The sequence below is a fragment of the Python bivittatus genome, unplaced genomic scaffold (assembly GCF_059951505.1).
Source record: "Python bivittatus isolate LINGU-HERP-01145 unplaced genomic scaffold, Pbiv_v1 ctg000700_np1212, whole genome shotgun sequence".
Classification (NCBI taxonomy): Eukaryota; Metazoa; Chordata; class Lepidosauria; order Squamata; family Pythonidae; genus Python; species Python bivittatus.
Window position 1 is genome coordinate 43,533,384 of NW_028277098.1, and position 123,120 is coordinate 43,656,503.

At 37.5% G+C, this 123,120-nt stretch overlaps 8 protein-coding genes across 17 annotated transcripts; 4 read left to right on the forward strand and 4 right to left on the reverse strand.

The window, feature by feature from the left end:
• Positions 1–10,975: 10,975 nt before the first annotated feature.
• On the reverse strand, positions 10,976–21,292 carry TCEANC2 (transcription elongation factor A N-terminal and central domain containing 2). 2 transcript variants are annotated; one of them, XR_015798398.1, is made up of 6 exons: positions 21,163–21,292; positions 20,672–20,776; positions 18,548–18,689; positions 17,557–17,750; positions 13,543–14,357; positions 11,101–11,236 (listed from the first exon to the last, which is right to left on the reverse strand). XR_015798398.1 is itself a non-coding variant. In XM_007432706.4 (5 exons), the coding sequence occupies exons 2-5, from the start codon at positions 20,771–20,773 to the stop codon at positions 11,048–11,050; spliced, it is 627 nt and encodes a 208-aa protein (XP_007432768.1). In that variant the 5' UTR covers positions 20,774–20,776; positions 21,163–21,290; the 3' UTR covers positions 10,976–11,047. The 2 variants fall into 2 exon arrangements, 1 of the variants encoding a protein (XP_007432768.1); XM_007432706.4 differs by lacking the exon at positions 13,543–14,357 and having other exon boundaries at positions 10,976–11,236; positions 21,163–21,290.
• A 678-nt stretch (positions 21,293–21,970) lies between these two features.
• On the forward strand, positions 21,971–29,874 carry TMEM59 (transmembrane protein 59). Of its 2 annotated transcripts, none has more exons than XM_007432707.4 (8): positions 21,971–22,201; positions 24,345–24,450; positions 25,637–25,734; positions 25,859–26,011; positions 26,274–26,352; positions 27,195–27,279; positions 28,307–28,415; positions 28,800–29,874. In XM_007432707.4, exons 1-8 carry the CDS (start codon positions 22,013–22,015, stop codon positions 28,950–28,952), a joined length of 972 nt encoding a protein of 323 aa, XP_007432769.1. In that variant the 5' UTR covers positions 21,971–22,012; the 3' UTR covers positions 28,953–29,874. The 2 variants fall into 2 exon arrangements, with proteins under 2 accessions (XP_007432769.1, XP_007432770.1); XM_007432708.4 differs by having other exon boundaries at positions 27,198–27,279.
• Positions 29,875–37,550: 7,676 nt separating this feature from the next.
• Positions 37,551–44,351, forward strand: LDLRAD1 (low density lipoprotein receptor class A domain containing 1). Its single transcript, XM_007432724.4, has 4 exons — positions 37,551–37,794; positions 40,049–40,186; positions 42,274–42,402; positions 43,696–44,351. Exons 1-4 carry the CDS (start codon positions 37,572–37,574, stop codon positions 43,842–43,844), a joined length of 639 nt encoding a protein of 212 aa, XP_007432786.2. The 5' UTR covers positions 37,551–37,571; the 3' UTR covers positions 43,845–44,351.
• A 3,997-nt stretch (positions 44,352–48,348) lies between these two features.
• LRRC42 (leucine rich repeat containing 42) lies at positions 48,349–59,717 on the reverse strand. Of its 2 annotated transcripts, none has more exons than XM_007432710.3 (8): positions 59,638–59,717; positions 58,298–58,776; positions 56,612–56,743; positions 55,047–55,165; positions 52,334–52,422; positions 51,506–51,619; positions 49,576–49,660; positions 48,349–49,211 (listed from the first exon to the last, which is right to left on the reverse strand). In XM_007432710.3, the coding sequence occupies exons 2-8, from the start codon at positions 58,759–58,761 to the stop codon at positions 48,964–48,966; spliced, it is 1,251 nt and encodes a 416-aa protein (XP_007432772.1). In that variant the 5' UTR covers positions 58,762–58,776; positions 59,638–59,717; the 3' UTR covers positions 48,349–48,963. The 2 variants fall into 2 exon arrangements, 1 of the variants encoding a protein (XP_007432772.1); XR_015798450.1 differs by having other exon boundaries at positions 49,148–49,211; positions 49,576–50,425.
• A 438-nt stretch (positions 59,718–60,155) lies between these two features.
• On the forward strand, positions 60,156–70,399 carry IFT25 (intraflagellar transport 25). 3 transcript variants are annotated; one of them, XM_025169473.2, is made up of 5 exons: positions 60,156–60,295; positions 61,960–62,066; positions 63,098–63,166; positions 68,682–68,725; positions 69,873–70,399. In XM_025169473.2, exons 1-5 carry the CDS (start codon positions 60,276–60,278, stop codon positions 69,993–69,995), a joined length of 363 nt encoding a protein of 120 aa, XP_025025241.2. In that variant the 5' UTR covers positions 60,156–60,275; the 3' UTR covers positions 69,996–70,399. The 3 variants fall into 3 exon arrangements, with proteins under 3 accessions (XP_025025241.2, XP_007432776.2, XP_087984587.1); XM_007432714.4 differs by lacking the exon at positions 60,156–60,295 and adding an exon at positions 61,223–61,407; XM_088128461.1 differs by lacking the exons at positions 60,156–60,295; positions 63,098–63,166 and adding an exon at positions 61,223–61,407.
• On the reverse strand, positions 70,397–75,750 carry DIO1 (iodothyronine deiodinase 1). The gene is made up of 4 exons (XM_007432715.4): positions 75,352–75,750; positions 73,238–73,381; positions 71,929–72,128; positions 70,397–71,435 (listed from the first exon to the last, which is right to left on the reverse strand). Exons 1-4 carry the CDS (start codon positions 75,680–75,682, stop codon positions 71,373–71,375), a joined length of 738 nt encoding a protein of 245 aa, XP_007432777.2. The 5' UTR covers positions 75,683–75,750; the 3' UTR covers positions 70,397–71,372.
• YIPF1 (Yip1 domain family member 1) lies at positions 75,449–96,581 on the reverse strand. 4 transcript variants are annotated; one of them, XM_088128460.1, is made up of 10 exons: positions 96,488–96,581; positions 94,610–94,686; positions 93,693–93,856; positions 92,567–92,647; positions 88,896–88,983; positions 88,672–88,788; positions 86,990–87,156; positions 86,233–86,415; positions 85,677–85,774; positions 75,449–75,585 (listed from the first exon to the last, which is right to left on the reverse strand). In XM_088128460.1, exons 2-9 carry the CDS (start codon positions 94,638–94,640, stop codon positions 85,682–85,684), a joined length of 924 nt encoding a protein of 307 aa, XP_087984586.1. In that variant the 5' UTR covers positions 94,641–94,686; positions 96,488–96,581; the 3' UTR covers positions 75,449–75,585; positions 85,677–85,681. The 4 variants fall into 4 exon arrangements, with proteins under 4 accessions (XP_087984586.1, XP_007432779.1, XP_025025242.1 ...); XM_007432717.4 differs by lacking the exon at positions 75,449–75,585 and adding an exon at positions 81,346–81,986 and having other exon boundaries at positions 96,488–96,579; XM_025169474.2 differs by lacking the exons at positions 75,449–75,585; positions 96,488–96,581 and adding exons at positions 81,346–81,986; positions 96,417–96,477.
• A 1,254-nt stretch (positions 96,582–97,835) lies between these two features.
• NDC1 (NDC1 transmembrane nucleoporin) lies at positions 97,836–117,820 on the forward strand. Of its 2 annotated transcripts, XM_007432720.3 has the most exons (18): positions 97,836–97,896; positions 99,374–99,494; positions 100,104–100,205; positions 100,604–100,778; positions 102,442–102,580; positions 103,620–103,728; positions 104,970–105,021; positions 105,634–105,766; positions 108,403–108,495; positions 108,925–109,006; positions 109,765–109,923; positions 111,905–112,162; positions 112,271–112,389; positions 113,239–113,289; positions 113,620–113,683; positions 115,564–115,664; positions 116,774–116,934; positions 117,518–117,820. In XM_007432720.3, exons 1-18 carry the CDS (start codon positions 97,864–97,866, stop codon positions 117,579–117,581), a joined length of 2,016 nt encoding a protein of 671 aa, XP_007432782.1. In that variant the 5' UTR covers positions 97,836–97,863; the 3' UTR covers positions 117,582–117,820. The 2 variants fall into 2 exon arrangements, 1 of the variants encoding a protein (XP_007432782.1); XR_015798411.1 differs by lacking the exons at positions 116,774–116,934; positions 117,518–117,820 and having other exon boundaries at positions 113,222–113,289; positions 115,564–115,635.
• Positions 117,821–123,120: the final 5,300 nt, after the last annotated feature.

A 123,120-nucleotide genomic window follows, 5' to 3' on the forward strand; every position in this document is an offset into this window, starting at 1 on the left:
CAGCCCCACTCCTCTGATCTGGAGCTGAATCAAGTCAGTAACACCTCCGACCTCGGAAATGTCTGACCAGCTTCCCTTTGCACTTGGAGGAGGGGTGGCACGGGATCATGTTGCTCTGGACTGAGCAGCAAAACCAGGACGAAGAGCCAGGCGGGGAGGAGGGATGCAAAATGGGTAGGAAGGAAGCCAGACACCGTGCCAAGACATTTCCACCGCCACGGCCTTCAAAACAAGGGGGGGGCAGGGCGGGCAGGGCTGCCAGCTATGGCCCCTTAGAAAGCATGCTCTGAAGAGAAGAGATTACACCATGGGGAGGGGGAGATTCAACCCAGGACCTCTGGCATGCCTTAGGAACTATTGCTGTGGAAGGCAAAGGTTTGTTTTAAATTTAAGTATTGTTTCCACCCCACAAACCTGCTGCTAGAGTTTGAAGGCCATTCCTTCTGACTTTGGTTTCCTCTGGGTTAGGAAGTTTCAACCTGATGGGTTAATTCCCTCATCTTCCCAGTTGAGATATTCTCTTCTTGTTACTCTCATACCTCTTGCTGTTGGGATTTCTGAGTCACTTGTAAGAATAAAAACGATAGCAAAATTTCCTCAGGGAACCTGGGCCTCCATACTTACCAGCAAGCCAAGAGGCCAAAGCAACTTAGCAGTGCTTCCTCTTCTTACACGTACTCAGTGCTGCCAACCTTGAGCCTGGGCTCCTCTCTGCCGCCTCCCCCCATCCCCCGGGGGTTTGTAGGCTGTTCCAACAACACCATGTCTCTCTCTAAGAGAGATATAAGAGCTGAAATATGGTAGTCCTAGCTTAACGTCCATTCATTCAACCACCGTTCAAAGTTACGACAGCACTGAACAAAGGGGCTTACTACTGGTCTTCAAAGTTCTGGCCATAGCAGCGTCCCCACAGTCATGTGAACAAAATTTGGGCCCACTCAGCCCAACTGCATTTACAGCTGCCTTTTGGCCACCCACCTACCCGCTGCTGCCACTGTCCCTGCCGCCTGGCCCTGCCCCCTGGCCTGCCCACCACTGCCCTGCCCACCACACCGCATGCCATTCCTGTACTGGACAGGGCTCTCTTTTGCGCCAGTGCAGCTGGGGCCATCTTTCACATGCTGGTCTTCTTTCATGAAAGAAGGCCCTGGGCGGGGCACAAATGGAGGCCCTGGCTAGCGTGCAAACAGAGGCCCTGGGTGGATTGTGAAAGAAGTCCCAGCTGCACCAATGCAAAAGAAGGTGGCACAAAAGAAGGCCCTGGCCAGTACAGTAGTGGTGCATGGTGCAGCAGTGAGCAAGGCTGGGTGGCAGGGGCAGCTGTTGGTGGCGAGTTGGCACGCGGCCAAAAGGGCAGAGATGGGTGGGAAATAGGTAGATGGGGGGAGCTGAAGAGGAGAAAGAGGAGATAGTTCCTTATCTTACCAAAGCTTGGGCCTGGGGGACCAAGCCAGAAATGGCTTGGATCAGGGTGGATCCTCACCTAATGACCAGTGGGATTCGGTTAACAATGGCAACCAGGACTGCTGGGATTGCTGTTGCTAAGGGATGCAGTCACATGATGTCGCGCTTTATGACCTCATTGCTTAGTGACGGAAATTCTGGTCCCAATTACTGTCATTAACCAAGAACTACCATATAAGAAATGAAAGGAAAGCAACACACTTGCCTTTCCTCTCTCTCCTTTTCCTTGAAACACTCAAAACTACTTTATGAGCCACTTCACACAAATAAATCCATTATGCATCAGCATCTATAGTTGCAACCATGCACTGAGAAATTTATATTGAGATAGGTGTAGCAGCATCCTTTGCAAAATGAATATTGTTGGCAGGCTACCCACCCACCTTGTGGAACTCTACAAGCAATGTACATTTGAGAATGTTGGAGCTGATTGGGGGGGTTGTGCCTTCCCAGGATATGGGGAGTTCACAATCTGATTCTGAGAAAATGGGATTCTAGTATTAGAAACTGTAGGCTCAGCCACCTAGCAGGTATAGAATTATCACTGTAAGGAGCATAAATAAAAAAAGCAAAGCTCCTTTGGAGCAAAGGGCTACACATGAGTATGATTCTACCCTTGAGTAGGAACTTTGCAAAAGCCTGACTCACAGAATTAGCCTCTGGCCCTGCTACAGTCAAGAGTTATCCTTGCTTGCTGAAAGCTGGGTTCTCGTCTGATCCTGAACTCTGCCACTGGATTTTGACTTTGTTGGATGGTTCATCTCCTGCTTGTATGAACCTTAGCCTGGCTTCTGACCTTGCCATGAGTTGCAGGTTTTCTGCATGATTGACTTGAGTGTAGGACTGCTTGCTCAACAGTCTAGTCATGCTCTAGGGAGGACAAGTACAGACCCATTATTCTGCAATCTTTCCAGATGCTGTGAATTTCCTGAGCATAATATACTGTCCTTACTCTCAGTCTAGATATTGTCATCTCACTGCTCTTCTCGCTAGAAAATTGTTGCATCTATGCTCTTAGAATATTTAACAACAGTTGCTGGGAAACAGATTTTCTTGTGTCAACCATTTTAACAATCATCTATATTTACTCTGTGAACTTCTATCATGAACTGACCATCCAGTTAGTGAACATAACATCACCACCACATGTGCATCATAAGCCTTCTTCAGCTGATTTCTACCACATGTACCACTTGGGACACATCATCTCTTAAAAGACATTCTATAATTATTCCATATTTTCTCCCAAAATGGATTTTCTCCAGAAAGAAAATTGATGGAAGGAATGCTGGGGGGTGGGGGAGAATGGGAGGGTAATAAAGAGAAGGGGCATCTCCTAAACTCTTAATCAAATTCTGTAAATTGTACCGTGAAAGCTTCAACTGGAACCATCCCTGGACAGTTTTTCAAGTATTATACAGAAGTTATGCATTCCAATGGTCAAGCAAATGCTTTTTATTTTAAACATCATATACAATATACCATGCAAGGTGAATATTTGGTTACCCCCATCTTCCTGCCATTACATGTGAACAGACTTATTGCTTTCTGGGTGAACAACCATTGAGATAATGAACTTACTCTTCTTGAGCAAAGGACTATATTATTTACAAAAGCTCCCATGCTATGAAAGCAGGAAGACAAAGTAATAGGGAAATAATAGCATATTATAAACAGATGCTGTGGAATAAAGAAATATAATTCTGTGTAGATAGCACTGAAACTACTTAGGGTTTTTTTGTGGGAGGGGCCTTCAAGTCAGTGTTGAGGTTCATGCAGTTTTCTTGGCAAGATTTCAGAAGTGGTTTGCCATTGCCTGCTTCCGAGGGCTGAAAGAAAGTGACTGGCCCAAGGTCACCCAGTTGGCTTTGTGCCTCAGGTAAGATTAGAATTCAGTCTCCTGGTTTCTAGCCTGATGCCTTAACCACTATGCCAAACTGTCTCTCTCCACTTAGGATTGGATTATGTGAATTTTTGTCTTGTGGTCTGCTGACTTAGGAAGTAGTATGAATATAAGTTATTATTGCTATTGTTATTTGCACCTCATGGTTAATGCTTAGCTATTACACTTTTACCACATCCTCCCTCCCATATTACCATTCAGAACAAGTTTAGGTTGAGAGAGGTTTACTGACCCAAGGTCTCCCAGTGAAGTTCAGGACTGTGCAAAGACTTGAAGGGAGCTGTTAGTCATCGTCTAATGTCCATCCATTTCCCTGCTAAGCTTATGTAGCAATCTTTCATCTACTAATGGGATGTTTACATGCCATACTTAGCCATAGTTAACTAAAACATTGTTTATTCAATTAACCCCATTTCCTGAGTTCTGAACTATAAAGACTGAGTTCACACAACCCCCCTAGACTAAAATGTGGTAAGCTAGTTCAGTGGGTCATACAAACACAGCTGTGATGCAGCAAAGTGTCTCTAAACATGCATGAATTGCATTTGTTTGCTGTAGAATAACCAGCCATCTTTTTTTACAAATCAGAAATTATATATCAGGTAGGTTTGTGATGTATGCAAGGCAGTCTTGGCAACTCTTTTTAGAAATCAAAACCCACCCAAGCCTCCAGACTAAGTTCAGTCTTGAACAAATCCCCCTTCTATCCAGTCCCTTTGAGAACATTCACCTGTTGTCCTACCAAACATATCCTTGAATTGTTGATGACTAGAACTGAATGGAGCACTTAATCAGGCTGGAGCTTAGTAAAAATCAAAACAAAACCCAGCACTGTTCCTTCCTAAGATTGGGCAATGGACAGCACATTGTGTTAATGTTGCCTGAAATAGAATTGACCTTTTGTGCTTCACCATCACATTGTTGACTCATAATCAGTTTATCATCCATGGAGTGGTTAAGATGCCTAATCATGTAGTTCCGAAGGTTTTGTAGGTGCGAAGGCAGCATGTTCTCACACTCTCAGTTGGCTTCCCATTAGTACAGCTGTAAGTGGGCACCTGATTATCTATTACTACATTAGATACTATTTGCTGCACCACTTCCATGTATACCTATAAAAGCTGAAGGATTTTTCTCAGGACAGTAGGTCAGTTCTGAGATATGCTGAAAAATATGTAGGCAGTGTGTTCTAAGACTCAGCGGCTAAGGAAGCTTCTGTGAAGCCTGGCTAAAGAGAAAGAAGGACGAGAAAAGCTTCTCACTTTTCACTGGTCCCTGATTTTTCATGGAGCCCAATTCTCATTGTGAGAAAAGTGAAATTGATCCCACATCATCTTCTATCCAGCCAAATTAAATTGCTTTATTATAACATATGTCTCTCCTTCAGTGGCCATCAGTTGCCACTTCAGATGTAATGCTCAATTGGTATGAAGAATTATACGGGCTCATAGACACTATAAACAATGTTTATGAAAAGAATTAAAAAAATTTTTTTTAAACCTACAAAAAGATTTGAAACTGCTTTGAGCTGGATCATATGCTCCAAATAATAATTATCCTCCACTGCCTGTGTTGGCTGGGAATGACCTGAGTAGTAATACACATAGCTCTGCAGGGCAGCAAACTGGGGAAAGGAGGGGCCACAGACTGAAATTAAAAGTCTAAGACCCCTTACACCAGACATGGCATATGAAAAGTCTTTGGGAAGCTCTGGATAATCCAAAGGGGGGGGGGGGGGAAACCTTCCCAGATGTTCACTGTTAGAGTGAGTTCACATATGCTAAACCATTATTTAACCATGGTTTCTGAATAAACAACAGTTGGATTTATATGATATCCTAAGCCCTAAAAATTATGGTTGACAAACCACAATGGCTAGATTCATACACCATGCTAATCAAAAACCAAACAAACCACAATATAGCTTAGTACTCCATCTGTGTGAAGTCTCAGGCCTTCCTATCACAACTATCACCCTTATGAGTGTGCCTGATTCCAAAAAAAACAGCACCAAGGCAAAGAATCAAGATTTTGAGCAAATACAGTTCAGAAACATGTGAGGAAAATATATTTATAAAAATGGAAATATGTAATACTCCAGTCATTCTCCTGGTAAGTTAGCTGGGAAATTTAGAACTTGGATATTCAAGCTGAGAAAAGTTAGCCTAGCCAGATAATGAAATTAGATTTGGAACAGGAGTTAAGATTAGATTATTTTTTTCGGTCACTTGGTTTACGGCTCAAAAGGTTGCCCACCATATCTTACAATAAGCCATTGTGTTTCATTCTCAGAAGGATCACATCTTTAGCTCCACTAAAAGTTTGTGTCCAGCCATCTTTGCTTCACTCTATAGCAGAAATGGAAGGTTTGATTGTATAGAGCACCATCTTGCGGCATCCACAGACATGGCATGCTGTTTTTGTTGAAACACCAGGCAGAAGAGATTCAGCACCCTGGCAGCAGAGACTGAACTTTTAAAAACAAATCCTGATCCAATGCTAGTCATGCATGTGTGAGTAGATGCATCTGAATGGGGATAAGGATGTCGATTTCTAAGCCACACCCCTCTAAACACTTTAATCTCTGAAGCATGCTTTTTTCCTCTCTCCAAAGAGTTTTTTTATTTTGTCCTGTTAGACAGAATACAATTAATCATATGAAAAAGCTGGGCCTTGCCATCACTGGAGCATTTACCCCATTGTCTTTCATTAATCTATCAAGGGAGAACAATTTTTTGCAACGTTTTTACTTCTTAGTGATAACCAAAGTGGGCAACGAGGGTGAAAAGTGAAATGTCTTTGAATATATTTACACAGATATGAAGACAAATGTGGGACTAAGATAGAGTAGGAACGATCATCCCTAAAGAAGGTACAGGATATGCCAAGATATCCCCCCCCCCACTTGACTTGCTGTACTGTGCATTTATTTGCAAAGCTCCCAAGGTTTATCCAATCTTACAAACACAGAAAAAGATCCACTGAACAAAGTGGTATTCAGTTTTGACTAAGTATGTGTAGGACCTGGTTCTAGGTTTCCACATTTTTTATTCAAGTTAAAATTAAAACATAATTTCAAATTTTCTGCAATTTGACAGAGACACAGGCATTCTGAAACCTGCACAAGTTATTTTTAATTTGAGAAAAAGGAGGCAAACATAATGATCAACAATTTCATTTGCAATCTTCTTTTTGAAGAACCAATATTTGAAAATAATGCATCAAAGGAACCCCTTCAAATATGGGAGTTGTAAAATTGGTTAAGGATATACAGAAATTCTATATTTTTCTAGACAGGTTGGGACACTGATGAGGAAAAAAAATCAAAGGCTGTGCTTGAAAAAGAATTCTTAGTTCAGGTTCCAAAACATTAGCCCTAAGTAGTAGGAACTTGTTAGTGCCGACCCAACCATATTAACTTTGGAAGTCAGGCTACAATCTACTGATTCTCCCTCTTTACAAAAATAGATTCACATGCACACATACATATGGTACAACAAAGATGCTGACATTCACCAGCTAAAATTTGGAGAGAAGGGATGTGTGGATAATATACGCCAAGATACATATATCCTATGGACTCCTTGAATTGAGGACACTAGAAATGTTGCTTTTAGCTCATAGAACAAAAATTATTGGCAGTGCTAGAAGCCCACCTGGAATTACCAGAAGAAAAATTACCAATATTCTTCTTGATTGTATTGCCTTCAAGCAAACCTTGATGATTAAAAGAGAAAAAAATATATAGATGGTGAAAAGGGCTTTAACCAGAATATAAATGATCTAGCTCTAGGATCTTAAGGAATCCTACACCCAGAAATCTTAGTAAACCAGAAAGAGGTGAGTGTGCAAATTAAGAATCTTCCATGACTGTATCTCATTTGTTTAGTAGAAATGATGTTTACAGCATTGGTGCCCCTTTTAGCCCTACTGTTAAATAGCTAGGACAAACAGTTCTAGTGACACTGTATTTTAATTCTTGTTCTCCTGTTTGCTTTTCCCCATATAAAAAAATAACCTTTGAACTTAAAAGCCATTTGTGAAAATTGTTTAATGTTTTTATTGCTTACAATCACATCATGTTCTTCTGCCAAATAACCGAAGCAGACTTACACTAAAATTCTAGGAAGGACATCCTGTGCAAGCAGTTTGCTTACCTAAATAATAGGATTTTTTGTTTCTTAAAAAAAATGTTGTACTTTTCAATTTCATCAAAAATACCAAAGCAGTTTTGCTAAAATCAGTCAAAATGAGAATAAAATATCATTAATACAGAGTATCTTCCTACTATTCCTTTGGACAGAAAGTATAAAAGGATTTTTTGAAATCAAATATACATGTCATTCAGGGCAAAATTCTTACTGAAGGAGGAAAAACAATGTTTTTAATGGGGAAAATGTCTTTACTTTGCAATGGAAGAACTGCAGATTACTGGAAAGTCTGCCTGGATTTAGCTCTCATTTACATCAACTGATGCTCATCTGGAAACAGCAAAATGTATGAACAATACAGATTTGCAAAACAGCTTCACCTGCTGGAGCAAGCCAGTGCCATGACATAGAAAAGTGAGGTGCTCCTACACTAAAGTAGCCACTTGGCTTTTCCTGGCCACTCCCATCCAAATGGGTTTCTTCTGCGCAGGCATGACAGAGCTCAGATGTTCAGAAGTCATTGTCATCTAGCTGAGTGAGGCGCAGCCACATTTTAAAAGTCCTGATTTGTTTTGTAGAGCTGCATCAACGGACCACTTCATTGGAGGTTTGATTAAATCGAATCATCCCTTTAGGGCTTCACCCAGGCCAGCCCAAAGAACACAATGAGGACCCAAACACCTGCTGGAATCTTAAAAGTATGACACCTACTTTGGGAATGATCACCTGCAACTGCTTTCTGGATTGCTGGTCTTCTCAAATTGAAAGAACTGACCATCTTGTTAGTACAGGTAGTCCCCAGTTTAAGAATGAGTTCTGTTCCCAAGATCTGTCCTTAACTTGAATTTGTACATAAGCCAGAACAGTATTATTGTATAATACTGTGTAAGTAGTGTTGTGTAATGAACTCAAACCATTGGGTATTTAACTCAAATCATTGTGTATTTAATTCAAATTTTGCTACAATAGGTTCTTATCTATGGGTTGTCCATAACCCAGATGTTCTTAACCCAGGGACTACCTGTATTTGGAAAGTCTTAGACACACCCTTTTTTAAAAAAAAGTTGATGCATTTAGTTTAAATTGTTATTTTAGTATTTCCCCCCCAGATTTTTAAATTTCTACTGCAAGCTGCCCATGGGATGCTGGTAGTTGGCAGTATAATAATAAATAAAAATTGTGATTTTAGATATATTCTAGACTGGACAAATGCTGTAAATGTTTTGATATTAATTATATTATCTGATAATAAAATGAAAATAAAACTATTTTTAGTAACATGTTAGTTGAAATGCTTGCTCTCCATTCATGTTTGTGAAGGACAACTGTGTTAGTGATCTTTCCTTTATTATTAATTTGGAAGCAAAAGGTGCAGTTTTTTAAAAGAATTTTGGGAAAATGTAGCTCTCTCATGTTGCTGATGTTTAATGTAATGTAAATTTGACAATATTAATTTGACAATAGACTTTTAATACACCATTACTAAACAATACATGTTCCTCTGTTGCAATCACACAAACCCTGTACTCACAGAGCAGCTATTTTTATGGAGCTAAAAGATAATGTCATGTATTTGTGAACATAAGTGTACAAGCATGAATGTGACTAATACTTATGCTGGTTTACAAAGTTTACAGAGAAGAAGTGCAATTGTATACATGCCTATTCAGAAGTAAATCTTCTCCCAGATAAGTGTGCCTAGCATTGCAGGACATCCCATTGATCCCAAGTGGATCAATTCCATTGAGCATGTGGTTAGGCTGAAATAATATTTGTGTGTATAGATTGGTGTGCTGTCCACTTTTGGCTTTATAATTGCTAACAGATAACAACTCCTTTAGGGCAATACAAGAATCCTATTTTATCCAAGAAGCAGGAAGGGATGTTGAGGCAAAAAAGGGAGTAGCAGCATGGAAAAAGAAGCTCTCAGTAACACCACAGTCATTGTCTAGCTAGGTAAACTCTACCATCAAACAGCATATCATATCACCACAAGTAACAAAGATACTTGTACTCCAATTGTGTGTTCTGCATCAAAGGTTTAAGAGAATCAATGATTTAATCACATCTCTGTAAAATTAACAGACTTGCAATGAGACATTCCATAGCAGACTGGTGACAGGCTAGGTTATCATGGGACTTTCTTTCTCTTGATCTTAGCGTGTAGTTTGATATGAAGTTGTTCCATAGGCTAATCTACTTAGCAAGGTTAAAAAAAAAAGCAGCCTAGAGAAGCGATGGGATTATTTCCACTAGGCTACCAAGGGATGGAATCGTCTGAAAGCTAAAAGAACTTGCAACAGTGCAATCACATTCGCTTAGACTACTGTCCTTGAAGATAATCTGGAAGCTGCACTTAGGTGCAGAATGCAGAGAGGAAACAGGATCAGCAGGGTGACACCTATGTTGAGGTTGATGCACTGGTTACCAATAGGCTTCTGGGTCCAATTCAAGATGCTGATTTTCACTTTTGGAGCCCTACATGATTTGATGCCTTTGTACTTGCAGGATTGTCTCTTCTGACCAGAAGCTGCCAACCTCCCAAGAGGGGTTACTCAGGATTCCCCCTGCCCCAGATGAGATTAAAAGAGAGGGAGCCCAGAGATACATGTACAGTGGAACCTCGGTTTACGAACTTAATTCGTTCCATGACTCTGGCCGCAACCCGAATTGGTCGCAACCTGAAGGAAATTTCCCCATAAGGTTCAATGTAATTACCGTTAATCCGTTCTGGCGTGGAGGACAGGGAGGTAGCTATTGCTTGGAGGGAGAGTCCCCCTCCCTATGACGACGTGTCAGGGGCGGAAAATGGCCATGGACCACGTGTCAGGGGTGGAAAAATGGCCACGGACCACGTGTTGGGCGGAAAAATGGCCGCAGACCACGTGTCAGGGGCGGAAAAATGGCCGCGAACGTGTCAGGGGCGGAAAATGGCCGCAGACCACGTGTCAGGGGTGGAAAAATGGCCACGGACCGTGTCACGGGAGGGAAAATGGCCGCGTATCCTGCTCGTATCCCGAGGCGGAGTTCGCAAACCAAGGTAAATTTTTGCAGCCAGAGCTGGTCGTAACCCGAAAAGTTCGTTAACAGAGGCGTTCGTAACCCGAGGTACCACTGTACTTTCTTGGTGGCAGCCCCCATATATTGGAGTACCTTGTTAGAGACTGACTCAACTGTGGAGGGCAGCAGATATCCTGGTTTCTGGTTATTTAGTCATTTTCCATTTTGCACATTTTATTTCAGTTCTTATAAGTTTCTGGCATACTACAAAGATTGCAGACTTTACTGCCTAAAATAGACTTCTTTCTAGGTTGTTATAAGATAGAAGAAAGCCCTTGCCCAATCCTGAACACCACCATTTGCTTTAAAAGATGACTGGGTGAGCGACAAACTTTCTTAAATATTTGTTTCCTCAGTACCTCTTGATCCAAAACATGCTTAACCTTCTTAGTCCACCAAAAAAAAAAGTCCCATGTTTTGGAATACTTATGCCATTGTACACCCTCCAAATCTGCAGGAGGTATATGAATCACTTTTTGTGGCTTTGTACAAACATCCTAACTGGCAAAACCCCACTTTGCACTTGTGCACGAGTTTCAGGATTGTGCTTTAAAGAGAACACGAGCGCTCGCACGGTCTTGCGGTAGGACGTGTTAACGAGATGGGAAGAGAGATAAAAAGCTTCTTGCTCAATATTTTCTGCCAGCAGGTGACCAATCTGAAAACAGAAAGTAAGAAATGAGATCCTTATATTTAATAAGGAGACGAAGCATTTGAAACTGAGATGGTTTCTTAATCAGCTCAAACTCAAGGAAATTCACTTCACATCACAAGTAAAACAGGAAGAGCAATTTCATTTCACTGCAGCAATTAAAGAACAAGGCTGTGTGGTCAGTTCCTTTTTTTGGTCAACCCAACAGGAAACTAATCTGCAGCCAGCCTGGGGTATCAAGCTCAAGAGCAATTATAAATGGAGGAGTACCGTCTCCAATAACACTGATTCCTGATAGTGTTTCAGACTACTCCAGAACCAAATCCTAGGTTCTCTGAATACTTCCCAAGACTGATTGGCAAGGCTGTAAAGGAAAATTGAGACTCTGTGTGCAAGTGTCAGGAGCCATAATTAAGAACACAGAAAAGGATCTGTTGAAGTATTAATTATGAAGTCCAGCTTCAGCATGTTCCAAGCACTCTCTCTCTCTCTCTCTCTCTCTCTCTCTCTCTCTCTCTATATATATATATACACACACACACACACAGTGGTACCTCGGGTCACAAACGCTTCTGTTCACGACCAATTTGGGTCACGAACAGCACCATTCACAAAATTTTGCTTCCGTTTGCGAACTCCGCATCAGGTGACAAACAGGATCCGCGGCCATTTTCCCTGCTGACACACGTGGTCATGGCTTCCTGTAGGGAGAGGACTCTCCCACCAAACAATAGCCACCTCCCCACCCGCCTTCCTGTCCTCCACGCCTCAAGCAAGGTTAGTGTTCTCTCTCTTCATACTGTACTGTACTGTGCTTTGTGTCATATTTTTCTGGTTTAAAAAAACAACAACATATGGTTCAGAACGGATTAACCGTATTTACATTGAACCTTATGGGAAAATTTGATTCGGGTTGCGATCAGAGTCGCGGAATGAATTAAGTTCATGACCCGAGGTACCACTGTATATATATAAAGACATCTAAATAAGCAATATCAAAATAAAATAAAAGCAGCTACTGCCTACAGAAAAAGAGGTTTATTTCATTTTGATCATTGGTGTCACAGAACTAAGGAGACTGCAGAATGTTCACCTGTAACCATTTATCCTACGTACTTTACTTCTACTGTGGGCATGACCACTTCCCACTCAACTGCATCTTATACCAGAATGATGCTGTTACTTTCCATTTACATTGAAGAACTTATTCCTACTGAAGAGAATTACTGGTCATACTGCCTTTGCAGGACTGTGGGTTTAAAATGCATAGTCCCAAACTCACTATTCCAATTATTTAGAATATCTTGTAATTCTGGGTCAGTTTTAAGATCACTGTCACTTCTATCACTGCTTTTTCTAACTGCTCTGCTCAGGTGATTCATGAAAACACAGACAATGCTTCTCTGTGTTCTTAGCAATGCTTCTTGTGGGAAAATTCAAATAATAAGGTGTATTTAATACCAATTCTTAAGTTTGGTTTAGAAGTGGATGTTGACTAGAGTTGAGCAGATATGACTTACTCTAATATTGCTGGGACCCAGCCTGAAGAACATATACCTGAGTTTGAGCTCTGACTACCATAGCCCATCATATTTTACTTATGCAAGTTTCAGCATGTTCCCATGCTCAACAGCAGCTTGCAGGGAGATAGACAGATGTATCCTTTTTCCAGTACAGCAATGCCAGGATTAAATGTATAGGAAATTACAAAAGAATCTTCATCTCATTTATACCTGGAAATATAAAACTGGCTTGCATAAAGTAAACTGCATCATGCATTCCATCTAAATTATTACAAATGTACAGTACATGCATGCATACGTATTTAATTAAAATTGTATCTAATAAGCTTTTTAACATTTCTTATTCTAGTCATTTTTAATATCTTCCCCTTCCTGGTTTATTAGATGCCTATTCTTTAAACTATAGCTAATTTTGTGCATATTCATAATAAAGACAAGACACCAAAGATGTGTGCAGTACCAGAGAAGACTGATCTTGTACAGTACAAATTACTTTACAAGGCTAGGGAGATAAGTCAAGATGCTGACTATCCATCTGAGAATAAACATGTTTCCCATCATATCCTGCAATAAAAGTCTGGTTATGTGTTTATTTTAGTAAATTTCTTTCTGGTTCTTCAGTAAAAGCTATCAAACAAAAGCTATCTTTTGTTCAAACAGAAACAATATTACAATTATAAAACCAAATTAAAAGTGAAAAAAATCAAACAACAATAACTGTGACTGGTTAGCAGATAACATTAAAAACAGAGACACTGTTTTTCAGTTAGGCAGATATAAACAGCTTACACAAAATCAGGAGTGGCAGAATTGCTGGGTTCTTACTCTACAGGAGGCTGCCATCGAAGACCATCTGGACGCGTCGGTGGGTCCCGAGTGCAGTGGCACAGGTCGTTATGGGCAGATCTCATTATGCCCATGTAACACTGCTACTCCATGAGCTGCACTGGCTTCCAATAGGCTTCTGGGTACAATTCAAGGTGCTGGTTATCACCTTAAAAGCCCTACATGGCATAGGACCAGATTACTTGAGGGACCACCTTCTCCCAAGAACATCTGCCTGCCCCACACACTCCCACAGGGAGTGCATGCTCCAGGTTCCTTCTTTTAAATCTTGTTATCTTATTGGACCCTGGAACTGTGCCTTTTCTGTGGTTGCCCCTGTTCTTTGAAACAATCTCCACCCTCCACTCCATCATATGACAGGCCCCAGCTCTGCTCACTTTTAGGAAAGCCATTAAGACCTGGCTCTTCACCCAGGCATTTGGGGCCAGTTGAGTGAGAGTCCCCTTTTGGTTGTTTAATGTTATATGGTTTGGGAGGGTTTTTAAATTGTTTTGTATGCTGTACACTGCCCAGAGTCACACTGTTTGAGTTGGGTGGCCTTATAAATCTTGTTCATAAAATAATAAATAAACAAATACTCTGCAGTAAGCCGTAATGTGGCTTCTTTAACTTTGGTTTAGCGTGATGTGCAAATCATTGTGATTTTAAAAAACAGGATTTATGGCTTAGTAGGTTCTCCTCACTGATTGCTTAGTGCTTGGGCTGCTGGACTGCTGCTTTGTGCCCACTGTTTCTGTACATAACTGCATCTGCAGATACTAAAAAAAAAAAGAGACCTTCAGTATGCATTCTTTAATATCTGGCCATATCCAGTGAGAGAAGTGTGAGAAACAGTGGAAGAAACTATCAGATGTGACAGGAACAGAAACAGAAAACTCAGGGTAAAGGCGAAATGTAGATGTTTGTTGTAATCACTGCCACTTAATTTGTGCGCTCACTTTTTCAGATATAAAAGGTGTACAACACAGAGGAACTAGTTCCCCAGTTACACATGGCTAGAACTACTGCAATATTATGCATTTGTCTGAAAAACTGTGGGCCACAACTGATGATTCCAAATCAGGATTTGGTCTACTAACGTAAGTTTGACACTTTAGCTCCAGGACCAGCTACTGTCTCCTTAATAAAACAAGAGGGCATCATTGTCAGACCAAAGTTGATAAGGAATGAAAGCCCTGCCTCTAAATTTTGCTTTGTAATCTTTGAGTGCCTTGACATGCCATTTAAAGGATAATGAATGAATTCATTTAAAAGGATAATTATTATGGAGTTTAATAGAGCAGGCAAGCCGGTCATTAAAGCTCAGAGAGAATTCTTGTTGTGTTCATTACGTAAGGATACCACAGGGATCTGATATTTACCACCACTTTGTACACTATTGACCCGCTCTGTAGGGTCTCACAATAAACTCTGATTTACAAACATTTAATTACAGATATAAAGTTTGCCTGAAATATAGAACATCTGGAGAGGAGCCCGCTATATAGATTGCACACCAAGTAATACTAAGAATAACTACACATTTCCATACTTCTTTTCTTTCAAATGATTTCTTAAATGACTACGTAATGCTAGGTAATAGTTTAATTATATTTCACTGAACTGATCATAGTCAGTTGAGATTATATAACATGTTAAGCTATAAACCATGGTTTACAAAGCACAATATGTATATTTGCACAGCGTGCCAATCGAAAACAAATCACATTATGGCTAAGCACAACACATAAAGTCAATCCCAAACTTTATATCAATCTAAGATTACTGATACTTGTGCTGCTTTCTGAAATGTGGCCAAGGTAGCCCAATAAAAGGCCCTTTCTGTTGTAAAGCCTCTATAAGAAGTTAATTCTGATATCCTTCCAGGAGCAGGCCCAAAATGATGTTTATTTCTTACGGCCTTCTAGCACATAATTGAACTAGGTTTTAAAATAATATGTTATTGCTTCTTCTGGTTTTAGGCGTCTGTCATACTTTTGTTGTTTCAGCTGATTTTATATTTCAATTTATTGTAGTTGATATTGTTTTTATGATCCTTCTGGGCCACTCTGGGAGTTGTGTGTAAAGCAAAAGTACAAAACATTTTAAATGAAGAAATTATGATTGCAGCTACTCCACAGGAATACCTATGGATCTGCCTCACTAAAAAAAAAATAATACAGATACTTGGCTGGATGTTACTGGTAGGTACGTAGGGATAAGAAAAAATTACAGAGAATGTCATTTCCCTCAATGTTCCCCCAACAATATACTATAACTGTTTTTTTCACTCATACAGATTGGTCTCCTCCCTAATCCGGCTTCATCCTCCAGTATCTGAAATGTATACATTTATCTTCTCTATTTTTTCCTCTTTTCTTATTCTCTGCTATCAGGACAAAATGCACCAGAGTGAGTCATGTTATATCATAGTAATGACCAGCAACCAAATTCAACAAATATAGTTTTCTATCATGACTGCAGCATAAGTACCTTCTGGGAAAAAAGGCTCATATTGTCAAGCAACGATGAGTAACTTTTGGATATCAACTTGTAATTTATTTATGTAGAGTGTTTACTGCCACCTTCCTTCCCTCCCTGTCTAAATGGATGAAGTCAGATTGAGTCTTTCAGGATTAGCTGAGACTATCTGAAAGCTGATGTCACTTTCTTAAAAATGCAGTTCAGAATAAGGGGAAGAATGAACAAACTGATTGTGGTTTTTTTAGAGGTAAAGAATTAGCTGAAATATGAGGAAGCCAAAACTAAGCCAGTGTTGGATTTGTCATATGCTCCTTGCAAACTATAAAGCTAAGATCAAATTAGGTAAAGTAAGGTCAAATAAAGTAGCAATTGTCTTCAAGATCATTAATACTTGCATCTGAATGCCTGACATCTAACTTCAACTGATTATATATTTAGAAGATTTATATGGCTGCTCAACTTACATGATCGTGACCCTGGATGGTGTACATCAATAAAACCAGATGAAAAACCCAAATTACAATCTATAACCAACAATATCAACAAAAACAAAAACTCAACATAGCTTATAATAGAAGAGAACAGATGTACTGTAGCTCAGGGTTGAACTGTGGAGTTCTTGGTGCTCTCTAAGCTTGGTTGTTTGCTGGCAGATGTTTCATTACCCAACTAGGTAACATCATCAGTGCAAGAACTCCACAATAGTGGGGCCCATCAACACACACTCCTCCTCCCACTCTCAGGGCTTCTAGCGAGGATTCATGGTGAACTAGATGTCCCTGAAGGATCAGGGACAGCATTGCAGTGGAGATTGGCGGCCAGAAAGCGAATTCTGGCCAGCACAGTCTCTCCAGAAAAAGGAGAGATTGTGAGATCACCCACTTGCACTTCAGACAGCTGCTCATCTTGAGTAGACTGCAGGAACTGAGTTTTTTGCAGTCAGCTCATAAGTTGAGCAGCTGGGAGTTGAGGGATTTCAATCAAGCTCACAGCTGTAATACAGCCTATATGGATATAAAGTTCACAAGAGCCTAACTTCTTAACCACTGTTGGATTTATTTAATTTACAGCTAAAGAGAGATCTTTCTGAGTAGCAGAATAAAAATTCCACTTTGTGAGTTATTATTTTTTCTGGATTACAAAGGAATAAAAAAAAGGGTTCTAAAGAACACACACTCCTCCTCCCAAAGATAAGCTCATCTATCAGCCTGGCCCAACAAAGCTAATAGGGTCAGGGCCAACCAAATTTTGGCAGGGGAGGGGCAGAGATCATTCCAAAGGATAGATGCCACATAAGGGAAGGCATGGCTCCTATGTCCCACCAGATGGCACTGCTTCAGGGAAAGTGCTTGGATCATGCCCATCCTGTTAAAGCGTGTGAGTCGGGCAGAAATAACTGGAGAGAGGCAGACCCACAAATAATGGAACAGCAATAGTCGTACTGTAAATAAAAAATTATTTCCTTGAGATTTGTCACAAAAACATATACATTACCTTGACTTCTAGAGCTTCTGCTAGTAGCTTCCGTGCATTCTGTCTAAGGCCCTCTGTTCTGGGATTACACCTAACTTCAATTAAAGGTCTGTTTGACTGGTTTTTAATGAAGCTTCTCCATTTAGTGTACACCTCTTTTGCAAGAGTGGCCACATCCTGGTCTGGATGCTTCCGCATCTTATTCACTGTATGACCTTGGAGTAAATTAAAGATATAGAGTACATAGTAACATTGGATGGAACATTGCAAAACTGGGAGAAAGCTGAAAAACACCTTTACTCGACTTTTTACAGCTGCCACTACAATCTAGAAATCCTGCTCATTGAGGAGCAATTGGTTGCTGTGGCATCTATTCTCAAGCCAGAATTATTTCTTTTGAGACCTATTATGACCTGGAGATTTAGCAACAGAAAGGCATTTGGTGAAACCAAAAAGAAAATCCAAATCCATGAAGTTGCTTTCCTAGTAATTGTCCATTTCATGATATCTAAAACAAACTGAGAGCTATCTGGGGAATGTCAGTCAGAAGGAGCAATTAAAATAAGCTCACTGAGCACAGAAGGGGAAAATGAAGAAGGCATTGTTCTGAATGCCTGGTGGTTTCAGTGTGTATGTTTGTGTGTCTAGATGTGTAACTTCTTTTGGACTGAGGGCAATATTCATCCTTTGGAGAAAGCCTGGGGTTGTATTCCAAAGAATGGGCAGGACCAGGCCAATACTAAACTTGATTAAACATAGAATTCAAATAACTATGAATTAAATCAATATGATTACTCCCCATGTGTTTAATATTCTCCCTTTGAACATTTCAAACTACATCTTGGGGGCAACTTCTCAAAGGACCCTGAGAGCTGGATCTTAGGTTAGTGGCTCTTATATGTCATCTAAAATGCTTAGCGTTTTATAAATGAACACACAAGAAATGTCCCAATTTACTCCCACAAGCCATGATACCAGGTTCCCCTGGTAGAATATAAAAGAAAATTGTTACCTATTTTCGTTGAAAGTAAAATTTCCTTGGAGGGTATTTTCTTCCTCAACTCCATCAAGGCCTCAATTAGATTCTCCTTAGGTTGAACTGAAAGCTCTAGTGCAGATTTCCATCTTTTTATATCTTCTACCACCACAACTCTCTAGGAAAGAAACCCATCATTAGGAGCTAGAATGAGACACACGCATTTACTGCAAACTCATTTCCTGTGCTTTGTGTCAGCTAACACTGCTGGTATTGACCTATAAATTACTGATGATGATGGGCAGTCAAATACAGAAAATCAGATAATCCGCACAGATGAGTACTTGTTTCACAGCGAGTCCCTGATGTAAAGCAAGTGAGCAAAATCTAGAAAGCAAAATCAACTCATTAGGCTGCCATCTTCAATTCACTTACTATTCTGAAGAGAGTGCTTTGAGCAGATACTCCTCGTAAAAATCCAAGAACACTTCATAATGTTGTCAACTACACAGCTCTTCACTACTGTCCAAACTAAACATGTGCTTGTTCGCTCTCTCTTTCTTGGCCTCCAACATTTATTATGTGTCATTTTTACCTCTAAACTCAGCCACTGCTGTATCACATCATTCATATTCCTCACGCCTCAAACGTACACACTACTGTGACACATCATACATATTCTTCTGAATCATTCCACTACAAAATAATTTTTCCACTGCTCTCTTCCTTATGAAATTATATTATTTTCTCCTGACTTCCTAAAGTTTTTTTCTCTTCTTATAGCTAATCCTTAAACTCTTCCCTATTCCCACATTTTTTATAAATTATTTTCAACTACAAAGTCCAATGTAATTATCATCTACACCTTTCTTCCTCTGTTTAGGTCTCTGTTTCAATAGTCTCTATCTCTAAATATGCTTTCTGTCCATTTTCAATCCCCCAGCTGACCTGCCTGGTCCAAACATATTAAACTTCTTCACACTGATAACATGTTACTCCCTCATTACAGAGATACTGCTATTATTTATTATGATAATAGAACTCAGCAAAGGGGTGCTTTGAAATCCCAACATCATTTAACTGCTGAAGAATAAACTAGCCATACAGACAATTAAAAAGTCTCTCTTGAAGCAGCCCTGAATGGAATATGCTGGGGAAACCTGACCAAAAAGAAAGCTGAGCTGAAAATAAACAAGTAGAATAAACTAGGATGATTTAAACTTGCTTTTTTGTAAGGGTTGCTCTTAAAATAGAGGAGATAATTTAAAAGAACTAATTTTTCCACATTATTGCTGTGTCTTATGAGAGAAACTGCTAAAATTGGTGTTCATTGGAAATAGTTTCTAAAATAGTTACAGTGTTCTATATAATTAAAATTGCTATCCCAATAATGTGAAATTACAACTTTTTCAAGACCTTCATTGATTTTTAAATTAGTTTGATTTAGTTTTATTTTGATCTGATATCTCAATTTTTCAAATGAATAATTTTACCTTATTGTGCACTGTTGGCTAGTAAGAGTTTTTAAAACAGCAGTTCATGGGAGGCAGCCAAACAATAAATGCACTGACTTACTAACCAAAGTAAGAACCACGGGGGAAGCTGTCTCATTTGATTTGCTTGCTCCATTCTAATGGTATAAGCAACATCTGATGCCATTACATTTCTCAATATATTTTTGCAGCCTCACCAAACCACCATTTTCCCCAAACCTCCTTCAAAATGTCGTATAATCCAGTTAATGTTTCTTAAAACTTTGATAAAGTTCATTCATTAGTTTTTCCAAAGGTTACTTGGGCTGAAGAAAAACTCAAGTGGTTATTTCTGAGAACTCAAATGAAACCTTGGAGCAATGCAACTGAAATTTCATTTGGTTCATATACTGAAATTACAGGGTACAAGAAAAGTTAACAGTCAACCTTGTGACATTTTAGTTAATGATTTTCCCTTACAAGTGTGAAAAAAAATAGGCTTCCTTTTTAATTTTTTCCCCTTCTGAGCACTGATTGCCCTATTGGATTTTAACTACATATTTCAGAAAACAGTCCCAGCATTAGAGTTTATCCCCTCAGAAATATTGCCATGTTGTTTGAAATCAAAGAATAACACTAAAATATTACAATCAAATTAGTATAATTAGGAAACTATCTGATACTTTACCTTCAGAGATTCTATTGTAGCTTGTTTATAAATCTTTTTTCCAGGATCTCTCTTACTTGGTTCTCCTTTAGTTCCGGGTGTTCGTATAACAAATTTATCCATGACCTAGTCCATAAACAGGAAGAAATAATTGATTATAGCAATAGTTCTGTGGGAACGGAGGAAAGGAAGGATGATGTATCCGTCTTCATAAATGATCTGAGGTTAATAGTGATCTTGCAATTTGAACTAAGTACAAGGTCTGTAAATAATGTAAAAGTAGGATAGGCGTCTGCGCTCAGAACTAATATAATATAAATATCAGGCTTAAAATGTGTTACTATGTGCATGAATTGGGTGCCATTACAATAAAAGATTATCAAGCGAGATCGGGAACAAAGGTGAACCTGTTGAATTTCGTCATTGTACTTGTTGAGAAGCACAGTTCTTGGCAGATTTCTGTCTTGAGAGTTCTGTTTAAGCAAAATAACAGAAGGTGAACCACGTCTCACCTCGAAGCCGGCGCTATTTGCCAAAGATGTCTGTTAAATCCCGGAACTGCATCTCCTTCCGCTTCTCGCCCGTCCGGAACTACATTTCCCAACAACACTTCAACTTCAATCCGCTTTCCTGCCCTTCCCAGATTGATCATAGAGATAAAAAAGAATAGACTAACCACATCCTTCACAGAGACATAACTGCCTGGCGGTAGAATTGTTGTTGTTGTTGTTCCACAGGAGAAACAGTTCACTGGGGAAAAAAAGAGGGGGAATCTAAGCGTTCAGCATAATTGTGCTTGGACAGAGAATTAATCTACAACCGATGGCCTTCGCGCCGTCATATACATGTGTGAAGCTTCCTGTAAATACATATACCTCTACCATTCAATAGGGCAGGGTTTCTCAACTTTGGCAACTTTAAGATTTCAACTCTCAGAACTCCGCCACAGCATGTTGTCTGAAGAATTCTGAGTGTTGAAGTCCACACACCTTAAAGTTGCCAAGGTTGAGAAATTCTGAAATAAGGGAAGATGCTCCTGACAATGCCTATTGATGAAATAACTGGAATATATTAGGGGCTGGGAGGGACATGAACTTTTCTCTTTGTTTTTATGCTTTTCTGTTTACTGTTTAAATGTAGGATTATCTGCTCAGAATCAGTGTAGAGTCCATTTTTTTCTTATTCCCACATTTATCTCGGGAGCAAGAAAAGAAAAGAAAAGAAATCGTGGTGGGCAAAAGCCGGAAGTCAACCACCTATTTTTACAATTAGTAGCTCTCTGGCGCTATTGCGTCAGTCGGAAATGGGACGCTCGAGAGGGGGGTTAGCAAAAACAAACAGCTGAGGGGGGTTGGCAACAAGATGGCGGCGGCACGGCGGAGCCGTTTAGGGTCTTTCCTCCTGCTGGTCGCTCTTGGCTCTGAGGTGGCTTGGGCTGACCCGGAGCCCGCTCCGAATACCCTTTCCGAGGCTTTTGAGCCGGCGTTGGGAAGTACGGTTTTGTGTCAGCGGACGTGCCAGAGCACTTACCCGCTCCATACTTACCCCAAGGTAATAAAGGGAAAGGCGGCGGCGGCTTCGCCCCTAAATCAGCCGCCGGGCAGATGGCTTGTGGGACGCCTCCCAGTCTCGGGGAGCTGGTTATTCGGGGGTTGCCGGAAGGAGGAGTGGAGAGGCGTGGTGCCAACTGTTTTCCTATACACACACACACACACACACACTCACACCACATACATACACACATGCATACACGACGATACAAATTACGAGGGAGAGGTTTACAAATGGAAAAGGACGCCATGCAGACAATAGGCTAAGATTTCGTGAATGAAGCAGGTTGATGATACCGTACAAGCCTGTTCCCCAGAGCAAGACAGAGAGGGGCTCCTTCTGGCTCCTCGCCTGTTACCTGGGGAACAGGGCTTTGGTTGTCTATTAATTCGTTTAGGAAATGTGTGGCCTGCTTTTCTGGACAATGATTCCAGGTGCTGGTGCTGTCCAGATCAACGGTTGAGTAGAGCTTCCTAATCCCAACTCAGAAAATAGGAGTTGTTGCCCAATGGTTGAGTAGAGCTTCCTAATCCCAACTCAGATAATAGGAGTTGTTGACCAACACATCTGGAGTGTGCCATATTTGGAAAGACTGGGTTACATCTGAAATCCACACACACACACTTTTCTCCTTTGCTTTGTTGGCATGGAACAGATGACCGTCAGTTGAACCTATTCGTTTTGTAAGAAAGGAAGGAGTAAATTTCTTCCTCTGCATTGTTCCTTTTTTGTTGGATAGGTGGGGCCAGACTGATCTGCCCAGAATGACTTCCAGTTTCTAGTTTATATTAATTCCTTCAGTGATCATTAGGCAATGAATAAGGTTCTCTGCTGCCTCCCTAGTGTCTGATGGTAAGGATCGTATTGAGTGGTATTTGCATATTCATGGCATCTTATTATCCATTTACCTTTCTAGCAGTTTTATGTGTATATTAAATAGTGATGGGAATATGAAACTGGAACAGAGTCAAATTGCCACCTGTCTAACAATCTTAATATTTATACATTTTGTATGTAATTTTTGTTCATAAATCAGTGTGTCAAAGCATGTCATATACGGAATCCTGCAGTGTGGGATGGAAAGAATTTCAGACTGAATCATAAACCTTTGCTGTGCATGCTAAGACATTTGCACATGGCTAAATTAGGTTTGAGTTTAGTAATTCAAAACTGATTATATTCACTTTCAGGCCTCAGAAGATTCTGTAGCTAATGTAAATTTAATTCAAACTAGTTGATGTACTGCTTGAAAATATATTCCTGATTTTAAAATGCGTTCATATTTCATAATTGCAGCACATCATAGCAATGCTGTGCTTAATCCCCCATAATTGCTTTTAAAGTATTGAGCACATAATTGATTGCAGTCCACACATAATTGCTTTTAGAGAATGGATCCACTAGTTATAACTCTTCCAAAATAGAACTAGAAGTTATTTTATGAATAATGTAGTTAAAGGAAAGTTATGTCTTCTTGCAAGATACCTTCTATATGTGCAGTATGCAGAATCAATTCTTTGTATAGATTTTCTTCAGTTATTCATTTCACATGGTGTGAAGATTTTTAAGGCATACATAACTTTATTTTGAAAACTAATTTTACTATTTTCAACCATGTTAAAGGAGGGAGGGAGCTATTATTTTTATAGCCAAGTACCACATCTTAAATTATTGTAATTTGGCCAGCCAAGGACTACAAAAGATGAAGTGGGAGTGGGGATGAATTTTTAGTGTGTTTATTTATTTATTGAACTTGCAATTTTTATCAAGCCAATCAGAGGTTTAACACACCAAATAAATTTTCTCTTTTAAAGATAATGCAATATTATAACATTGTCATAAAGTAGTTTGCTGCAGAATATTGAAATTGTGACATTGTGCCTCAAGGGCCATGAAAAAGGGTTTGGGGCTCCGTTTAATCCAAGAGCCAACATTTGCCAGTCCTTGCTACCCATCATCTGTTCAATCTGAATTCTCAAAACCTGGGCTTTCTGTTGAAAATGACATAATAAAACATAGACTGAAATATTATAAAAGTTAAACTGCCCAGCATATTCTTTATATTTTATGTTATATACTGATAATTTTTTATAATAAGGTTATTCAAATAGTTATAGTGACTTACTTGACATTTAATTACCAGGAAGAAGAGCTCTATGCATGTCAACGAGGTTGCAGATTATTCTCAATTTGTCAGTTTGTGGATGATGGAATTGACTTGAATCGGACCAAAATGGAATGTGATTCTGGTAATATAAAGTAGTCTTTTTCAAGTTATAATAAAGTTTTTTCCCCAGTGTTTAAAGAACTGTAAAAACATTGTGGTAACCTGATAAGTTGCAAAGAGAATGTCATAATGATTTAGGGAGTTGCCTAGTCACAAAGAACAGGTAAACACTTCATGAAAACTAAATACAAGACAAAGTGTGAACTTGAGCCCTAAGGGCCAAAGAAAAGATTAGCCCCACAAACCACAGCAAAGTATTATCTCACAGAAGGAAACCTGATCAGACTTAGAAACACCCATCCCAGTTAACAGACAAACATAGCTACCCCATTTTCAAACAAAACAGGCAACACACACCCTAGGCAAAACATCTCCTATAATAACTGATGCACTACCAAAGCTCTACCAAGCTCTTCCCAGCTTATCCCAGCAATATATTTATTGATTAACTTCAAGAAAATCCAGAGTCTGCTACTGAATATCAAATTTTCAAAGGAGTTTTATTACAGGTTCAGAGAGGCAAAAATTAGCTCAAAGGCTGTGTGTTTCTATCTGCATATCTCCTTTTCATAAAAAAAAATCTCTAATGATTAATCAGGCTTAAGACATAATCACGGTGATGTTTTACTTGCTTTCTGTTTTGATAAGGCTGTTCTTGAATCTTGTGCATTACAGTTTGGTGCTTTATTCAGCTGTAAATCTTACTGACTTGAGTAGTTTTCCCTTCCAAATCAGCATGCATAGAAATAGACCCTTAACTGATATGCTTGATTTAGGGGAGGACTCTATTTTTCCCCTGTAGTTTGTTTACATGCTTTTTCTGATTACATACGTTGCCTGTTTCCTTTTATAATTATGAACTGCAGTATATGTTAAGTTGCATCCCAAGAGAGTTCAAAACTGAAAGGATCTACAGTATACAAACCAAGGACCTACAGAAAGCTATACCAAATTATTTCCCTTGTCTCTTTTTAATAGTTCTGTCATTTAGTTATTTTGGATTTTTTTTTTCAGATCTTGAATTTTAAAATGCTTCAATCTCAATTTGCCTTACTTTTCTAAACACTGGCACATTCGATTAATATGGGTGTCAAGATGTAGAGTCCAAAAATAATAGTATTAAATAGTATTTTTATGTTCATCTGTGCTTCATTGCTGCTATGGAATGTGCAGTCCTTAAAACTGAGATAATTGATGTTATTTTGCAGCGTGTACTGAGGCATATACCTCTCAGTCTGATGAACAATATGCTTGTCATCTTGGATGTCAGAATCAGTTACCGTATGCTGAACTGAGACGTGAACAAGTAAGTAATCTTAACTGTTATATCAGAAGCAGTAGAAGTTCACTGCTTGTACTCCTATTGTGCAGCTGATTTACATGCAAGTGTGAAGAGCCAAATTTTTAAAAAATCAACTTTTTATTTGCAGCTCATGTCCTTAATGCCAAAAATTCATCGGCTCTTCCCACTTACCCTTGTAAAATCATTCTGGAGTGATATGATGGAAACTGCCCATAGCTTCATTACCTCCACTTGGACTTTCTATCTTCAAGCTGATGATGGCAAAATACTGATATTCCAGGTACCTGCTAACTTGTTGTGTCACAGAATGTAAAGGGATTTGTGCAAAGGTGCTTCTAATTATTCAGTTGTAAATTAAACTTTTGCCTATTTCTGATAATATTCTAGTCATAAGATCATTAGGTTAGTACTTTAAAATGCTTACAAACTGTAATGCAGAATGTATGTGTCTGCTTAAACTAGTATTATTAACTCCTGTGTATGATGATTTTAGGTTTGTACACATCCTTTACTCTAATTTGAAGGTTTTATTATAATTCCAGTCAAAGCCAGATGTTCAGTACGTACAAAGTCCTGATGAGGAAAACCAAGATTTGAAAGCATCACTTGCCAAAACATCTTGTAAGTTACATGAAAGAACTTTGGGGAGTGTAACAGAAGCAATCATGGATTGTAAAAAAGATGTTTCTGTGCATTTGTGAAAAAGATGGGGGGGTTTTTTGACCTAACAATAAAGATTTTTTGTCACTTTTTAACTGATTTTTTGTACTGATGATAAGAAAATATAGAGTTGAATAGCAGGTAAGATTCAATTCAGTATAATGATTATAACAAGCTCAATAGTTACAAAAAAATGAAAATTCACTATATGTATAGCATGAATGAGTTCTGCCTCTCCAGAGTTGTGCTGGTAATTTACAAAGGCATTTCATGCAAGGATGTCTGCACTTCCTCAAGAAGAATTCCTTAGTGTAGACATACTGGTTAAACATGTAGATGCCTTTCTAAATGTCACCAGTATGACTTCAGAACAAGTTTTAAATTTCAGTTTATATTACAGCAGCTGAAACATATTCTTAAAATGAACTGCTGTTGTCCTAGTGGCTGAACCCCAGCAAGGCATAGCATGTTCATAAAAATGTAGATATGTACATCTGTTTAGCTGCTGTTTTCTTCCAGTATTGTAGGGTGTGTATGTGTGTACGTATGTATATAATATATACATGTATATATTAGCCAGTCACATTGATGGATTTGTTTCAAGCTGCAAATGCTCTATGAAAGTGTTTCAGATAGCATAAATTATTAGTATTCTTTGGTATTTGATACTCTCTCTTTTGTTTAATTTTATATATCATTCCAGAATAATTTAATACTCCTGATTGAAAATGCAAAGATTTGCTTTGTGTATCTATTATTTTATGATTAAAAGCTCAACTAAGTTGTACTATGATTTTTTTCAGTAGACTTACAATCAGGAGGTCCACATGCACATAAAGGATCTTTTGATGACGATGAAACTGAGAGTTTCTTCAGATGTATTTCGCTGTATGTATTTTTGGTATACAGAGTAACAGAGGAGCAATGTGTTTAGTTACCTACATTTTATTAGTTGTAGCTGACTAATTAACACAGACATGTTCTGTCTTCTATTGAAAGATTCTCGACAAAACTTTTAGCAAATTAGCAGCTGATTATTTATGCTGCACCCAGTTGTTCTGTAAAAGTAGAAAGCTGCACCATAAAGCTTCACCCTTCCCTTCTCAACTGACATTCTTCTTTCATTACTGAATACTGCTTTCAAACCCAAACTATTCTATACTATAGTTCTCTAAGTGATATTAATTTGAAGTAAAGCTATTGACTTGCATATAATATTGCTGGTTAAATGGAATATGAGAGATGTTAAAGTGACTATTATATTGATGAGAAAATATTTTGTTGGTTTACTTTAGATAATGATGGGAACTAGCTATGGAGCAAAACATGATTTGACATCCTAGCTTATCTCAAACATTCCTACTTCAGTTGAAATAGAAATCTATGATTTAACTAAAGATTTCTGGAATTGTTTCAGTCCCAATGAGGAGGAAAGGCATAGTGCATATAGAGACAGATTGGACCATTGATGGATAAGATCTGAGTGGATGGTATTTTCGCGGTCACAATTACTTTTTTTCTTTCTTTTCCAACAAAAGGTGAGGCAGGGAAACAATGGCATTACTGGCAGGACTTTGAATTTTTTACTTCCCCTACTTTTATTCTTTGGAGTTGGGTGGGTTGGAAAATAGGTGTGTCAAATCGATTCTACTACTTTTTTTAACAAAATTAACAATCCAGTTAGTTGTTTGGCTATATGTGGGCTGTGTATTATCCATTCCTAACTTAAAACAGAGGCTATTGGAGAGTCTTAAATTCTCAAATATACTAATGCTCTTTCTGGAACCAGATTCAGGTTATTGGGTTTAATTGTGTAGGAGTAAATTTGTTTTCAGACAGGGGAATAATGTATGGAAAATATATTTCAATAAACCTCAAATGGTCTTTAGGAATATTCTGTTTTCTTGCCTTCTAGAAATTCTGGTTGGATATTAACAACCACTCTTCTCCTCTCTATACTGGTATTGCTTTGGATTTGTTGTGCAACTGTTACTACTGCTGTCGAACAGTATGTTCCATCTGAGGTAACTTACTACATTATCTTTATGTTATACTATGGCTTTCATTCACGTTCTATCTGATGGAGATATGTGATCAAATAAAACTCCTGTTAGGGTTTGTAAATAACCCAAAATTGTTTATAAACAAAATTGTTTATTCCTGTCATAAAATAAGTATGCAATTTTAATAGCTATTTGGGCTGTAAGAAAGGTTAGGAGATGTGCTTCATCAAATACCCCTCTGAATCCACCGCTGAAAGAACCATGATCTCTCAGAGGCTTATGATGGCCACTTCAAGGGCCTCCATATATTCCCGACACGCATGTGCATCCACAGATAATAGTTCTGCTGTGAAAACTGCAATTAAATGGCCCATTTTAAATACATTTTGTTTTGGTTTTTTCCAGAAGCTGAGTATCTATGGAGACTTGGAGTATATGAATGAACAAAAATTGAATCAATATCCAACCTCTGCTCTCATGATAGTAAAATGTAAAGCTGATGAACAGGAAGCAGGACCTCTGCCTACAAAAGTTAACTTAACTCAATCAGCAATATAAAATGGAAAAACAGATGTATTAATCTAATTCTTAGACTTCTGTTAATTCTGGTGGCTTTTTTAAACTTGAAGAGGCTTTGGGGGAGGGTGGTAAGTCTTCAGATTCAAACAAAGTTGCAAAATCAAAGAAGGAATGAAATTCAGCCTCTTTCAGCAGTGAAGCAAATCCCATTGGGTACAAAGAGTTTGTAGTGCATTTACACTTGTCCACATTTTCTTGGGTTACTAAAAGTCATAAGTATTTGTCTATGCATTGACATTTGTGTATTATGAACATATGCCAGAAAATATATTTGGAATCTGTTTCAAAAAGTGTAATAATTTTTTGGTAGTCAAAAGCACTTTAAGTTATCTTAGCTGTGGATAAATTAAATGACCTTAGCATAGCTTGCAGACTTTTTAGTATTTCAAATATTTTTTTTCCACAACTAAAAATACGTTTTTGTTTAACCTTATACCTGTTTCCTCTGCTGAAATATTTGTGGGTCAGAAATAAACTTAATAAAATCCCTCTATATATTAGGGTGTCACTTTTGCATTCCATTCCATAATAGCTCTTATAAAATTAGGTAGCATTCTTTGCATGAAAGTTCTCCTTCATGTTTGTCATCTCAAGTTGATGGTACCACTTTTCAAAAACTTTACTAAAAAGAATATGGCTTGAAATCTTCCTGTACTATTTGACTTCATCTATGCAATATTTATCATGAACTTAATGGACACATAACTGGAAAACATGATTTCATGTTATGAAAATGGATTTTCCTATAGCTCTGTCAAAATTTCTTCCCTAGCCAACAATTTTTATGTTCCAGAGAAGGCAATTGAAAGCTATTGCTTTTAAAATTAAATTTGATACATTAATGCATGTTACAGTGGAAATTTGTTTACTGTTAAAAAAAAAAAAAAAAAGGTTCCTAAAATCAACTACAAAAGGCTGAATATTATCTCCTGGACTGTTTTTAAAAGACAAGTATAACTAATGAAGCATTAGCTCTTAGGATATATGATAACTTCTACCATGTCAATTGTTTTGATTTTAACTTGCAGGCATTAATTAACTTAATGTAATTAAATTGCTGTAATTACTTCAACTAGAATTGCTTTACATTACTTCTTTTTGGATTCTCACTTTTTTTATGATGTCTCTGCCTCTCAGATTAAGCACAGGTCTAAGCCACTAATATTCATTTGTAGGTTGAGAGAAAATTGTACCTTCTCTATTGGAGGCCCTTCAACATATTGCTATGAATTCTTTGTTCAGTATGAGAAACTTGAACAAAAACATAATCACCATTCTACAATAAAGTCATTAAAAGAGCCAGTAGCCCAGTTTTTTATAATATTCAATTTAAGGTGTTTCTTTCTTTAGTGAGCAAAGTCTATATTACAATTCTTAAAGGATGTTATCCTACAAAACCTCAGGTTCTGCTCTCAGAACAATTCTGAAAGTTCTTAAAGCAGGCTAGATAGGGAAACTACGCCCTTCTATGCTAGATAATCTCACAACAGGAGCAGCTTCTACTTGCCTGAGATAGGTGTTTCTTTCACCACAGCCTGTTAAAAAATGAGGCCAATTCTATAGGGTATAGAAAATACCTAGAGCAAGAGTTTCAAAAGTTATTCTGGCTAATGAACCTGTTAAATTCCCAGAACCTCTGATCAAAAGACAAAGCTCTCATGATGGAAAATTGACTAGATTTGAATGAACTTTTTATTTTTTGCCCCTAGTCTCACGGAACTCCCAGGAATAAAATCTGCAAAACCCTGATTTAGAGAATATGGCTTCTTTGATTTTTTAAAAATGCAAATACTGTTTATCACTATTTTTCACGGTTGGTTTGATCCTAATGTAACCAAGTATAAAACCATATGTGCTTCAAAGTATACCTCAGATAAGAAAATTAGCTTGACCCAGTTGTGATAAATTAATCTGTTTTAAGATACAGTGAAATATTTGAGTCCTTCATAACTACAGGTGAAACTCGAAAAATTAGAATATCGTGCAAATGTTCATTTATGTCAGTAAGGCAACTCAAAAGGTGAAACCAATATATGAGATAGACGCATCACATGCAAAGCGAGATATGTCAAGCCTTACTTTGGTATAATTGTGATGATTATGGCGTGCAGCTTATGAAAACCCCAAATTCACAATCTCAGAAAATTAGAACAGTGTGAAAAGGTTCAATATTCTAGGCTCAAAGTGTCCCACTCTAATCAGCTAATGAATCCATAACACCTGCAAAGGGTTCCTGAGCCTTTAAATGGTCTCTCAGGCTGGTCCAGTAGGAATCACAAGCATGGGAAAGACTGCTGACCTGACAGTTGTGCAGAAAACCATCATTGACACCCTCCATAAGGAGGGAAAGCCCCAAAAGGTAATTGCAAAAGAAGTTGGATGTTCCCAAAGTGCTGTATCAAAGCACATCAATAGAAGGTTATGTGGAAGGGAAAAGTGTGGTAGAAAAAGGTGCACAAGCAGCAGGGATGACTGCAGCCTGGAGAGGATTGTCAGGAAAAGGCCATTCAAAAGTGTTGGGGACTTTCACAAGGAGTGGACTGAGGCTGGAGTTAGTGCATCAAGAGCCACCACACACAGACGGATCCTGGACATGGGCTTCAAATGTCGTATTCCTCTTGTCAGGCTGCCCCTGAACAACAAACAACATCAGAAGCGTCTTACCTGGGCTACAAAAAAAAAAAAAACTGGTCTGTTGCCCAGTGGTCCAAAGTCCTCTTTTCTGATGAGAGCAACTTTTGCATCTCATTTGGGAACCAAGGACCCAGAGTCTGGAGGAAGAATGGAGAGGCACACAATGCACGACGCTTGAAGTCCAGTGTGAAGTTTCCACAGTCTGTTGATTTGGGGAGCCATGTTATCTGCTGGTGTTGGTCCACTGTGCTTCATTAAGTCCAGGGTCAACGCAGCCGTCTACCAGGAGGTTTTGGAGCACTTCATGCTTCCTTCCGCAGACGAGCTTTATGGGGATGCTGACTTCATTTTCCAGCAGGACTTGGCACCTGCCCACACTGCCAAAAGTACCAAAACCTGGTTCAATGACCATGGGATTACTATGCTTGATTGGCCAGCAAACTCGCCTGACCTGAACCCCATAGAGAATCTATGGGGCATTGCCAAGAGAAAGATGAGGGACATGAGACCGAACAATGCCGCGGAGCTGAAGGCCGCTATTGAAGCATCCTGGTCTTCCGTAACACCTCAGCAGTACCACAGGCTGATAGCATCCATGCCACCTCGCATTGCGGCAGTCATTGCTGCAAAAGGGGCCCAAACCAAGTACTGAGTACATACGCATGCTTATACTTTGCAGAGGTCCGATATTGTTCTATTTCCAATCCTTGTGTTATTGATGTCATGTAATATTCTAATTTTCTGAGATTGTGAATTTGGGGTTTTCATAAGCTGTACGCCATAATCATCACAATTATACCAAAGTAAGGCTTGACATATCTCGCTTTGCATGTGATGCGTCTATCTCATATATTGGTTTCACCTTTTGAGTTGCCTTACTGACATAAATGAACATTTGCACGATATTCTAATTTTTCGAGTTTCACCTGTAGAGAGATCTATAAGTCTATAAAATTATATCTGTTGTGAATGTAGTTTCCAATGCAGATCCCCTCAGGCAGAGTGTAGACATTCCCAATCTACATATTCACAAGGGAAAAACGCTCACATACACCTACGGGATTATTCTGGCCCTTCCCTCTTTGCTGGAGAAAAGAGCATTTTGAGTCATTTTAAAATCCGGCAGAACTCCATAAGCTGTGGACTGAGACAAGGAAAAAGGGGCTCATGTGACTTTGCAGACCTGATTACAGTGTGGATGTGCCTGGAACCCAGGGGATGTCCAGCTAATTGAGACAGGAAATACCTACTTCATGAGGATTCTGATTCTGAATAAATTTAGCCAAGAATCTTCAGTAAGTTTAATATCTTTTCTTGTGTGCTGATAAGCCTCCTGTCTTTATTTCTCTATATAAATTATAGAATTAGGTGTTTAAAGCTCAGTCCTTATCTAGTCTTCAGTCTGGACATCAGGATAATTTTAGTGTAATTTGTATTGATTTCTTGAATCTTCTGTCTTTGTTTATGAAGTTTCTGGTTGTGAGAACAGGCACCATCCTGTGGTCTAGTTAGAGCGTAGCATTTGGCTTTTGTATCTTCTCTTCAACTGAGTTGTAAGCTGTATCACTATGCTCTGAATAGCTGTTAATTAGCTCCTTACTATTGAATGTTTGCCTTAAAGATTTTAAGGTTAAAAAGATTTTATATTTTCTTTTTCTTTAATAAACTTTGATTTTATTTATTTCTTGTGAGATTGGTCTATCTCCCAAAGAGGGAAGGAAGGGCTGGATCCTCTAGCCAAATGCATATAAGCTACATGGCCAGGAGGTTGCCTAATATAAATTATTTCATTCCCCCACCCCAATTTTTCCCTTTTAGTTATAGAAACATAGCATAAGTGGTAACAATCCTATGTCTCTAGCACCACCATGTTTGGGGGAAAGATACCAAGTGAGTCACTCAGTAGAAGATAAATGGTATCATTGGGAAGTACCAATCCACTATCCCCAAAGTAGGAAGATGGAACTGGGATGTGAAGTCTAGAAGAATTTCAGGAGAGGCAGGCCTCTGGCTTTCCACCCTATAGCTTAGCTATGTCACTATTCTAAATGCTTTATTTAGATCCTCTACAAAATTAGTCCCCCTTTGCGCTTATTTTAAATAGATTTGAGATTAAATGTAGGAAGTTCTTTATGCAATTTATTAAAAGGATTGCTCTTTCCACAGCAAAATGAATAGATGAGTTACATATCTCAATATTGAAATAGATTATTTTATTCTAAAATTCCAGTTATGACAATGGGCTGCATAGCAATTTAGAGCATATAGACTGAACTCCATATGATCTCATTTTATTAACATATGTATACTACCATGCCTCATGAGAATATCCAGTTGCAAATACCTTGTTAGAAGTAAGATACTTCCGCCCATCCCAAGCAACTAAATCCATGCTGTTTAAAAAATATCTTCTTTAATTTTTTAACATCCTCAGTTAACAGCATTAAAAGGTTATCACAAATTTAAAAACTAATTTGGTGACTTCTTAATATGCCATGTTCTTTTTGTGCACCTAACTGCGACACTGGTTAAAGAGAAAAATCCAGTTTAGAAATTACAGCTATGAACTACTTCAGTAATTGTAAGAGAATTCTAGGTTTACCTAATTAAGAACAAACAGCCATACGTGAGCACTCAGTGATCGGGGGAGTATGCTCAAAGGTGTTCATACTTAGTTAATGTAGCTTTACAAAGAGGATTTGTTTCACAATGGTGGCCTTTTCATATAAGGAAATAATTTAAAAGTTAAGATGGTTTATTTCCTGAGCCTTGAAAATAACATTGTTCTTACTTATAATTACTTTCTCTATTTTGTTCTTGCCTCTAGCATATACTATAACTATTTGTGAAGTTTACTTATGTGTCTATCAGTGGCTGAGACATTGCTGGTAATTTTCTTTGAAGGCTGAAAGACACAACATAGACCAAAGGGGATTTTTTGCTTTGTGCTTGCTTCCATTTTCCTAGATATGATGGAGTTTAAGTCATACCTAAAAGAAGAAAAGAGTCATTCTCTTTTCTTCTTCTGTTTCTCTTAGTAACCAGGTAACACAGCTCCAGGTATGTATCTGGTGGCTTGGTCTCCTAATAAACACACCACTTAATAAAAGCTAGTTCCTCTTTCTGTCTTTAGTAGCAACACCGTTTTAACACTGATGATTGAATGGTCAGAACAATTTCCCCTTTCTCATCAGTATAATCCTGCTCAGCTTCGAGAAGGAAAATGAACAGGACTTACCCGCAGGTAATCAGCCATCCCTTTAGAATAATTATATGAAAAGTCTAATGTTACCACTATTGGATTAAAATAATAATTTTTGTTTTCTATAAACAAATTCCAGACAAGGCACAAATACTGGCATGTCATATGCAGTTACTTAATAACAGAAAATTGAATTAAATATAAGAATAATTGAATATTTATGATACTTACTTGATTCTCCAAATATGCACAATGTGATAGGATGCAGTATTTTTTTTTATTTATTTCAGTTATTTTGCTTGTATCCCACCTTTTCTCTGAGAGCTCAAAGTAGCTTAGTTAGAAGTTTTCCCCAATTTTATACCAGCAATAATACCCTGTGTAACATCCCCAATACACTTCATGGTTGAGCAGCCTCCTGGTCCAAATCTATAACCTTAATTGATGTAGCTACTAAAGTAGTTACTCACTTTAAAGATTTTGGCTCAATATTTATTTTATTTTTATTAATTATAGAGTGTTGATACGGCTTCATTGGGTTCAGCAAAATCACATCTCACTGATAAGAAAGGTAAAAAGTTCTAAATACTTAGTGACAAAGTACTAGATGCTTAATATATATAGTGAAGTGACATTTTGAAAGAGAGTAGAGAATACACAAAAACAGGCAAACACACACACCTAATGTTGCCATGTGGAATCTTTACAGTTTTGAATTAGAAAGTTGTTAATAGTGTATAATTATGTTAGAAACAGAAAATGCTACCCATTCAAAAATGACTTACCATAGGTTACAACTAGAAAATGTATATTGTGAAATTTGGGACAGAGAGAGGTGTCATTGCTTAAATTCATATTAAATATTAATTCAATTAATTTAATAAAATACTGTATATTTTAGATGTAACCATTATTGCATTTCCCACCATACTAGAATAGTGGAATGATAGATAGATGATAGATATAGAGAAGGAGGGGAGGGAGGGAGGGAGGGAGGAAGGAAGGAAGGAAGGAAGGAAGGAAGGAAGGAAGGAGAAAGGAAAGAAAGAAAGAAAGAAAGAAAGAAAGAAAGAAAGAAAGAAAGAAAGAAAGAAAGAAAGAAAGAAAGACTGTACAAATGGAAAACAGGGGAAAACATTCTTTAAATTATTATTATTCAGCTTCTTTTATTTCTTCCTGTGCATATGTTTCCAGTCCTGCTAGCTGGGGATTCTGTGAGTGGCAGTCCAAAACAACTGAAAGATATCAAATTGTACAAGTTTGTTCTAGCTTTTAAAATCTTTGAGTAAAAGACTATGATTTCAAGATAGATTCTTAATTATGTCATAAAAGGATAACAGTTTTAATTTTATTTATTTATTTTATCTAAAGCATTTATATGGCCACCCATTTCAGACATGGCATGCAAAAGAAAAAAAAAATCAAAACCGACAAATACAAAAACGGCACATATAATTAAAGGCTAATAAACCAAAAGAAAGGGCAGAAGTATACTATAATGCCTCAGCACGGGGACTCTACTCATCCTGGTCCAAAGAACCAGGTCTCACCTTCTTAAAGGCCTGCAGGGTTGTACATACACCCATATGTACTGTAATTATAATAGAAAAAAATACAGACATATGCACCTGGGAAGGAAACCGGAAAGATAAAGGTAAATGACATGATTTTCCTCTGAAATTGTATCAATGGAAGGATATGGTATCATTCATCAGTACAGGATAACAGTGGAAATGTTGAGAAATGGTATTTTTTCTCTGTTAAGCTACTTAAAGGCAGGGAGGGTAGAATCCAAAATGTGATAAATATATTTCTCTTGGGCTTGGAATCCTGTTTATTTCCTCAATTTTCTTGTTGCGTTCAATGAACAAGAAGCATAGCTTGGAACACACACTTTATCTGCAGAAGATCCAGATTCAGTGTTCAACCTGTCTATCTGGGAAGGAACATTATAAACAGGTTTCAAAAAACCTCTTCCAAACAACCTGAAGAATACTGCCTGAATAAGGAACCCTAGATTTCTAAGATAAATGGTCTGAAAGCAAATGCATTTGTTTCTTAAATGTTACCATATAATTTGTTGAAGACCACTTTGGAGTTCCTGCTAGACAAAATGGTCTTTGCAAAAGACCAGCTGTTCTGTGGCATTAAGGCAACAGAAAGTCCCCTTAGATCAGTGTTTCTCCACCTTGGCAACTTTAAGATGTGTGGACTTCAATTCCCAGAATTTCCCAGCCAGCATGAAGTCCATATATCTTAAATTTGCTGAGACTGAGAAACACTGCATTAGATTTTGCTTTAACATGTTTAGAGATTTGGACAAATGAAAATATTACAAGATTCATGCAGTTATACAGGCTTTATTTTTAACATGAATGGGACCATATGATTTATGACAAGAGCAAAGACTTTTAAGGATGAATATTTGATATTAAAGAAAAAGTAAAGTCTCCTGTAAGTCAGGATCAGATAATGGGTAACTTCTGTGCTGCTTTCTTGGCAATGATACAGAAGTGCTTTCACACTGCCATCTTCAAGGAGATCTTTCTTTTACTTCCCATCAAGCTACACCCCTGCTATTCCTAGTAGTTTCCTGTGTAAATACTAATCAGGTAGAAGTTGCTTACATTTTTGAGATCTACCAGGGTCAGACAAGTGCTGCTCACTATATGAAGTAAATTGTAATGGTGTTAAGAATCCATGTATTCCCCCCATGCCACTCCCAATGGTCCTATGTAGATCTTCTGGAAAGAAATTAATTGATGGGAGCTGGCAGAAGCCAATATGTGTATGGATTCTGCAATAGTTCTCTTTCAATGGCAGGTACTACTCATGACCAACCAGACTGCTGTAGAAGGTGTTTTGCATGGATCCCTTGCACTCGACGATGCATCTGTGTATCTGCCATTAGTCTTATTATATTTGGTATAATCATTGCTATCATCGCATTGGTTGTGACACTTGGCATTCCTCCTCCTACCCCAGGTCAGTTATTTCCAGATTTCAGTTTTAGTCTGACATAGATATTTACCACTGGAAGAATTGCCTGTGCTCTTTCAGTATGTCAGATGGTGAGAGTGTTGTCTGAAATATCAAGTGTTAGAAGAAAGGAGATCTCATTTGTTTATCAATATAACCAGCAATGGGCATTTTTAAAGCATAGTTTCTGATGTGCCATCAGTAACCACTCCAGAGTGTCTAACATGCCTTCTGTGTTCCTTGTACTGTTTTGCTATCAGGAAAATATCTATGGCTTGTGACATTTACTTTTGGATGTTTTTTGATCTACTATTATATGTATGTATCTTCCATAAAGAGCAGTCCTGGACTGATTCAGATACTCCGATCTCGAAACAGCATTGCCATAGTTGCAGCTAAATGCAAGAAATGCCTATTCTAACCTTATGACCTAGCATAAGTAAATCTCTTGTGAGTCACAGTTGACTTTTCAAACATATCCATGTAGTTTTCTTGGCAATAGGATGGACATGTTTTGTCACCATCACCTTCTAGGATCTCTTTTGACTGGTATATCTTGGTAGTGTCCCACTCAAAAACAAACCAGACCTGATCCTGCTTAGTTTCTGGGCCAAAGCTAGGTTTGCCAGCTGTTACTATCTGTACTTAGGTAAGTCATAATCAAACATACAACCCATAAATGAATCTCTTGATCACCTTTCCTTGTCCAGCTGAGCATGGCAACACTGTTATGGTGGGTTTAGAGTAAACTAGGTCCAATAAATCTAGAGAAGCTAAATGATACACCTAAAAATAATTATTTCCATCTTAATAAAAATGCATCTATTTCTTAAAAAAAAACTAATTTCATGGAACACCACATTTATGTTACATAGGACAGGCTGTCAATATCATAAGCAGGGAAGGGCAGTGAAGCCTCATATATTATCCTTGTCCCCCTCCATCCCAGGTTTACCTGCATCAAGTGGGAAAGTCCAAAATGAGATTCTGATGTTATTCAGTTGGAAGTAGTTGCAACCTCCCTTCAGATTTCCCTGCTCAAACTGGGAAGATCTGGGTGAAGGGTACAGAGCCACCCTGTATAACCCCTCTATGCTTATACATGCTTAGAGTATAAAAGAGACTTCTTAGATGATAGATACTGAAAACTTCCTAACTATATGTTGGCTATATAGTTGACATATAGCTGCTTTCTTGAATCAAATGCTGTAACATCCATAATATAGCTTACAATTGGCCAACATTTAACTTAATGAGCGTTAATAACTCCACTTTGATAGACTGTCAGTTTGTGATTCGCATTAAGTTCCACACCTTTTGAAGCTGAATTTGATTGCCACTAAAAGGTACATGATCTAGTATAATTAATCGTGCAGTCGCCAAAACACTGAGTGCTCAATGCTTTGTAGAAAGCATATGAGATATATATGGGCAATCTAACTTTTTTTTTTAAAGTACTGTAGGCCAATTATCCTTTAATTCTTATACTGCTCTATTCTAAGTTCAAGGTTGCTTTTTACCAAGATATAGTTAACATTATTACAGTGCTATAACATTATGTAATTAACTATATGTGATATAATTAATATTTGATATGTATGTGACATGACATATTTTGATATATGATTTCTAAATCTCACATAATTCCAATTATTGGACAGAAGAGCCTGAAAACATGGCTTTGCCATTTGGTCTGGAGATCCAGTAACATGGGTTGTGGTGGTTATATTGTTACAGAAACTGACTGCACTCTCTGGCAAATGAAGTTTTATGATTTTACTATTTTTAATGTTATTTTGTTGTTATGATTTTTGATTGTTTGTTGTACGGTACTGTTCTTTGTGGTTTTAACTTTGTACACCACATACATGAGATGGGCGGTTATATACATGTACTAAATAAATAAAATTCAACTTAGCTTCCTGAGAAAATCACCTCACTCTACCTACTGGTAGAGCCAGTTTGAGTTCAATGGAATAAGAGCTCATTCTGACTGTGGGATTCACATCTTGTTGGCGTGAAGTTCAGTGGGTTACTTTAGTAAAAGTTCTCCTTGTTCTGTCACAGTTCTGTAGAAATTATGTTAAAATCATCTTTAATAGAAAAGGGATATAGAAGGAATTAAGGTATGTTTGAAGATTGATTATATTCTAAACCCTTAATTTGAATTGCATCAATATCATAGAGGTATATAGTGCTGTCAGTTCTGATTATTTAGTGTCAGTACCTACAATTTGTTTCTCTGGATTTTATTTTTCAGTTATTCGTTTATGTGTGACTACCAGTAATCAGACAGGCTTTTTATGTGATAACAGAGAGACCTGCATTCCAGCCAGCGAAGTTTGTGACACAAGAAAAAATTGTGCAAATGGGGAAGATGAACTAAAGGCATTATGTAGTAAGAACCTTATGTTGTTCCCTTCTTCTTGCCCGTTTCATATCACATGCTTTTTTCTCTAGAATATCTTAGGCTCCTTGTAAAGAATATGTGATCGAGTGAAAAAACAGAAGCTAAATGTTTTCATTGCTGCAGTTTTAATGTATCGTGTCATTTAGAAGGGCATTTTTGGTTATTTATGCTATGTCTTAAAGCAAACAAGTAGCTTACAATAGGGCTACTAGATCTCAAGGGCCAAAACAGCAAAACATTTGCATATTAATTTCTATATTGCTTTATAGGACACTTGTACAGCCTGCATATTAAGTTGCATAATATTTTGAGTCATTTCTCCCCAACAACCTTTGAGTCTGACGATTAGTGGCTTTCAGTTGAATCTAATATTCTTTTTCTAAATAAGATCCCCTTATCCCATATTCCATCCCTTTATTATATTATTTGCTCTAGCAAATAATACAAACATCTCCTAAGCTGAAGGGAGAGCCCATAACACCAGGGCAAGCACAGTGTTAGAGAAAAGCAGAGCACATAGTAACATAAGCCCTTGCACTTTTTGAAACAGATGATGTGCTAAAACACTATAATAACCATCAGAAATGAACTAAGAATAAAATTGATCTTAGTCCTCTTCAGTTTCTTCCTGATGTACCTATGCATACTTCTCATTTCAGCAAATCTTTTACATACAACTGCATTGTTCTGCAAACAATTGCTTTGCTGTCAATTCTTTTTTTTGCACTCAGCCTCTGTCCAACTCACTTCTCTCTATCTCATCCCTCAACCAAGTTTTACAATGAAGATGAGCCCATTTGGACTTTAAAAGAGTTATCTCCTAGCATAGTTGAGGAAAATACAGCAAAGAAGAGCAGGAAATGAAGTTAGAAGGAAATCTTCATCAACTTTGGATAGCTTACATCACGTTTGAGTTTCCTAGAACATTATGTTTTGAATTAGAATTAGCCTATGGTCAAAGGCAAGATCCAAATATTCTGCATTTCTTTAGCTTTACAAATCAATGCAAGACCTGGTAGTCCCTTTTTGAAAAAAATTATATTTTGTTTTAAGATTACAAGAAGCAGGTTTGTTCTGAGAAGTTGCTTCTAATTGAAATATATCAATAGGTGTTGATCACTGCCCTACCTCCCACTTGCTTTGCTATTGTTTTCAGAGGCTAGATTCATACATTGCATTAAGGCATACTGACTTGGAATGCCCAACATGCTAGGTTAGGGTGAACTGGAATTGGTAGTTTATGATTTAAGGTGTTGTGGAGATTCAGCCTTTATTTTAACATGTTGTTTGAGCATTGCATGTTATGTCAATGTAGCAGTTATGATTTGTAAGCTCTCTTTAGAGCTGAACATGTTGTGGGTATCCATCCAGTGTGACTTGTTTGGTTTTGGCTTAATATGTTGGGTGAACACAGATAGTTGTGGATTATTCAATAAACCATAGTTTAGCACAAACTGCAAGTTTGATCAATGCATTCTATTTTGGATTGCAAGCTCATTTTACTAGGAACCTTTGCTTTTGTATTCTCTAGAAGGCCATGCTCATGGGTAGACAGAGAACTAGATAAGTTGTGGCAAAAATTACTCTATCGCAACCCAGATCCAGGGCTTCTTGGTACTCAACTCCTTTCAATTATTGTTCCAATTCCAGTTAACAATTAAGAATTCAGGATAGGTTAACTAAGCAAAACTGGATTTTTCCAGATATACTTTAGAATTACAATCAGTATATAAAAACATTTAAACTTGCCATTCAAAAAGTTTAAGCCAAAAAACAGCAACAATTGAAATAATCAGTTAAAAAAAAATCATTTGCTAAACCAAGGATGGGCAATCAATTTTAGTCTGAATTAAATATTTTAGCACCCAACAGCTGTGCATTTCTAAACAAAATCAGTGTTCCATTGAGATAGCCAGGATATTCCTTATATTTCCTTAAATATTGAAGTTTTTATATGTGAGAGCTCTGGGTTTGTTTATTAATATAGTATTTTCTCCCTGAGAGATCACATTTTAAGGAATCGGTTTTTTAACCCCAGTGCAAGCTTAAATTTATTTGTTTGCTTGTTTTGGTAGGTGATTTGCCAAAAAATCTTCCTGGACACTTGATATTTTATTGCAGCAATCACAGGTTTTGGATCTACGCAGACAGAAGATGTGATGGGTTTAACGACTGTGGAGATTGTTCTGATGAAATAGGCCCACGTGAGTCCTTTACTTGCTGAAAAATTAAAGTTTTAAATATAAATTAATATTTTAAGACATTTGTTGTCTCCCAAAGCTTTTTACATCAGTTAAAAAGGAAAGACAGATCTTGCCCTCAGACATAGAAGGTGAAATACACATACATACCCATACACACACACACACAAACAGAAGGGAAACAGAAGACTGGTTATCCAAGGCAAGAACAAAGGGATTTTTTTAAAATTTTAAAATATTTTATTGCAGCAATTGCCCTGCATAAACTACAAAACATAAAAAGTAATAACAAAAACATAAAATAATTCAAACAACCAAAATAAAACATATATAACTTAATTTCGTCGTGCACCCATTAACCGTGGGACTTATAACCCTTATCTCTTTACTTTTTGTTATCATGAATTTTTATTAATAATTTTTAATAAGCCCTCCTCTCCAAAAGGATATATATTGATCTGGTTTTACTCCCTTTCCTTTAACAAAAATGTATTCCAGAAATTCACCCCATATAACATCAAAATCATTCCTTTTCGCCAAACCCTTTTTATATTTTAGTTCACATGTCAATTTATCATTAATAGCAATATTCCATATTCCTTTAAACCAATCTTCAAGCAATATTCCATATTTCCTTAAAGCAATCTTCAAGGAATTTAACGCAGCATAGTTATGCAGTTCTGGCTGGGCTGTTCTTGCCTTGCTGATGTTCTTTCTTATGCAGGGCCTTTCACTCTCTGACCAGAAGGATGAGAAAATGATTAGCTATTTCCATAACGCTGCCAAGAAAAAAAGTGGATGGATATAATTATAAGTTTATGAGCTCCCACTAAAGGTTTTTGAAATACCTTTTCCATTATGGTGTATGCATTCTTCTTTTGTACATGCCCTCCCGTAGTGTACAGGCCAAATATATTCAAGGAGTAATACAAAACTGGATCACATTTGACTAGGAAGCACAATGGAATATAAAGTGCAGTGTTGCTATGTTATTTACTGACCAGCAGGATTTTTCTTAAATATATGTAAATAAGATCAAGAGAATGAATTGACATAAATATGTTAAAAAGGGCCAGAGTCCTCTTTGGCGTATGGTGATTTCTCCAACCTTGAGCCTTCCAGATGTATAAGGACTAGAGTTCTCACAAGTCTAAGTGAGCATCACCAGCAGCCAACGTTTCAGAATTTTGACTGGGGGACGCTTAGATTGGATTACCCACTAACCATTGTATGCTTTTTGGGAAGAAAAGCCTTATGAAATGTGTTCAAGTGTGGTTTCTTTTTTTAAACTTGTAGGAGCCAGCTGTCCTCCTTGTGGATCTAAGTCATGGAGTTGTACCATGGTAGTCTTCCATGATTATTGTACTTGCATCCCTAGAAGTCTTTGCCGAGATGGAATACAACACTGCTCTGACTGGTCTGATGAATACTTGTGTACAAGATAAGCAGATAAAGACACTGGAGAAGATAAAAAGAGCAATTCGTTGAGAACCATGCTGTTGTGGAATTGCAAATAACTTTAAAGGGACTTCACAAAAAATGTTTTATGCGGTGTGGATATGCTCATCTATCAGTTGTTGCTGCTCTTCATAGCATTTGCCCTGCTTGGTTGCAGGGTCCACTTGTTTTGCACTGCACTCACCTAGTTCTCACAGTGAAGCTATCAGTCCTTGATGGAACAAAGGATTTTGGTTTTCATCCAGTTTGTCAGAGAGCCTGATGCTGCTGTTTCCAGATCAGTGACTTGTTTAAATTCAGTCTTTATATTCTTCAGTTCTTGCACATATGTTCATATAGCAATAAAGCAACTTATTTGTAAATCAGAGGTAATGACTTTCGTCTTATATCAGCTTAAGTTATTTAAGACAGGAGTGTTTAAATACAGGGGAGAAGAGACACATTCAATGTTTAGCTGGCAGGAGCCACATTCCAAACAGCGGGATTAAAACAAACTAAATTTGAATATATTTTGTATGTTTCAATCATTATTTATTCATGGTCCTTTTCTATCACATTAAAAATCACAATTTGGTAACAAATGGCTGCACCAAAGGTTTTTGAAGACTGCATGGAACAGGATACATGCTCGCAGAATGCACACCTTTAATATAAGAGGAAGCTCAATCAACATTGTTATATCAGAATTACCGCAGAACTGCAGTGTTAGTGACTGTGCCATCACACTGAAGTGTGCCAGGCTATGATATTAGCTGTTACCTTGTTCTTGATAGTCATTAAGAGATCAGCAATGACTGGCTGTGCAGACATTGTGTTGAAAGTGCTTTTCATATGCTTCATGATTCCTTTCTCTTGATAGATTACAGGCTGTTTGGTGAGAATGCTTTAAGTTCTGCTGGTATATTAATTTAATATTGGATGAAAACTCAGGTTCTTCAACTGATGAAATAGCTCTTAAAACAATCTTAGCTGTTATTTTTTTCTTTTGTAATCTATCTAAAATATAAAGTCTGCTAGAGAATGAACTGACACTGAAGATCTTTTCCCACTACCAAGTTACCCTTCCTTAAGTTAGTAAAAAGCTGTAGCAATATGAAATTTGTCCCCACTGTTGATCTCTATCCTGCCTCTATTCCCAGCTAGTTATCCAAAGAGGACAATGGATGACAAAATCTAAGAGCTAAACCCCCTTGAAGCTGTCTTTGGGTGATGTCAGAAAGAGGAGAACAATTTTATTTTATTACTGGTATGACTATGGACAACATAAGCTGGTCTCACTCACTGACTAGGGATGAGATGAAGGCAAAACTTTGGGGACACTGCAGGAAAAAAGAGTTACCAGAGTATGTTTGTGCCATGATCAGGTACAAATGGGAACACAGCCTCAGATTCATTATTCATCTCTCTCCTATAGAAATCCAATGGTATCCAAGTTATATTTCCCTCCAGTGCAGTCCTTGGAACCCCTCAAAATCTGCTCAAGCACAGGGGTATCCTCCAGAGCAGATATGGTGGGTGCCGAAGCATCCATGAGTAGGGATAAAAGAATGTAAGTCTCCAACATAAGAATTTGTCCTGCCATTTGTAATCTGCAATTATGAGAGCTCCATGAATCTTTTCTGACAGTGGCAAAATCAATTAAAGACGGGATATGCATGATTTTTATTCCTTACCTAAGTCTGTATAAATAGATCATGTGGTTTAGAGATCATTAGTATCCTATTTTGTAGATCACTTTAAGTATATCTGTGTATGTAGGGGTGGTGGAGAAAGATACAGATAGATACACACACATAACATTAGTATGAATTACTCCCTTTTTCCCTCTCATACAGTCATTCCACATACAGTAAGCACAAACATTTACACAAGTATATATGAACCTTCACAGCACAAGATCAAATGATGACCTATTAAAAACATCTGGATAAGGTTATAAGTCATGCTCATTATTTTTTTAAATCAAAAATACTATAATTTTATAGTAAACTTGCAATTCTTTCAGAAAAATATGTATTTCAGCAGAGTTTCTAAAATTATATTGATAATATAGATAATATTTGAAAATTCAGCCACATCGCTTGAAATGAAGCAATAAGGAGGAAAAATCCTCAATATAGTAGTGAAATGAAATCAATGGGATAAGAATTTTCCATCTGTCAACTCTTATTTAATACATCTAAGGATTTATAAACTACCTCAACTCTACTTTTTGTAGTTTTTTAAACAACAAAAAGTTAACAAGATCAAATACCTACTGACTTTCCTGGTGAATAAATGTGTTACCTGTAGAGAACCAAGTTATCTTCCAGAGTTGACTTGGGGTTACTTGTAGAAAATCAAGCTACGATTCTTCCAGATTAGCTGCGTGAGTCTGACAGCATAAGTAATACTGGGAAAGGAGCATTTGTAGACCAGTCAATTAGCACTTTATAAAGAATCTTAATCCTGTTCCATAAAAGAGAATAAGAAGAATTCAAACAGACAAACATCTGCTACACAACACCCCAGACTTAACGATTGTTGGTAAGACAGACAAAAAAGTTTGGATAGTGGACATCGCAATACCTGGAGACAGCAGAATAGAAGAGAAAGAACTGGAGAAAATCACAAAATATAAAGACCTACAAATAGAACAGGGGTGCCCAACCTGGGGTGCCTGCACCCCCAGGAGGTCCAAGATGGAATTTCAAGGAGGTGCAACAATTTTATGCACTGAGTTAAAAGCTTATTTTTTTAAGTTCAATTTGTTCACTCACATTAGAAATGAGACTTCTTCATGTTCAAATGTGATACTACTTTTGTAGGGGGTGCGAACATTAATCAAACATTTCCTAGCGGTGTGGGACATAGAAAAGGTTGGGAACCACTGAAATAGAACAACTGTACTAAAGAAAGCAAAGACAGTACTAATAGTAATAGGCACCCTGGATGCAAGTCCAAAACATGTGGAGCACCACTTGAACATCACTTGCATTGACAAAATTACCATCAATCAATTGTAAAAGGCAGCTTTACTTGGAACAGCTTACATCCTGCAATGATACCTTTAATATTAGTAAACAACAACCTATCCCAGGTCCTTGGGAAGGGCTTGATAGGTGGACAAAAATACCAAATCCAGTCTAAACATCTGGCTGACTGTGTGACCAACCATAATAATGTATTAAATTTATATGCCACCAAACTCCCAGCAATTCTATCATCAAAGGTCTTATGTCAGTTTAGAAAAAAAGGAGTTTTAAACTTAAAAATAATGTAAACTGATTTATTCTGGTGGGAAGGTATTTTAACTGTTTTCAGACAATTGTAAGGCTTGAATTTCAGTTTTCTTTATCCTAATTTATTTTATAAATAACTCAAGGTGGTGAACATGCCTAATACTCCTTCCTCCTCCTATTTTCCCCACAACAACCCTGTGAGGTGAGTTGGGCTGAGAGTGATTTGCCCAGTCACCCAGCCAGCTTTCATGCCTAAGGCAGGACTAGAACTCAGTCTCCTGGTTTCTAGCCTGGTGCCTTAATCACTAGATCAATCCTGTTTCTTGTCTTATTTATTTATTTAAATAGCTATTTTATTAAAAATTACAGCTACAATAAAAAACTAATACAAACTAAAAAAAGAAAAAATAGAAGGTGCAGAAAAGGAATAGAAAAGAAAAATAGGAAAAAAGAATGTAGTAAAGAAAAAATATATAAAGAAATGACTTCCCCCTTCATTACAAGTGTAAACAATCTTAGCAACTTATCACCTTCTCTTAAAATACAACAAATGATCTCTTCTTCCCATCTCCCATCTCTATTCCCTCATCTCCCTGAGCTCTATACCTGCTGGAGACCACTATCTTGCAAAGTCCTTGCAAGAAGCAACTGCCTGGAGCACTTGTGGGTGATCTCAAGTCCTCTCCTTGTCCAGAGAGGAATTACGAAGAGCTGGTCTACTCACTGGCTCTTCATTCCACCACACTCATTGGCTCCACTTTTAGTGGAGCCATCTTCAGTTGGCCATTTCTTCCCCAGAAGTCAGTTTTCCTGTTTCCTGTCTTAACATGGCAGAAAACTGTGCTGATTTTTAGCTAACGTGGTTAATTTGGGGGGACTGGAAAAAATAGGGGTCATAGGCCATCTGCAGCCTCAAGGTTGTATATTCCCCATCTGGGCAATTACAGGCAAGAATTCAACCAGAGTGGATGTTTGGGAGAACTAAAGGTTAGAGAGAAAGGATGAGGGGAGGGGATACCAGGAGGGATTACTAGCAACTAGAGAAAGGGGGGGGGAAATCACACAGCTATATACAGAGAAAAAGCTGCTGAGTTGAGTTTAGCAAACCCCCCACCATCCTTAAATATTGAAGACCCTTACCAAAAGCAACTACTTTAATAATCTGTTTCATATTAGCAGTTATAATCCATCCATTAGTAAATTCATATCTTGTTTTCCTGAACAAGGTATTTCAAAGGAGAGCAAGTATAATTTTCTATGCATGGAGTGTATTATATGCTTAAACGAATTCCAAGTAGCCAAATATTTATATTGGTAAATCCTCAGTTTGTTTATAACGCACAAAGGTCAAACTTAATTGGTGAGCCTATTAAAGGAAACTGCACAAGCACCATTGTATTCTTTTTTCAAAAAGTACAAATATATATTTTTGAACATCACAATTTACATAAAGAGTTCAACAATAACACTTTTCAGCCCTTATGTTTATTGTGTTATATTTCATTCCTTATGGTCACGTCTCACCCTGTTTCTTCAGATACAGCATACAAAAAGATTACATCACACAAGAATGACTTGCATGAATTAAGAAGCTCAACAAAAATCAGCACCACAGGCAAAAATGGATCATAGTTGATATTTCCAGCATAGTTTCTCAGTGAAACCTTCTTTACCTAAACATCTTAAAGTGGTGTATTCTCCTCTGAAATATTTACTGTATGACTGAGAAGTATAGCAAATTTTTCACATTCTCTTACAGTACTTAGAAGATGATTTCTTCCCACTCCATTAACTGCAGAAATAGAATGCACCATTTATTTTCTAAGTTTCTTTCCAGGGAGATAAAGCTGAACTTCAGCCAATTAGTTTAAAATGTTTACTTTGTTCAGTAAGAATTTAGCAAGTCCCATTCTGCCTGTGAAAAGCTAAAGTGCTCTGATTTAAGGCTTTGTTCTTCATGCTCAACTGCAGTTCTCTTTCTCTTTCGTAATTCTTCAATCATTTCCATGTCCCTTTCTAGTAAACCAATATCTGATATTTCTGTTCTTTCCTTGTAGAATTGCAAGTTCTCATAATTTTCTCTTTTCTTCTCTCCTGATTCTGAAGATCCTTGTGCTCTGGGTCTTTTTCCATCTACAAACAAAAAACAACAACAAAAAACAACCCTCTTATGAAGTGGCCTCAGCTGCATTTTTATGTTATGTTTTGGTCAGTAGCATCAAGAGAACATTAACATAATAGATAAAACATTTTGAAGGCTTCCAAATCTTCAAAGAATTACTGCTTTAATTCTTCTAGTTATTTTAAACTAAGCCTGAGGAAAGGAGGAACCTTGTTCTGTAAGGAGAGAGGAGGAGTTAAAAAATCCATTTCAAGTTAACCGTTACCAGCTGTGCTTGAACAGCCTCTTTGGCTCACAGCTTCAGTGAGCAAAAATATACCTTGATTTTTAAAGTAGTTTTGGCTTAGAAACAACTGTCTTTATTCAATTACTTACAGAAATGTTGAGCTGCTAGTCTAGATTTTATGTTTTCTTTTGGGTTAACTACTTCTAGGACTGCATGTTTCCACTGCAAGATAACCTGAAAAAATTAATTTCAATAGTTAGCAAGTATATTGATAAAGCGAATAAGAAAAACAGATTTCTACATTGTTATTTTGTGTGACAATCAACTCAGATGCAGAATTTAGCATTATTTAATTCTGTGTAAGGTATGATACTGAGAATGAAGTGTTATTAATGTCAAAAGCTAAGTAATACAGGTGACTAAATTGCAAGAATTTGCATTAAAAATATTAGTAATGATTTCTGTAGTAGCTAGAGAGCGAAGTCAAGTGGGCCTTAGGAAGCATTACTAACAACAAAGCTAGTGGAGATGACAGTATTCCAGCTGAGTTATTTAAAATACTAAAAGATGATGCTGTTAAAGTGCTGCACTCAATAAGCCAGCAAGTTTGGAAAACGCAACAGTGGCCACGGGATTGGAAAAGGTCAGTTTACGTTCCAATTCCAAAGAAGGGCAATGCCAAAGAATGCTGAAGCTATCGCACAATTGCGCTCATTTCACATGCTAGCAAGGTTATGCTCAAAATCCTACAAGCTAGGCTCCAGCAGTATGTGAACCGTGAACTACCGGATGTACAAGCTGGTTTTCGAAGAGGCAGAGGAACTAGAGATCAAATGGCCAACATTCGCTGGATCATGGAGAAAGCATGAGAGTTCCATAAAAACATCTACTTCTGCTTCATTGACTATGCAAAAGCATTCGATTGTGTGGATCACAACAAACTGGCAAATTCTTAAAGAGATGGGGGTACCAGACCACCTTACCTGCCTCCTGAGAAATCTGTATGCGGGCCAAGAAGCAACAGTTAGAACCGGTCATGGAACAACCGATTGGTTCAAAATAGGGAAAGGAGTACGACAAGGCTGTATACTGTCACCCTGCTTATTTAACCTATATGCAGAGTACATCATGAGAAATGCCAGGCTGGAAGAATCACAAGCCGGAATTAAGACTGCAGGGAGAAACATCAATAACCTCAGATATGCAGATGATACCACTCTAACGGCAGAAAGTGAAGAACTAAAGAGCCTCTTGATGAGGGTGAAAGAGGAGAGTGCGAAATCTGGCTTGAAACTCAACATTAAAAAAACTAAGATCATGGCATCTGGACTCATCAATTCCTGGCAAATAGAAGGGGCAGAAATGGAAGCAGTAACAGACTTCATTTATTTGGGCTCCAAGATCACCGCAGACGGTGAAGGACAGGCCTGGCGCAATATGGTTCAAGGGATCACGAAGAGTCGGACACGACTTAATGACTGAACAACAACAACAACAATCCTTTTACAGCCTTAAACCAAAAGTACTATTTCATTTAAGAATACATTTGTTGTTAAATAATCATAATGCTCGTAACATTATTATCCAAAACTGTAATTAATATTGATAGAATATCCATTTATCTATATTCATTACTTTAAGGCATGTAAATAACAGAATGTTAAGAATCTATTATATAAATATCATTGTACTGAAATAATATATTGTATTAAAACAGAGAAGATGGAGCAATAGATGGTTTATATGGCTAGATTTAATAATATGTCAAAGGACTGAGCAAGTTTTATATTAATGGTTTATGGACACTGCTTTAATTTCTTCAAATGTCACTCATTCAATTACTATTTTGTATATTCTTTTTCTGATTTTATTAATTTTTGGTTGTGCTTCATCACATCTGCTAGTTGTTATACTTTACCAACAAAATATTTAAATGTTAAAAAAAAATACATGTCTTTATTCATTATTCCATTGGTGCCTGAAATTTTAAAACATTCAGAAAATCCTTACAAACTCATCTTACTATAATAGATATGCTATATTAAGAAATGGATATTGATACAGTAATTTAGGAAGTACCTGCTCCGCCCATCCCTCCGTTTTGCAGTTGCTATGATCAAATACTTTCAAAGGAATAGCTGAACGGACTAGGCCTATTAGTGTCTGGATCTGATCAATGACTTCTTTTGTGTCCTAGCAAAAAAGAGAAATCAAAATAGATTGGCTGTGTTCATACTATAAAGTGATGTCTATGGTTTGACTTAGCAAATTGTTTAAATCCAGCTTTGTTTGTAAACAATGCTTTATAGCTTAGTGCAATAAGCTGACCACACAGATTTTATTTATTTATTTATTTATACTGATTCAAAAAACATCTGGCTCCAGATGATTCTGGGTGCTTTATATAATTAAAAAAAGACAGAAGAAGAGAAGAAAAACAAATGATATGTATCTAGAAAGACTCAATAAAACAAAGCAAAATCATAGCAAGCAAAATCTTACAGGGGCTCACACACTACTCTGTCCCAAGGCCTGGAACAATAGCCAGGTTTTCACCAGCTTAAGGAATATAATAGGGTGGGAGCCACATGGATCTTCAAAGGAATACCATTTCAGAGGGCACATGCCATGACGGAGAAAGCCCCAACAGATGACACTGTTTTACAGAAGGGACTCAAAGCATACCCACTCTGCCAGATCCTATTAGCATGTTTCCTGGCAATGTTTAAAACAAATCATGGCTTAAGACTGCTATGTGAATTCAGCCATTCTATAAAAGAGCAAAGTCAATGACAAGTCTTATGAAAAGACAGAAATGTTGATTTTTTTATATATAAGAATGTGTGTGTGTGTGTGCATACATGTGCCTAAGTCATGATGTTAAACAAAGTAAATATTTCTTTTTACCCTGAGGCCAGTCCCAGAGAGATCCAAATAGTTCAACTTCTTGAAAGGACGCAGATACCTAACTCCTTTATTTGTGATTCCTGGATTATCTATATAAAAATAATACTGCATTAAATTTAAAGCTGTAATGTACACCAAACGGGCATAGAAGAGATAAAATAAGCCAAAGTTACTTACATGTTTCTTAACTTGACACTTAGTAGAAATGCTAAGCAGTGAATCAATTAAGCTATTAGTGTTACTTAATTGAAAGGGATTCAGAAAGCTTCATTTCCTTGCTAAAAGGGGCTATACTTAACAACTTGGTATGGTTATATTAACATACAGTTGCATACTACCATATATAAAAAAAACTGTTAATGAGTCTGGAAACTCATTGTTAAACTTTGCATTCAGACATAATAACAAACCATGGATTGTCATGCAACTATGAGGAACAACAAGATTGAGTAGGGCGGGTGCCCTCTAGATCCCTTCTTTTAGGCACTGTCATGTTCAAGGCTCATGGAATGGCATCTTTTTGACTGCAGCCCCTCTTCTTTGCAGTCTGACTCCCCTGTTGTCAGACTAGCCTTCATTTTGTTATATTTTAGGAAAGCCATAAAACCTAGCTTTTTTTTTAGAAAGCCTTTGAAGAGGATCTGGATGTTATTGTTCTTGGGTAGCTTTAATCTTTATGTAATTACTGTTTTTGCTATTGAAATCATTATTTTGTTATACAGTCTTATTGTTTTAATATTCTTATTGTAAGAAAGGAATATAAACCACTCAGAGTCCCACTGAATTGGAGTGGGATGTAAGCCCAATAAAAAACAAAGAAATATCAAGTTTCAGGACAGACATTTGTACTTTTTCCTTCCCACTGTATGAATGAAGATTAGATATTTTCCATCAGAAGATTTTGATCAAAGTTTTCTATTTCATAGAACTCCAACAAACCAGGATTTTGTGCCAGTTTGAGCAAACAGGTTTACCATATTCAAACTAGGAGCTTCAATGTTGCTTCTGCTTATGAGAGTTGGGGGGGTATACAAGTTTAATAAATTAAATTTAATTTAATTAAATTAATAACAAATCTTTTATTTATTAAACTTGAACACTGAAGTCTCTCAGCAGTTTACAACAGAACATAAAGCCAAAATTAAAACTAAAGATAAGAAAAATCTACACTTAAAACTCTATTTAAATTGTGTCTTCATTTTTCTTAAAACAGACAGAAACAACAGAGCATGAATTTGGCAGTGAGTGCATTTTAAAGAAGTGGGACAGCTTTGGAAAAGTCATTACAAGACAACTCTGGGGAAACTGTAAGCAAACCTCCTTAACTGAGAGGATCAAATAGAGAGAGATATACTCTCACATAGGTTGGACACAACCATATGAGGCTATAAAGTTGATTACCAGTCCTTTGCATTTTGCCTGGCAACAAATTGGCAGCCAATATAATGTTTTTAACGTATGTATAATGGAATCTCTCTGACCAACCCATATGCCATGCTGAAATTTATGAACTAGATACAAAGGCATTCCCATGTAGGGTGTGTTACATTTGTCAAGCTTGGAGGTTACCAGTATTTTAAAGTTAATGGCTAGGAGAATGCACAGAAAAGGGGTCTGAGAAAAATGTAGATCCAGAAATACCCTACACCGTGCTTCTGCTTCTTTTGGAAGAGTGTCACTTTATTCAGTACAGGGAAATCTGTCTTGTCTACATTCAGTTTCAATTTATTACCTCTCATCCACAGATAGGTATTTTATTATGGCCCAACACCAGGTTAGCCCTCAATCAATCCATTACTTGCATTCAAATGAGCTATGCCAATTACTTGAAAATGTTACAAGGAAATCAATTTTTAAGTCAGCAGCATACAGACAACATCCAACTTCAGATTACCTGATGATGTCCCTCAACAGTTAATATAAATATTGAAAACCATCAGCGATTCCTATTCTGAAAGCAACTGTTTCCAAGCAACACTATCTCAAGCTTTATCTGAGAGAGAACTGGAACAACTAAAGCAAACTAAGATAATGAAAAAAACACTTCAAAGCATTTGAATAGTCTATTGAGTAACAAATCACCACGTCCTGACGCCATCCACCTCAAACATGAAACATGAAATTGCTGACCTCATAGCAAAAATAAGTAACTTGTCCCTGTAACAAGGCTCAGTTAAAGAGGACTGGAAGGTAGCCAATTTTAAAAAGGAACCAGGGGAAATTATGGGCTAGTTACCTTAATGTTGTCCAGGTAAATTGGGAGAAATGGTAATGAAACAAAAAATAACTAGGAAGCACAGAATATAAATCTAATTATTAGATTGATGAACAAGCTTTGGTGAAGGAAAAACAGATTCTGCAAAAGTAAAACCTGCCTCTCCAACTTTTTGGAGTTGAGAATGTCACCAGGTATGCCTGTAGAGGAAACCAGAGGTATGGAAAAATCTGTGCTGTCTATATCTAGCCAAGAAAAAAATCTTAGGGTGGCAGCCTATAAAGAAAGAGAAAATCCATTCTAATGTTCATTAGGAAAAGGACTGGAAATAAAACTGCCTATATTATAATGCCCTTACACAAATCTATGGTACATACTTATTGGAAATACTATATCCATTTCTGGTTGTCACATTTGAAAAATTTTACTTTTTTAAGATATTGATTAATGTTAGGTTAGCAAGCACATACCTGCTCTCTAATCTTAATTTATACTTACAAGACAAATCTAATACTGAGAGATTTTCAAGGCCTCTTTTCATCACTCGAACTCGTGCTGTCATTTTGCGAAGCCCAATATCCGATAAGCAGTTATCTTTCAGGAGAAGATGAGTTAGACTGAAGTAAAATGTAAAAATAGCAGTTTTTACAAAAATATCTGGAATACTGTTTAATTGTTAAGAGAGTATTTCCTGAAAAATATCAATTATTACGTGTTTCAGATTTTCTCTCCCATTTTAAGAGCAGCCTGAAGACTTTATGTAGTCAGATTTAATAATTCTGTATTAATAATTAATAATACTCAGAAAGAAAATTTACATCCAGAAAACATGTTTTAGCACCTTAAAGTTTACTTGCCTCAAAGGTGTACATAATTAATAAACCTAATTAATTTACAAATCTAACCCAATTTGTTGTATATGTCTTGAAGTGCAAATCTGAACAAACATCAAAGATCCTAGAATTAAATGAACGGTTATGACACTATTAATTTGGATTTATGATTTATTTAAACAGGGCTGTAAAAAGCATTCAAAAGAGATGTTCCACAACATGTATTAGCATGAAAGAAGTACCTTTCTTTCTTTGAAACGTTTAAGCAGTCACATCCTTTAAGACTCATAACTGCTTCAAAAGCTGTTCTCAGTCCACATGCTGTACACACATATGTGCATGCCCAGAAAACACTTCCATCCTGACCACCAGTGAAGAAGCTGGTGAACATGTCTACAGAAGCAGCAATCAAAGCAGCCACGCAAAGTGCTTGTTTGATCTATAGGCTGGATTTAGATACTGAACAAAATCATGGTCTGGTTAATTTGATATTTGGAATACTGTAACTTGCAGTCTGCTGAATGCATACAACACCCCAAATCATAAATCAGACAGGCTTCATTATAGCTCAGCATGATATGTGAACCCATTCTATATATTCTTACAATCTAAGATTAAACTGGGCTAAGAGATGAATGGGATATGGGATATATATTTCAATTCTACACGTACAGGAATGGGTTAAGAAAAAAAAAACATAAAAAATTAAGTACTTCCTTCTACCATTTTTCTGCCATGAAGCACATCCTTGTGAAGGAAGAAAGCATTTATTTATAGCTACCCATATATAGAGAGCCAGGATGATATGATGGTTAAGGTTTGGGATGTCACAGAGTCAACTCTACCCCAAGCCTCAGAAGCTCAGTTTGGGCCAGTGGCTCTCTCTTTGCCCAACCTACTTCACAGGGTTGTTGCTTTGGGAGAAAATGGGGAGGAAGGAGGGCTACGTATGCCACTTTGAGTTCCTGAATGGAAGCTGGAATATAAATCTAACAAACAAATAAATAAATAGTGGCACGTAGCACGTACTTTCAGCCAGCACATACAACACATTAGAATAAGAATTTTGCAACAACAATGTAATCTGTAATCATTTATTCCATCTGTAAGATATGTAACAGATAAATGTATCTCAGGCTTCTTGTACTTAAAACAGGGACTGATTTCAGTTGCCACAGTCCTTTGAGCAATAAACAAAGCAAAGCAAAGAGACAGTCATTAAATTATTACCTAGACATTGTTTCATTGGTGATATGCTCTAGCAGCTCATGGTCATCCCCAAGTTTACAAGAGGACAAATCCAAACACGTCAGACCTTGGAAAGATTTAATTTCTTCAAGTTTTTCAGAGATAATTAGAGAACTGTAAAGAATAAAAACAAAATGTAAGCTCCTACAACTTAGAGCATTGGCTTCTATTGCTGATAATTTAATGCTACTAATCAACTTTACAAACAAACAACATATTAAAAGAGAACAGACTTGTTTTGGAAGTACTTTGGTTCTCATGTATTTTGAAAAAGCAACCACAGATCTTGTTAATGCCCAGGTCTAAGCTACTTCTAATTATGCTCTGTTCCACATCAATACAGTAGTGAAAAGAAGGCATACAGAAATGTCCTAGTAAGATCATACAGTACAAGCAGAAAGGATCTCAGAGGTAATCTGGCCTAACCCCCTACTTGTGCATGTTCTGCTAAAGCAAAGAAAATGCTCATTGTCTAAAGCACAACTACAATAAAACTACAATTTATTTCATTTAAAATTTAGAAAGCATCTCAACAAAAGCCAGATCTGATGCAGATACAGCTGGGATCAAAATACAGCTATGTGCAAAGGTGCAAGGAGTAAGCCTTAATTCATTTTCTTTAAATTTCAATAGAGTTTATCTTTAGGTAACTGTGCTTAAGAAGGTTGCAAGGGGTATTAATGTACTTTTAAAATCTAATACTATAGAACATGCTTCCCCAACAGGGTATTTAGGTGGGAGGGGAACACTTCAACTGGAAAGCCAATTTGGCCTAGTGGTGAAGGCCCCAGGCTAGAAAGCAGGAGACTGTGAGTTCTAGTCCCACCTTAGGCATGAAAACCAGCTGGGTGACTTTGAGCCAGTCACTTTCTCAGCACCCCTGACGTCAGGCTTGGGCAACAAGCCAGTCGGTCAACTCCTGTTGCAGCCAATAGATCAACATTTGGTTGATCTGAAGAAAAAAAAAAAAGCAGAGCCTGCACCTGCGGGAAAAATGCTAGGAAAGAAGGAGTACCTCATCTCCCATGATTCTCAATAAGCATAAAGTCTAGCACATTTGTGGGGTATTAAGTTGAAGAAGGTTACCATAGATTAAAATTATTACAAATTTCTCTTACAAAACTGCCACAATAGCAAAATAAAAAACCTATACTGATAAACCAAAATGATTATAAATATCAAAACAGTAAAACTAAATCTCAGATTTAATTAATGTCCTTCAACTGCAAATGAAGTGATAATACTTCAGTTTCAAGAGTTATGTAACAGCTCAAACAATAAAAATAAGCTGTTCAACCTATCCTATTTGCATTGGCTTGTTTAACTTCACACAGAGCATTTCAATTTTACACTTTCTTGAAAATTAATATACAAGAGCCAGTTTGGTCTAGTGGTTAAGGCACCAGGCTAGAAAGCAGGAGACTATGAATTCAAATCCCACCTTAGGCATGAAAGCCGGCTGGGTGACTTTGGGCCTTTCATTTTCTCTCAGCCCAACTCACCTCACAGGGTTGTTGTGGGGAAAATAGGAGGAGGAAGGAGCATTAGGTATGTTTGCTGCTTTGAGTTATTTATAAAAATAATAAAGGCAGAATAAAAAAAAAGTTTTTGCTTGTAAGTTCTCTTAGCATTCAAACATATGATGATTAACAAATTGTATGTGCTTACCCATTTCTCAAGCACAGTGTCTGAAGCACTAAGCATCCATAAGCATTAGCGAATGTCTGCAAAGCACAGAGCCCTGTTTCTGATTCTGTGAATTTCTGCCTAGCATCTGCAGCATAGAAAAGTTTTTCTGCTATCTGTTCTGGAAAGCCATTCAATGAATCAACATGATTAATATTGTCTGCAATATAACTCAGGACTAGGCTGAAGAGAGATTTAGCAGAATAACGAAGACTCCCCTCCTTTGTGTAAGTAAAGATAAAGTGATCTGTCCTTCCATTGTCATTTTCCTTATTGACACAAAGTTCAACAGAGAATTCTTTGGAGAACAATCTTGAAGGCCTTGAATTTGGAGTACAGTTGATTCCTCTTCCTGAATCTTGATTTATAGTAAAGAGCTGACCATTCTCCCGAACATATACAGACCCTCTATCTGGAACATTTTCTGCACCAAGATAGCATGACATTCCTCTTTCAGATTTCTGGAAGGCAGAGACAAAATGAACAAGGAAAAGTATTAAACTTAGGAAGTGGAATAAATTTTGGAAAACATCTTCTACAAGTCAAAGATTGAGTTTACATTTCTAATTTTAAAAATGGGCAATTCTAATAGTTGAAAATGAGACAGAATGACCTTCCATTGAAGATAAAAAAAATCAAATGCTGCTGGTATTAACTGTATGTATATGTGTATATATAAAGAATATGCACTTTTAAAACCTTGCTTTATTCCTTTTTTCACTCATATTGATTATTTTTAATATATAAATATTTTAATATTAAATACCTAAGCTGAAACTGTAGAAGTGATTTCCCAAAACTTATGTCCTTGCAGGAGAGATAAAAAAAAAAAAAAAATTCAAAACGACTCTCCTGACTTTAAAACCCATAATCTAAAGCAGTGTTTCTCAACCTCGGCAACTTTAAATTGTGTGGACTTCAATTCCCAGAGTTCCCCAGCCAGGAAGCAAGTTGAGAAACACTGGTCTAAAGGACAGGATTAATCCAATCCATGAAGCTAAAAAACAAAACAAAACATGAATATACCTACTGTCCGGAAGAACTTCTGAAGATGCCCATAGCCTATTCTATGTGTCTGCAAAGGAGTAGTCGGCTTCATTTGCTCCCTTAACTAGCAAATTCTTCCTCTCAACTTACATGCAACACAGCCAGGTTTTGTTTCGATTTCAGCAGGGGAGCATTTAAAATGACCAGCAGCCTCCCCAAATCCACCTTGAGGGGTGCAATTGGGAAACCAACTCCCCTCTGTCGCCTCCCAACGAGATATGGTACCTTCCACGAAACCACCCCAGAAAATGCAAACATTTAAAGGAAGAACTCACCGGCACCCCATTCAAACCGCGAGACTAGCGGCTGAAGAAGGCAATGCGCGTGCGTTCCTGGGCGGAGACCCTAGAGATAAAAAGTTAGAGCAGCTTTCCCGAGAGACATTCTGTGTGTCTGAACGAGCTCTTGTAATTTCTCAACCCGCGCGGCTAAAGGACTATGAGAGTTGAAGTCCAAGGCATCGAAGGGCACCACGTTGATTTACCCTTTCCTGATTAATACAGCTGCTTGGGTTCATACACAGTAATTGAAACATCCACTGATTTCACTGGCTGATTTCATACAATGCCCTGAGCCACAAATTATCTAACCAGATTTTAGGACACTATAGTCCCTAGTACGAGTCCATCCATAGCTGTGAATGCTGCATCTTGGTTTGAATAATTTATACCAGCGTTTTTCAGACGTGGCAACTTTAATATGTGTGGACTTTACACGACTTAAAGTTGACAAGTTTAAAAAACACGGATTTATACTGTTAAAAGGCAATGCTATTTGGCTTTCCCAGAAACGGAACACTCACTAGAGTCAATGGATCTAATAGATCTATGGAACACTCCAGCAACTGAAGAAGTATACATGAAAATGAGTGAAAAATCAAGATGAATTCGACATAAAGTCGCTTTGGCTGAACATGTTGCTTTGGGTGGCGAGGTGAGTCGTAAACCCCGAACTGCCAAGGGATGAGTAGTTTTGTTACAACATTTTAAAGCATCATTACACAAATCCCATTGTTGTACAAAGAGCAGTGGACATGCTTTGCTGCAACCTGCTCCAAAATTCTTTTTCAGCGTGGGAGTTGTAGCCTCAATTCAATTCAAGGCCGCTCAGTTGGGAAAGTCTGCAGTACTCGTTCCGACACCTTCGAACAAAACTGCAGAATAGGATTATGTCACTTTCCAACCTGCGTATTATAGTTCATAATTAATTGGCTGTTAACTTTTAGAGGGATGATTTCAGTGGACAATAGGTACAACCATTGTTCTTATCCTGAATGCATTCACTCAGCTGGAAGTACAGTACTGTAAGATCATTGAATACCGGCTTTGAGAAAAGTCTCTATTATTCAAGTAATTATCACTGTAGGTTCCACATTTTATTTTCCTGTTTAGAAACTCAATCATGGGATTCCAACCTTGCAACTCACTGAATTGGCGTTCATGAAAACGTAGGCAACTATACAGTCACTGTTTAATGCCGTTATTTTTGCTCCACCAGATTGTCTCCTTTGGTAACTGAACTCAGTGAAGCTTACCAATAACTAGGCACCTATAGAATTACGTGGTTAATTTCACTCCAAATAACCATGGATCGTATTTATATTTGCAGCATTTATTTATTAGATATTTACACATTCAAAAATGTCACAAATCCCTATGCAAAGAAACATCCCGTTTGGGAAAGAGGAGCAAACGCCAGCTCTACTCTTTGCTCCTACAGTACTTCCTCCAAGGTAGGAAAAGACATCTGCCACAGAGAGCCGTTCTCTTCGTTCCAGAGGAAACAACGGCGTTTAAGCGGAAGTCCTCCTGGAAAGAGGGAGGCGGAGCCTGATGGTGACGCCACTTCCGGGCTTTCACGTTAGGTGCTGCTAGGCAACTGAGCCGCTCGCACAGTGAGAGGGAGAAGAGACGCTTTGTGCCGACAGTTAGCGAAGCTTGAGCCGCAATGAAGTTTACAGACTACTGCCTCAGCTCGGAGGGAGCTGGTGTTATTTTAGCAACATCCAGTGATGAAATACACCCTCCGGAAAACATAATTGACGGGTGAGCCTTGAGTCTTCGGGGTCGTTTTGAGTATTGAAAGGATTGACTGATTCCTTAGGACAGTGTTTCTCCACCTTGGCAACTTTAAGATGAGTGGACTTCAACTCATGCTGGCTGGGGAATTCTGGGAGTTGAAGTCCACTCATCTTAAAGTTGCCAAGGTGAAGAAACATTGCTTTAGATTATGGATTTTAAAGTCATGTTAAAGTTGCCAAGGTTGAAAAAAACTGCTTTAGGAAGTAAATCTCCTTTATGTGGTTTCAGAAATGGCTGAAACTTAAGTATAGTGAAAGAATTCAAGATTTTAGAAATCTGTTTATTTGTTGTATTATACTTATACCCTCCCTTTTCCCCAGAGAGTTCAAGGGAAAGTATGTTTTTCTATTTCTCATGTTATTATTCTCACAGCAGCCTTTCAAGGTAGGCTAGGCTAAAAAATATGGGTAGGTTCACACATTATGTTAAGCCGTGGTTTGTTTAACTATGTTGAAACCGCATTTGGCCAGTTTCACACAGTATGATTTATAATTGTATTTTATTCTCTCCTAATAGGCGATCTGAAACTTTTTGGACAACAACTGGGATGTTTCCTCAGGAATTTATTATTTCTTTTCATAAATGTGTGACTATTAGCAAACTCAAAATTCAGTGTTATTTAGGTGAGTTATAATATTTATGTTTGTTTATGTTTTCAAATTATATGTCATTACTGCAATTTTATATACCATTCTTAATTTAATATTCCATAATACTTCATGTAGTGAAGTACATAATACTTCATATAGTGTATACCTCATATCGTGAAAAAATAGTCATGCCTTTATAGTACTACTTTGGAATACTGTATAGACATTTCTACTTTAGAAGAATTAGGCCATGGCTCATAATATTTTTTACATACTATATTCATAAGAAAGTATTTGTAATTATTAATATGAGTTGTGGAGGCAATTCTTTTTTATAATATTTTATAATTCTTTGTGGGTACGCTTGCTTGTGTTTTTTCCCAAGGTAATTTATTTTTCTGTTGCATTCACACCACCTCTTTTAAGCTCAAGTACACTCTTTCAACAGATTATGGGTTTTGTCAGCACTTTTAATACTGATCAGTCATTAGAAGGAGACTATAATTTGTGGTGTTCATGGTTCTGTAGATCTAAGCAGCTATGTGGGAGATAGGAAATGTATGTGATTTTCTTTTGCGTGTGTGATCCCTAGAACCCCTTCGATTGCATGTTACTGAAAATTGTGACCTGGTTTCCCATTGTTTTGGGACAAAAAAATGCCTAAAATTGCTGTATGCCCTAAAATAGGATGAATACAGAGAAACCCAAAACCCAAAACCCAAATTATCATGGTCCCAAATGTTTTATATCATTGTCCTGCCCATTGTGTATTTCAATCCTCTATCCCCAAAAGGTGTCCATAACAAATTATTTTTTGTACACAGAGAACATATTGATCACAGACCACAAATGCTTCTCACATTTGACATAGCCTAGCTTTCTGTTGTACTTTAACAGTTCTGCATTTGATCATTTCCTTTTGTGAATTGTAAAAATGAAATTAGTCTTACAAGTGCACTTGTGCTAAAGCTAAGAATTATTTTATTAACAATTTTGAAATATTAAAGTGGAACTAGTATTCTTACAATGCAACCAATATGATTTTTTAAAAATATTGTCTTTAGTGCAGAGATTACAGATTGAAAAAAGTATATCTAAAGATCCAGTTGATTTTGAACAATGCATTGAAAAAGGTAATTATATTTAATATAGTTATGATAGTGGATGATCATAATTTAATACTCAATTCAATCAAGTCTGGGTGCTATGGTTATTGAAAATAAAGTTTGTTGCTCAATTTTTGTATAAGATTGGGCTAATAGTATAGAATTAAAAATTCAGAGCAGATTTTGTAAGATTCTTAGATTTCAATATTACCTTTGTAATCTACAGAACCAAAGGCTATTTCAGTATTTTTTACAAGTTGAGTTGTTGTACTTAGCAAACAACAGTTGATTCTTTGTTATGCTTTATCCCATTGTAAATTCCAGGCATGCTCTGAATTCAAGCTGACCATTTCTTTGATATGTGGCCATAGGAAAAAGTCAGTGCCCCCAATTCTTCCCTACCTTGTTAGGGAAGAACAGTCCGCAACAGTGGGTAACATTATGGACTCTGGTTTTCTTTTTCATAATGATATGTACCATTATGGTATATAGATTAAGATATGTACAGTAGTGGAATAATCTACCTATGGAGACTGTGGTTTCCCTACCTCTGAGGTTTTTTAACTAGAGGCTGAACAGCCATTTCTCATAGATGATTTAGTTGGTTTTCCTGCACATTGAGGAGAGTTGGTCTAGATGATCCTTGCAGTCCCTTCCAAATCTACAGTTATGTGACTGTGATTCTGAGATGTATAGATACATCAAGATATGAATACTGATTTACGTCCTCACTGGCTGCCAGTTAATGTGCTATGAAATTAAAAAGTGGGTTAACCAACTTAAACCAAAGGATGCACAAGGTAGTGATTTCTTAACAGCAAAAATTATCTGTAACAATTTAGAATGGTGGATCCTGGTTTTAGTCTCCCCCTTTGGTTTCACTGATTGCTCTACAATGGTTCCAAAAGACTGGGGTATAACAATAATAGTCCCTTTTATAAAAAGGGGGAAAGGGTCTTACCAGTTATCACCCTAAAAGTCTACTAAGCATTATTAGCAAAATTTATGCCAAACATTTAAATACAAAAATATTAGATTGGCTGGAAGTAGAACAAATCCTTGCAGAGGAGTAGGCTGGCTTTAGAGCTAATCACTCTTCCCTTGATCTTGCCTTTATTTTACAGTACCTGGAAGAAAAGTGTATGGCTAAAGCAGCATTTGCCCTATACTGTATGCAGCTTCTGTTGATTTTATGTTTGCTTTCTACTCAATATCCAGACCTAAGATGTCAGATAAACTCATCAATTCCATTATTGACAGACATATATTATTATTGCTGTTTAAGCTTCATGAAATCCCTACCTAAAAATCTAATTTACATCACAAGACCACCTAATTAAAGCAATTACCTTGGTGTGGGAAGATAAGTAGGTTTGTATGTTGGCACCACTATTATTTAATTTTTATATAAACTCTGGCCACCTATCTGAACATCCTGACTTTCCCCCCACAATGGTAGCTCATAGGTTTCAATATGCCAATTATATAGTTTTATCTCAGACTTTCACTGGACTAAAACTTGCCCTAAGATTGCTAGCTATGCACCGTAGGGACTGTGCAAAGACAAAAATAGTGGTATTGGCTAAACATCTTAGAATTCAGAAGCAGCAACTTAAATAGCCCTGAAATCAAACAATTCAAGGTCTTTAAATGTCTTGGAATAGTTTTTTTGGTCTCCAATGGGAGACATGCTCATCTGGACTATGTAGTCCAGAATGCTCAAAAATCAGCATTTGGCAATTAGAACTTTCTGTTGATGAAGGGATGCCTGCTGCCTTAAAGCTATTTTCTGTCAAAGGGTGCTCCTAGCTTTTGTACAGTGTGCAGCATGGGCCTTGTGATAATAACTCAAAATTAGAAACTGCAGTCAAAGTTTTTAAGAATCATCTTTCATGTTCCATTCCATGTTTCAGTGTTGTCTTCCTTTTGGGTGCTAGAGTTAATTAAGATAAAATCCAAGTTATGACTAATTTTCTTTGCTTATTGGTTAACATTAGTATTTTTATCCACTGGCTTGACCCCTCTGATATTAGAAGATAATTTTAACGCTAAATGGAAGAGATACCTATCAGAAAAAAACCTGCATTTTAATGGATTCTCTCAAGAATCCTTCTGTCTCTGGGGCACAAGCAGGCTAAGAAAGTATTGACATAACGTGTTCTGGACAATTAGATCAGTGTTACCTGCCTAGAGATGTATTTTTAACTGTGGAGTCCTTGGGGTTCTCTGAGCTTGAAATGAGACCATCATTTCACCTTCATCTATGTGTATATCTTTGATTTTCTGGAGGCATTGTAGTGAGGAGTTGATAGAATACTCACTCTTCTCTGTGAGATGTCCAAGCTTTTTTGTCGGTTCTTTCGCTATGTTGTATGTTGGAGTCCCTGATAAAGATACAATTGGTCGGAGCGGTATGTCAGGCTTGTGTATTTTTGGTCGTCCATAGAAGCGTGGGAGGAGGAGTCCACTACTTTTCATACGCCACTGTTCTTCCTATGTGATCGGGCCTTTCTTGGTTAGGTCATTAAGGGTTCTCTTGATTAGGCTGTCTAGTTTCTCAAGGAACAACTAGAACTGATCATGACCCCAGAGCATACTAATATACTGACAACCACCATCCAGAACACATCCCGAAGACAAGTGGAGAAAAGAAAAAGAAAACTTCAAACTAAACTACTCAAATTAAACCCCGGAAACAAAGAGGTACCCCAACCAGAATGGGTAATCAACATGTCCAGCTGGCCATTATCCACTGCAGAACACAATATCCTCCAGAAAATCCTCAACTATAACATGATGCTAATCAACTAGAATTCGGCGCAGCCCTAGAAGCAGCATTCAAAACTACAAGACTTAACCCAGAGACCCAAGAAAACATCATACCACAGATCAGAAGAACACGGTATCAACACCAACTCAAAGCAAAGGATAGGGCAGCCGTCAGTAGCCTAAGGAAGGACCAATCCATCATCATCCTCCCAGCAGACAAAGGCCGAACCACAGTTATTATGGATAAATCACAATACCTGCAAAAAGCCAAAAAGTTATTAGAGGACAAAGAAACCTACATCTCAGTTAACACCAACCCAATACAGAAACTAGACAACCTAACTGACAAAAAAGCTTGGACATCTCACAGAGAAGAGTGAGTACTCTATCAACTCCTCACTACAATGCCTCCAGAAAATCAAAGATGTACACATAGATGAAGGTGAAATTATGGTCTCATTTGATGTCACAGCACTCTTTACGTCCATAAACCCAGAACTAGCAAAAAAATCCATATCAGCAGTACTACACAACACACCCGACCTAACCAAATACACCTAGATCCAAATACCCAAAATCATGGACCTCATCCACCTCTGCCTCACTACCTATTTTCAGTCTGATGGACAAATATACCAACAAATCAAAGGCACAACCATGGGATCACCACTGTCAGGACTTATTGCAGAGATTGTAATGCAACGCCTAGAACCTGTAGCACTTCCACACATACAACCTAAAGTATGGATCCGGTATGTAGATGACACCTTTGTTATAATAAAAAAGGAACAACTAGAGAAGACACATGAAACCATCAACAACATCTTCAGAGGAATAAAATTCACTAGAGAGGAAGAAAACAACAACACACTACCCTTCCTGGATATCCTCATCAGTAGAGGAAACAACAGTAAATTAGAAACCCAAGTTTATCGGAAGACAACCCACACTAATCAAGTACTCCATTACCAAAGTAACAACCCAACCTCCCATAAGAGGAGCTGTGTAAGAATGTTATTCAAACGAGCACAAATGCATTGCAGCAACCCAAAACAGCAGAAAAGGGAAACAGACCACCTATACATCTTCCAACAAAATGGATATCCATGCAACTTTATCAAAAAGTGCCTGACCACTCAACCTACTGCAACACAACCAACACAAGCTATGAAAAGGATCGCACTGCCATACATCAGAAACGTCTCAGAAACCACCAACAGACTATTTCAACCACATGACATCTCTATAGCACACAAACCAACTAAAGCCCTCCAAAATATCTTAAGTAAACCAAAAGACCCAGTAGCACAAGAAGAAAAACAGGAGTCATCTACAACATACAGTGTAAGGACTGCAACAAACACTGTGTAGGACAGGCAGGCAGAAGGCTGGCAGAGCGTATCCATGAACACCAACTAGCAGTCAGAAGACATGATGAAAACTCCTTAATCTCACAACACATGGACAGACTTAACCATAGTTTTAACTGGGAAACTGCAAAAAAATGCAAGGGAATTCTTGGAAGCTTGGTATTCAGACAAGGCAGCAATCAACAGACACATAGAGATAAACAGCATCTACACACTATTCAAAAGAGACAATAGAAAAGAAAACAAAAGACCAGAAGATCACCTCACCAGCAATCATCACCCAGAGAAGCAAAGGTTACCACCAGGCACACAATCAAGCAGTGAACAATACCCTAATCAAGGATCTACCAAAGGAACAAAACAAAACCTCCACCTCCACCAACGCTGGCAGCACATGCCACAGTATATAAACAGAGAGCAAACCCATCCCATTCTAGCACTGAAGATGTTGCCTAGCCAGGTAATGAAACATTTGCAAGAAAAGAAGCAAGCTCAGAGAACCCCAAGGACTCCACAGTTCAACCCTGAGCTACACATATTCACTTCTATTGGTACCACATGTATTTTTAAGTAAGCAGTCTCCCTTTTTAGCCCTGCAACATATTTAAATTTTATCAGAGTTTCTAAATTGAAGAGCCTCTAATACTAGATTGGTTTAATGTCTTGCCATCAGCTGTTTTAGGCAGATATAAGAAAATACTCTATGGTGCTCAGTTACATGGCATAGGAGCTATTAGGAATCTACTGCCCGTTATATTGCGTGTTTTACAGAGATCTTAGAGCCTGCTTTATTTATCCTCAAGTAGTAAAATATCCAGAGCACACGGATCTCTTTTATACCCACAATCTTTTATCTGGCCAGTGAGACTATGTCTCTCTGGATTTTGCTAAGTTTTGCTATACAGAATTACTTCCAACCTTTCCTAATTGTTGTTGTTTGCTGACTAAAATAAAAACATTGATTGATAGATGATAAAGTATTCTATTGTTGTATATATACCATATATGCAGCAGTTTTAGATTTAAAGTTTTAGTGTTACCAGTATAATCTGTTTAGATTTTATTTATTAATATTTCAGTTAGAAGTTTTGGTTTTAAATAATATTATGAACTTAGTTTAGGCTCAGAATTTTAGTATTTAGTATTACTAATAACTTGCCTTTATATTTATATATAAGAAGTCACTTGAAATTTTATTTTCTGTTTTGTAATTCTTGTTGTTTGACCGCTTTTATGTTGGTTATTTAACATCAAAATATGGGTAAATTCTTAGGGGTAGGATTAGTTGATTTTTAATTTTTTTTACTGGATTAAGTATTGGTTCTAGTAAAGATGTAAGAAACCATTTGTACATTTTAATTATTTTCTAGAGTTATATTAAATTGTATAATTTTTACGTTCAGAGTTGCAATGTAAAGATGGGGAACTACAAATGGAAGATTTTTCTGTAAGTATCTTTAGTATTAACACAACATAAAAGATAATGAGTTTTTAACTGAGCTAAAGTATTGAATTTTTTAAAAAATGGATGTTTGGAAATATTGATTTATTAGATTTACATTGTAATCTGAAGAAAAGTATCAGAAAAATCTGAAAAGTATTTTTATGTTTATACTATGATATATGGCCATAAGAGTTGACAGCACTTAAGCAACTTTAGGCTAATCTTAAACATGGTTGAACCTGGTTACTTCTTGGATGGGAGGATTCTAGGAAATCCAAGGACATAGGCTAGACAGGGAACTTAAAAAATAAACAGACAGAGGGAATGGCAAACCACTTCCATATTGCTGGAAATAAAACTATGTGTCCCTCTAGTTACCAGGGGCTGAGCTCAGCGTGAGGGAGGTTTTTTTTTTTTTTTTTTGGCATGTTCTGCATGAAAATCTAAAATACAAAAATGGCAGCCAAACCCACATATCTGAAATTACTGAGTTAATGCTAGTGATGATTGAGAAGTGCTTTTAAAACTTGTTCACATTAATTAGTTACTTATATACATGATGCACACCTAAGCCTACTAAGAAGCAAGTTCCACTGGGCTTAGCAGAACTGTCAGGTAAAAATGTTTTTTTAAAGATTGTAGGCTGTGTACTGTATTATGTATAGGATTATTAAGATGAATTCATGATTGTTGACATCTTAGCATTTTGGATGTTATTGTAATTTGTGTATTTCTGTGTAAATAGAGATCTCTAGTTGCAATTACATATAAATATTTAACTTCAAGATATGTAATACACTAAGTCTCCAAGGTTGACAATTTTCTACAGATTATTGAATGTCAAGCAAAATGGTAATAATATAGGGACATTCTGTTCATAACAAGCTTTTAAGCGATCTGAAGTATCTGCCACCAAAGTATGGCTGTGAAAATGGAATATATGAAGTGGTACACTACTACAGCATTTTATAATGCTGAGTAGTGTAGCACTTCATATATTCCATTTTCAACATTTGACAGCAAATGTTTAAATGTTTAAATCTTATACTGAAACTTCTCCCATGGAAATTAATGAGATTTTAAAATGCTTCATTTGGTTACATCATATCTATAGTTTATTGCTGTTAATATATTTTTTTCTCTTTGTCAGTTTCCTGAGATCCAAGCTACGTATCTTCGAGTCATCATTTTATCTGCTTTTGATGCTTTTGTGTCAGTTCATAGGGTGATAGCAGAAGGACTATCGCAAGAAAGTTCAAATTCAATATTTTGATTGCAATACATTCAACACTATATTATAAACCTTTTTAAAAATGTAGCTGGCATTAATGCAGTATAATGACTCTTTAAGTACACTAACTGCAGTTGGCTTTTAATCTTCTTAATGGAAATTTGTTAAAAATCTCAACTGATGAACATTGTTTGAAATGGTAATATTTATATGATGATGTATATTATAGCTGAGGTGGAAAAATAGTCAAGAATGTTCATTCATCAAAACCTCTGTAATGTTGCCCAATATCTTCAGTGCAGCTTAACTGATAAGAAATAGTTGATCTAGTCTGGGCCAATCTTTCCTTTTAGACTGCAAGGTTCCACTCCATCATTTTATCAAGTGACAGTCACTATATAATAAGATGATACCATATTTAAAGAAAACAAATTCAAGCTGGACAAGATTTTTGGACACAGTTTAATATTATTTAATTTAGCATCTTGTTTCTATAAATATTTTTTCCATATCAGGTCATAGTTCTCCATGTTTTAAACTATGACTATCATAAACAAATATTAATAGAAACAAAAGTAAGAAAATTATTACAACTATTCCATTCAGAAAGTTCTTCTCTGCAAACACCATTAAGTCTAGGCATGATTGTGCTTCTATCCTTAAGTGAAGAGGTCTGGGTTCAAAGGATCATATGCACCTGCACATGTTGGAGTTTCATAGTAGTCATGCATGTAAGTCTGTTACAAATACCAGCTGGTGCTGCAGCAATGTCCTGTGTAGGCATCCAGAAAGTTTGGTTCTGTACAAAGGCTGCTTCTGTTCAGAATATCTTGCAGATCCAAATGACCACAGACTAACAATTCCAAATACAGCTCTGTGGGAGGAATATGATTGGGAAGTGTACGCTGTCATGCTCCTGTCACTAAAGAAGAGATCACTGGCCTGTTTGACCATTGAGGAGCTGTTTTATATGAAGCAAGCCATCATGTGATCCTGACTATTTCCATTATGTCATTTCAGTTCCATTTTTAAAAAAATTAACCATGATTTCAAATATGATTGAAACTCTGGTGAGTCATTTCAGTTGAATGGCTTGCTTACCCAAAAAAATCACAAAGATACTTTTCAAATGTCTAAAGTAATATGTGCATCCATTGCTGGCAATTACAAGGATGGAGATTAGCATTTGCAAGTAATCTAGAGTGAATATAATAAATAGATGGTTAATTTATTGTTTGTGTTTGTATTTAATTGAGAGTTTATGACTGCTGATTACATAACAATGTACAAGTTTTCACCTTTACCCTTTCTAAATGTATACAGCCCCTTCTAAATAAAAAATACTTTTAAAAAATGTAATCAGGCAATGGAATCTGTGTGCTGCTCACAAACAGGTTGCTTTGGGGTGGTTTTTTGGATTTAAAGTTCTTCCAAAAATTCACGTACTTCTTGTGGACAATAATGCCAGGGTCCTGGTCTACCCTGTAAAAAGGAAAAAAAAAATCCCTTGACCAATTTCTAAGAAAGGGAATATAGAGTATAGGCAAAAGATCCTAAAATACTATAAAGAGATTAAAAATTATAAAATATTATACAGAGATTAAAAGATTAGGCTTTTCATGAAAGCATGTAGTGTAAGACTATGTAGCATCTTGCAATTATTTAATGCAATTTAATAATAGGATGCCAGTTATTTCAGAATTGGGTAAAGTAGACAAGATTACATTTCCCCGACTGAATTAGATGCTATTTTCTTTCAGATATGGAAAATAAACAGCAAAACATAAGATGTTGCATGAAAATATGCATAACGATGCACTGAGTTTACTTGTTTTTTAAAAAAAGCAATTCCAGACAGCATTTTCCCCCAAGCCAACTTATCTCTCCCACAAGGTTTCAGGTACATGTTTAGCTTTGCAAGCAACCAGGCCTTACTGTACATCATATAAATATGTACAGTAATAACTTTTTTTACCTTATACACAACCTTTCCCTTTTGAAGCACATACAGTCTTTCTGGCAGAGCTGCATATTTATTACTGCTCAAGTTTTCCATTGTGTCTAGAACCACTGGACATAAGGGTTGCTCTTTTAGGAGGATCTGTGCAGCCTGTATACGATCTTGGAGGGTTTGGTGACTTTTAATGACAATATTGTTCTTAAAAGCCCATCCATCTAAAACAAAGAACACAATTAGACTAATGATATTGCATATGTTCATTCTTACATTTAGTAATAGAAGTGGGATCTGTAACAGCATGGAGTTTCTTGGTTTTGTACTGTAGCAACTCCACTTCCATTCCTATTTTCTTTTTCCTTCCAGAAGTACAAAACCATGAAACTGCCAAGTCTTATGGGCTATTTCTTATCATGCCTACACCTAAATGACTCTCTACAATTGTCCTATCATCTTCCAGAGTTGTTTTTTTTATCTGCGCTCAGTCGTTACCGACTCTGCAGTAACTGCTTGGACGAGTCCTTGCAGTTTTCAAGGCAATTGTTTCGGAAGTGGTTTGCCAGAGCCTCCTTCCTAGAGCAGAGCCCAGCTGGCGAGCGCAGGAGGCGGGGTTTCCGTTGCTTCGTGCCCTTTTCTGGCACGCGCGGTTTTTCGCGCTTACCGGCAACTGCTCCCAACTCCTTTTTTGCAAGGCGCCGCCAGCATTTTTCCTCCCACCGGAGTGAGAGTACCCATTAATCTACTCGCGTAAGTTTTCAAACTGTTGGGTTTACAGGAACTGGGGAGGAAACAGGAGCTCACCCTGCTAACGCGAAGGCTGGACTCGAACCGCTGAAGCGTCGACCAGTTCTGGCCGGCAACTTTCAGCGTCATTAAGCCGCTGCGCCACCGCGTCCCCCTTTTCCAGAGTCTACTGGCTGATAAATATACAATGAATGTATGGCTTTGATACCATACCTTTTATTACAGTTTTTGGTTCTATTCATGCAGATAAGAGGTTACAAGTGTCAGAGAAAGCAGTGGAGGGTGCTTTCTCTGAGCTGTTGGTTCTCAACAGAAGCCTTTCTTAAATTACATTTGACTTAGACAACCAAATATTGGGGGTTTTATGTTTTTGGAGATTATACATATTTGATATACTATTGTTTTCCAAGTTAAATTAGCTTCCTCTATCACATAAAGTTAAGCCTGCTGCATTAAGATGTAAGGTTTATATTTAAGAAGAAATGCATCCAGATCAATAACCTGGAATACAGTTGTTTATGTTTCTCATCTTTTAACCATCAAACAATCTAATAAGTATACTCCTTTAGCACACTTGCCTTACCTGAGGCATGAGCTTCTTCAATGTAGATTACAAGAAAGTCTGCTATAGATTTGAAATCTTCAACAAGTTTATTAAACTCGCTAAATTTGAATATAAATGAGGGTCAGGTACAACTTCCAAATGTTAGGACCAAAGGCCTGTTACCTGCAAGAAACACAGAGCAGTCTTGGGAGATAAGGATAGGCGTTTGAGATCCTTATCCTCAAAGAATAAGGATAGTTATAGTTCTCATATTTATTAGGGAGTTGTTATTTGCAGCTGACATGGTACAAATAATTTAAGTATTTGGTCACATCTTTGTACATATGAGACGCCTAAAATTTAGTGACTGATTAATACAACATTTGAAAGATTTAAAAGGACAACATGCTTCAAAATTAGGCTTTTATTTTTGTGCCTTTTCAAACAAGTTTTTTTTTTTAACAGTTTCCCCATTTTTCCCTTTCAGTACTGAAAATACATCAAGCAGAAAAAATATAATAGCTGCACAGTCTCTTTTTACTGATAGCTCTGGAATTCATCTGTCTAGACCAATGTTTCTCAACCTCAGCATCTTTAAGATGTGTGGACTTCAACTCCCAGAATTCCCCAGCCAGTGCTGGCTAGGGAATTTGGGGAGTTGAAGTCCACACATCTTTAAGGCGTTGAGGTTGAAAAACACTGGTCTAGAAGTACTCATTCCAACACATGAAACCAGTTCATTTATCAAGAACTTGTTAATGTCACATGGATAATTTTGCTAAGATTATTTTATGATGATACAATTCTAATTCTCAGTAATAGCATGGTAGGATAAAGAACAACATAAGTGTCCTCTGTAATTGTTTTAACGTGGCATTTAATTTTTTTTTTCATAATCAGCATCTGCATGTTGTATAAAAATGTTAGATGGATGGCAGCATGTATTTCATTTTAAAATGTCTCTTTTCTATTTTTCCTGAAGCCAACAATAATCACAAGAAGAGCAATTCAGATTTAAAACCTTATTGGCATCACCAATGAAAATCCTCTGATTCAAATGATCTCTTGAACATTGCCTTCTTTATATTTGAGGGATTTTATGATGTGGTGAGCCATTTTTGTCTTTTAACCTATGGTTATACTTGCAATAGAATTGTATATTATAATGCTCTGATCTTTAGTTGAGCATCCATACAATCCTTCTTGATCTAAGTGATGACAACCACGACTGTTCACATAAAGCTAAGCCAGGATTTGTTGAACAAACCATAGTAGCTTGGTTCACATATAATTCCAAGCCATAGTGAATGAATTATACATCACAGTACAGCAAAACAATACAAAATTATCTCTGTTCTTCACATCACCCCTTATCAATTTCCTATCAAATGTTTTTTTGTTTGTTTGTTTTTCTAAGATATTTTGATTCAGTTACCTAGGGCAATTATTTGAAAATGCAAAATAAGTGTACAATGCCAGTTGCATACAAGTTGGGTTTTGTGTTAATTTTCAAAGCAGTGTAGTTAATTAGTTACTATGAAGTATAAGCCAGTAACTTATGAATATGTTAAGAGAGAGGGCAAAGTGCAATTTGTGTTTGTGCTGGCAATATATCTGGATTAACTGAAAATTTATCAAACTCTGTTTCTTTTCTGTGGAAGGTATTTGCTATTTATATACAGTTTTTAAGAAAAAATATCTGAGGTACAGACTCCAATCCTGCATGCATTTATTTGAAGAAAAGTATCCTTGGATCTAGTAATATATATACACATAATCTTGTATATTTGTATGCAGTATGCAATTTTATGTACAGTATATGCAATAGCATATGTTACTTATGAGCATTATTCTTGCCCACTTCAATCATACATATATAAAGTTAAATTATTATTTCCTGCTAATATAGTAAAATTAATTAAACTATTTAACTCTGTTAATTCTACTGCCACCTTACAATTTTCCCCAATTATTTTAATATGTTTTAACTCAATTCCAACCACACGACAAAATGACATGTTTAAGTTAACACACTTTATGTTTAATCAATAATGTAGAATTAGTATCCTGATTTTGATATGGGACTCCCTACTTCCCTTGTGTTATTAGCAAATGCTGTGCTTCTCAAAAGCTTTGTCGTGGTGTTTACTTACCATGCATGAAATCCAGGATGTGACGAATTTCTCCACTGAGATCTGCTACAGGGGTGTTAGGAGCAGGACAGCCTTGAAGGGCTTCATCTTCCAGCCTTTTCCATTTAACTTTCAAGACAAAGAATAAGTACGGGAAGCTGAAGAAAGTTGGACCCCAATTTTCATAGCTGAATTTTGGGTTCTCTCCTATGCTGGTTTTTCCTCCCTGCTTCAGGATATATCTCTTTACAGTATCTGGGAAGAAGAGCATACAGATTTTACCAATGATGGTAGACAGGCACACATGCAGGAGAATCCAGATCCTCTGCATAAATCTCTTCATTCTGAACATCTTGGCAGAAGGAGAGGCTCCTACATTCTGCAAAGTAGAAGCCAATGTGGAGCAAAGCGAAAAGGGGAAAAAGGGAGAGGTTGGGCCAAAGTTAATCATTGCTAGGCTTGTTAGCTACCTCAAATGACCAACATCATAACAGCTATCAGTTCTTTAACCTGAAGAAAACCCAAAGCCTTCGACAGAATGTTGGTTAAAATAAATAATGTTGTAGTGTCCAACACGTTCAGTAACAAGGCTTATATCATCTACTTAAGAATTGAAATCCAGAGAAATCTTTCCAGGAAATAACTGTAGATTTCTTCCTTGCAAAATCAATGACCTTACTTCTCTAGACAGTTTAATCAAAATATAAAACTATCTAGGGAAGTAACCCTCATTGATTTCAGTGGATTTTGCCTTGCTATCAAGTATTCAGGATTTTATTTTGTTTTTATCATGCTTAATCTTCAAGGAATACAAATGTGGGATATTTAGGACTTTCCATTTTATCATTATAAGACTCTTTTATAGTAGACTAGGTTGGGAGAGACTTCTGCATAATTAAGCCAGGATATAATCCATCACTTGTCCATTCAGGTTCAACCCTGATCCAAGACCAATATATTGTTCTGTCTTTTTATTAATTTGCTTAACCAATTGTATTTCTTGTCCACAAGTAAGAGCATCACTTTCTGATTACTAGAAACAAGTCTATATTTATAAATTTGCCCAAATCTCCCCTTGATTGGAACTAGGAAGTATTTCTCAATTTTTCCAAAATCATGGACCACTAAATAAATACTTGGAAAATACGGGGACCACCGAATTGAACAAATATAGATATCTGAATAATAAATATTTTATGTGAGAGAGAGGTATGACGCTGTTTCTGCTCTAATATTACAAAAATAATATGAAATACTATTACAAGAATAATAACCAGGATAAGAGAATATTAGTTCAAGGCATACTCCAAAGCATAGGTCAAATACCATATCCTTTTCTTTCTATTTTCACTAGAATTGTAAACCCAATTTTGCAGTTTTAGGTCATCAGGAGTGGCAGCAAGTATGGCATCTGTGTTGAACACTTCTGGATATTCACCACAATAATCCAGAAATTTGGAAGGGACTTCTCACAAAGACCACTTTCATAGCATAACATTCTCAGAAACTTGAGGTTTGAAAGATTCAGTTTGAGCAACAGTAGCAAATGAATTTTTAATTAATTCCTTGGCTATGTCCAGTTCTGGACAGTGTTCAGTAATGCTTTGTTGAAGCACATCATGGAAGTGTGTTTGGAATGAACAAAGTAACACTGAGTTGATTTCTTCCACCGAAGAATGGAGAAAATGATCAAGAATTGAAATGGAGGCAAATTTTTGTTGGTCAAACCATTCGCACCACATTTCAGACTTCTGAAGAAAAGCAGAAATCATATGCTCCACATTAAAAACTGGGATGTTATGACCCTAAGATGAAAGGTTAAGTCTATTCAGAGCACTAAGTATAGCTGAGGTAGCTGAGGTACGCTACTTGAAATCACACAAAATGTCTTTAGTGGCCTTATCATTTTCATCAAGAAATGTTTTGATCTCTCCCCATCATTCAAAAACTCTTACGAGGACTTTTTCTCACAGCTAGCTAGCCTACTTCTCCATGGAAAAGCTGAGTCTTGTATTCACTGCCCATTTCCTTACCCAGCCTGCTGAAAAGATGCGCTCAAAGCCCATATTTTGATCACGTTCACACTTCTCACAATTTGCATCAGGGCTGAACAGTCTACTATTGTTGTTTCTGATGTCAGCTGTTTTCTGAAAATAGAGCAATGTGTGGCCTTGCATTCAGGTGTGACTTTTTCACAAGTGTAGCACCGTTCTTCCTTATTTGCACATACTGGTGTTCTATCAGTGCTGTAAGACAGTGATATAAGAGATTGTGCGAAAACTTGGGTAATAATGGAAGGAATGTTGGACGTAGACACCAAGACATGAAAGAGTTTATTACTGAATTTAGCTGCAAAAAGTCTGGCAACTTACTGCATTTTCTAAGATTCTGTACCATACCCCTAAACTTGACAATAAAAATTCCTTAAAGAAATAGGTATAGTTCTTGCTTCCTTGTTTATACCTTGCTGGTACCTTGTTTGTACCTTGTACCTTATCTCTGTGCAACTCTTCTAATCCACACCATGTCTCACGAAATAGCTGGTAACAAACCTAATATCACTTCTTGTGTAGCTTGGGTTTTCAGGGATAAGAATACAAGTTCCCCACTGTGGATTTTTGATGACAAGGATGGGGGATTTTCTCAACAGCTCATCCTGCCTTCTCTCTCTATATTATTTGTCATATACTGTACTTGACAGCTGGCTTTTCAAGCTTTTTGACTATGGGTATGGGATGACATTTACCCACTTTTGTTATGGGGAGTGCAACTCCACCCTTGGCAGCAGAGATCTTTGCTTTCCAATTTGCTTTGCATTTGTGAAAAAAAATTCTACTGTATTTGTTTACCCATAAATCCATTCTGCTTTGTCTGACAATGCCACCAGAGCATTGAAGGATTCATGGGAGAGGCATCTATGCTATAGCCAGTGAAATCAACTGATTTCAAGTTGAGGATGGTAATATTTTCAATGGTACTTTAACTATTTTTTGCAAGCAAAAACAGATCAGCATCAATGGGATGCAGTCAGTGTGCTGTTGACTGGTAAATGGCAAGCAAGGAACAAATGCTTTCATGGCATCTGAACATGTGTAGTGAAGTCACTATGCAAGCCCCCCCCCCACATCCATATAAAGGGAGGGAAGGTTGTGCAGTGACATGATTACAGGGGTGGAATTTGCCACAACTTCATTCATGGTATCATTTGATGTTTTACAATATAAAACACATGGGGGTGGGTGGGTAGAGAACCATAGACTTCCAGCTCAGTGAGATCTCATTTAAGAGATGAGTTGTTTTAATTTCCAATTTGCACTTTTCTTTTTGGGTTGCTTGTATGAGATCACAGTTCCACTTGGCGCAGCCATGTGGACTCACTTTAGGTAACCACACTTGAAATCTTTTCACTATTGTTGTTTTCTGAATGTTAGTACTCCTGTGGCTACTTGTATTGTCCCTTACATACTTCAATGAACCAGTTTTCAGCCAGTGATTAATTTTTGTGAACCAATAACAAACACCCCTAGCTCTGATCTGGCAGGGTAGGTGGGTAGGTGGCAGTAAGACAGTGAATGGCTTTGGTTTAGCCAGTTGCCTGGTAGTGACAGGTGTTGAGGCAGTGAGAAAGAGGAAGAGGAACATGGGAGACAGAGCAGCTGATGGATCTACTGTATGCAAACTAGAATGGTCTGCAGACCATAGTTTGAGACTCAGTGCCTTTGTTCCATGAAAGAGTAGGATGTGGAGTTGAGCTGCCTGGAACTGGGGGAAGGGAGTATCTTGCAGAGAGAGATTCTGTATCCACCCCAGGGCCTGTCAGCTATTTTTCAGGCTACTTTTAAACATAGGTTTAGTACTTTTCTGAAACAGGTGGTCACCAAAGTCTTTGGCAAAACTAATTTATGTGTACACACACTTATAGAAAGGCTAATCAATAACATACAGTAAACCCTAGGTAAAGGACAGTTCTTCCAACTGAATGATAGGGTGTTTGCTTCAAAACAAAGGTACAGAACAGCTGTGCTTTGGTTTAGTTGAATTGACATGGGAGTTTCTCAGTGACAATAGTATTGGAAACATGTGGATGTACTCTCCAAAAAATAATTTGCTCTGCAGATGTCTTGTCTTTTTAAATCCACTATTCCTGGATATCAGAGGAAAGGGGTGTCTAATGTTAGCTTGTTGAGCAGGACTGTATTTCAATGAGTTTGGTAAATATTGTACAACAATAGTACATCAGAGATATATTCTTCCTTAATAGTTAAAATAATTTTCAAACAGTTCCATCTTGTTTTTAATTCACCAGAAGGATGCAGTATTAGGAGACAGCTGTGACCTAAGAACATAAGAAGTTCTCTACTGGATTGGACCCCTGGCCCATCTAGTCCAGGAATCTGTTTTCTCAGTGGCCAACCAACTGCACAAGGAAGCCCACTAGTCTCCCAGTAGATGGTTTTCAGAGGTAGTCACACTGCCATCAAGGCTACTAGACAATGATCCCCATGACTTCCATGAGTTGGTCCAACCCTTTTTTGAAACCAGACAAGCTAGTAGCCAGCACCATACTGTATCTCATGGTAGTGAATTCCAAGGTTTAATTATATATTGCATTAAAAAAAATCCTTTTGTCCTGATTCTTCCAAGATTCAAATTCAAAGAAGGATTGTTGTGATCTTATGCCTTAAAATGCCCTTGTCAACCGTGGCTTTAAAGAGAAGGCATTATCAACTATTATTTATTCTTTCTCAATTAAAGCAACCTCTTCAGGTGAAAAGGTAATTTGCTTCATGAGTCAGTCAAGTATTCTTGTATGTACATTTGAAAAAAATGATCCTTTTAAATCTATCAGTGCTTGAAAAAATCAGAGTAGTAACTTTCTATACATATATAGTACTGGCCAGATTTTGGCAGAAAGGGAAGTTAGCCAAGATTTTGTGTAGTAATGAAGCTTTGGCCCTAGAGAATTAAGTTGGTTCCCATATTACTGGCTTTTGGGCAAAAACTAAAAAACTATACTTTTCCACTATGCTTTCAGTGATTAATGAAGAAACTGTTACAGAGTACATTCAATAATATGGATGTAGTTATTAGATTCAGTGGCTAGACACTTTGTTGCCTGAGGCAAAATGCTAAATGGCTTTCTTTCCTACTTCATCTTTCATTTGTTCTATCATCTGTCCATTTTTCACCACTATTATTGGCCTCCTTGCTGCCCAGACCAATAGTATCTATGTATAATTCTGTTAAAATTTTGTTGATGTTCAGTGATAGATAGCTAAAATTTGAAACAAATTTTTCACCCAAAGATCGCAGAATTTTCAGAACTCGACCAAATAACAAAAATGGCTGAGACAGCTGTACAGTGTTCAAGGGCAGAAAAACCTGTTTTTATTGCACTGGTTTTATTACTGCTTTAAAACCAGATATTGGTGTTCAGATAAGGACTGTGAAGAAAGATAATTCTTTGTTTAAAAGATTATGGCAACAAACCAACACGCAAATTCCTCTGAATTCAACAAGGTTACTTCTGAATAGGCACTGATTAAAGGATCTATTTGGCAGGCAGTGAATATCAGTTCTAGGCAAAAAAGACAATCATGCTATAGTTTTACAACTGTTTTAAACCAATGATCTATGAAATATCTTCCTAGGTTATTAACTCCTACTCTTCAGCTTTAACCAAACGTAAAATGTTTTTCAGAAAGTCTTATGATGTTCTTTCCAGATCTTATCCTCAGACAGCATGGCCAGATTGGAAGATGTTGCATTATGGGGCAGCAGAAAAGCCTAAACTTATGGAAATGATTCCCAACATCTCAAGTATAGGATTGTCATTTAAAAATCCTATAAATTCTTACTGTATCTATATATAGAAATATACTTAATGAAAAGTGTCTGTAACTTTGTTAGTTTTGGCCACGTTAAATGACACAGACAAGCAGAGTTGCCCTCTTGAGGGGAAAAAGTCTGCCAAATTTTAGACTTGTAGTGGAAAAGATTATAGACACAAGTATTTAAAAATGTATATAGAGATTTCCATTTTATTAAAAACACATCAGATTTACAATAAAAACATCAAAAGAACAATAAAATACAGTGACATAAATTAATTGAAAAATGAAAGCCAAGGGGACTCAACTATTATCGGTGTAGATAAATATGAAGAAATAGTGGAGGAAAGGCCGGAACAAAAAGGTCTTTGTTGGCAAAGTGGGAACCTGCCCAATTTCAGTGAGGAGATCATTCCACACAGTAGGCCCCACACCGGAGAATTCTTCTTTTGTATCATTGCTAAATGAGCCTCAGCAGGTCATAGCATGGGAAGGAAATCATCCCCCATAAAACTGTAAAGACTAAGTACAGCTGAATTTAAAAAAAATGGTTCCTAAAGACAACAAATGTTCAACAGCAATTATTTTAATTTGGAAAGTCTTTTAAATCATTCTCCATTCCCCTCCGTAACATTTTATAGAAAAGCAGACTGCATACTTTTTTATAGACAGTATGTCTGCCTTCTTACAATATCTAGAGGTACCAAATCACACTCAAAGTTTCCTGATGGTCCAGGTTTGGTTTGGGGTTGCATCTCTTTGTGGAGCAACAAAATTACTCTCAAGCAGAGCAATTCAGCTGATTCTGAACTTCATAGAAATCTCCTAGATGATAACAGCAATTCTAAAATTAGTTATAATGAACAGACAGAAAAAATCCACAGATCCCACCCACATTCATTACACTGTCTGTTAGACACCATCTTAGATCGCTATCAAAACCTTTTAAGAACTGGTGTCACATATAATTTTGTAGGAAAGCAGTTCACAGCCAGAGACTAGTCTATATATTTCCCCTTAATAGTGGAACAAAATGGGACATTCTCCCAATCCCTAAATCCAAAAGCCCAAGAAAGCTAACACAGTACTTCAAAAATGCAATCCCAGATTACTAATAGCCTTGTAAGTAAAGCTCAGTAGCACCATGAATTTGGCTCAGAATCAAGTTGGCAACCGGTGTAGTTCTTTCAACTCTACTGTTCCTATCAGGTATATTTTGCAACAAAAGTATTTCTGGATTGTTATCAATTGCTCTCCCATATAAGATGCAATACAGCAGTCCAAATGAAAGATTACAAGAGGATCAATAAATAAGGATAGGCATCTAGGATCAACCCTAATTAGTGTGTTTGGTTAATGCTGGGCAAAGAGACTCCACACTACTAGGCCTCCAGTGACAAAACTCAATCAATAGGAGCATTCCCCTATTATGTACAGCTCCTTCACGGGTATATATCCCCATCCAGAACAAGCTGCCTATCCTCTTTCAGATCATGAGAACTACCCACTCAGTAGGACCTCCATCTTGTCAGGATTTGGTCTAGTACATATGCTCTTGGCTCAGAAGAGAAGAAAAAGAGCTGGATATTATCTGCATATTAGTAGAATCTTGTTCCCAAATACTTGATCAGTCCCAGTATAGTCATATATAGATTGAAATGCATGGAAGACAGAATGGAACCTTGCTGAATTGCATGATGCAATTTGGGATTTTAAAAAAGTCCCCAAAATATTTTTTTAGAAATGATATGCAGATAGGAGAACCACTATTCCAAGCCCTTAACCCAGTGTTGTCCAAACTTGGCCACTTTAAGATGAGTGGACTTCAACTCATCTTAAAGTGGCCAAGTTTGGACAACACTGCCTTAACCAATAGGCTCTACTCATCAAGATTTCATGATTAATGGTATCAAAAGGCACCAAAAAGCTGAGACAATTCTATCAGGATTGTGTTCCATGTCTTTCAAGATGCTCAATGAAATCCATTCACTTCTCTTTTCCATCAGAGCTGTTTAAAAAGCCAAACTCAGGACTGAAGCAAAATTGAACTGTATGGCCTAGCCCTTATCTTCTCAACAATTTTACCTAGCAGGGGTATTTGCCATTGAAAACTAATAGTCAAGTGAGTAGCAGTCAACTTGAGTCAAGTGGTTTTTTTGGTATATTCAAAGGAAGAATGTTTCATCTCATTGTTTAGTCTTACACTATGTAGATTACATTTAGTTACTGCATAAGAACTTTATACATTTTGTTTTGTTGCTATTCTTGAGGAAATCCCCCTAAATACTGGATGACCCCAAATGTGTTCCCTTTTTGTTTTTTTGAGTGCTTAACATTTTGAAGGAAGAATAGCCAAGTAATTTGAAAGAAAATATTTTTCAATATAAAAGACAGTAATTATTTTATGCATTTAGATCGTTTTAATATTTGGTATTCATATAGAATATCTGATATAGATTTTTATCTCTCCTTTCCCAGTGACACCTCCTCTTTCTATATTTTCTCCTGCTATATAATACATTATAAATGAGGAATATTTAGAAGCTTCCTCAGAGCAACATTTTTACAAAAGTATTAATCAAGAGGTAGCATTTTGTGTTAACTGTAATTAATGGCACTAAATGTATTTAAATAATTCAAAAGATTCTAAGAATCATAAATTAGAAGCATGAAAGTGCACAAGTGAAGCTGACTCCACTGAGTTGAATCCAAATTCACTTTTTGCTTCAAAGAGCAGAAGGTCTATAAAGTCCATCAATGACTGGTCATGCAGTTGTCATACAGGGTAAAAACATTATATATTCACAGATGCTTCTTTCAGATCTTTTGGCTTTTTAGTATGGGAAAGCCCAATAAAAGATATTGATAAAGACAGATATATCTGGGATGAAAATTAAGTAGCTAAACAATGTGAAATACACAAAAGTATCACCATTCTTTACTATTAGGCATTTCCTTCATAGAAGTCACAGATTACAACTGCATGGCAGGAATAAGTAAGGTTGGATAATTTTTGCCAGAAATATAAACTGATCACTGGCTGAAGCAGCAGACTCTTATTCAGTGGCATCGTTTATGGAACACTGATCAGCTTCACTGCATTTTTTTCAGGCTCAGCTGGTACAATTAATCAACACACAAAATATACAGTATACCAAAGCCATTCTCTCCAATTTCCTATAACTTTTTTTTTTTTGGAAAAGACACACATACAAATCTGTTTGTACAAAATATATCCATGTAGCACCCTTATGAATAAAATGTCCTTACTGGGCCAGTTTTTAACTGAGCTTAGCATTCATGCCTGAAGCAGACACAAGAATATAAGTGTGCTGCTGGCCTTCCTTATTTCTCTGCAGTAAAGTACAGGAATGGCTTGCTAGAATAACAGTTAGAGCCTTGGCACAAGTTGGGTATCAAAGCTACTGTGTGGCCTTTCAAGAAATGCTTTCATCCCATGAAGGATTCCTGTATCTCTCTCTATGGTTATATTGTTAACTGTAAAGCAATTCTTTCAGTTCAGGTCTCCTCTGAATGAATATGGATGTCCAAACTGTCCTTGATCAATATTCTGCATAAGACCTATGTAACTCAGTAGTTCTTTCTTTTGGCTTATCTGGTGCCAGATACCAATTACACACTGTAACCTGCTGCCTTTGGAAAATAAAACATTGATCTGGATTCTATCTAGTTGTTGGTGTTTCTTTGGTGAGTTTGTATACCATACCATATACACCTCATGCATCTTATCCCAGTCAATCCTGTGGATGCATTTCATATATATGGATACAGCTACTCATAGGGGCAAACATATCAGTATACTGAAACCACAATTTTTAATTTTAGTCATTAAGGAAATTGTTAGGCATATCCTATTTAAATAAAAGTATAAGTTAATTTTTCCAGTTTTCCATCCCACACTAAACAAGAATCCAAAATCAAAATGGAATTATATTGACAGGAGCAGATTTTTAAGTGGTAGAACCATTCAAAATCAGTAACAGACTTCACCTCTACCCAATTAATATAAAAAGGCCCTGTTTGATGTATACTTTAAACTCTACTGAATCCTTTTTCTCAGATTATATATGATGTCTTACTAATGACAATTCTATTTCCTACTGTGTCACTGAGTTTCCTCTAATAACTTATTAACTAGCCCTTCATTTTGAAACTTCTCAAGGCAGAGGGGAGAGGGGCTACAAGTAGACATCCTGAATTTTCCCAAAGACATCCAAACTCCTTCTGCTGCATTTCCCTTGCACTAATTATGACCTTCCCCTTGTAAACAGAGCAAGTTGGATTGTTGTGTAGAAGTGCCAGTCTTGCTTTGTGTGAGATGTTCTGGAGCTGTTGTGGAACCAATCTCTTCTGGAGCAACCAGGAAAAATGTGCCTGAAATAACCATCTAAGAATCCAAGCACACTTTAATGGCATGTATTACTGCTTAATTTGAAAACAGTTGCAGCAAGTCCAGTTACATAAAAAAGTTTTTCTAAGAAGGTAACATCTTACCTTATTTACTGAGCCTTTGTTACTCCTATTGTTGCATTACGTGGAAGTACTGTAGTCAGTGGAAGGACATCCAGTTCAGGGGCATCAAAAAAGTATGCCTACATTAACAGGGAGCACAAGGGAGATAAACAAAACATTATGAATATCACAATCCTATATAATATTTGTAATGTATGTGGGCAGGGAACAGTCAGTATAATAACAAATAACAAAATATTCAAAGATGACCAAGATAGAAGTTATGCAGAGTGTCAGGTATGGGGAAACAATACTAAAACACTGATCATAGCGTATCTATCTGAAAAGTATAATACTAAAGGGAATAAGCCAAAAGGTACTTAGTAATTGAAAACTCTGTTAATTCTCTCACCAACAAGCTTCCTGGGGTTACTTCTAGAGATACTTAAGTAGCATGTTACACATAGATACACACATACATATATGCATAGCTTGCAAGTATTCTGAATGGGTTAATTAGATATGTCATTGCCTCATTTTACAACAGTTACTCAGATCTAAATAAAACTTTATATTGAAGAGTTGAGAGTTGTCATACCAAGCAACCAACAGCAAGTAAGGCATGGAGAACAATAACTGTCACAATTGTAGCCATTGCAATTCTCCGATTGTCATCTCTAACAGCAGGCCAAAATGTCATTCCTAGAACAGATCCTGAAAGACACAAAGCAAATGCCACCAAAACCCATCGGAGAGCTTTCTGTGGAATGATCCATAAAATCTGCAAGAAAAAAGTAATAATAAAGAAATAAAGTCCAGGCTTTACTGACTGTAGCCAAGTAAAACTTTTTAATTTGCTAGCCCTACCTAAAACCATTACGGTATACCATCACCTGAACCTGAACATATGATGGAGAAATCTCCAGTGCAGGTGTAGCACATTTGTCTCATCCTATTTGCATCTCACATGACAAGGAACCATGTGGAATCACATGGAGGCTATATCGTTGTTTATCTTTCTGTCAAACTGTTCAGTCAAACAGTTGCAGCTTCTCTACCAACACACGTTTGTGAGAGAGAACGGCTACAGCATTTGTCACCTTCCAGACATTTTGAAACGTTTTTCCAACTCGATGCCCTCCCCAATATGTAGGGACTACAATCCCTAGGATTCCCAGCTGCCATAACTAGTTCAAGGAATAACGGGCTAAACAGCTAAGTATGTCCCACATCACATAATATAACCTCTCAGTTAAGCTTTGCATGTGGAATATCAAAAAGCTATATAGATCTATTTAGCTGTTCCACATATTATCACCGGCTCTTTACAGAATACTTAGTTATACTGTACTTACTGCTGTTGGTATATAAATGAAGAGTGAATAGCCATAAACGCATACAATCTCAAGAAACGAGTAGGAGACAATGTTCACAACTTTGTTGTTTCTCCACATAAGGAATCCCCAGAGAGCAAGAGGAACCAGCCAGGCATAAGCATAGATGGCTGTTGCAGCTATAGAGACTATAAAGAGATGCATTTTAGGACTATGATTCGCTTCAAGATTAACAGGCATTTACATCATAAAATGTTTGGCTTCATGAATTGCAAAGCAAACTATGCAAGAACCAATTATATCACTCTAGATTTTCTTTCAAAATTACTAATCTAGATGAGGACCTCCAGGCTACATACCAGACCCTGAAAAGTGACAATTTCTGTATCCCATCACTTGGAAAAAAATGGAATCAAATGTTGGAATCAGTGACTAAAATCATCCCTAAGCCTCTGCTCATAAATTTAATATTTGTGTATTTAGAACAGTGTTTCTCCACCTTGGCAACTTTAAGGTGAGTGGACTTCAACTCCCTGAATTCCCAAGCCAGCCATGCTGGCTGGGGAATTCTGGGAGTTGAAGTCCACTCACCTTAAAGTTGCCAAGGTGGAGAAACACTGATTTAGAATATTGCTTATAATTCTGTTAGCTGTCTTGAGTACTCACTGAGTAAAAAAATAGAGCATGCATTAAATAACATGTACTGATTTGCCAAGGAATGTGTAGATACTGAGGGAGCCTCTACATGTGCCCATTAGGAACTGATGGGAGCTCTTTGGAGGACCTCAATATATCATGTATCTTACCCACTTATCTTTCTCTCTTGGCGTGTCAATGGCTCTGCTCCAAGCTACACATCTTTTAAGATGGAAACCACTGGAAGAATGAGCAATTCATGACAGAATTGCTTCTTATTACAGGATTTAGCAGGACACAAGGCTAGACTCCATGGCAACATACTTCTAGGCTGTTATTAGTTTCTTAGTTTATCTGAGGGTGATGTATCACCTTGCTGCTCTTCTCATAAGTCCTGAGCCCCCCCCATTCTGGTTACTGCTGTGGCGCACAAGAGCGGACAGGGGCACAGCTGGCATTTCCTCCTCTTGGATGGATCCAGGAGTCACCCGCTCCAGAATAGCTCCTGGCACTGGTAGCAGAAGCAGCCAAGCAAGTGCATCCTTTTACCAGTGATGAGTCACGTTGGTGAGCTTGGCACCATGTTCTCTTCCAGGCTCTGAGGGGGGATCCCTGCCTCAACGCAGGCTTGGGTCTCTTTACCCCTCAGATATGAGCAATGTGAGCTCCACTCTTGCCTTCTCCAGAAGTCAGAACTCTACAGATGCTACACTCCCTGCCCACCTACCTTTCAGCCCTTTTGGCCATCTAGAGCTAGAGGCACTGACCGCAGTCACCCAACATGCCAAGCCTCCTGTGGGTGGTTTGCTTTCAGCTTAGCATGTCAGGTTTATTTCCTATCCTGAATAATATCTCTAGAGTGAGTGGTGCTTCTCTTCCCTGTTGGATCATGGCATGGATTCCTTTCCTCCCGCTTTCCTTGAGAATCAGAATTCCTGCCTGCCTTTCAACATTCGGGCTACACAAAAATTTGTGACCTCCTTCAAATTGGCTCACCGCAACTCCTGCCCTGTACTCTTCAGTTGAATAAAAAGTAATAATGAATTGTTTGAAATAATCTTACGAACCTTTGCGGAAATCTGGCACATAATGAAAATCACGTTTGCCCAGATGGATGAAGAATTTTGAAAGATTACCGCTAATTGCAACAGCAAAGACTAGTGTGGCACATATCCAAAATGGACCTTAATTGAGACAAAAGCAAATTCTCATTTATTTTGATTGACTTATTTGCATTCAGTGCAAAAGTGGGAGAAGATTTCTTATTCAAAATTATATTGTTTGCACATACCATAAAGATCAGGATTACTCCGAATGTACAGTCGCACAAAGTTTTTCCCTGGCACTGGAAAAACAGACCCTTTGATTCTGTCCAAAACCTGATAATAATTAAAGCGATACAGATCATACGACTGAAGATAAATAAACCATTTAAATTAAAGAAATACTGAACACATTTTGGATTAAAAAAACATCTATACGTTGCCCCATTGGAAATCAGAATCTTGGGCAAATGGTTTATTGAGTCAGAAACAAACAATGTGCAACACACTGGTTGCATTCATACATCAAGAAACCAAAAGCAAACAAATTACATTATGATTTGGATAATTAAATCCAGCCTTTTTTACTCTGATTTTAGGAAAGCCCTGTTAGTTCCCTTAATCATAGGCTTGGTTTGCAAATAAGCTAAATCATAAAGTGGTATGTGCTTGCTTTTCAGCTCTTTATGAATTCATCCATTATAGTTTAATGTTAGGTGTAAGCCTGGCCACAATGAATCCTGCAAAAAACCCACCACTTTTTAAAAATTAGCACAATGTGGTAATTGCTATAAGTGATAGAAAACAATAGATGTCTTTTGCCCAAAGCAGCAAATAAGGGCTTATTAGATCAACACTATGTATATGCTAAAGGACACCAACGGACAGTCAGTAACTGATTCAAGAGATCAAACAAGATGGAAGGAGTATACTGAAATACTGTATACAGGTAGTCCTCCAGTTATGACTGCAGTTGGGACCGGGATTGCCATCGCTAAGCAATGTGGTTGCAAAGTGTGACGTCACATAATGGCATTGCTTAGCGACAGCAGTCCAGACAGTCCTGGTTGTCACTGTAACCCAAGACCTGTGGTCATTAAGCAGAAAGCAGAGGGAGTCCCAGGTAAGGAGTGTAGGGGTGCAACAGGGTGGTGGGGGAGGCCTGGAGCAGGCTGCACATGAGTCAGGGGAGGGGAATGCTTGGTGCAGCGTGAGCTCAGAAAGGCCAGGGAAAGAGGGTGCACAGTGTGTGTGTGCGAGTGCAGAGAGGCCAAGGAAAAAGGGTGCAGGGCTTGTGTTTGCAGGGAGACCATGGAAAGAGGGTGCGGAGTATGTGCATGCGTATGTGCAATCGCAGGGAGGTTGTGGGAAGAGGGTGCAGGGTACGCACATGTGATTGCAGGGAGACCAAGGAAAGAGGGCACAGGGTGCATGTATACGTGTGTGCAAGCACAGGGACGCCAGGCAAAGAGGGTGTGGGGTGTGTGCAAGCGAATGGGGGAAGGAAGGTGCAGTCCATGCGAGCAAAGAAGGGGCAGTGGGGAGACTTACCCGAGACTTGCGACCTTCCTTGCCGGCTTCCCATTGACTTTGCTTGGGGGAAGCTGGCAGGGAAGAGCACAAATGGCAATTATATGATTGCGAGATGCTGCAACTGGTCATAAGTGCAAGCTGGTTGCCAGGCACCTGAATTTTGTTCGCATGACCGTGGGGGAACTGCAATGGCTGGAACTTCGAGGACCAGTCGTAAGTCTCTTTGTTCAACACCACTGTAACTTCGAATGGTCGCTGAACGAATGGTCGTAATTCGAGGACTACTTGTAGTAAAAATGTCAACATCCAAGATACCTTATTTCCTTCTTACAAGAACCTCTAGCACTAGAAGAAGAAGTTAGGTCAGCACTCCAGACATTACCAAGTCAGAAAGCCATGCCAGTAAATCTGGAGTATAACACAGTGACCAACAGATTGGAAGAGGTCAATCTACATTCCAATACTAAAAAAAGGAGACTTAATAGGACATGTAAACTATTGTACAATATCCTTAATTTCACATGCTAGCAAAATAATGCTTAGGATCATGCAATGCAAATTAGAGCCCTGCACTGAAAAAGAGACGCCAATGTTCAAGCTGGATTTAAAAAGGGCCAAAAAACATGAGATATTATATGCACACTGGATAACTGAGAAACCCAAAGAACACCAAAAAGAAGTCAGTATGTGCTTCATAGATTATAGAAAGGCCTTCAATTGTGTCAATCACAGGAAGCTGTGGAAAGTGCTTAGAAAAATGGGAATGCCAGAACATCTCACTGTCCTCATGAGAAACCTATATACAGGTCAGGAAGCCACTGTAAGGACAGAATAAGGCGAAACAGACTAGCTCCAGGTTGGCAAAGGAGTGAGACAAGGCTGTATACTCTTGCCTTATTTATTCAACGTATACACTGAATATATACTAAGGGAAGCTGTACTGGAAAAAGATGACCATGGTTTTAAAACTGGAGGAAGAAACATCAGTTACCAGCTCTATGCTGATGACACTACTCTGATACCCAAAAATGCAAAGGATCTGCAAGTTCTAGTAACAGAAGTCAAGGAGCATAATGAAGAAATGGGACTAAAATTCAATATAAAGAAGACCAAACTAATGACAACAGGTACAACAACCAGCCTTAGAACTGACAATGAAGATATCAAAGTGGTAGATAGCTTCTGCTTTTTAGGGTCAACCATCAACAGTAAAGGAACAAGCAGTCAAGAAATACACCACAGACTAGCAGTTGATACAGCAACCATGAAGGCCTTGGAAATTATTTTCAGATGCCATGATGTGTTTACACCTACAAAGATCAGAATAATTCAAGCAATTGTATTCCCTGTGACACTCTGTGGAAGTTGGACTTTGAAGAAGCAGGATAGGAAGAGTATTGATACTTTTGAACTTTGGTGTGGGAGAAGACTCCACGGAATACTGTGGACAGCAAGAAAATAAACAAATGGATCATTGAACAAATCAGCCCAGAGTTCTCATTCAAGGCACAAATGACCAGCCTCAAATTATTCTACTTATTCACACATTATGCAAAGACCTAACTTTCTGAGAAGGCTCTAATGCTGGGAAAAGTGGAAGGAAAGAGAAGAAGAGGATGACCAGCAGCAAGATGGACTCAGTTATAATGTTGATGAGTGCACTGTTGGAAGACCTGAAGGAACAGGTTTGCAACAGATCATCACAGAGAAAATTTATTTATGTGGTTGCTAAGAGTTAACCCAACCTGATGGCACCCAATCAATCAATCAATCAGATCAATACTATGACACCTGATCTAGATCCACCATATCTGTCCTGCAAAAATTCAGATGAACACTAGAGAGTAGGAAAGAGTTATGAGTTTTTTGTATCTCTTTGCATCTACTGATTGTCCATAATCTTGTAGTCTAGATACAGTAGCCCTAATAACCTGAGTTGAGCTGCTTATTAGAGCCTTTGAAACAGTATGACAAAATAAACTTAGCAAGAAATATTTTTTCTTGCTAATGAAAAGTACACTCTGAACAATAGAATGTATATATGTATAAATTTCAAGAATATGAAGTACAAGAAAATTCTTGTATATAAATAATACATAGCCATTACAAGGTACAAAAATGATGATCATACCCACAAAGTTCTATTCCGACTATTTAAATTGGCAAGGAGAAGCAATAGGTCTTTGGAAGGTTTTCAAAAACAATGGGCACGTGTACCTTTTTGTTAGGACACATATGGACAAGGAAGTAGCAAGATAAATACAAAGCAAGACCAGCTATACAGGACTGTCTCACAGAAACAAACCAAAAAAACAAACTGAAGACTTCATTAAAGTGAACATACTATACACATGGTACACCATAAACATACATGGAGATTACAAACCTGGTGTGTATCCACATCAAAAAAGGTTTGATAATATTCAAATGTCCAGAATGGAGCACTTTTCTTTTGCCCAGCAAGCAACTGGAAGATAGGATTTTAAAAAGAAAGAAGGTACAAGTTTATTTCTTATTCAAATGTATTATTTGTACAGACAAACAATATCACTTATATTAGAAACAGGAACCTCTCTGGGTACAGCTGAACATGACACTTGTGCTGGGAAGTGGAACTTATAGGAAAATCTATGCCATATATATTCTATGTTATGGTTACATTGTGTTAATTCTGCAAACCCATCTCATTGAAAGCACATGCATGGTTTTCTTGCCAAGTCTCTTGTCAGAAGGAGAGACAACCTGGCATCCACCCTTTTGGCCAACAAAAATAATCCAGTCCATGCTCTAGTGAACTTGGGACATTTGACCCAGGTTTCACCCATTTCATCATTCCCAGTCATATGTACATATGTATTATTTCAGTTTGTAGGTTAGCCAGCTACGATTTTATCAACCTATCTCAAAGTACTGTAGAATAGTTCAAATCTAATATTAAAGGAAATAAAGTATTGCCACTAAATGAACCTTCCATTGACAAGGACAAAATCCCTTCTCAGGTTCTTGGGGGAAAAAGATTTATATTCATTCTGTACAAAATGGATATATGAAGTACAAAAAAGCCATGCAGAATGGCTTTTTATCCCAAAGTTAACTAATTATCTTCATCATCTGTTTACACACACGTGGATCCCCTTAACACTGACCTATTGAACCACAAACACAAACCAAGATTATAACAACAACAACAGGGCAACAGGACCTTTGTATACCAGCACTGTGCTAATGGATGATACACATCAATGATACTATATTAAGGGGAAAAAAACCCCTCAACCTATTAGATGGCTTCCAGTTTGTACAAGTGGGTGAGAAGTTATTCAACTCTCTAGCCGTGATCTAAATTTATAGTATTTGAACCATGCCAGAACTACTCTGGAGGATCTCCTTCCTGCAGAGAGCTGTCTTAAATAGCTTCTACTGCCTTTTTATAAACAACATATGCAGTGTTTATTAACGATATGTGGAAGAACAGCAGTTTGTCAGATAGAATCACTACTTTTTCATCAAACCTCAGTTTTATCAGAATCATCTGTCCCCAGCAGCTCATCATCTTCTTCTCTTCCAGATTCTTGCAGACGTCCATGTTTTTTCTTTGGTTTTTCAGTAGGTTCATCAATACTTATAGTGACGGCATCTGGATTGGCTGCCAACAAGTTGGCTGCATCATCAAATTCTGAAAAACAAACATTCTCTGCAAAGACTTTATTTTCCTTAGTGTTTCCTGTCAAGGCATATAACTATATGGTATTAACTCTTGCATCATGTTTTAAAGTAAATATATTGTCAAATTACCAAGGCATTTGTTTATTCAGTTAACCAAAGCTTTGGATTCATGCCCTAGAATTGAGTTCACCAGAATTTATTATTAAAGAATGCTGTTTTCCATTATACCATATTCTGAAATTGAATACAAAAAGAAGCACCACAAAGCAGAAATCCAATAGGGAGATTTGTAACAAGCAGCAATTCAACTAACAAACAATACTTACCTAAGATTAGGAAGATTTCTGGCCAATTACACTTTCTCAGTTACTTGAGTTAGTCTTACTGTATAATGATAATGAATATACTTTGAATGAAACCAAAGGCCATGTAGTACATCTCCTGTTTCATTCAATGAACAATTAAATGTCAAAGGAGAAGTTGACACTAGGTTTAAACAGAATCTTTTGTGGAGAAGATAAAAAGAATGAGGCAGATATCCCATTTCAACTCCTTGGTGAATTAAAAGAACAACACAACACCTTGAGAATATTCCCATTAGGTAAGGATAATTGTATTCAGTTCCACAATGATAACACTGCTAAAAAAAATTAAGTAATTGGCAGGATCACGCACTATAAATGAGACAGAGATTAAATTCAGCAATGCAAGCCAATGTTACAGAACAATTTAAAGCTTTTAGAAATCCCATTTTTAAATGTACCTTGAAACTTGAAGTCATCCACAGCTGCCATTCATGCAGTGATATTCTTAGTTTGTTAGTATGAATTGAACAAAATCCTGAAACATATAGAGGACAAATACTGTCTGAAGTTGAAAAACATAATTCTATTCTTCATTGGTGAAACTGATTTCCAGAGCATTTGCAGCTATGCAAAATCATACAACAGATTCTCCACATTAGTTCACTTTATCCAGATTACAAATTTATGACAAGCATTGAGAAGGTGCAGTCACCTACTGGGCAAAAACCTCTGTATATAATAGGAAAAAATTGTGAATAATTCCTCTAAACCAAGCAACCAGTACTCTACAGACAAAGAAAGTATGTCTTTCATGTCATCTTCCATTAATACAATCATCTAGCCAACTTGACTTGGGAAAAATGCCAAGACCTTTATATATCTCAATTTAGCTGGAGTATAAAAAGAAACAAAACGTCTGTCAAATTGCACAAAGAAACCATAATCTATTGTTTACTTGAGATCCAAATGTGAGTTGCCTTGGGAAGGGGTGTGTGTACACGCAGTTTAACTTCCTACCACCAATACTGGAAACTCTCTGAGTGACTTTGCACTAATCATTCTCTTGTTCTTGTGGGGAAAACAGGATGAAGGAGTGCTATGTTTACTGCCTTAAGCTCCTGAATGAAAGGGATGATAAAAACTGATGAATAAACAAACCAACATTAATGCAAGGAAAAGAACAGCCTGGCTGTTCAGTTAGAGAAGGAGAAGTTGTGGGAAACTTGCTTGTCACAAGGAACTTCCTATAGTTGTGTTCAGCCTGCAAAGTTCAGGATGCTGGACTCATTCATAGGCCAGGCCACCAACTGTTATTCAATTCAAGCAAGTTAACCATACAGTGATAATCTGAACATTAAATTTCAAGTGGCCAGTGGTTCAGGTTATAATTAAGTTTATATTACTTGACACAATAATTTAGTAGACAATATTGGTAAAGATAAATAACTATTTAATCATAAGCACAAAACATCCATAAATAAAACCATGTCCCAACTGATAAAAATCTGTGCTTGTATCAGATGTTGAAAAAAATCATATTGATCACAAATTATAAAAAGAACTTAGATATTTGATCTTAACTGTCTTTGAAGCTCAATATATTTCTTTCAACTTTCACTTGTATATTCTGGCCATTCTATGAAAAATATGAAGCAAATGCATTTACTTCTCCCAGTAAAAGAAGCTTATAATTTCCATAGTACTGTACTATGTTATACTAGGAAATTTAATAATGCTTAAGGGAATTTGCAGCAGCACTATGAGATGTAACAGCTTTTTCTGCAGCATGCTTTTTAAAAAAATTACTTATGCAAACATCTGTATGGTCTCTTTCCTCTCAAGCACAACCAATATTACTGTCACCCAAGCAGTACCCAAAGACAAGGCTGGGTTCAGAAAACCTATCATCTTATCATTTAAGCTCAGGAAGCCTCCACCCTCCCTTTGCCCATGATTGCAAACTTACAATTAGGAAGAAATAAAGTTGCAGATCAACAATTAGGAAGAAGGAAAATATTTCTGACTCGGAAATCTGCATTTAAATAGCTAAAGGACATTTAAAGAAAAGCAGACAATAATGAATCGCTCTTATATCGGGGAAAGGGGTTGATCCAATCGCCCTCCATTTCTTGAGCGGAGTTTGCAACGCTCATATGTTGATATTCACACCTGACATCTCCTTTGGGGGGAAAAACTCGGTTTTGCTACCCAAACACGTATCTATCCCTCTCCCTAAAGAAAGGCCGCAGCAAAGGTCCTACCCACCCACACCAGAAGGCGGCGCCGTCGCTACCTGCCCACGGCAACAACGATGCAAGATGCTGCGTAGCACTAACCTGTGTTGCCGGAAACAGCAGGCGCTAAGTAAGCCCCTCCCCGCACCCGTCCGCAGCCTCTCGCTCTTAAAGAGACAGAAATCGCTTGCAGAACGTTGAGCCAATCGAAGTTGTTCTCCTGCTCCTCCTCCTCCCTTTAAAGAGACAGCAGCAATCACTTGCAAATGCAATTTTTCCTAGCCTGGTACCCTGCAGATGTGCTCAATAATATTCTGCAGAAATAGGTGCAGCCCAAAGCATCAGGAGAGCACCCCAGAGAGGGCTGTCTTAAATGGTAAAGCTTTTCTATGGCATAAAGCTTAAAGCCATGGTAGTTTAAGCCACAGTGGATATGTTAACCTTTCAGGTAGTAAAGTAACCTTAAAGAAAAACAACAACAAATCCATTTCCTGTAATAGGCTGTGAGGGTGGCAGCACGTAGGCAGTCATGGCTGTTCTTGGGAGTTAAGCAGAGTTTAACTAATTCTACCTCAGTAGAATTTGGTTAGGAGGCCACTCGGCAATCATAGCACCAGCAGCTAGGCCAATGCTTCTCAACCTCAACAACCTGAGGTTGAGAAACACTGAGCTAGACTGGGAAGTCCAAAAGCATCTTAGAAGGTGATAGCAAACCACTTCCATATTGCTGTCCAAACACCTACATGGATATAATTGGGAAGTGACCAAGAGTCATCCTTGGAGACTTCCCTTACTTATAAGCCTGTGCATTCCCACTGGGAAACAAACCCCATTTAACTGTAGTGGCACTTCTGAAGTAAACATGAACTGCAGTAATATTCAGACACTGCAGCCTAAGATCTTCCGATTAAGCATTAATTAATGAAGGAGGATGCAAATATCTTTTGCATTCTCTCATAAGAGACAGAAAGCGTATACTCAATTTTTTAAACATCCGACTTCACAAGTGAAGAGGTCAGGAATTCTATATAGAGATTATTTGTCCAGTTTTTAAAAATACGTTTTTCATTTTTCACCCACTTTTTAGCTGCTTTGATTGGATTCCTGCTCAAATACTTTTTTTCCCCACTGTGGTATGGTCTCAGCTTTGCTTTCTTTTCCCACTGCATTTTCGCTCCTTGCCCCATTCTCCACTTTTGGAAATTTTCAAACAAGGATTCGTCGATTATACATTTGATCACACAGAGCAAAAACCAAGTTTGCTGAAAAAGATAAAAGACCCAACACTAAAGGCGATGCAGGGCCCTTCCTCAGTCCCTTTCACTTTTGCTGAGGGTTTGTTTGTTTTCCATCGAAGACCTTCCGAAGTGGGCGGGTTTAAAAAACGTCACTGAAGCTATTACCCCACTACTGGCAAGAGAGCAGTGGTTGCTGGGAGTACATCCGGGAATCGATACCGTTCATTGCCTTTTTGCACGATGGGAGATGTTTCAACGCGGGAACAGCTCAGTGTACGTATAATTCCATGCTCGTGTTACAGCATTAAACGCGCATAACGACTAAGTGTGCACACCGGTTATCAACATATTCGTGACTGCGATGAATGATTAGTGTTACAAAAGCGTGTAAAGGATACCTGCCTTCTCCCACGAGAATCTGCAATTATGTTTTTGGGGGATTCATTCCAACAAGCGCTTGCAGATACTCAACATAGGTGCTGAATATATAAAGATGCCACGCTTTTTAAATTTAAATTTTCTCTTAAGCTGGACAGATTTTTTTTTCCCTATGGGAAATCCTGGAATTGCCCCTGGCAGATCCTCTGCTTTTAACGAAAAAAGGAGCTGTAGCACTCCCAGCAAGTTGTCAGTAGCTGGGTTCACATGGGGCACTAAGGCATAAGGCAGTTTCTTTGCATGTAAACATGTGGTGTAAATCCAGTAATTGTCGTTTGCAAAACATGGCTTTGTATCTTTCTGTGAACCCAGCATTGTCTTTCATTCAACAAACCATAATTAAAATAAACCATAGCTTTATCACTAAGCTTACGTTATGTATGAAACCAGTCAGTATGTTACGTCTGCAAGCTTTTAAAAACAAAAAGATCCTGTCAGGAAAAGGGGATAGACTGATGGAATTTTGCTGAATTGCTGGTGCAGGAAGTTTTCTCTTTTTTAGGAAATTAAGCACTGGAAATTATTCTGCTGCTCATAACCTTAAAAGGAAAATATCTTAACCTGTATTATTTCCCAGTCTGGTGCCATCCAGATGTTTTGAAACTACAATTTCCAGAAGTCCCAACCAATCTTTGGCCAAGTTGGTTGAGAATTATGGGAATACTAACATCTGAAAAGCAGGAAGTAGGGAATCTGAAGGCTAAGGATTACAACATATTTAATTATATTTTTATTCCATTAATTCCCAATAAGATCATACTACATTTGCATACTTATATATTATTCAGTTCTGCAACTGAAAAAACTCCAGAGCAGTATTCTACAAAATGATCCCTTCCTACAAAATGATCTGTCTAAAATAAATTATACATACATAAAGGGCATCAATGATCAGTTTGAAGGCTAACAGGTCAGGGAGAGGAAGAGTCAAATGTAGCTGATCTCAGCAAAACTAATGGAGTGAGCCCTGTTGCCCCATCTTTTTCATTACGGTAGATAGGCTTTTAAACAAAATGCTGTCCAAGTATGTTAAATCTGTTTTATATACAATTGGCCTGCTTTTCTTGTGGTAGGTAAATACAAATCTTTTGTGGATTCTCAGCTTGACTCAGAGTCTGGATTTATGTGACCCACTTGGTATAAAACTTAGTATGTTATACAAATGTGGCCAGAATTTTTATTTTTTAAAAGTCACTTTCATCCTTTCCCACCCGCTCCATCCATCAGAATTGCAAATGTTTGATCTAAAGTTACTTGGTAATATGTGTTTTGATTTATGGAAACAAAGTGCTATGATACAGTTTTTTCCTAGATCTTGAGATGGAGAGCAGCAGCAAGCATTGCTTGGTCTGTGCTGTTGCTTCCTCTGTGTGTGGCAGTGTTCATCAGCATTAGCAGTATTGACCTCTTCCATCCTGTTCAGTGGATCACAAGTAAGTACAACTGTCCTGTGTTGGATAATCATGCTACAGAATAATATTGCTGCTTAGTACTTTGTTGTGTTTAAATCAAACTACTTTGTACTTACTATGCTGGTAACTCATGCAGCATTTCAGATTGATTGTCACATCTCTTATCATGGTTTGTGATAACTCCTGGTTAGTTAAAAAAAAAACTGAAAAAGTCTTGTCAACTTAGAGAAACAACCAGAATAATTTAGTTGCCTTTTCCCAAATCTTAGCTTTTACCAAACTTAGATAAAGCTAAGATTCAGGGAAAGGCAACTAAAATTTTCCCTTTGTTTCTCCTGTATATGTGGATCGTGCAAACACGGTCACTGAGATGAGAACTGTGCTAGAGACTCTTAAGACACTGTTCAGACATGTAGGCCCTAAACCAAGGTTTCTCAACCGTGGCAACTTTAGGACGGGTGGACTTCAACTCCCAGAATTCCCCAGGCAGCATGCTGACTAGGGAATTCTGGGAGTTGAAGTCCACATATCTTATAGGTGCCAAGGTTAGAAACCCTGTCCTAAACTATTACTTCAGTTGTATCAACTATATAGTCCTTTCTGAAAAAGAATTCACTTTTTCTGTTCCAGATTCTTTCAATGATTTGTATACATCCTATGTGATCTTTTGCATACTACTGCTGTCTGGGGTGATACTGGTAATAAATATCTTCAATGTTCAGTTTCATGCAGGTGGGTACTGAAAGGCTTATTGAATAAGATGCACAGCATGACCTTGATTAGTGTTTTAAACATATGCTTACTATTAGGTGTTTTGGAGTCTCTTTTATTCTATAATCCAAGGAGAAATTCAGTTATTGTTTTTTGCTCTTCTCCTAATTGTTCCTTGAGTCACCAATGTCTAAGAATTCTCACAAAGTTTGCCTTCATTATTGAAAAACTTCTCTTGAAAGTGATTTGAAGACCAGGATGGTTCAAAGGTTTCCCCTTCATGTTAACAACTGTCTAATACTAAAATAAGTGGTGGTGGTGGTTGGAATGTCGTATTTTGGAACATGATGTAATATGAGGGAAGCCTAAGGGAGTTGTTTAAGGAGGAGGTGGTTAATGTTCTTTTTCTTACTTTGCAGTTGTGCCATCTATTCACTGCTCCCGATTAGCCCTAATAAGCAAGATTATCCACCCGCAGCAGGTGATCCATTCAGTTGCCCATGCTGTGATGGGAATGCTGGTGGCTTGGTGTGCTGCAGTTATGACCAAGGGGAAGTTCCTCTTTTTGTCCATGCCCTGCACAGCTACAGAAAGGTGTAGTACTAGAGCTTTCTATTAATATGTAACATGTAAAAATGAATAAAAACAGCATTGCCAAAAGTTTTATAATGGGCCTGTTTCTACACGATGGCTGACCCAGGGATCTCCGGTCAGTTCACTGAAGTCTGTGTGCCAGCAGCAGACAAGCCATAGCAGATGGCATGGCTGGTTGACGGGCATGTTTGTAGTCTTCTCCTGCTGCAAAGAAAGAATGCAGATTGCTGCTGGTCTTCCCCAATTTTTACTTTTTCAGTTTTTTCCCCTCTGCGGGGGGTGGGTGGGTGATTCGTGGTGGTGCGATCAAAGTTGGCTCTGCTGTGGGGAGGGGGCCGTATCCACCTTCAACTTGTTTCTGGCAATTTTTCACCCTTCCCTTTATGTGGCAACGGAGCAGAAAAAAATGCAAATAGACACAGAGTACCCAGGGAGTGCCCAGAGAGATCTGATTTTCATAAATCTCTAGGAGCATCTGAGTCATGTACATTTAACTCTCAGGTAAATAGTTCATATGGCATGGGGGAATTAGTCTTAGTTAATTAATGTGAGGGGATTTAATTCTCTGAGTTAATTGACTACTCCAGTGTTGTCCAAACTTGGCCACTTTAAGATGAGTGGACTTCAACTCCCAGAATTCCCCACCCAGCATGGCTGGCTGGGGAATTCTGGGAGTTGAAATCCACTCATCTTAAAGTGGCCAAGTTTGGACAACACTGGACTAGGCCTTTTAGCTGGCTTTTTTGGGTTTGCACAACATGTTTTTTTTCCACAATGGTCTAGTTAAACATGCATGTTGTACAAACAAGGCCACTAGTGATCTTTCTCTCTCCCCACTACTATTTCAAGTGTAGAAATCATACAGATAATAAAAGACTTGTTCAGACCAGTTGCTTCTTGAGAATTAAATCATTGTAGGAAATCATTGACAGCAGCAAGCAGAAATATTTTCTTTGGGCTACCTTTGAGAAAAAGCCACATTTCTCTTGCTTTTGAGACATTGAGAAAAAACAATTTTCACTATGCAGTAGCTAATTTCAGTCCTGTGACATTTCTACATCCCTATGAGTTAGCACTAAGACACTTATGCTGTGGGAGAGAACTCATGTGAAATTTTGCTCTTTTGTTTTTAAACTAAGGGGAATTATTTTACAAAAGAAGAAGATTCCTACCCCTTCCAAAAGTATCAAATGAACATATGTTTAAATCAACCTTCTCCAATCTCATGACCTCCAGATGTTTTTGAACTCTATTGAATGGAAATTCCTGGAGTTCTGATCTTAGCATATCTGGAAGTTAGCAATATTTCATACAGATCTTTAAGAAGTGCTAAAAAGAAGACTGTTTCACCCTGCCAGCTCAGAGCTTTACTGTTTGAAATACGTATACTCTTATCAATATAGAAGTGAATATCTCTCATATCTTTTGCATCACTCCTTTCTCTCCTTCCATTTATCACAAGTGTTCTGTAGGATTAAGTTAGAAAAAAGGAGAGTGCTTCCATTGCTCCAAGCATTGATTAGAAAGACTCCTACCCATGTTTTTTTTAAAGAATGTTTCCCATTTTTTCAAAATCAGAAACTCTCTCTTTAAAGCTGAAGCAAAGAATAGAGTTCTGTGTGTCTACATGCACCAGTAAACTAAAATTGCTGTTTTGCTACAGTGTGCCTGATGCTAACCGTCACACGTGTCTGAATGAATACCACCTGTTTCTTTTACTCCTTGGAGCTTTTATGGGTTACAGCTACAGTCTCCGGTATCTTGTCAAAAATTTGAACTACCTTCCATTCCCTGCCATACAAGTAAGTGCATAAAGTACATGTGCATGAAGACCTAACATTAGATTTGTAATGATGGCCTTTTTCTGGCCATTCTTAACTATCAGGTACAGTTTTAGGGAGATGCTATATAGGCCCAGGAGGGAGTCTTCCTCAAAAAATATCTACAATATTCACATATTATGCTAAGCCAATGCAGGTTTGGGTTTAGCATGATGGATAAACCCTTCCACTGAGATTGTGTGCTGTGGTTTCTTTTATAGGATGCATTCATGCATTACCCCAAACCAAGCACAATCAAGTCATATAATGGCTTTTTGTGATGTTTCAGCTCTTAGGATGAATGCTGGGAATGTAGCATACAGGGAGACGCAATTTACTGAGGACTAGAGGAATTGCTTATGTATGTGTGTGCCTTGTTAACCAAACTCTGTTTTCTGTTCCTTTTTCTTTTTTGGGAAGCCTGTCCTTCTCTCCTAGGATTGTTGGGACAATTTGGCGTCTGGCTACTTGGGAATTAGCATTTATTTTCATTATCTATAAGCTACTCCAATTAAGTCTCTATGCAATGGTCAACAAAGCAAGTATAAAACAGCTATAACTTTAGGACAACAATAAAATTGTTATGCTAACTTTACTCATGTGTTGTAAAGTTATTTGTTATGAAGATCCCAGAATCTCTTGTGTCTTACCTAGAGAGTAGCACCTAGAGGTATGCATCAAGTTAGAACAAGAGCATTACACAGTTGTGTATAGTTAACAAGAGCGTTCATTTATTTGATACATATTTTTATTTTCCCTCTGTAATGATGCTCCAGGTCATTAGCAATTTCTTGACAGATGAAAAACACCTTTATCTTCTATTGGCACCTTTATCTAGCCTGGATTACATATATTTGTTTTCTTTTACTTAGTCTATGACTTATATCAGAAACTTTTAGACCTCAAACAGCTTCCTTGAATTTCAGCCCGTGTGGATTTTACACAGGAGTTTTAAAACATGAATAATTCTTCACATTATATATGCTATTCCAGTCAGAAACATGTGCATATAATTTTTCAGCAATACAAGTATCTGCGCTTCAGAAGATCTCTTCCACTACTGGCAAAGCATAGTTGCGTGGAGTCGCTTTATATGGTTAGGAACTTCTGTGCTGCTTATTACTTCTTTGGTAAGAGCTCCCTCCGTATTCCCTCCTGCCCTGTTCTGCAAAACGATAGAGAGAGATGAGGCCATGGGGTTGGTTTTAAGGCAGGATGAATCCAACTTCTGCTTATTTTGTTCTGGGATCAGTGGGAGGACGGTTTTTGCAATTCTTTCCTTTTTTTTTCCCCCCTGGGCATCCATGTGGCCAGTATGAAGCAGGGGGTGGAGGGTGGGCCGCTGCATTACCTGTTCATTATATTTACTGTATATCCTGCCCTCTTCCAGAAGCTCAATGCTATGCACATAACACTCCCTCCCATTTTTCTTCACAACAGCAACCCTGTGAGATAGGTTGGACTGAGAGAGAATGACTGGTTCCAGTGAAAGTTAGTGACTGAGAATGGACTTGAGTCTGGGTCTCAAAGGCTGTGTCTGACACCTTAACCCTTTTACCAGGGCCCCTCAACCTTGGCAACTTTAAGACGGGTGGACTTCAACTCCCAGAATTTCCCAGCCAGCCTTGCTGGCTGGGGAATTCTGGGAGTTGAAGTCCACCCGTCTTAAAGTTGTCAAGGTTGAAGAACCCTGCCTTATACCATTCTGGCTCCCTAGAAAAAATGGTCATTTGGGGGAAGATAATAAAACTTCTTTCTTGTGATATTATTTATGCCAAGTAGAGCAGCTAGTTTTCAGCAGCACTTAAGCAGATGAGGCCCGTTACCATGACGTCAGAAGTCTGAGTTAGTACAGCATAGAAAAACACGTTTTGCTACAAGATGCAAGAAACAGTTCTCTCTGTGTTGTGAGTAATGTAAGGCCTGTGTATAAACTGTGGTCTGAAGGCACTCAGAGAAACCAGGATCGCTCTACTGTCCCCTCCTTCCTGATACTTCTCTGTGCTTTTTCATAGTATTGGCAGCACCCTTAAAGTGACACAGAAGCAAGATGTGTCTTTCTCTGTAAGGTTCAGATTCAGTTCTCTACACATGGAGCAGTCTGTACATATAAGAAAGTACTTAAGTTGGGTTACAATCTTGACATAATCAGGCTTTGGAATCAGTAGAACAGGTTTATCATAACTAACCAAGCCCTGTTGATAGTATTCAATTATTCTAACTAAATTTGGATCCAATTCAGTATATTAAAAAACAAACTCTTTTGGGATTTGTATTGGCAGTATAATTCTTTGCTGAAAGACCTGCATTCTTTATCGAAGCATTATGCCTGTGATGTTACCTCTTCATTATTCTATTTATGATTTCTCAGGTTATATTCCAAGGGCCTGGATAATGACCACAATGAACCTTCGTGCGGATAGGTTAGTACCCGTAAACGTGTGTTTATTTTGAATTGTATTTTCCCTTCTCTGTAAAGTATAAAAAGCAGTATAAATGCTTCCAGTTAATATCACAGGTTGTGATGAAGTGTAGGATAAAGTCAGCTTTCTAAGTATGTTTTATCAGTGAGGACCTGGTGTTTCCGAGAAGGGATCATATTCCAAGAATGTATGTGTAGCGGCAAAGGACTCTGTACATTGGTTTCAAGGGACACACATTTGCAGGTGACAGCATGACCCCAATGGGACTGTAAACTACTTTGGTGAAATATTTATTTGATAACTTTAATAAGTAAATTGGTTAGAAAGATTTTCCTAAAAAACAGTATGTAAATATTCTAAAATGTTGGTGATGATAACAACAATATAGCAATATCTTGAGCAATCATCAGCAAAACTTACTCAAAACACATCTTAGAATATTAGTTCAATTACATTTTTTCATATATATATATATATATATATATATATATAACTTACTGTGTTTAGGGTTGTGCTTTTGATATAATGCTATAATGTTCATATCACAAAAATAAAATTGTGGGAAGGAAATCCATTATACTGTTCATTTTTGTTTGTCTGTTTGCCTTTTAGCCATCTTCCTCTTCTAGACACAGTGGCTGGCCTCCTGGATTTGTCTCTTCTGTACCACAGCTGGTTATGTGGTCTGTTTCTTCTAATGACTTGGTATATTGCATGGCTTCTCTTCAGAATTTTTTCAACTGAGGTTGGTATCGTAGGCCCTGTGCTACGTAAACACACTATCCCTGTTCTCAAAGTAGCCTTTGTTTCAAAAACACAGTTTTTAATACAAGTAGTCCTCGCTTAACGACCACAATTGGGACCAGAATTTAGGTTGCTAGGTGATGTGGTTGTTAAGCAAATCATCACGTGACTGGACCCAATTTTATGACCTTTTTTGCAGTGATCATGAAGTGAATCACATGGTCATTAAGTGAATAATGTGGTTCCCCATTGATTTTGCTTGCCAGAAGCTGGCTGGGAAGGTCACAAATGGCAATCACATGACCCCAGGACACTTCAACTGTTGTACGTGCGAGTTGGTTGTCAAGCACCCAGATTGCAGTCACATGACCGCGGGGCGCTGTGATGGTCGTAAGTTACTTCAGCATTGTTGTAACTTTGGTCGCTAAATGAACAGTCATTAAGTGACGACTACCTGTACAGCTTCTGTACAGCATTATTGAACAACTTACATTCCCATCAGGACTGTCTTGTCAGCCTGTTCATTTTGCTACTTTGACAAGCTTGCAAGTGATATTATGCCTGAGACTTCTGGTGAGTGTCATGGTGAGCTGAGGTCGTGCTGCCAGCGGGACTGTGTTTGCGAGGAAAATCATGGCTGGATGCTGGATCCAGACTGGCAAAATTTCTCCGGAGGAAGCAAATTGAGATAACCCACGTGACTCCAGACAGCTGCTCCTCATGAGTAGACCACAGGAACTGTTGTTTTGCGGTCAGCTTATGAGTTAAGTGGCTGCAAGTCAAGGGATTCCATCAAGCTCATACTCGTATCTCAGCCTTTTAAGGATTCAAAGCTTGACTGAGCCTCATTTCTTAATCAATTTTTTGGATTTTTTTTTATTGTACTGGAAATATTAAGACTCTTTGGATTAGCAAGATTTTACTGTATTAATTGAATGAGTTGACTTCTTGAACAAATATTATTTTTTAGATTAAACAGCAAAAGGGTACTTAGAATATGGATTTTGGAAAGTTAACAATGGATTAAGGGTCCAGATGGATTTGGAATTATAGTTTTGAATTAATTAGAATAATTCTTCCTGTGGGAAATGGTGATTGGGTTCTTTTAAAACACCAAACATGAGAATGGAACCATGAAGGTTTGACACTAGAGGGAGCTAGAGGATAATAAATTTGTTTCATTAACAAAGAAAGAATGGAGCAAAAAACCTTAATGGATATTTTTGAATATTGGTCTTCAAAATTACTTGATATGATAGACAGATTATGTGTCAGTGAAATTACAGAAGAAGAAGAAGCTACAATAGATAAGTTGGAAATTAATTTGAATGTGGACTTAAATGTGTTAAGCAATGAGAAGGATATGGAGAAAGATGTACTAGATACATGAACAAAACCAATGGTTGTTTTACTGCCTAAAGGAGATATACAAGTATTAAACCAGAAATGTGATTTGGATAACTTTTTCTTACTGGATCTACAAAAGAGGTCTGTTAAAGTTTTGAAAGATTCTTGAGTCAAACAAAAGGTGAACAGAAAACAAACTCTGGGACTATATTTGAAGAGGTTAAAAATAAAGATTGTATTGTCGAAGGCTTTCACGGCCGGCATACGATGGCTGGTGTGGGTCTTCCGGGCTGTGTGGCCGTGTTCTGGAAGTTTTGTTTCCTAACGTTTCGCCAGCACCTGTGACCGGCATCTTCAGAGTGCAGGAGCACAGACAGGAGCAGTTCTCTCTGTGCCCAGGGTGATGTGGCCCTTTTGTGGGTATTTATAGAGATCTGAGGGGGGAGGAGGGACTTGGGGTGGGGGGGCTTGGGTTACTGAGTGGCTGCTTGGTGGGGGGGCTTGGTGTCAGAATCTGTGTGTATCTTCCTGGGGATTAGGCAGGGTTTTTTCTTCTATTGAATTGCTAACAAGGGGCTGCTGGGGGTGATTAGCAAGTTCATTGTGTGAACTGTTCACACGTCCTGGTGGTTGAGCTGAGTTCGTTGACCTTTTGCAAGGGTGTATTTTTCAGGATTGGTAGCCAGGTTTTGTTGATTTTTAGACTCTCCTCTTTTTTATTGAAACCCACAAAAGAAGATGCCAGTCACAGGTGCTGGCGAAACGTTAGGAAACAAAACTTCCAGAACACGGCCACACAGCCCGGAAGACCCACACCAGCCAAAAATAAAGATTGTTACAAATTCAGGGAAGGAATACAGGGTTGGCTTATTTGATCAAGGTTAAAATAGAAAATTAGTTATATCTGGTTTCCCTTACTGGACTTTTGCTGACAAAGAACGACTGATGAGGCTTTTGGCTTTTGGTTTTTTAGATAAGAGATGAGTTACGGGATGAAGAGAGTATATGCTGTATTAAGAGATGGTGATAAGCTATTAAAATTGTTTTTACTTACTGGAATGAAGGGGGAGCTTCTTTTTTTCTTTTTTTCTTTTTCTGCTTTTTTCCTTTTTTGTATTTTTCTTTTTGTATTTCTATATTTTTTGTAGTTTGTGTTAATTTTTATTCTTGTTTGTAATTCTTAATAAAATTATTTTTTTTAAAGTAAATGAGTATTATGCCATAAGTAACATTGATAAAAGGTGATTTCTTACCCTTGCTGCACTCACAGTACGTGTGTTCTATTTTCAGGCACATCACTTTCCCGTCCAGCCAACTTTTGCAGAAGAAGCAGACCAGTGTTTACCTAAAATCTTAAACAGCAACCCTCCACCCCTTCTAAAGGTATGCGTTGGTTGGCTGTGGAGGCTGCCAGTCATTATGATTACTGTATGATTATAATAGAAATAATACAAGAAGAATAGGGCAACAAAACTAGTTTTTATTATTGGCTGACATGTCAAAACCACAAGTTTATTTATTTATTTGTTTGTTTGCATTTCATATTTAGATACCGCCCATCTCATGAAAAAGTGACTCTGGGGGGTCAGTTAGATGTAAGTCACCCTGTTCTTACTTTCAGAGGCCAGATTGGCACCTTGTGTGCTGTGAACACCAAGCAAACCACACTATGCTTTAATTCAATTTGTGAATCCAACCATATTTTCTGACTAGTCTTCTTAGAGAAACTTTGTATGACTATGTGTTAACTCTGGAAATTAGAAAACAAATTAAGACAGTTTGGCAATACTTCTAAACGTTTTTTCTCTGTAGTTTTTGGCTTTACAGGACCTGATGTTTCTTTCTCAGTATTCTTCTGTGCGACGTCAAGAGGTCTTCAGCCTCAGCCAACCAGGTACTTGGAAAATTACTGATGTTTGTTAAATGAGAAGGGAAGTAACACAAAGTAACAAGTGAATTGATTTCATCTGAGGAGCGTTTTGTTTGTATTTGATATTTTGGATGTGAGCGTGACATAACTTTTCTTTTTTATTATGAATATGTATAAAATTTGCTTATACAGATTTTTATAAACCACCTGTTTTGGGGAATTCAAAGTGATTTACAGTCAGAACAAAACAGGACAAGAAAATATCTTAAGACTTAAAAAGAAAATTATTAGTACTTTGTCCATAAGTGAATGTAAAGAAGTGTAAAATAGAACATGTAGCTAGAATAATTACTCACCTTGCACATTTTTCCTAAATTGTTGTTGGTCCTTAAAACCATATATAATATGCTGGGATATCACCTTCTGACATTCCAGTATGTGTAGGCTTGATTCTGATAACCTAACAGTTTAATTGCTGTAAAATCCTGATTAAAAGTTATATTTTGCAGGAGGTAAATTCTGTACTTCGCACATTGCTCCATTAAACTTTGTCTGGTTGTGTATATTAGATTAGAAAATTGTATTTAGCTCACATTGTTAATTGATGCTCTTGCAACATAAAGAAATTATTATTTCTATTAGCACTATTTACTAAAATAAGTTTTCTTGTCAAATATCTGGTTTTCTTTTCATTCTCAGTCTGTTTTCATAAAATCAGATTTGAAGGGACTACTTAGGTTATTGTGATAGGTACTCATTGGCATTATGTGTGTCTCTGACAGGTGGACATCCATACAACTGGACTTCAATTTGCGGGGAGTGTTTGAACCTTCTAAGTGATCTGACACACAAGCTGATAATCCAGCAAGAGATTGCAGCTGCAAATGGAAGATTGAAACAGCCATCTGTAGGAGACTTGACACAGTCCTTCAGTTCTCCAGGTAATGGACAATGTTTAATCCTAGGGCTACCAAATCTGAGCTGCAAAAATCTAGATGATTGCTAGGTGGCAGCAAAGAGGTAGAGAAAAGCCTATCTCTTTGCTACCCTCTAGTAGTCATCTGGATTGCGCAATCAAAATCTGATAGCCTTAGCCATGCATTTGCTGAGCCTTTAAATCTGTCAAAAGGGAAAGAACTGCATAGGAAAAGAGTAGGCTATCAGTGCTCCACATTTTACTTGTGTTAGGTCAATGTTTTCTGATAGGCTGGTTGCAAGATCTCACTAAGTCATTTTATAGTTGGTTTGCTTTGGGTTTGTGTGTGCAGGTCTCAGAGATGTCAAAACATGTTTACCCATTACAGTTTTGTTACGTGACAGGAGAAATTTCACAGCTACATGACTGTAGAATAATCACATTAATTATATCTAAATCTAACTTTATTTAAATGTAAATCCAGTCACATTTAGTTTCTTCTGCTACTTTTTTGAGTGTGGACCCCTACAGGCCCTAAGACTGTGTGTCTCTGGTTTATGGCTTAATGCAGTGAAACTTTGTTTTACAGACTAAGTAGGCAGAAAAAATGACCATTAGATACCCAAGTATATCATTGTGGCAATTTACATCATTTGCTTGGTGACATTTTTGCACAAATGATTCAAATTATGTCATTTGTGTGGATTTACTTCAGATGATATTATCTTGCAAATGACACAAACAATATTGTTTACCTCACTTGTGCAGTGACATTACACAACTGATGTACATTGCTGTGGTCTGTGTCCTAATACATTGTGTTTATTCAGCCACTGTCAGCAAGGATAACTATGGCAAGTGTGATTAAAGGATAAAGTAGCTCAGAGGAATGGTTCTTTAATTTGTATCCCATATGTGGGCAACCTGTAGCTTGCAGTCCATATATGGTTCCTCAGCATCACATTTGCAGTTCTCTAAGATTATATTGCTGACATTTACCGGCAAGTGGGCCAAATTTCAGCTATTCTATATTTAGGTTTTTGATTTTTTTTTTAAATTTGAGCATGGAATGCCCTTGGAATGCAAACTACTCCCATTCCTATTAAGTGCCCCAAATAGCCCCAAATCAGCTCAAAGACAAATATTTTGGGCCACTTTTGTAGATTTGGAGGGTAAGAGTAGAAATGGGAGTAGTTTCCCATTCCCATTTCTACTCTCAAAACCCTGAAATAAATGGGCCATGTCCCTTCTGGTAACATCATAAGATAACCTTCAAAGATCTCAAGAAGACTGAAAAGCTACCAGCTACTTTGACCTTTTAAATCCTGTTCATTTTTATCCTGCACCCTCAATATAAGATCTATATTACCAGCCTTTATTCACAATCAAAAGAATCAACATATTCTGCAGGCGTAACTTGGAGATTCATCATAGGATTTACATCTTTCCATAAGTCATGGCTTGTCTTAACCATGGCTTTTTGAAGAAACCCAAATTAAGCTATAAATTATGATTTATAAACCACAGTGGCTGGGTTCAGACATCATGCTAAGCCAACCACAATATAGTTAGCCACTCTCCCATTTTCTGTCTTTGTAAATGTCCTTACTGCAGTACCATTTAATAATAAATCATCACTTCAGCTGCTATAAAGCCATATGCATGTACATGTCTGTTTAAATTACTTCCACACTCTGTTTCAAGATGTGAATCTGGAAATGCAAAATATCCAATTTCTAAATATTTCTAAAAAATACATTTGTTTCATCAAGCCCATTTTGAGAAGAGTGAAATTTTAGTATCTATTTAGTAATGCCACTTCGGAGATCAACAGTGTTGCTTTTCTTAGTGGAAATTGTATTAGTAATTTTCTTTTGTGTTTTATACAAGTACAAAAAGAATGAACTCAGTTTTTTGCTGCATCTAAATTAGCAGCTGCCACTTACTTGTTGGTACAAGGCATCCTGAGTGTAGCTTTTTAAAATATGATTCCTTGCTTGGAGCAGCTCCTGAAGAAAGCTCATTTCAGACGCCAAGGACCAGCATATTTCCTCGAGCCCATATGCATTCCCTGGTTAAATCGTCTCTGTTGCCCTTAAAAACATCACCTGCATCTGATCTTGGAAGCAATTTAGGATCACCTTTTAATACTTCCCTTTTGGGTCATAAGCCTGGACTGCTGGAGTTAAACTCTCCTTGGCATGGATCTGTCCAAAGTCCCCATATTATGAGAAGAGGACCAAAACTATGGACATCAAGTTCAGGTAGGAAATATTATTCTGCCATTTTTGAGCTTGGTAGTTCAGTAAGATAATTATCAAGGAACTTTTTAAAAAATAGCTTTTAAAAAATGGGATGGATTTCTCTTACAGATCTGCAATTGACAGGCTATCCTGATGAACCTCACCCAGTGATGGTGGTTGCAAAAGATGCTAAAGAAGCAGCACAGCCAGGTTCTTTCTATATATGGTTACAGAACAAGAAAGAGCAGGTATTACCACAAATCAAGGATTACATTTATCTGCACGGTATGTTTTCTGTACAGGTAGTCCTTGGTTAATGACAGTAATTGGGACTGGAATTTTAGTCACTAAGTGATGTGGTCATAAAGTGTGACATCACGTCACCATGCTGCTTAGCGACAGAAATTCTGGCACTTCTGGTTGCTGTCGTTAAGGGAATGACCCACAACGTCATTAAGCATGTCATGTGGTTACCATTTGCTATCTCCTGCCAGCTTCCCCATTGACTTTGCTTGTGGGAAGCTGGCAGCGAAGGTCGCAAATGGTGATCACATGACTGCAGGACATGCAGTGTCATAATTATGCATTTCTTTTTTACATCTGAAGGGTTAACTCCAATCATTTTAAAACTGGGGTATCTGTGTAGCTCAGAGTCAAACAAATGGATGCCTCCAGACACCTTTCTTAAGACATCTTTCTTAGCGCTCACAAGGCTCCTTGTCCCAAGTGATATTTTACAAAGATTATTTTAATTAAAATTGGGCATGTTGCGGAACACAACCAGTAGCATCATATTTATCTGCAGGGCCTGCTGGGATGGTAGAGAGAATCCCAGGGAGCCAGCTTACATTTTGGTAAATAGATATTTTTTTAATTGACCATCTCCCTCAGGGCAGCAATTTTGACAATAGACACATCTCCTAAGGCAATGGTTTTATGAGTGTATCCAGTATATACTCTTATAATTTCAAATGTGCTCCTGTTGTCTACCCTAGTATAGCACAAAAGCTTTAGTTAAAACTTAAAACTGGAATTCTATATTATTCTGAACTACTTTGTATGTTCTTTGACTCTTCATAGATTTCTTCTTCTTCCAGATCAAAAATTTCCTGTCAAAACGAGTCCTGATAATGTATTTTTTCAGCAAGGTAAGACCACATGTGTAACTCAGTGATTGGCTTTGTTTGGATGGCAAGAATTCTTGTTACTGCTTCTTTTTTTTAATCCCTAAACCAGAATTTTGTACAATGATTTTTGAAATGCTACTATGGAAACTTAAATGTTAACTACTGATTTAAATTTTAACAATTGATTTAACTTATCAGCTACTTGTTTTGCAGGGAAATTGAGTAATCAGTTGATCACGGAAACTATTAATTAACACTTTAAGTAGAGCTCTTGATGTTTAAATTTCCTATTAGTATTTAAAACCTGCTACTAACTTCATTAATTAACTTGCAAAACATTTTACTCTTCAGCACCCTGAAGCCTCAATCCAAGAACTGTTTTCTGATACCCAAATGCATATTTGGGCTTTGGAAGGTAAGTAATCTCTTCATTTCTTTTAAAGCTTGTTTCTTTCTTACATTGTATTATATTTCAAAGCAAGATTACAAAAAATAAACAATACAAAAACCAAAAAGCAAACGGTAAAACAAACCATGAAATACTAAAAAGTTAATGAACCACCAAAAAACCCACACACCTAAACAGAAGACCAACAAAAAAAAAAAGGACCCCCCCCCCCAGAAAATAACAGAAATAATCTCTTCATATCTGAAATAGCTCCCAAGTAAGTAACATGGCCATATATCTGTTACTTGCTCTGATTTTTAGGGTAACTGAATATCACAAGTTCATATTTGGATGACTTTTTAAGATATGTGTGCATGAAAACACACACACACACACACACACACACACACACACACACAGAGTTGAAGGGCCTAACCCTACAATTGGGATTTTTATTGAGAGGTTGCAACACTTATTTCTGTTACCGTGTTTCACAGGTCAGCTTTTTATAAGCTGGGTTAGGCCCTTGTGGAGACAGGAGGTAGCAGTGATCTACTGGGTTTGGCTTTTCTTCACATCTCCTCTATCTTTCCAGCAACTAGCCTGTCTGCCCAGACCTTGGGCTTTAGCTCATACTTGGCGGAGCTAATCGTACTTATCCCTTTCCAAGGGGTTATGAAAATTGTTTAGATTTTGGAGAGATTACAAACAGAGAGTTCTCCATTATTGACGAAGAAAACAGCTGCTGCACCAGTCCTCACAAAAGTCTTGAACAAGAGACTGAGAAAACCTCTGCCTTAGGAACCTGGATATAAATTAAATTCTGAAGGTGGAAAAGAGTTCAGTTGTTAAGATTTCTGTAACTTTATCTTAATCACTTTCAGTCAATCTTAATAAGGAAGCCCTGAAAGAATCTTGCTTTCTTTGGAGGTGGGGGGCCAAGAACTTGGAACCTCTGCCTGCTTCTTACGGTTTGACATCTGCTGCTTGCCTGCCATAGGCAGCTGTGTCTGCTTGATTCTGCTATAGGTACTGTAGTTGATCTCATAGGTGGCTGCTGGCCTTTTCCAGCTGTTGAGCTACTCTTGCAGATCCCAAATGTCTGTCTTTCACACCACCTACCTTGGTTTCTGGTCAGCTTTTATGGCTAGATGCAAGACTGGAGTCCTTTTTAAGGAGTATTAGGGTGGAGCATTCAGCTGGAGAACTCCATGCAGTCCAGGTAAGCAGTCCAGGTAAGCAGTCCATGCAGTCCAGATGGCAGTCCAGGTAAGCTTAAGGAATGGAAAGGCCTTAGCAGCTCATGGCAGAGGCCTCTGCCTCTAAGTATGTTTGAGTCAAAGGAAGAGTCTCTACTGTGCTGATTCAAATTCTCTTATCGGTTTCAGGAACAGGGCTGGAGTTTCTTTTTGTGGTTGGGGTTTGGTGAGTTGGGCTCCAACTTCTTCCACAGGTTGAGGACAGCACTTTTAGCCTTTTGAGAGTGGGAAAATCCACTGAAGCGCCTCATCTCTGCTCTCTGGAATCCTGAGGAGAAGACTTACTCTTTCCTGGGGGCACAGAAGGGGGATAACATCTGTAGTTTCGGCATGCTCCCACTATACCCCACTGTGCTTATTCTGAGCATATTGATGTGCTACAGTATCTGAAATGTTTCTTCTTAGTGTGCACTTCAACTCCCAGAATTCTCAGCAATGGCCACGTTGGCTGGGAAATTCAGAGAGTTCAAATTTAAGTATATGGAGGCTGTCCAAGTTAAGGGAAGGCTGGTTTTATATTGTTGGGAGGGGAGAATGATGAAAGCCAAAATTAAGCTTTTATAAATTCAGAGTCTCATGACAAAGCACTATAATCTTAAATTTCACGACAATTAACATGATGGAATTAAAAATTACTCTTTTCTGAAGGTTTATCACATCTTGTAGCAGCCTCATTTACTGAAGATAGATATGGTGTTGTTCAGACAACACTGCCAGCAATTCTGAATGTTTTGCTAACTCTTCAGGAGGTAAGGAGATTTATTTTTGTTTCACAGAAAAGAAGTATGAAGCCATAACATACTAGTGGCTAGAGAAAAACTGATTTCATTTGCTGTGGGTTTTTTTAAAGACTATCAAATATTTTTCCTATGGTTAAAGAGAGGATGTTGGTTAGGTTAGATTCAAAAGGGTGCTTCAAAGAGCAAGCTGGGGTATGAATGTAGCACTCCTTTTCCAGCCTCTTAAAACAGCTGTGTCTTTTCTTGGGATCCCATGGCTGCAGCTATTGTATGATCCCTGGAGAATTCAAATTTGATTTAAGGAGCTGCAGATAAGTGCTCTCTTCCTGCCCTCGTGTTTTCTGAAGCAATTTTTTTTGCTTTTGAACGCAAAGCACTGCACAGCTCTAGTGCCTGTGCTCCAGTCTCCTCTGTTTAAGAACTTCACCCTCTTGAAGCCTAGAATCAGTTCTTCAAACAGTATTGTTCAGAACAGTATTTTGATTGACAAAATGTAGTTCTATTCCTCACGGGGCTTCACCTCTAAAGTTAATTCTCTTTTATTAACCACAAGATACTAGTATCTCCATTGTTTAGGGCTTTCCACAGTCAATTTGCATTGGAGAAGACATGGAAAGAACTTGCACAGGCAAAAATATCTAAGTCCATTCAAACAACTGCTGAGAAAATTATTAAAGTTGTACTAGCTTAGTCGTTTTTCTGGACACGATTTTCCCCATGACTGCATGTTGCAGCGAGGGATCATGTGGTTCATTAAATTTTGATTTAGTCGATGTGTGAACCTAGCCCTTGTGATTTATATATTATGATTGGTTGGTAGTTATTGTTTGTAGACTATGGTTTATGGCTTAGCATGGACAAATATGGTTGATTAACTGGCTTATTCAGTAAACTATAGTTAAATCATGGCTTAACACAATGGGTAAACCCAGTCATTCTCTCATAAGAGAAATATTGTTGTTCAGAATTGGATTATGTTGGTTAGTTTTTAGAACCTTGATCTTTCTAATTTCTAAACTGTTTCAGAACTTTCTGATGAGCACTTAGTATTTATTTTTATGTAATGTGATACATTTTGTTGCTGATGTGTTTCTTTATTGGTTTGTTCTTCCTTCTAGGTCATAGATAAACACTTCAAACTTCCTCATGTTTCCAGCAAACCTCCCAAAACTTCAGGAAATCTTGCAGACACTTCCTACAAAACACTTCGATTTGCTTTGAGATCATCAGTGAAAACTGCAATCTATCGGATAACCACCACCTTTGGAGAACACTTAAAGTGAGTTTGGAGACTCTAAAACTGCATTAGTATTCATTTCCTAATGTGCTAAAGTATCTTATAGATGAATGAAAACCTTGCTGGGTCATGGGGAAAGATGGGAGGAGGCAATACTATGTACACCACCTTGAGCCCCTGAACAAAAGGTGAGCTATAATTATAACAATTAAATGTAATGCATTTTACATTAAGTAAACAAGTATTAAAACAAACAAAAAAGCCTGTTTTATCTATCCAAACAGTCAGTGCCTCCTCTGACCTCATATCAGAGGTGAGCTTAAGCACGTTCAGCTCAACATGCTTGAGATCTTTATGTTCAATGTGCAAAGTTTGGAGTAGAGACAGCAAGGCAGGTACTCTGGGGGCTGCCCCATTTGTGCCCTTATGAATGCATGAATAGGGCTAAAGTCATGTCAGGATTGGCGGAAATAACTCAGATCCGAATTTGCTTTCTTATTTTCTGATTTCAGACCCCACTTCTTCAGCCAAGTTACTTAGACAAATGTTCCACACTTTTTCTAGTGTGTATTTGAATGTATTTTGAAACAATTTCTACAAAATATGTTTTCTGATCTCTTTTTAGTGCAGTGCAAGTATCTTCAGAACATAAGAAAAGACTGCAGCAGTTCTTGGAGTTCAAGGAATAGTTATGCCAAATTGCACATACTATTGGAGATGGATAGTAATGATGCAGCAACCTCAGATCAAAACAAAGTTAAAGTAACTTGATCTATCTTACTGGCTTCTCAAGTATGTACTTTTTTCTTTTTGGCAACTCATAAGTTGATGTATATGTATTTTGAAATACATATGCATGTATTTTTGAAACTTTTGCATTGTTTTACTCTGATATTTTGTATAATAAAATGGTATTTAAATACACTTTGGACTAATTGAATAATATTATGAATTATATATGGGCTGCTTTAAAATATACTTCTTGAAGCTCTTGGTTCTCTATGATTTACTTGGTGTTGGTAATGGTTGACAAAAAGATAAATTCACATAGATCTGATTGTCACCCAGTTGTCATGTGCATTTTTTGATACAGATTGCACAGCTGAACTATAAAATATATTTCCATATTCATGACCTAGGCCAAGACAGGTTACTGCAGATTGGTCTCCAGATGAAATTTTTACATGCTCTGTAAAGCAAGGACCTTTCTGAGAAGAAGGGAACACAACCCACAGAATTCCTCAGAGCATGGTCATCGTTGGTTGTGTTGACTGGGGACTCTAGAAATCATAAAGCTAACAAATTTGCAGGGAACCAGAATGGGAAGACTTCTTCAAGTCACATTTCTGGGCTTTATAGACCGTTGTAGTCTACCATTGTTGTTTAAGGTTTCTTGTGCTGATATCAGAACCAACTCTCTAAAACATATTCCACCCAGAAGAACAATCTGATATCTAAATTCCATTCTGTAGTTGTTATACTTCAGTGAAAACTCGGGAGCTTTCTTCATGGGTTCCCCAAATAACATCTCTGGGAATTTGGCTTTCTTTCCTTTGTCCTCTTCTTTGTTCTCAACAATATGCATCTGACTAGCACATCACAATGAGCTATATTGTTTCCATCAATTTCAACAATGAGTCCAATATGGTTTTAACTGTTCCCTTAATCTTTATTTTAACCCTATTCAAGAGGCTGGAAAATTTTCTAAAACAATATAATCAAGTACAGAGGATCCTCTGTCCCATTGTCCCTTTTACCTATCCTTCTTACGTTAAGAGGGATGATCTAGCCTACACATGCCAGCTCTTTCAGTGGTTCCAGGTAATGATTGAATGCAGGCTGGCTGGAAAACTAGCTCAGGAATGCTAGTGCAGCATTCCAATTAAGTGCTTACATTAGGTTCATATCTTTTCTCAGAATTGGTTATTTCCACAAAATTATATATTTTCCTACTCCATTCAAAGCAGAATGTGAGCCTCTAGACTTGCCAAGTGATGTTTGCTTGTAAGTTGAAGAATATATCTGAAAAGCTCTGGGTTTGGAAAGACTCATCGTTGTCAGAAATATTCATCTAGGTCAAGCAGGAGAGCAGGAATTAGGTATCCATCTCCAAAATCTGAAGAAGTTAAGATGTTCCTACTCCTACATACAGTAGTTCTCTTGATAATATGTTTATACTTAATCTTTTGGAAGTAGATGGACTAGCAGAGCAAATTCTTCTCCAGTCCTCCATTTACAGTGGTACCTCAGGTCACGAACGCTTCTGTTCACGACCAATTTGGGTCACGAACAGCTCCGTTCACAAAATTTTGCTTCCGTTCGCGAACGCCAGATCGGGTGACGAACAGGATCCGCAGCCATTTTCCCTCCTGTGACACGTGGTCATGGCTTCCTGTAGGGAGGGGGACTCTCCCTCCAAGCAATAACCGCCTTCCCGTCCTCCACACCAGAAGTCGCGTCGAGCAAGGTTAGTGTTCTCTCTCTTCGTACTGTATTTTGTTTCATATTTTTGCGTTTTTTAAAAAATAATACATATGGTTCAGAACGGATTAACCGTAATTACATTGAACCTTATGGGAAAATTTGATTCGGGACGCGACCAAAATTGGGTCGCGACCAAATTCGGAGGGGTCAGAACAGATTAACCATATTTACATTGAACCTTATGGGAAAATTTGATTCGGGTCGCGACCAATTCGGGTCGCGACCAGAGTCACGGAATGAATTAAGTTCGTGAACTGTGGTACCACTGTACTTGGGAGGGTTGGAGGATAGTAGTTTTACCAAGAGTTTCAAATTCAATTTGAAAAGGATATTGGAACATGGCAAGCTTATTGGCCAGACAGTTCCAAAAGACTTTTGGTTTAAACATACTTTATGTTAAGAATGACACTTTTTATTTCCATACAACAACTTTTCCATCAGGACTTTTGTCTTTTAACTATTCAATTACTTGCTTAGTTTGGAAAAGTGCTCAAGTCTTCAGGAACTTGCATAATAATTCATTGAGTTTCAGGTCTGGCAGATGCTAAAAATGTGTGACTTTTCTTGTTTAAAAAACGAAAATTTGGATCTGTCTATTAATAATTTCTTGCAATGAGCACTCAAGGGACTTAACTTCTAAACACCAACCTTTGCATTTGGTTGCATTCAATAACATTTTATCAGGACTTGATGATCTACAGGAATCTGGGCCAGGTTGCTTTATTTTTCCCTTACTAGTCACTGTATAACACACATAACACACATAGAGCATAAATGCAGTTTTTGCATTATTTGAAGTTCCGATCTATAAAAATGCTAATCTGGAATTGTGCATTTTTGTGTTTGCTCATTCAAAAAAATCCTGGCCTATTGGCAGCATTATATTCAGCATCTATTTCGCTATAGTAGAATGATGAGTGGAAAAGGATCAGCATCATTGCACCTTCATCTCAGAATGGAAGTAATTTTGAAGCTAAAATCTGAAACGGGCCTTAAAAATTTCCTGAACATCTTCCCTTTTGTTAGATTTGCAAATCTTTTGGCTGAGGATTTGGAGAAACTTATAAAACCCAGTGATCTAAGTAAACATTTCTTTATAAACATTTTTTTCAACACAGACAAAAAGCTAGATTTTTAAAGTTTTTACTAAAAGAATTTGCTCTAGGGTCATTGTGGAGAATACTTCAAGTAGTATTGTCTTCTTAAACTAGGAGCAATTCCTATGCCACTGCTCTCTTTTGCTCATATATAAATAATAAATATGATTAAATATATCCCATTTAAAAGCAAATACTTTGTGAACACACTGAAGTATTCTCCCATGTTACTTCTCCAGCTGTCCTTTTTTGTGTGTTGCTTGGGCTAAAGAAAACTGGCTGTCCAGAAAACACATAAAGCTGAGCATATTAACAGTGTTGTAAACTTGGCAGTATAAAAAAACAAGGCCATTTAGAGTTAGATGACTCAGTGGCTATTGTTTTTCAAAATCAGCAGACTATTATCTGTCCTCTTTATGACTGGCAGCGAAAAGCCAGTTTCCATAAGAAAGTCCATCCTAAGAGTAAATTAGCTATCAGGTCCTCCACATTATTTCTACCATTTCTTTAATATACATTCATTCATTATCCAACCCATCTATAAACAATACCTTATTTCAGTGTAAGACTCCTAGTTTAACACATTCACAAGAATTCTATATGAAATAGAATTGCATAGGAAGAGAGTCATGTTAGTCTATGGTAGCAAAAAAATCAGGAGTCTGGTAGCACTTTTTCCAACAACAATTTTATTAAAAGGCATAAATTTTTGTGAGCTGCATCTATGCATCTGATGAAATAAGCTGCAGTTCACAAATGTTTTTGGCTCTTAATACAATTTGTTAGTCAAAAAGGTGCTACCAGGCTCCTGAGTTTGAGTCAGTAGGTATCAGTTGTTAAATGACCATGTATCTATAGTCCAAAATTGCAGGAAGGAATAACTTTGTCTTTCCAGCATAGAATAAATATTTCATTGCTGCCTCACATGCACGATAGGCCCATAATTCTTCATTTAATAATAAATTCCATTTTTTATATATAATTCAAAAGCATATTCATGCCCTTCTGTAGCAATTATTTTTGTAACACCATATTAACAATTTAATACATAACAAATTACCATTCAGTCTTAATGGAACAAGCTCCTGTTATACAGTATGTAGGCTACTTTGACAGGCCTGCAAGACGTTTAGTTAAGAAAGTGGCTTGTGTTTGATCAGAGTCAGACATGATGTTGGTAGAGCAGAGGAGATAGCTAGGGCAGCAAGTTTAGTGTGGGTTGTCTTGCATATGTACTTAAAGGTTTCTTAACTTTTCCCCCCTAAATTTTCTTGCTTGATTTTTGAGTTTTCTTTTTATATGGAACTTAAGCAGTGAAATGAACACATAAAGGCATACCAAACAACGAATCAATTCTCTGGATGTCCGTTGATAAGAAAACATGGTTTGAACTTTTGTTGCATCCGTTGGGCAAAAAATGTATCATTTAATAAGGATATGCTTACCTACCAGGGAAGATGCTGTTCCTCACATAATAACTTAAACTTGGAATTTAAAAAAATGTAGTATTTCCTTACATTTTGTTGCTTAATGAAACTTGCTGCTTAATAAACACATTTTTAATAGAGATCAGAAATGTTGTGATCTCCCTGCACTAAATATAACTATATTTAACAACCGTTTTATTTATTTTTGTTCTTGTTAATAATTTTTTTTTCCTGAGAGATTACCAAAGGTAAGTGCTTCCATCTGTGTTTTGCTTTTTGAACTCAATGCCATCCAGAGGTGTCTTTTAAAAGTTAATGATCCAAGGTTTTCTCTGCACTCTAGTATGAGAAATTCCACAATCTGATTGATTGATCAAAAACATTTCTAGACTACTTTTCACTAAACAAAATCTTGAGGCAGTTTACAGTTAAAAATGATTCACAAATGATCAAATTAACTTGAATTCATGAAGCAATTTGAGGGAACATAGATCCTAAATCACTGCAGAGGAATGGTGTTGAGTCATCCTGTGTGAAATGTATTTGTCAGCAGTTTTCAGTTAAGTAAATTAAGAGATCAGATAAACATACAACTCATTTTGCTCTGTAGAGGAAAAGTACACAGCACACTCACAATACATTTCTTATGAATACATCTTTTGTTTACCAGAAGAGGGCACTGTTCTACACTTTGTGTAAATGTATCTCTGTTAGTAGAAGAATCCAGTGTATTCCTGCCCTCAATGACAAATATACTTTCTGCTTATAGTCTAGATTCTAGGCAATTGTTTTCCAACCTGGGGCAATCAAGATGTGCTGGGTTATAAATTTCTTCATCCAGCCTAGTTGTAGCGTTTAGTTCAACATAACTAGAGGGCACAAGGACGAGGGAAGGCTAATCTAGGCTTTACGTTCTGAACTGAAAACAGAGCATGATGCTCCAGACAGAAATGATCATAACGGTTTCCTTTCTCCAACAACTGATATATCTGTGTGAATTAAAAAAAAAAAACTTTTAAAAGTTGAATGGCAATCCATGTCAGATTTCTTGGAATTGCTGTACTTCTATTTGCTCAGGAAGAGCAACTATGTAGACATCTACCATATCTGAACTGCTAAAAGAGAACTCTTTCTCACATCTTTTAGTTATCCTAATTTTTACAGCCCAAATATAGCTCCAGTCAGACAGAGAAAGAAATATCTTGACTTACTACACTTGT

Excerpts from the sequence above, each read along its gene's own strand:
- TCEANC2 (XM_007432706.4), bottom strand. The coding sequence starts at position 20,773 with ATGGATAAATTTGTTATACGAACACCCGGAACTAAAGGAGAACCAAGT. Across the intron at positions 17,751-18,547 it reads TTTACTTTCAACGAAAATAG|GTCATACAGTGAATAAGATG; the intron begins GTAACAATTTTC and ends ATTTACTCCAAG. Across the intron at positions 11,237-17,556 it reads CAGAAGCTCTAGAAGTCAAG|ATTGGTCACCTGCTGGCAGA; the intron begins GTAATGTATATG and ends TTCTGTTTTCAG.
- TMEM59 (XM_007432707.4), top strand. The coding sequence starts at position 22,013 with ATGGCGGCGGCACGGCGGAGCCGTTTAGGGTCTTTCCTCCTGCTGGTC. Across the intron at positions 26,353-27,194 it reads ATCACTTGCCAAAACATCTT|TAGACTTACAATCAGGAGGT; the intron begins GTAAGTTACATG and ends GATTTTTTTCAG. Across the intron at positions 27,280-28,306 it reads TTCTTCAGATGTATTTCGCT|AAATTCTGGTTGGATATTAA; the intron begins GTATGTATTTTT and ends CTTGCCTTCTAG.
- LDLRAD1 (XM_007432724.4), top strand. The coding sequence starts at position 37,572 with ATGGGAGCTGGCAGAAGCCAATATGTGTATGGATTCTGCAATAGTTCT. Across the intron at positions 37,795-40,048 it reads CATTCCTCCTCCTACCCCAG|TTATTCGTTTATGTGTGACT; the intron begins GTCAGTTATTTC and ends TTTATTTTTCAG. Across the intron at positions 40,187-42,273 it reads TGAACTAAAGGCATTATGTA|GTGATTTGCCAAAAAATCTT; the intron begins GTAAGAACCTTA and ends TTGTTTTGGTAG.
- LRRC42 (XM_007432710.3), bottom strand. The coding sequence starts at position 58,761 with ATGTCATGCTATCTTGGTGCAGAAAATGTTCCAGATAGAGGGTCTGTA. Across the intron at positions 52,423-55,046 it reads CTCAGTATTAGATTTGTCTT|ATAATCCAGGAATCACAAAT; the intron begins GTAAGTATAAAT and ends ATTTTTATATAG. Across the intron at positions 49,212-49,575 it reads ACTAGCAGCTCAACATTTCT|ATGGAAAAAGACCCAGAGCA; the intron begins GTAAGTAATTGA and ends TTTTGTTTGTAG.
- IFT25 (XM_007432714.4), top strand. The coding sequence starts at position 61,310 with ATGAAGTTTACAGACTACTGCCTCAGCTCGGAGGGAGCTGGTGTTATT. Across the intron at positions 63,167-68,681 it reads TGAACAATGCATTGAAAAAG|AGTTGCAATGTAAAGATGGG; the intron begins GTAATTATATTT and ends TTTTACGTTCAG. Across the intron at positions 68,726-69,872 it reads TACAAATGGAAGATTTTTCT|TTTCCTGAGATCCAAGCTAC; the intron begins GTAAGTATCTTT and ends TCTCTTTGTCAG.
- YIPF1 (XM_088128460.1), bottom strand. The coding sequence starts at position 94,640 with ATGGCAGCTGTGGATGACTTCAAGTTTCAAG. Across the intron at positions 87,157-88,671 it reads TGTGCCAGATTTCCGCAAAG|TCTCTATAGCTGCAACAGCC; the intron begins GTTCGTAAGATT and ends ATCTCTTTATAG. Across the intron at positions 85,775-86,232 it reads TACTTGCTGTTGGTTGCTTG|GCATACTTTTTTGATGCCCC; the intron begins GTATGACAACTC and ends CTGTTAATGTAG.
- NDC1 (XM_007432720.3), top strand. The coding sequence starts at position 97,864 with ATGGGAGATGTTTCAACGCGGGAACAGCTCAGT. Across the intron at positions 97,897-99,373 it reads CAACGCGGGAACAGCTCAGT|ATCTTGAGATGGAGAGCAGC; the intron begins GTACGTATAATT and ends GTTTTTTCCTAG. Across the intron at positions 100,779-102,441 it reads CCCTGCACAGCTACAGAAAG|TGTGCCTGATGCTAACCGTC; the intron begins GTGTAGTACTAG and ends GTTTTGCTACAG.